We start from the raw sequence: 144,179 nt of genomic DNA on the forward strand, positions 1-144,179 counted from the left end.
TGTCAGCAATATGACTAGCCCATCTTCAGGCCTATTTTTCTCCCAGCTCTGCCCACTCTAAAGACCCCACAGAATAAACTACTGCAGCCACACCTGCAGCCATGGACCTGTCTTAGGATAAGCACTTGGGAATTTGGATATAGAGTCCAGAGACTAGGATGATTTAGGAAAAAACCATATGCAACCATATTTGGGACACATGACTCATCTAAAGAGAAGTCTACCATGTCATGGCCCAAGAAGCCTATTCTGGGCAAAGCCTAGGACTCAGCAGCAAGCAGACTTTCTCTGAGCACTAACAAACACAGGCATAATGCCATACATACAATAACTCAATGCATGGTGAGATCTCAGTATGCACATGACGATAGTGAAGAACTGAGTAGCTTTTACAAAGGAGGAAACATGAAGCGGTGGCAGCAGTGCGCACCTTTAATCCCAGCACTCGGGAGGTAGAGGCAGGCTGATCTCTGAGTTTGAGGCAGCCTGTTTTACAGAGTAAGTGCCAAAAAAGCTAGGGTTATACAGAGAAACCCTAGCTTTTTTCTTTTTGTTTGTTTTGAAAAATAAAAAAGAGGAAAAACTGCGGCTAGGAAGACCCCTCCCCAAATTACCCAGGAAAGTCATTGTTCCCGCTCACCCTACTACTGGGCCCAGCACTTTGCTCCATACCTATCAACTAAAGTATCTCTCTCCACACAGCCCGTGAACATGTTAAGGTCATAGGTGTCTGTATGCCTATGTCTCCACGCTCACCTTTAACTGCTAGTGAGGATCTACTGACAAGAAGTAGAGTCCACTTGGGGCTGTGAGCCACACAGCAGCTCACCGGCTCCAGGCATCCATATGGCCTGCCACATTGCAAGCATAATGTCATCTCCTCTCACAAAACCTAAGACAGATCTGATTATCATCACCCAGGACTAGTAAGTAAACCACCCCATGTCACACAGCCATTAAGTGCCACAGCTAGACTCAAATCACAGGCTAAATGGAAAATCAGTTTTGATTCCAGTGAGCAAATCCCCTTTCCTTTCTCTTTCAGTTCTCTGTCTCACATCCAAATACATGGGCTGCCCTTTAACCTATTGTTCACTGGGACCAGAGCCATTTCATCCCTAGAGAAGAAAAAGAGACATCTCTTATTAGTCTTCTAAACAATGACTACTAGCCAGGAAAGAGAAAACACCATGGGGGTGGGAGGGTAAAAACCAGTGCTTACAGAATCAGAGGAATTCTATGTACCAGCTGGAGCCGTTCCCACGGTTGGAAACTTTTCCAGACTAGAGTCAACGGATACACAAAGGGGCAGGTGGTGTGTAGAGACTGCTGCAAGAATACAGAACAAACAACCTGCCATAGTACCCCTCCTCCAAGGAAAGTACTGGGAACTGCCATCTTGAGGCAAGACAGACACCTAACATCTGAGCCCCTACTTGCTCAAAATAATCCCTGTAAATTTTGTTTAAGCTTTTGAGATAAGAGTTTTAAGGCACTATTTCAAAGAACTGACTGTGAACTAGAAATGTTATGTGAACCAACACGCATGAGTACTGTGTGCACTGAGACTGCACAGGACTGGGGGGGGGGGTAGCCTTGTTTTCTCTCTCTTTTTAAGTAGTTCATGGAGAATGTGTTTTCATCATATTCCCCCCAACTCCTCCAGACTCACCCCTTCCCTACCCACCTAACTCTGTGTCCCCTGTTATTGCTATAAAGCCATCAAGCCCAGCTTGTGCTGGTCATATATTCTTGGATGTGCAAGATTGTGCTGGAGCATGGAAAACATAACAAGGACTACACGTAAAGAAAACTGACTCTCACATCTTCCAGCAGCTAGCAGTTGCTAATGGCTCCTGAGCCAGAGGTGGAACATCTGGGCCCATCTCTCCCTTCTATGCTGGAATTTAGTCCAGCTTTGGCTTGCACAGGTCTTGTGCATATTGTCACAACTGTTATGAGTTCCTACATGCAGCCTCTTTAATGATCCTTGAGCATTAGGAGGAGGGAAGTGATTCAGATGTCCCATCTAGAGCTGAGCATTCCACCATCTCTTATTCTCTGTACCTTAACAAGTGTGAATCTCTCTGTTAATTGCCATCTATTGTAAGAAGAAACTTCTCTGATGAGGGCTAAAGGATGTTCTTCTCTACAGGTGTAATGATAGGTATTAGGAGTTCTTACCTGGGGCATATGATCTAGCCACAGGTTCTCAGCCCACAATGGTTCCAGATATTGGTCATCATGTGAAGTGGGTCTTAAATCCAATCAGAAAAATATGGGTCATTCCCATGATATTCATGCCACCAGTGCACCAGTGGGTGTGTCTTGCAAGGTCAGGAACTGAAGTTCACAGGGTTCACAGTTGAGAAGATTAATGATTACTTTCCTCCTCTGGTGAGTGTCCAAGCCCTATGAAACTGGCCAGTGGGAATAAAGCTCTGTGGTCTATGATTCAATTATGTAGCCTCTTCAGCAATGGGGTCTTAACATCAAGTTTTGAAGAGCAGCCAACAGCATTGGCAAGAACCTGTAATGTTTGAGGGTCTAAGGAATCTCACCGACTAAAAGAGGTAACTGAGTCCTGGAACTGTGGTGTCCAGTGGAGCGTTGGTACCATTATAGAGTAACCCTATTTTAGCTTGTGTGGTGGGTGTGTGTCTGTCTGTCTGTCTGTACTCTTCCATATATAGTTTCTACAGTAGTAGGTTTCCATGACTTTGTTATTTATCCCTCTCTATATTCTCTCACCCTGCCCTTCCATCCCTCATCCCAACTTAACTCTTCCTGTTTCACAGTTTTTGCCTTTCATATTGAAGCTCACAAATTACACTATAGCATTGTGATATTATTTTCTTTGTTTGAGACCAGGTCTCATTATAGCCTTAAAAGCACAGAGATCTGAATTCTGGGATTAAAGATGTCCACCACCACATCTGGCTGGGGCATTCTTGTGCAACAGACAAAACACATGCTGGAGGCACAGCAAGCAGGGGAGACAGTCAGCCAGACTGGCTTCTCACAGAATGTCCTTCATCTACCCCTTCAACGAAGATTTAGTGAGTCCCTACCAGGTGCCCAACAGAAGCAATATTGCTGTTTTGTTTTCTGAAATAGGCTGTTGTGAGCTGTCTGATGTGAGTGCTAGGAACTGAACTCAGGTCCTGTGGGAGAGCATCAAGTGTCCTTACTACTGTGCAACCTGTTCAGCGCCTAGACAGATATTTTTAAAGAGGTAAACACAGGTCACTGTCTTCTGCCTTCCTGCTTTTCAACTTGCCAGGCAGAAGCCAGATTAGCACTCCTAAGGATCACACTGCCCAGCACTCTCCCAGTCAGCTCTGGAGAGGGAGGAGACTTGTTTGAGGTTATATAAGAGGCAAAGGCCTCAGAATTCCTGGTCCTTGGCTCCTTGTGCCACATGCTGTTCTGAGTAACCAACGTTGAAAGCTGGGTAGCAAGGGGGTGGGACAGAGTGAGAAAGGTCCCAAGACTAGGTGCTTGTAGTGCCTTCAAATAGCTTGTTGATTCTTCACGAGAAATTTACAAGGTTAATCAGGCTTGTTCTTAATTTTTCCAGCTAAGGAAACCAAAGCTCTGAGAAAGTAAAAAGCTGATGTTAGGTCACACAGCAGAAGGAACAGTGGGAGGCTTCAAGCCAATCTGCTGTAAGGAACAGGCTGGGGACAGCTCACAACAGTTTTCTATTATACGGTTTTCTCTCAGCTCTAAATGCTGTTGCCCTAATAACAAATTAAAAAGCCAATTATGAAAAAAACAAACTCAATTGGGGCAAGTGGAAGGGCTCAGAGGTTAAAGGTGCCTACTGCCAAGCCTGAAAACCCAAGTTTGATACCTGGAACCAGCAAAGCAAAGAACAGACTCCCACAAGTCATCCTCTGACCCCCCCATATGCACACTGTTACATGCACAAAAATACACATAAATGTAATAAAAATATTTTTAAGAAGGAAAGAAAATCAAACCATGCAATTTTTTTTAATGTGTTCTTACTGTCAACCACCCGGCTTGGGGCTTCATTTTAACACAAAGGACAGGAGACCCATAACTTCTGCCAAGACAGAGTGGAACAACTCACACCTGCTGCACAAGTGCTCCCCCAACAAGAACCTATCCTTGAGACATCTATCTCCCTGATGCCATTGGATCACCAAAGCTAATGGTAGCAGGGGGGGGAGCATCATGGTATTTGGTCCCCAAAAGTCCCAGGCTCCTAAAATGAAGACAAATGCAAACATGCGAAGAAGTTTCTGCACCTTGTCTTCAGTCCCTATAACACAAGGTGAAATATTGCAAGTTAGACTGGCCAAGCATTGAGGAAACACATGGTACCCAAATGTTACGCACAGATAAAGGGTACTTCAGGAGCACGGAGGCCCTATTGAATCTCTCCCTTCTGTCTCCATAAACACCTAATGAAGGAGTATTGTGCTCTTCATCCTAAAGTCTTCCTTCTGAAACATGGCAGAATCAGGTTGGTAGTGGGAGCATTCCATAGCGCTCCATTATAGGCCTAAACCATCAGCAAAGAGTCCACACTGGGCCTTGGATCTAAAGGTCAGCCAACAACTAAACACGTTTCACTTTCCATTGATCAGGGATATCCAGGCTGCATTCCTGCCAAAGCTTCACAGAGAGTACCATAATCTAAAACACCTCTAGTTTGGAGGAGAATGTTCTCCAACACAAACCTGATTCGAACTCTCAATAAAGAGGCCTTAAGTCACCTCTTGACAAGTAATTCCCCTCTGGCCCCTGGAAGGTCACAACTAGGTACCAGGGATGATCATTTTGCAAACAACAAAACACTCAAAAAGTCAAAAATAACTCCCAGGTGTCTGCCCAGTTCCAAAGAGCTGAGTTCTTGCTCTCATTCCACCTCTTTTCCTTCATTATGCTGCCTTTTCTATCTTTTTGAGACCAGCACTATGAAGATCTGCATGAGCATCTGCTACCAGGAGTCAAGAGTCCACAACCTTTTCGAGCATTGCACCAACGACTACTCTTGAAGAGCACACATTTTCCAACAGCTGATCAGCCAATGAAACCCAACCACCCGAAATCCAGCCAAGCTCCTTCAACAGCAACAGGAAAGTAAAAAACAAAAACAAAAGCAGTGCGCCCCACTTTGAGCTCGGTTTGGCACAGGAACGCAGTCGGCCTATTAACGAGGACAGCTGCGACCCTAGTGCGACTCAGCAAAGACACAGGCTGCCCTGGCCCGCCCCTCTAAGAGGGAACCATGGATGCCTCCAGAGCCCGAAAAAAACCCAAAGCCCAAAGACTGAAAAGACAGCTTCTCCATTCTCCAGGATGGGTCCCACTCACCCTCAGGCTACTCCTCACCTGCAGCCCTGCTTCCGGATCGGCCAATGATCCTCAGCCCCGCCCCGTGCCTCCTCCCGCCCCTACAGGGTTTCCCCAGCCCCGCCCGCTACACCTGTGCTTTTCCCTAGACTCTCCTTGTAGCCCCTCCCATTGCCGCCATGAGCCCTGTCCATCACACCTGAACCCTTTTCCCGTCGCTAACCTACACACAGGTTCTCTTTCTTGTCCCTGGGCTGAGCCCCCCGCCAGACCCCACGTCTCGCGCCAAGGCCCCGCCCCCAAGCTAAAGCCCCGCCCCCAGGCCTTCAGGCCGCGGGACCCGCCTCCCGCACCTGCGCCCTTTTCCCCGCCGCCATCTCCCCCCAACCACAAGCTGTCATTCGCGCCCCTGGGACCCGAGCGGGCCACGATCCCGCCCCTCATCCGAGCCCAGGTCCCACCTTCGAGCCGAGCCGAGGTCCCGTCCCGCCCCCTCAGGCCCGGGATCTCGACCCGCCCCCCTCGCACCTGCAGCGGCCCGCGCCCAGGGCCCCGCCCCGCCAGCCGCTCCTCTCGCCGTCTCTTTTACCGCTGTAGTCTGGGCTGGTCACCTTGACGAGGGCCGCAATGGCTGCCGCCGCTTCTTCATGGCCTTGCGAGAGGCCCAGCGGCAGCGGCGCCTTCGTTCCGAGACCGGAGCCGGCCCGAGCTGGGTTGAGATTGAGCCAGGCGCAAGCTTGAAACGCGGGGCCGACGCGGGAGCCCAGCCGGTGCCCAGCCGCAGTAGGAATCGTCCACTCCTGGGCCTGAGCGGCGGCCGGATCGGCCAATCGGCGCGCGGCACCTTACCGGGATTGTCCAACCAGCTTGTGGTAGGGGCGGAGACACGCAAATGAACCGGCTGGTTGCACCAGTGCGCAGCCGCTGCAGCAGCGGTCCCCCCACCGGCCGCGGCCTGCGCTTTGGTCTTGCAGACGCTCAGGCTTGCAAGGATGCTCATCGGGCTCAGCCGCCCGCCACGCCCACCCCCTGCCTAGAAATAGACTCAGTCTACAAACATCCTTCCAGGCCTCACCCAGTGTCCCTCTTAAATTCCTACCTAGAGTTTATCGTTTTCAACAAAAAATGGCTTTGTGAGCAAGACATCACCTTAGTCCCCATTCTCCACAAACATATCCAGAGGTTTCTTTATGTGATTCTAAATCTGTCAAGTTGACAATCACAATCCAGTAACATACTTCGAGGTCCTTGGGGCTGATCCATGTTTTTCACAACAGGTAAAAGGGTCCTTCCCAAGACCATACCATTCAAAGCGGGGAGAAGGGGCCTGGAAGCTGTCTTCCTGCACCCAGACCCTTTTATGGCTGAACCAAGCAAATGCAACGAAGGAGTAGAGGTTAAGTCATCTAGCTTAAAGGCAGAGATATTAAGTTACAAAGATCGTGGAAGCCAGGGGGTGGCTGTGAAGGCTAAAGTTGAAACCACAGCAAAATTCTGTTATGACTACCAGAGAAAGGAGGTAGGATGCTTCTTGGACGTGTAGACAAGAACATTGCTTTGATAACGTTGTAATTTGTGGAACCGTGGCAGAGTTTATGGAAAGATTTAGATACTGTGCTATTCAAAAGAAGAGGGGGGGGGAGAAAAACAATAGAGTAGGCAGAAATTAAACCACATTAAGTGTGAGGTGAGGGAATGGGAGATCTCTGAAGCAAATGTCTGCTATTTTGCGTGAACCGTTTCCCTTAGATGAAACAAGAGATGCATAGTGTGGGGGTTCTTTTGGAAGATTCTGAATCAAGAGATGTACAGGGTGAGAGCTGAGTGCAAGCTTGAGGAAGCTTGGGGAAATGGCTCTGAAGATAAGAGTGTTTGATGGTCAGGCATAAAGTGGAGTGCTCAGAACACACATAAAACAATGGGCATTCGTGTAGAGGTACCTGTAGCCCTAATGCATAGGGTGAGAGAGATGGAAACAGGAGACTTGTTGCTGTGACTTGCTGACTGGCAGAGTCAATGAGAGACCCTGTCTCAGGGAATAAGATGAAGAGTGCAAATCGGGACACTTGACGTCCTCCTCTGGCCTCTGCATGAGTGTGCGTCACCTGCATATATACACACTGCACATAAAATAAAAACAAGTACCATAATCATGTTTATAAATATAAATTATTATAAGATTTAGAGGGACTTGTTGCCTTTGAGAGCTCTCATGATGATCTGTCACCTCTGGTATACACCTCTACAGGAACCTGAATTCGTGTCCACTTACCCAGACACACAAATATGCGTGCACACACACGGTTTTTAAATGTGGTTTTAAAATATTTTTAAAAGAATGAATATCTTGCCAGGTGGTGGTGGTGGCATTGCATGCCTTTAATCCCAGCACTCAGAAGGCAGAGGCAAGTAGATCTCTAAGTTTGAGGCCAGCCTGGTCTACAAAATGAGTTCTAAGACACCCAGGACTATACAGAGAAATTCTGTCTTCTATTTTTGGTTGTAAGCCTAGTCTATAATGACAGTCATTTCTCCAGCCCAAGAAGTGCCATGTTGAAAAGCCACAAAAACAAACAAACAAACAAAACAGACAGGCTGTTGGAATAGTGGAACATAACTCGGGAAGGAGGGCCTGGCACCTCTCAGGAGCTCAGTACGCCTTAGCTACCATTAGCATGCCTACGACTTTGAGCACACACAGGCATGAAGCCCAGCATTTTCGATATACACATGCTAATGACCTCAGGTGGTTAATCTTGATTGTCAACTTGACAGATTAGAAACACAGAAAGAAACCTCTGGGCATGTCTGTGAAAGATTTCCTAGACTGCGTTTACTGAGGTAGGAAGACCCGTCCTGAGTGTGTTCACTAGCCTGGGCTCCAGGCTGACTGAAACAGAGAACAGAGGCTGACAGAGGAACTTGTCACCCTCTCCTTCCTGACTATGATACAATGTGACCAGCTGCCTCCTACTGCTGCCACCAGGCCTTCCCTGCCACTACTGACTGAGCCTTTAAACTGTGAATCCAAACAAACCCTTCCTTTCCTAAACTGTTCTATCAGGTGACTTGTGGTAACATAGGTAATGAGTCGGGCAGCTTCATAAGAGAACTGGCAGTGTAGACATAAGCATGCTGCAGTTAATATACATTCAGTCCTTCCTGTAGATTCCAGTTCTCTATTCTAAATTGGCTTAATCAGAAAAAAAATTATCTCTGACCCAAAAATGGACACTTGTAGACATGTGCAGAACAACAAAAAACCAAGTTAAAGTCTAAGTTCCCAACTGAGTTCAAAATTACGGTGTACAAGGCCAGAGAGACAGCTTGGTGGTTAAGAGCACTGACTGCTCATGATGAAGACCTGGCTTTGGTTCCCAGCCCCCACAAAGTAACTCACAGCCATCTGTAACCCCAGTTCCAGGGGATCTGACCCCCTTTTCTGGCCTCCTCAGCACCAAGTGCACACATGGTGTACAAACATATATACAGTCAAAAACATACACATTAAAAATCTTTTTTTTCATGGTCTTTCTTCTTGTCTCAGCTCTCAGCACTAATTGCCCTTCTTCATTTGTTGCTGTCTTTTGCATCTTTGTGCTTTTCTGGTGACCTCACTGTGTCCCAGTGGTCCCTAGACATGCTGCCCCAACTAACTGCTTATTTAATTTCTGTTAAACTGCTTGCTTGCAAAAAACTTAGCCCCTACAGCTGCTGAGCAAGATAACAGGAGGTTGGTTTTGCCTTCAAAAGCCCTTTGCTTTAAATGCTTGGTGCTAAACTTGGGCCCTGAATACTTGAATGGACTCCCAGCTGTTTGGAATAAGACATACAGTTGGCTACAGACTATATATAAGTGGTCTTCCCTGGTGAACTCCCTGAAATGCCACCTAGGGCCTAGGGTTTCTAAGCATTGCAGGCTGTTGAAGTACCTTACTGAGAAAGGTACTTCAACAGTACCTTTGTACTTCAACACTGTTGAGTATAGATAGATTGGTTGAGATAGATAGATGGTAGATATATTAATAGATGTGACTGATAGATGATAGGTGGATAAATGATGATGATAGAATGTATAATAGATATGATTGATAGTATGATAGAAATATGATAGATAGAAAATAAATAGATGAGGTAGATAGATAGATGGATAGATAGATAGATGATAGATAGATAGATAGATAGGTAGGTAGGTAGGTAGATAGATAGATAGATAGATAGATAGATAGATAGATAGATAGATAGATGGATAGATACCAACACCAACATATCAATGAAAAGGTTTTCCCCACCCCCAAAAAAGAACAAAAAAGTATGCAAGATGTTGGTTGGCTGACAAGAGTGTTATAACCAGGAACCCAATTCTATTTTCCTCTTTTGGCACAAGAGTTTGGTGTATCTTTAGCTTCATAACCATAGGACCTAACTCCTATAAGAGAGAGAACCACCCTTCTCACTGGCATGATAATAATTAGTAACCTATCCAACAAGAAAAATGGGGAAATGAAGCCCTGGCTATCCTGGAACTCACTCTGTAGAACAAGCTGACTTTAGATTCAGAGATCTGTCTGCCTTACCTCCTGAGTGCTGGGTTAAAAGTGTGTGCTGCTGCACCTAGCTCAGACTGACTGTTAAATTCTGCATTGCATGGAACAGTAAAAATAAACATGTCCCTGATCTGTCAGACAATAGATGGAACTATTTGATGCTTTAGAAAAAAACAGGTTTCCCTAAAGTCTACTTGTGTGTATGTGCTATGCATGCACACATGTGTAGAGCCAGAGGTTAATAACAAGCATCTTCTTAGTCACTCTCCTTATGTTCTGTGGTTGTTTGACAGTAATTGGCCCGCAAAGACCTATAAGGAATGGCATTATTAGGAGGTGTGGCCTTGTTGGACAATCTCTTTCTGTTTACAGATTAAGATGTAGAAATCTCAGCACCTTTTCCAGCACCATGTCTGCCTGAATGCCCCCAACTGTTTGTCTTAACTTCTGATAAACTGCTTGCTTGCACAAAACTTGACCCTACAGCTGCTGAGCAAGATAACAGGAGGTGGGATTTGCTTTTTAAAGCTCTTTTGCTTTAAATGCTTGGTGCTACACTTAGGCTTGAATGTATTCTCAGCTGTTTGAAATAAAGACGTTCAGTTGGCCATTGGCTGTATGACCTGGTGTGTTTCTTTTAATGCCAAGGAGACAACTGTCTCTGCTTCCCCAATGCTGGAACTACAGATGTGTATCATCATGCCCAGCTTTTGATGTTGGAGATATGAGCTAAGGTCCTCATGCTTGTACTTAAGCTTTTATCATGAACACTTACAATATAGTTTTGTGTGTATGTGTGCTGAAATTGAACCATGAGCTTTGTGCATGTCAAGTACCCTCCTTTCCTATTGAGTTATGCCCCAATCCCCTATAAGTATTTAGTCTACTTTCAAGGAAATGTATCTATTCCATATGCAGCAGCAAGACCTCTTTGCCCAAGAAACATATAATAATGAAAGAGGCAACTCTGGTTTCTAGAACTGAAGGCACAAAGAATCTGAACTTAGAAGTTCAGAACAGAAACCCCAGACCTTTGAGAAGGGCATGCTATCCAACTGACATTGGTACTAGTAGGGCGAATGACTCTGGTTCTGGGAGCAGAAAGAAGGAGGGGACTAAAAACAATTGTTGATGCCAGAACATAGTTCTGTATACTACTGACAGTTGGAGAAATAACAGAAAACAAGCGAAAAGTTCCCTGTTGTTGTAGCTCAATGGCAAAACACTCGTCTAGCCCTGAGTTTAGTTCTCATCTTCACAAAGATGTCACTGTTCATAATTTTATATTCCTGATTAAAGCTGTCTTTGATTTTTGTTTTGTTTTGGGGGGGTTGTTTATCTTTTTCTTTTTTGTTTTGTTTTGTTTTGTTTGAGACAGGATTTCTCTATGTAGCCCTGAACCCACTCTGTAGACCAGGCTGGACTCAAATTCAGAGATCTGCCTGCCTCTGTCCCCCAAATGCTGGGATCAAAGGTGAGCACTGTCACCATCTGCTTTTAACATTAAATTTTAATCCTTTTGCCAGTCACATTAAGAAAAATAGGAAAGGCCAGCAAGATAGTTCAGAGGGTAAAGTGCCTGCCACCACTCCTGATGATTGGAGTTTGATCCCACATGATGGAAAGAGAGAACTGATTCCTGAAAGATGTTCTCTGTTGCTGAAGTTCCTTCCCTGGCTTCCCAATGACAAATGGAGATGTGATTCCTAAAGAATTCACTCTGGGGAACCAATGACTTTATCATTTTTGCTTCCAGAGCAGTGAGTGAGGGGTTGTAGGCAAAAACATGAAAGACATCAAAGTAGCTCCACCAGAAACTCTGTACCCAGTATGGATAATAAGTGTATGATGACTTCACCAGAGCCATTCTGATGGAAACCCCTTTCTGAAGCAAGTAGAGGAAGTCTAGAGCGAGTGAAGTCTGAGTGAATGGGTATTGTTGACATGGGCACAGCCATGTCAAGAACATGAGGCCTTGGGCAGGCAGGAACTGACAAAGCCATTTCCAAATGGGCTGTCCCAGGCTCAAGGCTTTCCTCAGGGGTCTGTGTATGGATGAGTGGACAGTGTTTGCAAACTAACAACTGCAGCTTCCTCCTCCTCCCAGATGTTTACATGCTGAGCTCACAGCACCTGACCCCACCTCATCTGTACATGTGTCTGTGTATCTGTTTCTTTTTTTATTTCCTCACTGCCCCAGTCAGAATTCCAGGGCTCAAGCCTCAAGGATGCAGAACCTCCCATAGTTTTTCCCCACCCATGTGCTTTGGCCCACGAAGGACAACTAAGGCATAATTGCACACCACTGGAAGGAATGGCTGGAGACTCAGGTAAGTTCTTCTTCCCACTTCTTCTAGGAGAGAACATCAACAGTTGATAAGCCCAGGTATGATGATCTTTTGCAAACAGGCCCAGCTGAACTCCTGAAGATGGCAACATTATGACTCAGAAGACCTTCCTGTACAACAACCCCTTACCTCCACCAGCCCATTACTACATGTACACACCCACACATACACAAAGATACACAACAAAAACTAAACATAATTTTGAAATATTTAGACAGAAACAAAGGAGTATGTTTCTGTAAATATTAAAAAAAGAAATATGGCTTATCTCTTTATCAGCCCCACGGTCTCACTCCGAGGGCACCTCTTCCAGTAAGTAGCTGGCGCACGAACTCTGTCACTTGGTCCGAAAGCTGTACTCTGCACGGTTCCCTTCTCTGGCCGTTCACTCCTCCTGCCCTACTGGGTCCGTCCTGGGTAGAATTACAGCCCCAGCATCTTCTTTCTTCCACCACCCATGGCAATCATCACGTCAAAGCCTGGTAACTTTTCAAACAGGTTTATATGATAAATTCTCAATTCTCAAACCCTCTGCACAATAATATTACATCCATTAGACAAAGATACAAACTGCCCCTCCATATGAGATAAAATACCTATGAAATCCTTAAAATGTTCATAGTTACCTAACGCCAATTAAGTCCACCTGGATCCAGCTCATCCTTCTCCATCTTGACCCTTTCTCTGTCCCCTTCTCTTGCCCTTCTCCCCCACCTCCACCTCCCTTCCTCTGCCCAGTCACCAGCTCTTGCCTTTATTTTACAAGTTAAAATGAGAAGAAGGTTCTGATGAAGTCACCTGAGTGGTCAATAGACGGCCCTTCTTGGGGAAGTGGAATTAGCATCAAAATACAAAGGCTGTAGGACAATCCACAGGAGTAACATTCTTTAATCCCAGCACTCACAATGCAGAGGCAGGTGGATCTCTGAGTTTGAGCCAGCCTGGTCTACAGAGTGAGTTTCAGGACAGCCAGGGCTACACAGACAAACCCTGTCTCAAAGAACCAAAATGATGATGATGACGATAACGACGACAATATTGACAGGAAAGGCAATTATTTGTATCTAAAGGTAGTGATTTACTTATGATCCAACCCTTAAGTGAAGGCTTGAGGAAACGTCACTGTTAATCTAGGCTAGCAGCTAGACAAAGTATTCAAGCAGCAACTGCTAGGTAACTGGGCAATCTATGAAACCAGCGTCATCTGGCATCCTATGGAGCAAGACTATTAAATATACAAGTCTTTAATTGCTACAGGCATGGGAGTAGGTTTCATTTATAACAGAAATGCTTTTATGAAAGTGAACTCAAAGAATAAGACATAACTTCAGCTGTGCAATGTTACAGAAAGCACCTTTATTTGTCCTACTTTCTGAGGCCAAGAATTTTAGACAAAACATTTCCTTAATGTATAGTGAGCAAATAAATGAATGTGGTGAATTTGCAACTGTCACTGTCTCTTAAACACACACACACACACACACACACACACACACACACAGAGTGTTCTTGGATGGCTCCAGGGTTGACCTAACTTGGGCATCAAGGGAATGAAGAAAGGACAGATGCAGGGGCACAAAATAGCTGGGATCAGGTGGACTGGGCTCTCTGATGAAGAAGTCACAACACCTTGGAAGCTCAGTATGTTTATTACATACAGTTGAATAGGGAGGCAAGTTCATTAAACTGGAGTTCATTGAACAAGAAATCCAGTTTAGCTACTTTTCGTAGCAGCAGTCTCTGTAGAGAGCAGTCGTTGTACCATAAACATGGGAGTGGGGGTGCTCTGCATACACTGTCAACATTCACACTTGGACCAGAGGAAGTTTGAACCATCCAGCTGAGCCTCACAAGGAGGAAAATATATTTGCCATTGTGGTGGGTTTTTAGCCTAGTGAGTGGCACTATTAAGAGGGATGGCCTTGTTGGAGGCATGTCACTGTAGGGGAAGCTTTGAGACCCTCCTCCTGGCTGCCTAGAAAATAGTCCTCTCCTGACTACAGTTGGATCAAGATGTAGAACCCTCAGCTCCTCCAGCACCTTGTCTGCCTGGACACTGCCATGCTTCCTGTCTTAATAATAATAGACTGAACCTCTGAAACTGTGGGTCAACACTAATTAAATGCTGTCTTTTATAAGAGTTGCCCTGGTCATGATGTGTCTCATACCAATGGAAACCCTAACTAAGACAGAAGTTGGTACCAAGGGTAAGGTATTGCTCTGATAGGCCTGACAGTATTTTTGTTTGGAGGAATGTGGATTTTGGGACTTTGGTTTGGAAAGCAGTGAATGCTTTAAGTGGGGTTTAATGGGCCATCCTAGTAGGAATATGGAAGACATTGGTGCTGGAGGTGATTTGAACTGTGGTTCCTAGCTCAAGAGGTTTCAGAGGAGGAGAATATTAGTATGCGATCTAAAAAAAAGACTGTTTTGTGATATTTTGGTGAAGACTGTGTTGTAAGACCCCGAGGAGTCTTAGCTCAGGAGTGGAACCTACAGAACACAATTAGACAATAGACCGCTGTAATAACAAGAGGTTTTTAATTCCATGCACATGGGGTTGCTCATCTTTGCAGGGAGAGTCAACCCCGAACTCAAAAAGCATATATCTTTTATACTTTACAGCAGGCAGATTTTAGCAACAGAGTAATTGGCTTACACTCATTGGTGGATCTTAGGACAAAGGATCAGGCATTGGCTAGCCCCTCTCAAGGGGATGTTCTTGGCTCTGTTAGTCATTTTTTCATCTACCCCTCTGCTTTGCCTTGGGGAAGGGCTGGCTTGGAAGGTCCCCCAAGAGGGGAGGAACTAGGTGGTCGGGCAGGGTCAAGCTGACTCCTGATGGTTTTTCTTAGAATTTATCACTGGGAGGGGTAGAGGGCCTTTTTTTGAGAATTGTTTTAACTTAACTCAGCTTGGTCAGTATAGCCTGACCTGTCTATTAAAACTTTGTTTTTACATATTCAGAACCTTGTTTATATATTTTAAAACTTTGATGGGTTTTGTCCTTGTTTTGTTTCTCAGAGTTGGGTGATTAGAACATGAGTTAACTATGACATGCGTCAGGACCCTATCTAGGGTTTTCTGGAGGCCAGGTGGCTATCAGTCAGTATATGCTCTGTTTTTTTTTTTTTTGTTGTTGTTGTTGTTGTTGTTGTTGTTTTTCTGAGAATTACTCTGGGCCATTGTTTTTATCTGTCAGACATGGGCAGGATCTCATAGCCTTGGGATGACTGAAAAATCTCTGAGTCTGACTTGAACCATTTCTGTGTCTTTAGGGTCTCACATTCTATGAATGGGGTGTTTTGGAAAAGTCTCAGAGCCCCTAAAAACTGTGTTTTTTACATCAACTGTACCTGCTTTTTATCCTTGTCTAAAGAGTCTGTCTGAGGCTAAGGCTAAGGTTAAGAGATTTAGATTAATTGCATTGACAAAGTAAATCTCAGACATGCCCAGAATAGACTTTGTCTTCTGGCTGACTCTTATGAAGAGCATTTCAATGAAAAGGAGCAAGTTTAAAAAGAAAAATAAAAAATGTTTGACTCAAAAAAATGAAAGGATACAAAGAAGTAAAATGGAAATGAATCCTGTGTTCAAGGGAATAACAGATTAACAGAGTAGTTATCCTTGAGCAAGATCCCACCAAGCTAAACCTGTTGTTTATCCTTTTATAGTTGACCAAGAAAAAGTTATGTCATGATAGGTGTTATCATCAGATTGCTGTTTTCATTTGAACTTTTAATCTGGAATGAACTACAATCCAAAAATGGAGAACACAGGCTTTTGATCCGGATCTTGAGGAATAGTGGCCATGAAAAACTTAGGTCCAGGGCACAGAAGTACATGATTTTAATCCCAGGAGACAGAGGCAAGCAGGCATCTGAGTTCAAGGCCAGCCTGGTAAGTGAACAAGTACCAGGTAAAGAAAAGCTTAAGTCCAGGCTTAATGGTATATGCCTTTGATCCCAGGACACGGGACTGTGCAGATCTTTGAATTCTAGGTCAATCTACAGAGCAAGTTCCAGAACAGCCAAGCTCAGGCAGTGAAGAAGTTGGAAATCAGAAAGCTGGTGATAATGTAATGGAACAAGGGGTTCATGTTCCAGCTTTGTCAAGCAGCAGAATTTTAAAGCTTTGGCCATGTGGCTCTCTGGCTTTAGAGTCAAGAATAGAAGGGACTACTGGGATAATTTGTGCTGGTCAGCTGGAGCTAAAAAATTAGCAGTGATTAAGAAAGTAATATCACTTAGGTGAAATCTTCTGGGAAGTGCTTTCTGAGAATACAAAAAAGCTGTGTTCCAGAGATGGCCAAAGTTGTACCTTGTGCTGCAACTGGACTTGGTAATGTTAAGAGTCATCCAGCGTACTAATTTTGAAGGCATGAAAGGGCCAAAACGAGCAGCTGAGCTTGGCACTGTGAGAGGCCATGGGAGGCCATTGGTGCAGGTGCTGCCTCAGTTGCAGTTGATGGCCCAGGACTGAAGGGGTCATGAAAGAAGCTGAGGTGTGGCACCATGAAGAGAGCCTATGAGAGGCTATTGATGAAGCCTAGTTGCAGTGGAAGATCTCAGTAAATTGGAGATGCCAGTATCAAGGGATGATCAAGAAGAGCCACATGGGAGACAGTCAGTCTTCTCCTGGCTGCAGTTGGACCAAGATGTAGAATTCACAGCTCCTTCTCCAGTACCCTGTCTGCTTGGACACTGCCATGCTTCCCACCTTGATGAAGTGGGTCTAAACCTCCGAACCTGTAAGCCCTAATCAAATGTTCTTTATAAAGAGTTGTCTTGGTCATGGTGTCTCTTCACACAATGGAAACCCTAATTAAGACAGCCATTTTCATGGTGCTGTGGGGTGCTACACATGGTCATGCCTATTTCAACAACACTCATCTACTCAGAGCTTCTCTCACCTGGTACATACACACACAGATAAAATGAGTGTGTGAGAGACACAAAGCAATGCTGAGGATTTCAGATTCTTTTGTGAAACAAAATAACAATATCCAAAGGCTGTTCATTAATTGTGTATAAACTAGGAGACAGACTGCTCTGTGTGCATCCTGTTCCAGATGAAACCCCCTCTTCTCAAGTTCTGGGGAACCCCATCAGTCATTCTTTAGAGACCCTTTCTATAACCGGAACCCCAAGACCTTTGTTCATCTCATTTATATATTAGACCTAGTTTTGAATATGAAAAAGTTTTTTTATTTAGAGTCATTATCTTATTATTAAATTTAACTCAATCATTAAAATTAAAAATAAAATCAGATGGGCTTATCTGATTGACCATCACAGAGAGCAACTTTACGAGGAGGCATAATGGTTTGACCTAGATATTCCTTCCCAAGGAAAGCAATATTGAATACTAAGCAATGGTACTTCCCATGGTAGCTAATTTTTTAAATTTATTTTTCTTAATTATATAATTCAATTAGAGAGTGTCAGTAACATGTTTGTCAATATTCTCTCTTGTTTATTAGCATGTTAATTATGCATAATAAAGGGGTTTGTTGTGGCATTCTCATTGATGGATACAATGTTTTATCTCTTGCTCTCTCATGTTCCCCTTTCACTGCCAGTGATCCCCTTCCTCTTCCTAATCTCCCTTCCACTCTCCTGCCTTTATTTTGATGACCCACTTTCGGTTTCACTAAGATTGATTATAAGAACATGTGTGAAGGGTTGCATACACCCAAGCTCCCGGTACCAGTGGCTACACAATTTAAAAAAAAAAAAAAAAAAAAAAAAAAAGTCTCACTTCTTGCAGATTGCAGGGAGGAGTGGGGCCCACATGAGTCCCTCCCCCTAATTATTATCTGCCTATCGGTGGTGATGGGAGGGACTCAGTCCATCATGACAGGATGTTGAGAGGGCCAATCCTGTCCAGACTGCGTGCAAACAATCATGGCTGCTGTGAGATAAAGTGTGTGAAGTGTAAGGATGATATAAACACTGCAGCTCAGCAGTCTTCCCCCCTCCGGCTTTTAATCTCACCATGGTCTCAAGTGTTGGAACAGGGTACAGATGCGTGTATAGGTGAATATTCTCAGGACGTCGGGCGTTTATGAGTATCTGTATGATAACTGAATTTTTTACATCACTTTTTGAAAAGAGTATAGTAAATGCAGGTTTATTGGGAAGCTGCTCTCCCCAGAGTTCACTGGATCCAAGGGCTGAGGCCAGGGGAGTCACCATGGGAAGGGAGAGAGAGGTGGGAGGGGGGAAGAGAAAGAGAGAAAGAGTGCAGAGAGAAAAGGAGGAAAGCCTTACATCACTTTTTATTTGTTGGGATTTGTTATTACAAAACAGAAAGAGAGAGCACAAGAGACAGAGAAAGAGAGGGACAGAGACTCGTGAGAGAGAATGTGCGTATGTTCTTGGAAACCAGAGTGTCAGCTCTCCTTTGGAGATGGAGTTACAGACGGTTATGAGTCCCCTGATGTGGATGCTGCTATCTGAACTCCAATCCTAATGGAGCAGCAAATGCTCTTAACTCCGAGCGATCTCTCCAGCCGTTTTCTTTTCTTTTTAAAGAAGCAGATTTCTACACTGAAGAGATGGCTTAACATTGGGTGGCTCCCAACCAGATGCAACTTCAGCTCCACATGATCATACTCCTTCCTCTAGCTTCCAGAGGCATTCCACACACGTAGTATACAGACTTATACAGAGACATACACATTGCAAATTAATAATACATAAATAAAAAATTTTTAAGTAGCAGGCTTTTTTTAAAAATTTATTTATTTATTACAAGTACACTGTAGCTGTCCTCAGACACACAAGAAGAGGGTATCAGATCCCATTACAGATGGTTGTGAGCCACCATGTGGTTCCTGGGATTTGAACTCAGGACCTCTGGAAGAGCAGTCAGTGCTCTCAACCACTGAGCCATCATCTCTCCAGCCCAAATAGCAGGCTTCTTTATGGTATTTTCATACATACTTCATTTAGGCTGAAACTTCCTCTATCTCCTCCCCTCCGCCACCTTTCTGTCCCCTCCCATTTATACCCTTTTATTCCCAATACCCCCTTTTAATCTCATGTTACTTACATTTTTTCTTTAAAATTTATTTATTTATTATGTGTATTTTTTTTTTTTTTTGCCTGCATTTATGTCTGTGTGAAGATACCAGATCCCCTGGAACTGGAGTTACAAACAGTTGTGGGCTGCCATGTAGGTGCTGGGAATTGAACCCAGGTCCTGTGGAAGGACCGTCAATGGTCTTAACTGCTGAGCCATCTCTGCAGCCAAATATTATTTATATTTTATTACCTTTTTTCCTTGCTCAGGATCCCTTTTGTAGTTTTCTGGCATCTACACACACTCACTCCCACACGGATACACATACATAAAAATGAGAACCTAAGATCTGCAAAACATGCCGTGTTGGTCTCTCAGAGCCTGGATTAGCTCATTTAATGTAGTTTTATTTTTGGATGTCACTGTTTCAGATACCCTTTTATTCTGTCTTCAAAATATAAAAGAAGGCTGGGCGTGGTGGCTCAGTCAAAGCAGTAGTCAGATTTCTGAGAGTTCCAGGCCAGTGTGGTTTCCATCGTGTGATCCAGGACAGCCAGAGCTACACAGTGAACCCTTTCTCAAAGAGGGGAAACAAGTAGAAGAAAACTCACAAGCCATCATGATTGTCTCAGGCAGAATGTATGGCAAGTGCTGCCAAGATGCAACAACCACCTGGATACACAGTCACAGCTAGACGAGAATGCTGTAACTCTGTAATCCATAGAGCAATATGTACTGCCTTAGTGTGTATGATGAGGTACTGTCTTTAGCCACGTACGTGTGTATGTGTGTGTGTGGTTTGTATGTGGTGTATATAGTGTGTGTGTGATGTGTGTGTGGTGTGTGTAGTGTGTGTGTGTTTGTTTGTATGTGTGTGGTGTATGGTGTGTGTGTAGGGGTGTGGTGTGGTGTGTGTAGTGTGTGTCTGTGCGGTGTGGTGTATGGTGTGTGTAGTGTGTGTGTGTGGTATATGTGTGTGGTGTATGTGGTAGTGTGTGTGTATGTGTGTGTGGTATGGTATGGTGTGTGTGTATGTGGTGTGTGTATGTGGTGTGTGTGTGGTGTATAGTGTGTGTGTATGTGGTGTGTAGTGTGTGTGTATGTGGGGTGTAGTATGTGTGTATGTGGTGTGGTGTATGGTGTGTGTAATGTGTGTGTGGTGTGTGTGTATGGTGTATGGTGTGTATAGTGTGTGTGTGTGTGTATGTGTGTGTATGTGGTGTGTTGTGTGTGATGTGGCGTGTGTGTAGTATGTGTAGTGTGTGTGTAGTGTGTGTATAGTGTGTAGTGTGTGTGTGGTGGTCTGTGTGTGGTGTGTATGTGTTTGTAGTATGTGTGTGGTGTGTATAGTGTAGTATTGTTGGACAACCTGGCCAAGAGCCTCACATTCTTGGGTGTTTTGGAAAGTCCCAGGGAGGAGGGGCAACTTGTCCCTAAATGGCCTGGCCAAGAACCTCACATTCCCCCCTTTTCTTTGAAGATTTTATTTCAATCTTGAAATTATAGGTTATTCTGGTGTAATTCTTGATATTGTTGTCTAAGCATCATAACATGGCCTGTACTTAAGCGTTCTCTGATAAAAGCTAGGAAGTGATTTGAGATGCAAGGCCCAAAGGTCAAAAGCAACAATAGAATGATCAAAGTTCTTAGAATTGAAACGAAAGTGACCCCCCTTCTGTAAAAACAATAGGTCTAGCCCTCTCCTGTTCTGTAAGACTACCTCTGCCATGGAGGTGAGCGACTCCTGAAGGTGGGAGGTAGAATCTTTTATCCTCTGGATATCAAGGTCTATGGCTGCACGCAAAGTGGAGTAGTGGTTGCAAGGGAAGCAATTTTTATTTTTAACTCTCTCAGGCTGGCTCCCAGAGGCACACTCAAAGTTAAGGCTATAATTGGTTCTCTCTTTCTCCAGCTTAGACCCGGACCCTTTTCTAGTATCTTAAAGACCTCAGAGCCCTCATGATATAGGAGCCAAAGCAACAGCTGAACTAAGACACAAAACCCCTTCTTGGTCTGATTCAGGACTTAAAGATGTACACAAGTAGTCAATCTTCAGCAAGTCCACCAGGTATCCTCAGGGGGAATCAAATACCCATCCGGTCTACCATAGTCATGAGTAGAGTTGCAAAGGAACTTTTTTCTCTGGGAGGACAGTGCCTATGTATAGTCCTTCTCTCAGTTTCTGAGTGGGAATATCCCATGTGTCTAACCCAGCAGCTAATTTACACAAATCAGAGGTTAAAGTGGGCCACCAGGTGTAAGGGGGAAGGCTTTTGTTGATGAGACCACCCAGGTGAGTCTATTGGGGGTATGGGGGTTGGCAAGGCACAAGGGGGTGCTAATGTACAGTACCAGGAGAAGGAGGGTCCTCATTATTGGAGTCCCTGGTGATCTTCAGATTTAGGGGATTTCCTGTGGTTTGGGCTCTCCAACTCGCATGGTCCTGTGGGGCTTCTGACTCAGGGGCAGGCTTGTATCCATGAGAGGCGTGTATCCAGGCAGTGATCCTGTTTACCTTGACGGCGGTTTGAGTAGTCAGCAGGACTAGGTAGGGTTCTTTCCAGCGGGGCTCAAGTGTCTGGGCATGGTGTCGCCGTACGTAGACTGAGTCTCCAACCTGGAACTGATGGGATGTCTTAGGAGTCCCCCCGGTTCATATGCAGCTGCCATATTTCTCTCTCCACCGCCTGCAGACATTTTAGCCTAGCATATGAATCATTATTATTATTACAGGGAGGTCCTAGGGTATCTCTTATAACAGTCAGGGATGCTGGAGTCTCATACAAAACTTCAAAAGGAGTCAGGCTAAAGTGGAATGGATGGGGTGTTTCTAGCTCTAAACAAGGCAAGGGGGAGGAGCAGCACCCAGTCAATGCCAGTCTCCAAGGCCAAATTTTTTTTAACCTGTCTTGAACTTTGGGGATGGTAAGCACAATGAAGTTTCTAATTGGTCCCCAAGAAACAAGCTAATATCTGACTTACCTGAGTAGCAAAAGCTGGCCCATTGTTTGATTCAATTACCTTAAGGGTGCCAAACCTAGAGAAGATCTCTTCTAGAATCTTCTCAGCTACCACCACCACCATTTTTCTTTTTGTGGGGAGGCTTTCACCTATCCAGAAAAGGTATCTACAAAGACTAACAGACATCTATATCTATATCTTAATCTCTGTAAAGTCCACTTCCCAGTAAACCCCAGATCTATTCCCTCTTGGCCTTTTCCTTTTTTCTAATTTAGTTCTACATGCATCACCTTCTGGCACACAGTCGTCTTCTACTTGTCTCACTAGACACCTCTAATCTGGCACAAAAGAATTTGACCACAAGATAGTCCTCACAAGTTTGTCGACCTCTAGATGAGTCCGTTGATGCATTTGCTTCAAGTCCAGTACTGTATACCAGGTTCTGGATGGGGGCAATGAGCTCAGCAGGTTATAGGGGTTAGGTGCTATGAGGTGGAGATTGACCACACATTTGTTTACCTCTTGGAGATTTTGAACTGGCTGGCAGTCATTGGTTCCAGGTTTCCACACTGGTAGGAGAGGTGTGTTCCTGGCTGACTGGCACTTATGCAGAACCCCGAGGTGAAGCAGCCGGATGATGATCCTGTCTCATGCTTCCTTTGATATGGGGTGCTGATGCACCACTATTGGGCTAGCCTGGGCCTTTCAGTTCTATATGGACAGGGGCTGGTTCTTAGCCTCCCCCATTGCTGCAGTTTCCGCCCAGGCTTGTGGATATGCCTGCAGCTACCAGTCCTTCTTATCCAAGGCGGGCTGTTTTTGCTCAAAGAGTTGATACTCATCCTCCAACCGGATGGTTAGGACCTATACAGGTTCCCCTTTTGGCCCTCTAACCTGTGGTCCATCAGGGTTAAAGTGTATTTGTGTCCCCGTCATAGTCAGGAGGTCTCTCCCCAACAAGAGGCAGGGATAGTTTGGCATTACTATGAATGAGTGGGATACCCAGCCCACTCCGAGATCCACAGATCTTCAGGTAGTCATGAATATTGTTTGGTGCCAGTAGCCCCTTGAACCCAAGACTTTTTGTTTGACATGGGTCCCTCAGTTTGTAGCAGGACAGAGGACTGAGCCCCTGTATCTACAAGGAACTGGATAGGTTTTTCTTCTACTTTCAAGGATACCCTGGACTCGGAAAGGGGGTCTGAACCCCATCTCCCCTAATCACTGTCTTCCTGCATAGCCAATACCTTAGGACCTAAGGATTCTTTTTCAGGATCACAGGCCCCCCTTTTCTTCTTCCATGGGCAATCTCTTGCCCAGTGTCTTTTTTTCCTTGCAGTTGGCATACTGATCCTTGTCCAAAGGCTCCTTTCTAATGCCACACTTGGTTCTTAATTTCCTGTCCATCACTACTGTGACCAGGATTCTATCCTCTGAAAATTCCTTTCCTGCCTCTTCTCCCCTCCCTGCTCTCCTTCTCTCTCTCTCTCTCTCTCTCTCTCTCTCTCTCTCTCTCTCTCTCTCATCTTCTTTTCTCTTTCCTTACTCTTTCTCCTCCTCTATCTCTCTGTTATGGTAAACTTTACCAACAACCTGCACTAAATCCCATAGCGACTTATCTCATAGTCTCTCTGAAGTTTTTTTTTTTTTTTTTTTTTTTCCCTGACACCTCTCTCTACTGGTCTATAAAAGACATAGTCACAATAACTTTGTGCTCCTTGGTGCTGGGGTCATAGGATGCATATTGTCTGGGTGCCTCCAAGAGCTGCTCTAGAAAGACTAAAGGGTTACTTGTCTGGTCGCTGCTTAACCTCACGTACCTTTGTCAAAATAGGTGGGTCATCCTGCAACCCCATTAAAACCTGCCAATGGAGGCTGGTGGTAGACATTCAGGTGCTCCCTACCTTCAGGAGTATTGAAATCCCAGTCCAGCCTGGTCAGTGGAAATCTCACTGAAATAATAATAACTAGACTTCTAACAAGATTGAGGGACAGAGCATTGGTTGCAGAGCATATCATAACTTAATGAGAGTAGCAAAAATCATTACTGAAAGTCTCAAAACTTTGAAAGTTTTTTTTTTTTTTTTAGTAGATGTACTAGTTGGAGCCACCACAGAGAAATGAGCCTCAGTTGAGGAAATGCCTCTATGAGATCCAGCTGTAAGGCATTTTCTCAACTAAAGGCAACTTCAAGGGGGGAGGGCCCAGTCCATTGTGGGTGGTGCCATCCCTGGGCTGGTAGACCTGGGTTCCATAAAAAAGCCGGCTGAGCAAGCCAGGGGAAGCAAGCCAGTAAGTAACATCTCTCCATGGCCTCTGCCTCAGCTCCTGCTTCCAGACCTGCCTAAGTTCCAGTCCTGACTTCCTTTGGTGATAAACAGCCATGCGGAAATGTAAGCTGAATAAAAAAGCTGTGATTTTAGCTTTTGGCCAGTGCTGCCCCGCCCCTCCCTGCACTGCCACCTCCTGGATGCCCACTGGCTGGCTCCAGTTCACTACCTAGCTCTGCCCTGTGCAGGTTTGCTGCAGCTCTGCGCAGGAAGCTATACCGGTCCACAACCAAAGTCAGCAAAGGCCAAGGGTTCCTTCCTTCCTTAAAGCTGCTCTTTCTGGAGTTTGAGCTGAGAAGGCAGACTTGGCCAGATGCCCATACACAGGAAAGCAAATTTCAAAGATCCCCCAGCAAGACACAACGGGCAAAGCCAGACCCCTTCCTCACGCAGAGAACCAGGGGTGGGGGGTGGTGCTGAAGCCATGCAGCAGCAGTGAGGGAAGGAGGAAGGGAATCTATCTATACTACAAGGGAGTGCCAGCTTAGTGACGATATAGACTACCACTGACAAGTTTACTCTTTTTTTCCTAACTTCACTCTAATGGTTAACTAGAATGTTTAACAGGGCAGATTCAGTCTGTCCCATGTCTAAAAATAACTTAAATCCAAGTCCCCCAACCACACACACACAACAGAAACCGAAACAAAAATCCTAGGCATCCCTGCCACGAACACCATAGGAGATAAACAAAGAAACTTGGCATTGGCCTCTTTACCACTGTACCCAGATGAAGCCAAGCTCTCCCGGAACTGACTTCCCACTGAAAGTCTGGAGAGGCCTCCAGACATACAGCACATCTGCTCACCACTTCTGGAAGCTTTACAGACAACTCTCAAAGGAGTTTCAGAAACCAAACTTATCAGTGGCTGCTCAGAGACAAAAAGGAGATAGACAGTAAAACAGAGTAAGAACACAAAAACACAAACAGACAAACTGCAGTACCCACTTGAGCAGTCCTCCAGCCTCCAGCTGCTAGTCCCATGAGAAGGATTTTCCAGGACAATGTACCAAAATGTTGGACCCTCGTGGCCCAATGGTGTCCACTCCTACAGAGACACAGAGGCCAAGATCAATTCAATAAGTAAGAGGTTTAATGGTTCCAGTGCACTGGGGTCGTCCTGTAAGTGGGGCAGAGGTGATCTTGAGGTTTCTAAGTACACATTTTTTAATAAAGTTCTGAGGGAAGATTTCAGCAACAGCATAGGATGGTGTCGTCTCATTGGTGGGTCTCAGTGACCCTTGGATTCATTGGATGAGGGGGTTTAATGCATATTTGGGACTTTTCCATGAGACCTTTTGGCTGTCAGCCAGTAAATTCTGTGATGTTTTCTCCTTGTTTTATTTCTCAGAACTGGTATTTTGAAAAAGTCTCAGAGCAGGGGCAACTTAACCTGGCTAAGAGCCTCACATTCTTAAGTGTTTTGGAAAGTACCAGGGTTGGGGGGAGGCAATTTGTCCCTAGAGCCTCATAGTGTGTGTGTGTGTGTGTGTGTGTGTGTGTGTGTGTGTGTGTGTGTGTAAGGTTAATTAAGTCTTCAGTTGGCCAGTCCATCGGGACAACTACTTATGGCAACACGATACTCAGTGAAAATATTAAATGCCATCTGCACAGGTCTAATGGCCAGTTGAGGTTTTCACCGGAGGGGGGGCAGGGGTACACTATCTACACACCTCTTCCCAGATCCATACTGTGCTGTGGTCCTCTTCCAGTCCTTTGAAAATCCCAACATCCAGTCAAACCATTAACCATCACCCATAAACCTTTTCTGATGGTTTGTATATGCTTGGGTAAGGGAGTGGCACTATGAGGAGGTGTGGCCTTGTTTGAGTAGGTGTGTCACAGTGGGTGTGGCTATAATACCCTAGTCATAGCTGCCTGGAAGTAAGTCTTCCACTAGCAGCCTTCAGATGAAAACAGAACTTTCAGCTTCTCTTGCATCATGCCTGCCTGGATGCTGTCATACTCCTGCCTTGATGATAATGGACTGAACCTCTGAACCTGTAAGCCAGCCTCAATTAAATGTCCTCATAAGAGTTGCCTTGATCATGGTGTCTGCTCACAGCAGTAAAACCCTAACTAAGACACCTTTGTGCACCTTTGTGTACCCTTCTGGTCATCTCTCAGTGCGTACAAATATTTAGTCCACCAGAAAGAATTCTCTTGACACCATTTCTGACATCCTTGAGTAGCAACAGTGGTTGGCTGTGTTTTAGGAGACCATTTCCAATAGATTAAAAAAAAATGGATGCACGGGCTGGAGAGATGGCAATTAAGAACACTGATGGCTCTTCCAGAGGTCCTGAGTTCAAATCCCAGCAACCACGTAGTGATTCACAACTGTCTGTAATGAGATCTGATGCCCTCTTCTGGTATGTCTGAATAAATAAATAAATTTTAAAAATTAAAAAAAAAAAATAGATGCACATTGAGTTTAAATTTGGATTGTGTTACTGCTGGGGGGGTGAGAATGAGCCTGGTGGTTCTTTTTAGGTTCCTCTTGAGGTATCAGAGGGAGAAGAGCATCAGTGGGGGTATGGGGAGAGATATGGTCTTATGAGATACTTAAGGTTGCTGTTTAACAGTAAAACATTTACCTATCTTGAATCTAAGTCACTTTGCTGCTGAAGCTGACCTACCTGAGTTCCACTGATGCCAGAAGCTGCAGTCTCTGTCCATTAGCATGCAGGGGATTAAGTAATGTAGCCTTTGTTCTATCTCATCAGGAACTGAGCAGCTCTAACTCCCAACCTGCTAGTTGAAGTTGCAGGAAGAAAAAGGGACATTTTGAAAAGTGATTTTAATCTTTATTTCTCAGTTTTCTCTAAAAAGTTTCCTATAAAAGTTCTCTTTTTAAAAACAAGGGGGGAGCTGGAGAGATGGCTCAGTGGTTAAGAGCACTGGCTAATCTTCCAGAGGTCCTGAGTTCAAGTCCCAGCAGTCTCATGGTGGCTCACAACCATCTGTGATGAGATCTGATGCACATTTCTGGCATGTCTGAAGACAGCTGCAGTGTACTTATATATAATGAATGAATAATTTTTTAAAGTGTGGGGGATTGGGGCCCTGTCTTCACTCTTTGTCCTCAGCACTTATGTATCTTTCAGAATACATGATCACATGGTAAAAATTATCATCTCATATGCTTGGATGCTGCCATGTTCCGTATGATGCTAATGGACTGAATCTCTGAAACTGTAAGCCAGCCCCAATTAAATGTTGTCCTGTAAGAGTTGCCTTGGTCATGGTTTCTGTTCTCAGCAGTAAAATCCAAACTAAGGTAATGTTCATCCAATAGGAGTAATTATCTGGCTAAACATTCATCTTCTGTCACCAGCACCACAGGTTCATGGAGAGTTAAAGACCATAACTTTTGTGACTAAGTTATAAGTGAAGTTTTGCATAGATAAACCCAGTCAATATTTTATATTCTGTCCTTATACCTATAGTAAACCATTAGTTAGTTCCCTTTTTGTGACATTTGGTTAGTTGTTTTACAGCCTCTTAGAATGTGCTCTTCGGTTGTACATACCTGCTTGCTATATCAGAAGCAATTAACTCATGACACTTGAGGACTAGCAGAGTTCCCATTGCAGTTTTGATTATCAGAGAGGATTTAATAGCAGTCCTATTATAAAAGAGCTCAATAATTACTAATATAATTTTAGGGATTCTTATAGGATCATCATTAAGAATTAAGAAAACATTTGTCTATATAGCATTACTACAAGACAGTACATCTTCCTTGTTCTGCAGAAATCTGCTCAAAATGGTGGGCTAATACCTAATCATTCATATAAATATATGTGTGTATATGTGTGTTTGTGTTATATTATGTATATTTTATATATATATATATATATATATATATATATATATATATATATATATAAAATAACCAGAAAAGTGTATTATAGCCAGAATCTTTGTTAAATGAAATCTCATGGGCCTTGCCTACAGGAGCAAATCTATAGTACATTTTAATCCATGGCAGGCAGACCATCTCGGAAGACTACCTGCTAGTTTCCTTGTTGGCTCCTGGCATGCTAACACACAGGAGGGGGTGGTTGTGGATGTTTGGGTCAGCTATGCATGCTACTTGCTGAAGTGAAAATGTCTGGTTTTACTGGAGACTCCATTGTGTCATGTGATGTTTTTCTGGAAGCTGTCTTATGAGAGGATATTTTGCTGAAGCAGATCTATGGGAGGATGTTATGCTGAGAACAGACACGTGGTGTTTTTCTGGAAGCTGCCTGGTGAAAGGGCATGTGGTGTTTTGCTAGAGTAGATGTTTGAGAGAACATGTGCTGTTTGGAAAGAGTATAAGTATAACCCAGCACACAGTAGCCAACACTCTGGCATTGGTTCACCTTGCAGGTCTTTGCTGATGATACTATTGCATTGGTTTGCCTTGCTTTCTTCGTACCAAAGACCTGGTGGTATTCTGGCTGCTCTTTTTGCCTTCAGCAGACTTGTAAAAAATGGCAGAGTCTTGTGGTTTCTTCTGGATCAAGTTGCTAATGATGATTTGTGTTTGGTGTTTATAGTAGACTGGACTGCAGACAATGAAGATTGGAATTCCCCTCAAACAACTACTTCTAGACAGGTCCACATCCCCTTGTCCTATCAGCCATATTCCTCCCCTACCTTTGGTCTGTGAGCTATAAGGGAGGTTGAAGCATTTAAGAACCCTTATTATGGGTTAGAGAGATGGCTCAGTGGTTAAAAGCACTGACTGCTCTTCCAGAGGTCCTGAGTTCAATTACCAGCAACCACATGATGGCTCACAACATCTATAATAGGATCTGATGCCCTCTTCTGGTGTGTCTGAAGACAGTGACAATGTACTCACATACATAAAATAAATAAATTTCTTTTTAAAAGAACCCTTATTAAAGTAGGTTTTGAGAAACATAAACATACAACTTATACTTTCTAAACAAGCTTAGAAGCACTCTTCCTCTGTTCATTCTGATCTAATGTTGGACTGCTGCTGTCCATGGCAAACAATAAGGCTATGCTCGGTTCATGATGAGCAGTTCAGTTATATGGACATTCGACAGTCCAGTATTAAATATCCAGTGTCAACAAGGCTTCAGTCGCAAGTTAGAAGAGACCCATCAGGAAAAAGAAATGAAGTTTCTTGAGGCATGCTTTTTCTGTATAGTCCTGGCTGTCCTGGAACTACCTAATAGATCGGGTTGGCCTTGAACTCATAAAAATCTGCCCACCTCAGACTCCCAAATTCTGGGATTAAAGGCATGTACCACCACTGCCCAACTGAGAAAAAAAAACTTTTAACACTTGCAAATTTTAACTCTTTTTTTTTTTTACATCTAGTAGTGTTTTTTTAGAAATATATACATTTATATTAGCATATACATATTTATTAGTCTATAAATCTTTTTATAGACTTTATTTTTATTCAAAATATTCTATAAGTGGTGAATAAATAAGTCAAATTGGTTTAAATACAATATAAGAAATGTATTTAAGACCTTTATAAAATAAACATTTACAATTTTTATGTTGTTGTTCTGTTCATTTGTATGAACAAGACTGTACTGTGCAATAGCTGTGTGTGTTTTAGTGCACCATGGGCATGCGTGGCCCTGAGTACAGAGAGGGATGCTAGATCCTCTAGAATTGGAGTTAAAGAAAGCTGTTGGCCATCATGTAGGTTCTGGGAATCAAACCTGTGTCTCTGGAAGACCCAGTCCGCGATATTAACTACCACATCATCTCTCCCCTGGAAGAAACTTAAAAAGAATTTTTAAAATATCTATATGTGTGAGTGTTTTGCTTACATGTATGGCTGTGCACCATGTGCATGTCCGAGCAGACCAGAGGAAGACATGGGAAATGGAGTTACAGATGGTTGTGGGTGCTAGAAACTGAGCCCAGGACCTCTGCAAGAGCAGCTGGTGCTTTTAGCCACTAGCCATGCCTGTATCTCCTCCCAGAAGAATTCTACTTTGCAGGGAGGGCTGCCTGCAGTTCTGTCTCCTGTTGAGCTTGGCAGGGTCTGCACAGAGCACCCTATCTGTTGATCCTAAAGTTGCTATGTCAACACATAGATCCAACAGCAAAGTGCCTTGCACAGCAGCCTAGATCCTTCTAGGCTCTTATTTTTGCCTTGGGTCTCCCTCCAAATCAGCAGCCCAATAGGTACCTGGTAATTGCTTTAGGGCAACTCACTCAAATATAACATGTGTTTCCTTCAAAATCTCAAGAAAGGGGGCAGCCACCTTAGTGGCTATCTTAGGTTGGGTTTTACTGCTGTGAACAGACACCATGACCTTGGCAAGTATTATAAAGGACAACATTTAATTGGGGCTGGCTCACAGGTTCAGAGGTTCAGTCCATTATCTTCAAGGCAGGAGCATGGCAGCATCCAGGCAGGCATGCTGGAGGAGGAGCTGAGAGTTCTACATCTTCATCTGAAGGCTGCTAGCAGAATACAAATGTCCAGGCAGCAAGGGTGAGGGTCTTAAGGCCATGCTCACAGTGACACACATACTCCAACGAGGTCACACCTACTAATAGTGTCACTCCCTGAGCCAGGCATATACAAACCATCACAGTGGCTAACAGCACTAGCTGTTCTGTCACCAATGAATAAAATGCCCTACATGTCTGATGGTGGAGGCACACACCTTTAGTTCCAGCACTCCAGAGGCAAAGGCAGCAGGATCTCTGAGTTTAAGCCCAGCTGATCTATAGAGTGAGCTCTAGGACAGCCAGGGCTACACAGAGAAACCCTGCCCCCAATAAAAACAAAACAAACAAGCAAAGATCTCTAAAGGCTTGCCTACAGCCCAATCTTATGAAGGTATTTTCTCAATGGGGTTCCCTCCTCTCAAATGACTTCATTTGTGTTAAGCTGCCTCTGCAATTTTATAAAGAAAGAAAGCTTTGTCTCTAAATTTCTGCTTGAGTTACTGTTCTGGGTTTATTTTGATTTATTCCAATAGATATTTTATATACAGAACCGTGTTAGCAACAGCAGAAACCAACTGTGCTGTGAAATAAGAAGTGTGTATCTGAGCCTCATCTGATTTCTGGTAAAGAGCTCTTAGATTCTTTATCAGTGCTCAGCGATGGGGTGGGTGGGGCCTCTTGTTGCTCATACTACACCCCTTTCAAGCATCCCTGAGTCTAGGCTGGAGAGTCAGGAGCCTCAGCTTATCACCGGAAGAACCAACCTGAAAGCTAATGTTTACAATTGTCATCTCTTCTTCACTTCCAGCAAACAAAGACCGGTTAGACATTGAATTAGTCACTACAAGGACATCCTAAATCAAAGGTTGATTTACAGCTATGTGTCTATTTCAGTAAGATCAAAAAAATAAAAATTCCCTTAACCATGGCCTTCAGATTGCTTTCAGACAGAACACACCCAGCAACTGCTCTTGAATTGGATCATATATGTGATATATATATATATATATATATATATATATATATATATATATACACATATAAATTAACATATTATCACATATATATATATATATACATATATATATATATATATATCTTATACACACACAATCTAATTCAAGAGCAGCCTCTGGAAGTGTTCAGTCTGAAAGCAACATATAATCATGTATATCATATATATGAATATATATGTGCTACAGGGAACAAAGTGCCACTGGACCCTTTGAGCCACTTTAGCAAATCAGCAATCCTACAGAGGGAGTTGTGGCGAACCCTGATTGACAGCTGGCTGGCCAGTCATAGGGAGGTCCAGAGTTATAGTTAGTATCTAAAGTGAGGAAGGGACTAAGAGAGAGCTCTGTGATTAAGAAAACTTGTCGCTGCTGCCGAGGACCAGGGTTCAGTTAACAACCCATATGTTGGTTCACAACCATCCGGGACTCACAGTGCCTGCCAATGTCCTCTCCTGACCTCCATTGGCCCCAGGCATGCATGGAGTACATATTACATACATGCAGATAAAACATTTATACACACAGAACAATATAAATAAGCCTAAAAATAAAATCCCTACATTGGGGGAGTCAAGGTTCACATAACTCCAGGTAGGTCATGTCAGGATAGATTCACTGGGTGCCTAGTTTATGTCCAGAGAGCTAAAGGAACAGTTATTGGTAAAAAAGTAACTTTCCCTAATTTGGTGTGAGTATGTTGAGCCAAACTGACTAAGGCACATGAATCCACTGCTAGCCAGCAAGTCTTTGCTTTCTGTACAAGCCACTCCAGCAGCTTACATACAATAATAATAATAATAATAGTAGTAGTAGTAGTAGTAGTAGTAGTAGTAGTAGTAACAAATTTAATTATATATATGTGGTCAAACATCATACACTTTAAACAATATAAATAAATCTAAAATATAAAAGTAAGGGAGTAACTATAACAATAAGTAAGTTTTGATGGCCACCACTCCTAGCGTGTGTGTGTGTGTGTGTGTGTGTGTGTGTGTGTGTGTGTGTGTGTGATGGAGGGAGAAGCTGTGGCGTTGAGGGTGGAGTTACAGGTCAGTGACAAGGTCTGTCCCTAACATGGGTAGATAGTCCTGCATTCCTAGATGTAAAATTAAATATGTAAATAAGTAAAACGTCTGCTTTCTATTACGGAGTCTTAAGTCAGGTCTCTGGCGACCAGGAGTGTTTTCTATCCTACTAATGAAGCCAGCAACATTTTAGTAGGGCTGCCCATCTTGTCCAGACACTCCTAACCAGCAAAATAAAATGTCAGTTAACACTCCCACTTCCGTAGGGGTCACAACTGCCTTCTTGTTTATTTGTTTTCTGGATGTATTTGTGATTTTAGTGAATGCAGGTGTATCATCTGTGTAAGAGTCTACCTTGTGTGTGTGTGAATCTGTGTGTGTGTATGTGTGTGTGTGTGCACTGGAGGGTGCCACTGGAGGCCAGAAGAGGATGGTAGACCCCTGGGACCTGGAGGTTCAGGCAACTGAGAGCTGACCTGAGGTCCTCTGGAAGATCAGTGATTAAATGTTCTTCATCACCGAGCTCCTCCCTAGCCTTCCTTTGGTTTGGGTTTGTTTTGTTTTGCTTTTGAGACTGAGTCTCATGGGATCCAGGCTGCTATCAAGCTCCCTATGTAGCTGAAGATTCTTTGAATTCCTGATGCTCCTGCCTCAGCTTCCCCAGTCCTGGGATTTCAGGCAGGTGCTATGCTCATGGCATTGTTGCCTATGGTGGCTATTTTGAGATCTCATTGTCCTCCAGGAGTTCAAACTCTGGTCAACCACAGAGCAAGCAGGATTCCTGCTACTTACCTGAGCTAATTCACTGTGTCCAGACTTGTTGGTAAGTATAGTCATGGTAACAGATTCAGCCCAGAATTATATTCTGTCTTGCTTGGCCTACCCTTATCAAACACATGCCTCCAGTATTTGTTGATATTGGTGGCAAAATCTTATGCTCAGCCTGGAGTTTTAACTATTTCCTTCCAAGCCACCCTTTGTATTCTGAAGCACGCTTAACTCTGGATCTATACATCTATGTCTATATCGATGTGTTCCTGTGTGTTCATGTATGTGTGTAGTGTATATGCCCAGGTGTGCCTATGTGAGTGGAGGCCCAAGGGCCTTTCCCCTCTATACCCAGATAAAATTGGTCTTACTTTTATTGTTATTCCTCGGATGCTGTCCGAATTGTTGAGACAGGCTTTCTCTAGCCTGGATGATACAGAACGGGCTGGGCTGGCTGGCCAGTGAATTCCTGAAATCCTCCAGTCTCTGCCTCCACAGTGCTGGGATTGCAAGCATGCACTGCCATGCACAGTCTTAGGATCTGCTTTCCTTACCATGGGTTCTGGGAGCCCAAACTCGTGTCCTTACTGGCCGAGTCATCACCACAGCCCCACACATAGAGGTGACTAATGATGGTTGGAGTGTACCCTTACAAAAACAGACACTCCCCCTAACAAGGGAGCCATCTTGGGTTTCAATAGGAAGATGTTTGTCTTTGCCTACGTCTGAGAGCTGCTTCCTTTCTATGGAAGAGATCCTTAGCAGTTCATGACTCTCAAACTTATTTGAGTCTACCTGGAAGCCTCACCCGGGGCCTTAGGGGGTTGCTAATGCTTTTCATGAGAAATATGTTAAGTCTCTGATTTCAAATAACATTTTAATTCCGCCATTACCTGCCCAATTACATTTGGGAGTGGTTTTCATTGACATTAAGCCCCTATCCCGTGAAAGTGGCTGAAATAAAGATGAAGTTGCTATGTCAAGCTTAACAGAAAATAAAGTCAAGATGTTATGCAAGAACGATTCTCATGTATGATCTCCCCATAATGATTGTCACAAAAGACTCTTCCAGAACCCTAGTCTGATAAAAAGCCACCACAGTCTTATGCAAAAAATGACGAGAATGCTGTAGCTGTCCCTTCAACCTCTGACCAACTCACTCTAAATACTAAGCATTGAGGCCAAGGATTGTTGTTTGGAAATACCTCCTGCAATCTCTCTGCCTTAGCCTTCTGCCTGGCCTCAACCTCCTGAAATATGTCTATAGTATGTGTCTCCATGGAAACCTTCTTCTTTCCCCATAGCAAAACTATTTCCGGGGAAAACTGGCAGCCTTTCACTTTAACCTGAATTTCTCTTAGCAACACTCACCCTGACTCAAAAGGGACAATGTTTGCTGTGGAGGCACACACCTTTAATCCCAGCACTTGGGAGGCAGAGGCAGGAGGATCTCCATGAGCTTGAGGCCAGCCTGATCTACAGAGTGAGTTCCAGGACTGCCAGGGCTACACAGAGAAACCCTGTCTAGGAAAACAAAACAATGACAAAAAAGTGGCGGTGGGTTTTCCTGAGTTTTTGTTGTTGTTTTGCTTGGTTTTGTTTTTTAGCTCCACTGTGAAAGCCCTTTGGTTCTCTAACATGACTTGAACTTTCAGACTTCTCTCTCTTTGTTGTCTGCCTGTCTGTCTGTGTATATGGTAGGTGAGGTTCACTCTTGCATCTGGAGCCAGGAGTCAATGTCATTCTTCTGCTTACTTTTTGAGACAGTTTCTCACTGAACCCTAAGCTCCCAGTCTCTGCTGGCCAGGATCCTCCTGCTTCTACCTCTGAATATCTGAGCTCAGGGTTTGAACTCAGGCCCCCACGCTTGCACAGCACTTTGTGTGTGGGGGGGGGGGGAGCTGAGCCATGTCCTCGGCCCTGCCTCGCACATTTTCATTCGGTGAGTGCTTCCTGTGCCTAGTCCTTGAAGGGGCCTCCTGAGACAGAGCTGTGGTAGGCATTCCTCAAAAATGAGGGTGGATGAGCACTTACTTACCCACATATGATACTGAGGCACCTAAATTCCCAGCCAATCAGTTCCCATCAGAAGAGGGTCAGCAGTGTATTCAAACCAGAGACAAGCAACCAAATCAAAATGATCAACTTTCTCCCAGAATCCTGGCTTTCAGAGACCAGTCAGGATGCAGTGGAGAAGACAGAAATCACACTAGTGATTTCAACAGTGAGAACTGAATATAAGCAATAGGTGAAGCATGCATCCGAAGTCTGGGGAATAAAGATGAACAACCAATCAGGGAAGGCACTGAGGTGAAAAGGAGCTACTGGACTGGCTTGGGGAGGGAGAGCCTGGAGGCACCCAGAAGTTTGGAAAAGGGATCCACCTCAGGATTAGGGAGGACGAATTACATGTCTATTGATATGACTGGCAAACCTTCCTTTTAACATCAACTCTGTGTTCTCCCTCTCCACTCCTGGGAGTCCTTTTCTACTCTCCTGTAACAACTACACCCTTGCTCTTTGAAAACAGAATTAACTGATGGGCTGGAGAGATGGCTCAGTGGTTAAGAGCACTGATTCCTCTTCCAGAGGTCCTGAGTTCAATTCCCAGCAACTACATGGTGGCTCACAATCATCTGTAATGTGATCTGATGCCCTCTTGTGGTGTGTCTGAAGACAGCTACAGTATACTCATATACATAAAATAAATGAATAAATCTTAAAAAAGTTATTGATTATGCTGGCTGGTGGTGGAATGTTCCTTTAATCTCAGCACTAAGGAGGCAGAGGCAGATAGATGTCTGTGAATTCAAGGCTAGCCTGGTCTACAGAGCAGAGCATCTTTCTTATGAGGGTGGAGGTCAGGGTGTATGGTACATTCCCAGGGTGTGGGGTCAAATTCCAGAAATGGGCCAAATGTTTACAGTAGTAAACAGAAAAGAACAGATTTGGGCCTTGTAACAAGATGGCTACTGATGTTTAAGTGGAGTCAGGCTGACTCTGAACCTCTAGACTCAGAAAGTGGGCCGCTTGGTGACTGCAGTGGTTAATCTTGATTGTCAACTTGAATGGGCTGAAGCAGTCTAAAGGAAAGGTAAAACCTACGTCTGGGTATGTCTGTGAGTTTCCAGAGACCATTGGATGACAAATGTCTGATCTGTCTGTCCTTCCCACCAGAGTGGGAGCAGTTCCGCTCTCCCACAGTGCTTCCGTAGGTGAGCTGTGATAAATCTTAGCCTTCCCTCCATTCTGGTACAGGGGTGAGGAAGGAGAATGTCTGACTTAAAAGTCACCAAAGCTGCCATGGGGAAGCTCAGAATCCAATCCCAGGACCGGGCCAAGTTACTATGTAACCAAAATTCCCTTGAAAACTCATGGCTGTCCTCTTAAATCTGGCAGTCCCTGGATACAGGCCATATGAAGCTCAAGGAAAAAAAAAAAGCCAAAAAAAAAAAAAAAAAAAAAAAAAAAAAAAGAAAGAAAGAAAGAAAGAAAGAAAGCCTTAGTCCTGCTTAGGAAAAAAAAAATGTATAGCATCCTCTCAGAGTGTGATACACCTGGACCTTAAATCACTAATAATCCAAAAGCTAAGAATATAGCCTTGTGGCAATTTTTGGTATTCAAAGATCATTATGCTTAATCTATACTCACCAAGAAAACTGTTTCCATGTTACGTTCTGTCTTACATGTACTTTATGCTTATGGTAACTAGTGGGATTTCAATGCATGCTATCAAACCTCTAAAAGAATTAAGTACTGACAAAAAATATTCAGATAGTGTTATGCTAAAATGACTTTAAAAATCTGTATATGTATTTCTCTTTTTAAAAATAATGTTGTAAAAAAATAAAGTTGTAAGAGAGATAAAAGAGAAACTAGAATTATATATATATATATTATGCACATATAATAAAACTTGCTTAATTGGAATAAAAACCCATTTGGCTTGGTGGTCTTTAACACATCTCAGGCCGCCCCCCACCCCATGCTTCAGCATACTGGGGTTTTCTGCTTCTTGTAACAAGCCAGGAGCTGTGCCTCCACCCTCAAGGCCTCCATTCCTGCTGTCCCCTCTGCCTGAAAGTGCTCACTTCTTTTCTCTTGTCTTAGCCAGTCCACTGGGATTCAACATCTGGTTTCCCTCAGGAGTCACTTTCTCTGTCTGCCCCCCATGCGGTCAGGTGTCTCAGCCTAACTCTCAGTTGTCCCCTGAGTTCTGCCTGCTTTGTTTACTGCTGAGGCCCTGATGTCTAGTGTATATTCAATCACTCTGCCTCACACTTCATCCGGGCATGTCTTTGATGAATTTATGTAATCTCTAATCCCAGAAATCTGTTTCTTTCTTTGTGGGTAAAATAGATATAATAGTAGTTAGTAATCATCTTATCAGTCAGCCCTGTGCTGCTACAACCAAATAAGTGAGGCTGTTAACTTTATAAAGAGAAAAGGTTTAAACCAGACCTGGGGATGCACGATTTGATCCCAGCGCTTGAGAGGTAAAGGAGGAGGCTCAGTAGCTCAAGGTCAGCCTGGGTGACTGGGTTGTAAGAGAGCCAGTTTATTCTTTTAGGTTTGGGAGGAGCCAAGTACAAAAACAGGTGGCCATGTTATCCTCTGGTGATGGGGCACATCAGGGCAGAAGCACTGAAAAGGACAAAGAGGATACGGAGGGACCACGTACCCAGTCACCTAAGAATCACCCATTGGATCGGACCACCCAGGGCATGAGCTTTGAACTGAATATCTGAAGCACACACCACCTAGCACTGTTACTCTGAGGATTCAAGAAATAGAGCAGGAGTGTGCTCAGGCCATCGCCGGCACCTGTTAACTCGTACATAAGTGGCAGGTAGCATGGTTGGTACTAGGAACTGCTACTTCAAATTATGTGTTAAATGTGCTGCGTCTCAGCACACAGACTCTTTCACTCAGTTACAATCTGATACTATCAGTCTGTCTTTACACCCAGGGGGCGGGGCCCAGGTACCTATCCCTGTGCATCACTGGCAGGTTCCAAGGCCTAGAGCCGAGGGCAGACCGCAGATGCTAACTAGCCTCCAAGGCAATATAGACTATGGGGAGTCAGTGGGCTGACCTTGACTTTTGGCAACTCTGTGTAGAAATGTTCTGTGCAAGAGACTTCTAAATGTGGACTTCTACAGCAGATGCTGCCTCTGTGCTGGGTGAACTGAGTTCTACTGCCTCCCCGTGGCCACAACATAGAAACCAAATTTCTTTCTTTTCTTTCTCTTCTTTTTTAAACCATGTAATCCACTCCACTTTATTCTGGAAAGATCTTACAGGTAACTCACAAACATCCCAGTGGACACCGAAGCCAAGGCCATTCTGTGAGTCGTTTTTAAAACTTGCTGTTCTCCATGCAATGATCTTTTAAAACTGAGTTACCAAAACCAAGACTCTGAAATAAAATTTTTAGGTAGGTACAAGACACCTTTAGGGCCATGTGTAGTCCAAAGCTCATTGCGTGGCCAAGCAATTGTCTTCCACAGTGTCAGAACTCTAGGCAGCCACTAGCTCAGCACCGAGCTCTCTTCTCCATGTTACAACATAGCATTCTGTTGTTTAGGTCAACCACTGACCAGGGTTGAGAAACCACTTTCCTCCTCGTGAGTGACGAGGAGAGACTTTATCTAAGAACACGGCATACAAGTCTTAGAACAGGAAAGAGAAAGGGACCCATTACTAAGGCACTGAAAGCACATTTTATATAAAGAAATGTAAACAATTTAACACCAACGGGCTCCTTTGATCGTCTTTATCGTGACTGTACTAGAGGATCTTTCTTGGGCTTCAGAGCCGGTGAAATGGGAACCTGTCTGCAGAATTCAGACTTAGGTACCGACATATGGTCTGTGTGTGAAGTGGTCACCATTAAAACACGTGACTGGAAGATGCTGCTTCTTTCTCGGGTTTGTTCTGCGAGCATGCGGAGGCAGGATTTTAGGGAGAGTCTGAGCTCTTGCAGGTCTTTTTCTATTTCACTTTCAGTCTCCCCACACCCCTGCCATGTTGCCTAACTAAAGTTTCGGATTTCTTAGAACCCACATTTCCTAGCTTGAAACCAAATACAACAAGCCTAATGGACAAGCTGTAGCTATTGTGAGCCATGTTCTCATTTACTTGTTATTCTTTGGATTCGGCTACAAGTGTTAGAAACACTAGAGAAGCCAGGTGATGGTTGCATGCTCCTTTAGATTGCCTCTCGGGAGGCAGAGGGAGACTGGGCTCTGTGAGTTTGAGGCCAATCTGGTCTACAGAACAAGTTCCAGGCCAGCCAGGGTTACACAGAGAAACTTTTTATCAAAAAAAAAATCCTAATATATGGCTCATTAAATATTAAGTATTCAGTAAAAAACCCAGATATCAGGGACTAGACAAGGCTGCCCACTCTCCCCCTACCTATTCAACATAGTACTGAAAGTCCTGGCCAAAGCAATTAGACAGCAAAAGGGAACCAAAGGGATACAAATCGGAGAGGAAGAAGTAAAAATATCACTATTTGCAGATGACATGATAGTATACTTGAGCGACCCCAAAAATTCCACCAGAGAACTTTTACAACTGATAAACAACTTCAGCAAAGTGACTAGATATAAAATTAACTCAAACAAATCAGTAGCCTTCCTCTACTCAAAGGACAAACATGCAGAGAAAGAAATTAGAGAAAAGATACTCTTGACAATAGTCACAAACAATATGAAATACTTTAGTGTGACCCTAACTAAGTAAGTGAAGGACCTGTATGACAAGAATTTAAAATCTCTGAAGAAGGAAATTGAAGAAGCTCTCAGAAGATGGAAAGATCTCCCATGCTCATGGATTGGAAGGATCAACATTGTAAAAATGGCCATCTTACCAAAAGCAATCTACAGATTCAATGCAATCCCCATCAAAATTCCAACTCAGTTCTTCATAGAGTTGGAAAGAGCAATTTGAAAATTCATCTGGAATAACAAAAAAAAAAAAAAAAAAAAAAAAAAAAAACTAGAATATCAAAATCTATTCTCAACAACAAGAAAACTTCTGCAGGAATCACCATCCCTGACCTCAAGCTATATTACAAAGCAATTGTGTTAAAAACTGCATGGTATTAGTACAGAGATAAGCAGGTAGATGGAACAGAATAGAAGATCCAGAAATGAACTCTCACACATATGGTTTTTGACAAAGGAGCTGAAAACATTCAATGGAAAAAGGACAGCCTCTTCAACAAATGGTGTTGGCTCAACTGGCAGTCAGTATGCAGAAGAATGAAAATAGACCCTTTCTTATCTCCCTGTACAAAGCTCAAGTGTAAATGGATCAAAGATCTCCACATTAAACCAGGTACACTGGAACTATTAGAAGAGAAAGTGGGGGAAACCTTAGAACACATAGGGACAGGAGAAAATTTCCTGAACAGAACATCAATGGCTTGTGCTCTAAGATCAAGGATCGATAAATGGGACTTAATAAGATTGCAAAGTTTCTGTAAGGCACTGTCAAGAAAACAAAATGACAGCCAACAGATTGGGAAAAGATCTTTACCAATCCCACATCTGATAGAGGTTTAATATCCAATATATACAAAGAACTCAAGTAGACTCCAGAGAATCAAACAATCCTATTAAAAAATGGGGTACAGAGCTAAACAAAGAATTCTCAATTGAGGAATATCAAATGGCTGAGAAGCATCTAATGAAGTGCTCGACATCCTTAGTCATCAGGGAAATGCAAATCAAAACAACCCTGAGATTATTCCACCTCATACCAGTCAGAATGGCTAAGATCAAAAACTCAGATGACAGCAGATGCTGGTGAGGATGCAGAGAAAGAGGAACACTTCTTCACTGTTGGTGGGGTTGTAAGCTGATACAACCACTCTGGAAATCAGTCTGGCGATTCCTCAGAAAACTGGGCATAGTACTACCTGAAGACCCAGTTATTCCACTTCTGGGCATATACCCCAAATATGCTCCAACATATAATAAGGACACATGTTTCACCATGTTCATAACAGCCTTATTTATAATAGCCAGAAGCTGGAAAGAACCCAGATGTCCTTCAATAGATGAATGGATACAGAATTGTGGTATATTTACATAATGGAGTACTACTCAGCTACAATAAAACAATGACTTTATGAAATTCCTAGGAAAAATGGATGTATCTAGAGAATATCATCCTGAGTGAGATAACCCAATCACAAAAGAACAGACATAATATGCAGTCACTGATGATTGGATACTATCACCAGAAAGCTCTGAATAACCAAGAAACAACTCACAGATTATATGAAGCAAAAAAAAAAAAAAAAAAAAAAAAAAAAAAAAAAAAAAAAAAAAGAAGAAGAAGAAGAAGAAGAAGAAAAGAAAAAGAAGAAGAAGAAGAAGAAGAAGAAAAGAAAAAGAAAAAGAAAGGCCAAAAAGTGGAAGCCTCAATCCTTCTTGGGAAAACAACAACAACAAGTGTATAGCATCTTCTCAGAGTGGGGTATACCTAGACCTTAAATCATTAATAACTCAGGAGCTAAGAAGATAGCCTTGTGGCAGTTTTTGGTATTTAAAAATCATTATGTTTAATCCATACACACCAAGAAAGCTTTGACTATTTCCATGTTATGTTTGGTTTTACATGTATTTTATGCTTATGGTAACTAGTAAGATTTTATAATGCATACTATCAAACCTTGAGAAAAGTTAAGTACTGACAAAAATACATTCATATAGTTTTATGCCAAAATTCTTTTAAAAATCTGTACATGTATCTCTTTTTTAAAAAATAAAGGATAAAGGGAAAAAACTTAACTAATTATGACATATTGGTATATTTTATAATATATAGTTTCTAACTAACAAAGAAAAATATTAGTAAAGAAACCCAGATATCTATAGTGGTGAATCAACACATGTATTCTTATATAATGCATGTATTACATGTGTGTGCACTCTAACCTCACCTCAGACTTTTGCCTTGCTCATTTTTATTTGGTCTGGTTTTTAAAAGATTTTTGAGTTGCTGTTGTTGCTGTTGGTGTGTGTATGTATGGGCGTGTGTGCCTGCCACATGCATGCAGCCCCCACTTTGTTGGATTTTAGGCACTACAAGATTTCACGTAGCTTAGGCTCACTTCCACCTTGCTGTGTAGACTAGGATGACCCTGGTCCTTTGGTCTCTGCCTCGCTATGTGCTAAGATCACAGACAGAAGCCACTGCACTGGATCAGAGAAATTTCCTTAATTCTTTTTTATTTTTCTGTATAGTCCTGGCTGTCCTGGGACTTGCTCTGTAGACTGAGTTGGTCTATGCCTGTCTCTGCCTCCTGAGTGCTGGGATGAAAGGTGTGTGCCACCACTGCCCAGCTTGCTCTGTAATTAGCTACTTAATTCGCCTGACTTTTGTTTCTGTCCCTTTGTCACCTGGCTGAGCCTCTTCTTTCAGACTAGGTTTTATCTGGCTCCTCTTCCTTCTGGCAAAAATCTGGGTTCTCAAGGGTCTTCACAGCTAGCCCCACTCTTTGAAGAGAGGGGATGTGGGGGGCTGAGATGTCTTAAGAGTGTGAGCACTAGCACGTGCCGGATGGCCTACGTTCTATCACTGGAATCCCTAGGAAGGCAGTACAGAGGACAGAGAACCAAAAGTTGTCCTCTTTCACACGGCTGCGGTATGTGTGCCCACTCCTACATCATACACACTTTCATACATTAATAGTTCCTAAAACTGTTTATGAGCAAAATGCCACCAGAAGTGGAGCTTTTCAACAGAGCCTGGTAGCAAGAGGCCAGGGAGGGGGGCAGGGAGGGGAACTGCAGAAGAGGGAAGAAAGCAAGCGGTGGTTGTTGTCACGACCTGGTAGCACTCCCATTTCACCATCAGCCTAGGCCGGAAGGGCTGAGTGGGTTATCTTAGTCGGTGCCAAAATGCTTGGCTCCAGTGTGTGAGGGAGTCGCAGAGCAGAGAGCTTTGGAGACGTTGTGATTAAAAGACAACAAGCTGAGACCAACAACTGGCTCAGCATGTCTCCCATGTGCACAGATGGGCACAGGCAAGACAGGAAGTCCTGTCCCTATCTGAACAGCACCAGAGGCCTGGCTCCCTGGGGAAGGGAAGTCAGAGCACCCTGGGGAAGAATCATCCTTCAAGAGACTGGGTGAGGCCCCAAGGAACTGCTGAGATGGAATCGAGCCTCAAAACAGAGGGAAGAAAGTGAAGAGGTTAAGGGGGGGGGGGGCGGTTTATTTAGGAAATTCTCTGAAGCCAGCTCCAGGGACCCAAATGTGTGAACATTTCATCTGAAAGTGGCTAGTTAAAATGACAGTCATTGGCAGTAACCAATGGTCTGACCAAGACTTGTCAAAAGTGGGTCCCATCATTGTACTGGTTAGTCTGAAGTGGGGCTAGAGATGTGGCCGAGTTGGCAAAATGCTTGCCTAGAAAGCCCCAGGTTGGATCTCCAACACCACATAAAACAGATCTGGGAGACGGGGTACATGCTTCTAATCCTAGCAATGTAGAAGTAGAAAAGCAGAACGGGCATCCTCGGCTACATAACAAGTTTAAGTCCATCATGGACTGTGTGACCTTGTCCCAAAAGACAAAATAAAACCTTAAAGTGGAGAGGAAGTGTGAAAAGAAGTTATAGGGCTCAAGTCCATGGTCAAGCAAAGGCAAGACTCAGTCAGGCCTCTATTCACAGAAGCTAATGCACGCTGGCTCCAGTTAGAAGATGGTTCTCAAATAGACCTTCCATAGCATACACCAGCTCAGTGTCACCTGATTGTAAAGGAGCCCTGCTCAAATGGGAAAGAACTTTCCAGCAACCTGAACACACAAGCAGAAAACCATCATCTTGTAGAATCATGGGAGCCACGCTGTCCCATGCTTGCTCCCCAGCCCTACTACCCTGTTCAGCCCCTCACTGTGGTTCATGGTCTGTGCTAAGAACACAAGGCTGAGTTCAGGATTTGTGCAACAAGGAGCTGAGGGGGTGGAGACATGTCGACTATAAACAGTCCCACTAGTGGCTCTACAGTACAGACAGAAAGCAGGAGCACCCAGAGTCTACTGTGAAGTCTGCTGCACGGAAGAAAGGCTTCTGAGATGAGGGTGAATGGGAGCATGGAGGAATAGAAGGGAGGGAGTGAATGAGAGCACAGAGGAATAGAAGAAAGGGGGTGAATGGAAGCACTAAGGAATAGGAGGAAGGGGGTAAGCGGGAGCACAGAGGAATAGAAGGGGTGAATGGGAGTATTGAGGAATAGAAGGAAAGGGTGAATGGGAGCACTGAGGAATAGAAGGGGTGAATGGGAGCACTGAGGAATAGAAAGGGGTGACTGGGAGCACTGAGGAATAGAAGGAAGGGGGTGAATGGGAGCACTGAGGAATAGAAGGGGTGAATGGGAGTGCTGAGGAATAGAAGGGGTGAATGGGAGCACTGAGGAATAGAAGGAAGGGGGTGAATGGGAGCACTGAGGAATAGAAGGGGTGAATGGGAGTGCTGAGGAATAGAAGGGGGTGAATGGGAGCAGAGGAATAGAAGGAAAAGAGGAGTAGGAGGAAGACAAAGAGGAAAAAGTGTAGGAGGAAGGAAAAAAAAGTAGTTCTGGTCATTGTCAACTGACTAAGTAAGCACAGATAGAGCAGCCCATCCCACTGTAAGCTGCAGTGGACAGGACACCCCAAGGCTGCTGTGGGTGTGCTTCCACAGCTGGATGGGGAGAGCATTCATCATGGTGCATTTGAGGACACTCACCTTGGCCACACAAGAAAGGATCAGAGCACCACAGTACTTCGGTCTTCCTAGGATACATCTAGCCGTTCACAGAACCAGTGGCTAGAGAAACACGTAGATGCTTGTCAGAGGCAGGGATGCTCCTGGAGAACATGGGTGGGAGTGGGAACACAGAGACCACAGCAAGGTTGCTCTAGCAGCATTTTTATTTACAAACAGCAATTTCCATTGAATTTATTACCATAAAAAAGCCATTTACAAGCAAGAAACAAGAATTCAGAACGAAATGAAGCAGCACTGAAATATTCATGTCACAAACCTAAAGCAAAATGAATACAAGTAAAATATCATTTGAATAAATAGTCTTCAATTCATGCTATAAAATAACCCTTAATGGCAAGTTACTAGTTGATACAGCATCCGCTTAGCTAGCTTCATTTACTTCACGTGGTGATGAAGTGTGGCGTTGAGGTTACAAGTTTATATTGCAAGAAAATGACACCATGTGAAGTCATTCAAATTGATCAGCCATTTGTAACAGACTACGTTAGCCCTACTGCTGAAGTGGTAAGAGGTGGTTTCACATTAGGAAATGGTCGTTCTCAGGGGAGGCAAGTGAGTTTGCCTCTTGCTCTAGTCAGGGCAGCAGCCGGGAGCTTGGTCTCCAAGTCCTGAGGCTGCATTCACAGCATGCTTGTCACTGAAGGGTGGTGGTGAGAGGTCTGTACGCTCAATCTGCCACTCAGGGCAGTGAGCAAAGCTTGCTCCAGGAGCTAATCAGGAGCAGCAATAGCCCTGTCTGTGCCAGGCCCAGGGGGCACCTGGAGTTGGCAAGCCCTGGCAGGAACAGTGGGAATTCTGGCACTTGCTGAAGACGACGTGTGACGGCCGTTACAAATTTGGAACAAAGTGAATGACTTCTCTGAACTTTCAGTTCGGCTGCACTGAGTATGAAATCTATGATGTAGGAACTAGATAGTCTCGTAGAAAGAGTTTACATAATTCCCCAGTACTTTCATATATAAAATTTAATAAATAACCCTGACCAGGCTAGAAGCACCATTCAAGGGGCATGAGCCCTTGGAAAATAGTTTAGATGTTGCATATTTGAGTCCCTTTCAGTGGAGGCTTCAGAGGAAACCATTATAGAATCTAACACTAACAGTAACTACAAAATATAGCAGTAACAAGTGGGAAGCTTAAAATGAAACACAGCAGCCCAAGGCAGCTCTCATTCACACGGATTCCCCAGCCCTTACTTTGTGTTCTTGCCGATTCTCCCCCAAATCTGGGCTGTTAAAAATTAAACAGACACACACACACACACACACACACACACACACACACACACACACGCAGGCTTGTGGTCTGGGCTAAGGTAAAACAAAGAGGTGGGTTAGACTTGCCATCATTAGAAGAGGCATACACTTACAGATCTCTGGGAGATTTAAAAATTACCAATTTAGTTCTACAGTATATTCTGCTTAACAGTGAACTGACAGTATCTTTTCTGCTGTTTACACACACACACACACACACACACACACACACACACACACAGAGAGAGAGAGAGAGAGAGAGAGAGAGAGAGAGAGAGAGAAACTCACCAACAAAAAACTGCCAAGGCAGAGCCAACTGACTGGGAGGATTTTCCACTGACCAGGAAGATGAATTCATCTTTGTAACTGTATTTACAAATGGTTTCTAAATGTATTTACAGCTTTAGTAGAAACAAGAGGGCAGAGTACTGATGAGAACAAAGATTGAAAACCACAAGTGCTAGCAAAAGTATAAAACGTCTTCACAGTTTGTGCAATGGGGTAATGTCGCAGGGAAGGGCGCTGTGGCTGTCTTCACATTGTCTAACATGGAAAGGTAGCTGAGAAGAGACCCAATCACGCACAGGCCTGTATGAAAGCAGGACATACTTCACTGTAAAAGATGTCTTCACATATTGTTTATCTTAGTGGACTTGTGCATCAGCTATAGTGAGAGACCTAACCTACAACTGTACAGGGACAGGTTTGCTGTCCACAGGGAGTTACACAGTGAGCTTCAGGGAGAGGGGCCTGCTAGGTGGTCATGCTGCCTCTCCTGGCACACTAGCCACTGCTGCCCTGTCTGCACAGTGGGCCCTTGGTAGCCATGCTTACCTTAGGCACCTAGGGTGACTACACAGACAAGCTATGCAGCGCTGTGGCCTGGGCGCTGCCTCCCTCCAAGCCCCGTGAACTTTACAGTACTGTGTTATGGCTTGAGAATTCATTCTTAACACTGCTATCAGTGGAGAGGGTAAAGTGTTAGCAACACGAATGGGAGCAAGCTCCATTTGTAAAATGCGGACTCATGATCATTTAAACTCTGTTTTCTGCCCTCTAATAGTCCCATTACAATGTTTGAACCTGAACTGTACAATCAAAGCAATGTATATTTTTGTCAAAGACAATTTTGGATAAGTCACTCTTTGGTAAACTCAAACCAGCTAAACAAGTTGACAAACACAAGAACTCCATGTATGTGAGTTCCGACAGACAGTGACAAGAACCAGGACATGGGCGTGCTGCCCGAGTATACCACGCTCACCATGGAAAGCTCTGGAAGCATCTCAGAAGGCCCCAGGCCTAAGTGAAAAGGAGGCTCCTTCCCTGAGCTCGACGTCTCACGTCCTTAGGTTTAGGGCCTTTCTTGTCACAAACTTAACTGATATCACAATACGAGAAAAGTTTTTGCATTTAATTTTCAAAAAAAAAATCAAAATCAAACGCATTTATGTAAGGAAAATGAAAAAAAAAAATCACAGACATTTACCTGAAACCTCAGAACACACTTAAGTAGGTAAACACTTGGGGCCCAGCCTCCCCTTGAGGCGTTCAGCTTTCTCCGCTGAACAAATGCTTCAGGAAGAGAATAAACCCCGACTTAGGCAGTTTGACGAGGAAAAGGCATACCGTATACCCGATTAGCAAGAGCCGCTCCCGGGAGCAGCGGGATTAGTCATCGACAGGAGTTAACACTGAGGTGAGGCGAGTTCACATATGAGCAGATCCTGTGTGCTAAGGAGGTGCTACTGAGCTGCCACCGGGGCTGCTACACACAAGGGCTGGAATCAAACTTTTTCTCAAAAACAAACAAACACACAAACAAACCCAACAAAAAGAATCCCCCCAAACCCATCATTCTTGGTATCTTAAGAGCCAAAAAAGCATGGCAAACCAGCAAACATCTATTTCTATATTCCTTAGCTCCTAGCCTTTGAGGTTGGCCCTCAGACTCTGGGTTTCTGTTTGCTTGAGTCCAGGTCTCAGAGCTCAGGCTCTCAGGCAGAGACCAGAGCGCTGCTGTCTCCTGGCAGCCAGCTGCATGACCGGCTCCTCAGCTGCTCCCTAAACTGCCCTCTCTGCCTGAGTCCATAGCACCAGAGCCGTCTGTGAAACCTGCTGGTGTGTATGAATCTAACAGCAAACACTGACCAGACAACTCACACAGTAACCAGTTTGCCAGCACATGCTTTTGAGGTTTCTTTTCAAGCTGTGAACTTGAGAGGAAAGTAACTAAACTACTACTGGTAGGTTTCACATTTTCTAGACCGATACTGACCTATACTTAACATAAAAATAGCACCACATGACCAAAAATGGTGAGACATACACAGATCTGGGGACACACAGAGGATCTTAGAGAGTTCTGACTTTTTTTCTTTTAAGCAGGAAACACTGAGAGTGGGGAGCCACTGGGGCTCATAGCACACAATACTAAGATAGATATATTGCTTGCAATTCCCGTAGAGTATATAGCTTTACAAAAAGTACAAATTCCAAGTTCTGCAGTTTCCCTGGGAACTGCATAGAAAAAGTTGCTGTGCACCTGAACTGGCTGTTTGAGGAGAGAAAAAAACAAAACAAAAACAAAACAAAAAACCCGAAAGGAAACAAAATAATAAAACCAAAACACTGCTTGGAGAGTTTTGTAGACAAGCTCTACAAATTCCTGTCCTTTAGTCAGAGTACGAACTCAAGGTGGAGCAATTTAGTTACCTGGTACATATGCTTCTACAGTACGGAATGAAGGTAGAGTTGTAAGCCAGTAAAAACCTTGAAAACCACTGCTCCTTTGGGGTTGGCTAATGTAACACTACACTGTGTAGAAAGGTCAGCACCACAGGTTGTCCAGTGTACCTGGACAACAAACAAAAATTCCAAAATGGTTTCCCACTACAGTTGAAGGAACCTTATGGCATTTGGTTTATGTGTTTGTTATGAAGCAGAGCTACGAACACTGTGATTTGCTTTGCTTGCATTTGGACACAATGATTACTATATATGAAAGTCTACTGACATTCTTCTGTAAGGGAAACGAAGGGTTAAAACTAACATAGTAGGCAGGGCTGAAACAAAGCCAGAGCTCTGTTCACACTGTATTAAATTATATATTCCTCTTACATTCACCTCAACCAGAATAAACTCAAATTTGAGAATGTATATATACTATATATATAATAACCACTTTATTATATATATATATATAAATTGTCTAACTACCCCCTAAAAGTAATTTTAAGTTAGAAAAGGTTACCCATTTGTACCAGCTGACAGCACCCTAGCCTCTCACCATGAAAATGCACCAGGGCTAGCACCCACACAGAGTGCCTGCCTCTTGGCAGAGAACGTGGGGTCAACCAGTTGGCATAGTTGAATCACTGGCAGAGTTGGGAGAAGCATTTAGCCAAAGAGGAATACTGTCAGCCTGTGTTTTCCCTGGATACACTGCCCTTCATGCTTTGAGCTCCTTGGGGAAGGGGAATGAAGGGAGGGTGAACACAAAAGTACCCCACCCAGAACCTTCAGAGAAACTATGGAAAAATGGAGAGATTTCCAGATGGTGGGGAAAAGCAAAGATTACAACAAAGCAAACCACAAGGATGCATTGATTGATGTGTTTTGTTCAGGAGCTCCTTAGTCAGGCGCATCAGACACTGTGTGGATTTCCAGGCGGGAATCTAGCGCCATCTCTGAGGCTGACGTCTCACTTTCCAGTTTCTGTTCCACGTACACATCTGTTCTTTCGGGAGACTCCATGCGACCCCTGCCCTCGGTGACACCCGGGTGGTTTTTCCGCAAGTGCTGATTGAGGGTGCCCTGGAATGGAAAGCACTTCCCACAGACCTCGCATCGGAATGGTTTGTCATCAGTGTGGCCCCGGATGTGATACTCCAGCTGGTCCTTGCGCGTGTACTTCTTCCCACAGAACTTGCACACAAAGGGGGTGATTCCCATATGCAGCCGCATATGCCTGTCGAGGCTTCCCTTCTGGTTAAAGGACTTCCCACAGTAAATACAAATCAACCTCTCATTGTATGGGTACCAGTAACCTCTGGCACTCCTCTCCCGGGGACTACTCTCATAACCGGGATTATTCATCATGGCTTCACTGTCAGACCCCTGCACCATACCCTGCAGGTCACTGTGAAGGTGAACAGACAGAGCCCGCTTCTGGCGGGCCCCACGGCCTCGGAAGCAGCTCAGCATGGACCTGGAAGGACTGGAATTGGTTTGACCTCCAAAAGCTTCTGGCACACTGGAAGGCTGTGAAGCTGCCTGGGAGTAGGGATACGCATGCTGGAGTACAGAACCATAGGTGCCCACATTCACAGCCACAACTTGTTCCCCATCAACCATTTCCGTGTGGTAGCCATCGTCACCCAGGGAAGAGCTATCAGAGCAGCTGGGCCGGTCAGACTTCTCCATCTTCACTTTCACCTCAGTGATCTGGCTCTCTCTCACCAACAAGTCCCCTTGCTCGTGGTCCCCTTCTATCTGAATCTCATACTCAGACACACTCCCACTGCTCCCCCGATCTGAGTGCCCCTCTTCTTGCAAGCGGCTCCGAAGGGCTTTGTTGGGGGTGGTCTCCATCCGGAGATCACTGCTGACCGGAGGCTGCCGTACCTGAGGGCAGTACGGAGGGGAGATTTCAACAGGACTGGTGAAGAAGCTGCCATCTTTCACCCCATTCCGACTCTCGGGATTCTCTTCAGCACCAATGGTGACAGAATCAACGTCTCCCACACTGATCTTTGAGTGGATGCTCTCTAGGATTTGTGTGCACTTGTCAATGACACACTGCATCTGAAGAAAGCTGGCTGCCGTCAGAAAACTGACAACATCCTTCAGCTGCAAGGACATTCTTCCAGTGTAGCAGAAGGAGAGCAACTGCTCAAACACGCTGGGGTTCTTGATCACCGATATGGACAAGCCACTCATTGTGCTCAATGCTGAATGGTCCCGGAAATACGGGGAGCTGGCTGCGAGAACGGCTTTGTGGGCTCGGAAGGGCTGGCCCTGAATGTGGACGATGATGTCACATAGCTTCCCTTGCAGGCGGAGCTCGTTTAGTTGGCTCAGAACGGTGCTGCTGTGCTCAGGCACATCAAACTGAATGAAACTGCTGCTGTCCATTTCTCCCGACACGAGATGGAATCTGCAGAGACAAAGAGCACCTGTAATTTGCCAAGGCTCCTCAGCAAGAACAAGCGGCATAAATAGGAGCTCACTGTGACTCTGCACCTAGCACTAAGGTCTGCCTGGACATTCCTCCTCTTGCTCAGTTTTATCTTCTACCTCTCCATTAATTCACCTACAGCCAAATAAGTGAATGATCCATTAGCCCAGCATCACTCTTACTTAACACTCATTTGATCAAAAGTAAAGCACAGCAGGCACGCACGGGGGGCTGCCTCAGCTGAGAAAAAGTGGTGTCCTTCAAGAAACATTCCCATCCACCCACCTGCTGCTGTGGGTCTCTGAAGGACACTACAAAAATGCTCCAATTCATGTACAGGCCTTGCGTATTTCTGTGTGTGTGTGGATTATGTCTGTGTACATGTTTACATACACACCACATAGGTAGGAACATGTGTGGGCATGTTCACAGGAGCCAAAGGTCAACACTGTTATCTTGGTTTCCATCTTACCTTTAGAGAGCATCCTCAAACTGAGCTGAGAGCTCACCAACTGGTCAGCAAGACTAAAATATCCAACTGTCTCCTGCCCATAGCTCTAGGACACCAAAAGGCACAGGGCCCCAAGCCCAGGTTTTAAATCACTATTATGTACCTGTATGGGTGTTTCACCTGCCTGCATGCCTATGTCCCATGTGCACACAGTGTCCTTAGAGGCTAGAATTGAATGTTAGTCCACTGGGACTACAGTTACAGATGGCTGTGAGTAACTGAGTGCTAGGGATCAAACCTGAGTCCTTTGGAAGAACAGTCAATGCTCTGAACCACAGAACCAGTACTCTAGTCCCCAAGTCTGTTTGTTACTACATTTTTTAGTTATGTCTGGGGTGCCACAGACATAACATAGAGGCCAGAGAACAACTTTTGGGAGTTGATTCCGTCCGTCACAAAGTTCTGGGTGATGAAATGCAAGCACTTTACTGAGTGAGCCATTTCCCCAGCTTAGACTTGCATATTTCCAATTGGTATTTTTCAAGTTTGTGGCCACAAAGACTGAACAAATTTCTTTCCAGTGCAGTCTAGATTTGGGCTTTCCCTACATATCTTTGCAGGACAAGCAATACTCAGTCCCTTATAGGAGAGAGTTATTTCAGACAAAAGCAAGAAGACTGATGGGCACATCACAAGTTCAGGGGCCCTCCGGTGGTGCTCATGGAACTAGAATGCTTGGGACAACTGCCTCCCACCGCTCCTGGCCTGGAATCTGCAGCTCTGGACACTTAAAAGGCCTGACACTAAAGGGGCCAGTGAAATGACTCAGTGGGTAAAGACACTTGCCACCAAGCAAGACAATCTGAATTCAATTTCTTCCATACAACGGAAGGAAAGAATAAATTCCCCAAAGCTGTCCTCTAACCTTAAGTGCACTGTAGTGTGTACACACAGACACACATCACAGCTGCTGAGATAAACACAAGACTAGATGCAATAATAATTCTATTTTTGATTTAAAATCCAACCAATACTTTTTTTTTTTTTTGAAACAGGGACTCAGTCTGGTCTCACACTCAGGTTCTTCCTGAGCTGAGAGCACACTGAACACTCGGCTTGGCTCTAAGAGTGTTCAGTTGACCATCACACCTGGCCAACCATCAAAAAGTGAAACATTCCTTACTAAGAACTAAATCAAAAGCAAGAAAGGCACGAGAGACAGTTGGCCTGTGTCTGTCTCTAACTTATTTGAACACTAACTCCCAAACCAGACGGACAGACAAGAGGCAAAGCAAACATGGTAAAATGTTACAGCAGTACACAGAAGTCAATGATCAATGGCTACTGTAAAAACCTGTCAAACCAGGCAGTGGTGGCACACGCCTTTAATCTCAACCCTTGGGGAGCAGAGGCAGGCAGATCTCCAAGTTCAAGGCCAGTCTGGTCTACGAGTGAGTTCCAAGACAGCCAGAAAAACTTCACAACAGTACAGAGAAACCCTATCTCCAAAAAACTAAAAAGTCAGTTTTTCTGCAGTTTTTAAGTTTTTTAAAATAAAACATTGAGGATTAGAAAGCATCACAATAAGAAGTACAAGGTAAGTTGGTGCCTTAAAATTTGTAAGCAATAAATGGTGAAAGTAACGGACTCAACTCAGGAGGCAAGACAAGCATGGACAAGGGGAGACAGATAACTCACTAGCACAGAACCACCAAGGAGAGTAAGAGTTGGCAAGTCTGCACTAGAACTCCTGCAGGACAGGCTCAGCCAGCCGGTCTGACTGGATCACATCAGCGTTTTCAATCTTGTCAGAATTTGAGTTAAAACATTTTAGTCAAAGAAAAAATGTTGTGCTTCTATTTATTTATCCTAGACTTATGATTGAAATCATTTTGAAATCTGCATGAAATGGACATATTTTTAGGATAACATAAATCGGCAGAACTAAATGAAAAAGACACAGAAGTGCCAAGGCACAAACGATCTCCAGACCGTTCATTGTTCTAGTCGCGTATGGAGACATGGAAGGCAACTCTGTGCATCTGGTGCAAACCTGACACCAGAGAATGACAGGCAGCAGAAAGAAGTCTGTTTCATCTAAGGGATTATAAGGCCCTGTGTAAACATCAGGGATTGGGTTGGAGCAGCTAAGGTTAGGGCTAAAATGATCTGGGTATCAGAAAGTCAAAGGAGATACAACATGGCCATTGACAAGTCACCAAAAACTCACCTCAGAAGTAAATACTCTTTCAGAGTAAGAACAACTCAATAAGTAAGAAATAAAGCAATACTTGTAAAAATATAATAAAGAGTAACTACTGTAATATAATAATATTCCTAGAAAGAGTCACTGTCTCTTCTCAAAATGTATTAAATGTATCCAACAAAACAGCCCCAACATCCTTACCACCTGTTCGCTTTACCACAACCTTTCCTTTCACTATGTGGATCCCATGTATTTTCACCAAGGTTATCAGGCTTGGTGACAAGCATCCTACCCACGCAGCCATCTCACCGGCCCACTATCTTAATAAGGAGTTTCTATATGGGTAAGTGAAGAAACATAACTCAGCTATGAGACTTAATCTATAGAGGTGCATGCCTTCTCTAAAATCAATAAATACAGGCCAATAAAATATTTTGTTCAATTTCTTTTTAAAAACTGATTTTAGGGATGGAGAGATGGCTTAGTGGTTAAGAACACTGACTGCTCTTCCAGAGGTCCTGAGTTCAAATCCCAGCAACCACATGGTGGCTCACAACCATCTGTCATGATATCTGATGCCCTCTTCTGGTGTCTGAAGACAGCTTCAGTGTACTTATATATAATAAATAAATCTTTTAAAAAATGACGTTAAAATGTATCTATTCTAGAACGTTGGTGTCCTGGTCCTGTAAGAACACAAGCCACATGTTTTCAGTGTTTTCAATAGTTATCAAGCCTTCATCCCAGCCTCCCCAACACTATGGCACAGTGCTGGACAAAGAACCCAGAGCCTCATGCACCGCTAAGGAAGGCCCCACTGCTGTGCAGCACCTGGCCTCTAGCACTGCTGAGAAGAGCCCCACTGCCACTGCTGCGCAGTGCTTAACCCACCTAGCAGCTGTGCTTGTGAAGTAAAATATATATATATACATACATATATGTATTATGTATGTATATATATATACTTAATTTAACCCAACAGAGCAAACATCATAAGGCATTTTAAATTCCTCACCACTTCATTTTAAAACAACCAAAAAACCAAAACCAAACAAACAAAAAAAACCGGTCTCAAAAAAAGAAAAACAAAGACAAAAGAGAAAACTCTAGCCAGATTTAATGTACAAATGGGCACATGCATCAGGGAAGTCACACTCCTTTCACCAAAAATCCTAGTAAGAGTGGGTGATCTTCAGAGTGAGGGTGTAGTTACAGAAGGCCCATTGAGCAAATGCTACTTTAAATAGGATCAAAGGGATGAAGAAAGGTTATCTAGATCTATGAGGGTGTGGGAGTCTTGGAAGAAAACTATCCCCACAGAAGGCATCAAATGTCTCAAGAAATACAGCCAGAGTAAGGAAGGCAGGAGTTGCTGGAAGCTCCCCTTCAGCTGGAACAGGGCACAAGGGAAGAGCAGGGACAGAAGCTGCTAGTGACGGTGGCTTCATGCCCACTCTTCATTCACTACCATTTCTGTACGGGGACAGGACACTCAGTACACAGAGGTGGTTTGTGGAGGCATAACTACAGAAGGAAAGGTCTCACACCTTAAAAATGCTTACAAAAGACAGCAGGAAACAAATTATGAAAAGAATTTATAAAATATACAGCTGATAATTATGAAATTCACAAATAATAAATGCCAAATATCACAACTGCAAACCCCACAAATATGAGCCGATGCTGTAAAACAAGAAATAAAAATAGTCTCTGGCAGAGAAACAATTATCCCATCAGTAAACAGACAAAAGGTAAGAAGAGATGCAATTCTTTCTCCATTTGACAAGACTTACAAAAATATAACAGTTACCTAAGAAAAGGTCAGGCGTCACCGTGTCATGGCATTTCCCAGCAGAAGGTGTTTAAATAGCAAATTAAAGGCTGAGAGCAAATTAATGACATGGAGTCCTCGGCAGCAGCAGAGCATTTTGAGAGGAGCATAAGGCTGAAAGGGGCTTCTGCGAGGCCTCCTCTAGTGGGATGGCTGGCATAAACAGGGCTACAGGAAGCAGCACACCACAGCTAAAACCTAGAGAACACCATCTTTCTGCAAAAAGAGAAAGGTGTTCTCTGTTTCACAGTACTGCTTCCCTAAGCAATGAGACTTTCAGACTCCTTCCCAGAGCTGCTAACAAGCAACATTCAAAAGCTTTGGAAGTAGGCAAGGTGAATTCACAGGCACATTACCAGGCTAAAGAGAACAAAAGGTGTAATTAATTTAAGGCTCTATATACCCCATGGCCAGATCTATCCTAATAGTCCCAGGACAGAACACAGAGGCTTTGCTGGGATATCAGTGTCACCCATGATCCTCAGCTCACCAGGACCAGCAGCTTCCTAGTTCTTTCCTGCATGGAATCTCAGTGGGCCCACTTTATAGTAAGTAAAGGTTTTAAGTAAGTTTGTCTTTGAAGTAAAAACACATGCATATTATAGCACTTCAGGGCATAGGATAGACAAATACAAAACAAAATTCTCCCCAATCCAGTGCTCTCTTCAGAAGGAGTCCTCAGAGAATTCTGAATATGTACTTGCATGTGCTGGGTCCTAAGAAATGTAACTAGGTCTGGAGAGATGGCTCAGCTGTTAGAGCACTAGCCGCCCTAGCAGAGGGGCCAAGTTTGATTGGGTTCTCAGCACCCACATGGTAGCTCAGTTGTCTGTAACTCCAGTGCCAGGGGAATCTGATGCCCCTTTCAGTCCCCTTGGGTACCTGTGTGCGTATGATGCACATACAGATGTACTTTTCTCCAAAAACACATCTAATATACCTTAAAATCTTCATTTACTCATCAACCTCATTTTTTTCCAACTTCATAGATCTATGGATACCTGTGTAACAGTGTATTTAACCAATGTCAACTGATACAAAACCAGGAAGCAAACTAATCAGCCATTACACAGCGTGGTGACAAGTTATGGATGTCTGGGCTGGCTTTCTTTTCTAACTCCTTTTAGAAGAACTGAGAGGCTTTGCATTTCAACCTGAAATGCCAAAACATTTTCTAAGAGGTGCCAAGTGCCCACTGGTTTACCCAGATTACAGGGACGAGAGCTGTTCCTCATAACCACCAGCGCCAAGCATTAAACTTTTCCCCTTTGCTGAACTGGAGGAGGAAAAACAGTACCTCTTTCCTCTGATATGCATGTTTTCCCTGCCACGTTTCTCACATGTAAAGGCATCTGTCAATGGCCAGCTGAAGGCAGCCATCGCTGAGCTGCCTCTTCTTACCCTCTGCCTGCAGTTGCCTTTCTACTGGATTGTTGGAACTCTTTGTAAATTAAGGAAATTAGCCTGTCATTTGTGCTGCACTAAGATTTAATTGCAATCAGTAAATGGCATACTAACTGGGGACTTAAATTATTTCTCTACACTTACAGGAAATATTCACTCGACATCAACTCCTACATACAGCGAACCACAGGGAATGCAAAGACTCACACAAGTCCCCTGCTTGCAGTTTGACATGGGCTTAATGCAGCTTCCCCCAGCCCAGGGAGAGATGGGAATCAAATTCATTTTTGATAATGCAGAGATGTGATTTATATTCACTTTTCATTTAGATTAAGTTTGCAGCTGCTTCAGAAAACAATAATGAATTTGATTATTCCACTCACTAAAAACATTAGGATCAGTATTCTTTAATTTAGCAGATTAATCATGTCTTCCCAGCACATTATAATAGGCAGAGAAAAGAAAAAAAAAACTAGTCATATTTTAACTCTAAAAACAAGCACATATAAACTGGATCTACCCCCCCCTCCATGGCCCCATTAATAGCTATTTTGTTTTTGTTTGTGAAAGCTATGCTGTGGATAAGAACATGGAACACAAAGAATTAGCTCAAACTTGCTACTGCTCGATATCTTCATGGTTCTCTTCTGTTTATTCAACCAGTGGGAGGATAATCTTCCTGTTCTTTCAAAGTCAGCTGCAATCACAGTCCTTAGCCTTCTCGGGCATGAGGTTATCCTATGAAGAGAATGCTGGGCTCTTGCTAGGAAGGATGCAATGCATGCTTCACTTCAAGGTGTCCATGTACTCCCCAATGAGGTAGATATATTGTCACTCCAAGAGGATGATTCACCCAGCATGTTTCCATGTTTGCTATCTGGACCTGCTATAAGGATAACCCCCATTTCACTGGGCCCAGGAGTGGAAGTAAAGCCAGCAGTGGCAGAAGAGGAAGGAAGGTGACAGGGACAAGTGGCAAGAACCTTCCTATTGATGACTAAGACAGTGAAGGCATTTTAGTAACAGACCTTGAAAGTACAAATGCTAAAAGCATCCTCTTTCCATATCAACATCACCTACCCATGCCTGTTCTCCCAGCATAGTAGCAGGAAGACAGGAGGCCAGCCTATGCTAACAACAGATCATTTCTAAAAGCAATAAAATCAGACCCGTGCAAGTAAGAGCTATGATCAGGAAAATGTTTGGGGGAAGGGACAGTCCCTAATAAAGTGCATGACCTTGTCCAAGATCAGTTTTGATGCCCCTGGATTCATCAAATACCTTTTTCTCTGGCTCTTTATACCTGCATTAGGCAAAAAGCCCCCTTTTCATACAAAAGCCTTAATTAGTTAGAAACCACAAAGCTAGGGCTAAAGTGACAGCCATTTGGAGATTCAAAGCGGACATCTTAGAGACAAGACGCCACCAAAACAACACAGGTTCAGCCCAAGCTCAATAGAACACAGAGCAGCAGTGAGACTGAAGGTCAGAGATCAAGAGTTAACCGAGAGGTGTGGAGACTGAGTGAGGATGCTAAAGGGGCCCCAAATGGCAGGGAGGTCTCAATGACAAGGTAAGTTCAGAGGAACAGCTTGAGCTGTGAGAAGTTTGGGCACATAGAAGAAAGCCATTCATAAGACTCTAGCACTGTGGCATGGCCACAGGGATAGGGGACAGTCCGTCAACTACCATTCCTCCCACAGATCAAAGGAGAAGGAAACAGAAGGCCTAACAGACGACTGGATGGCAATGAGGTTAAAGCTCTGCGTGGTCTCAGCAGAAAAAGCTCAGGACATACCACTGCACTGTGGGTGCTGCACAGGGCACTGCTCTAAACTGCAAGATGACCTGATACTAAGCTCAGTTCCAGGCCTCCCTGCACCAACATGTTTTACCTGAGGGAGCTCTGGAAGAAAAGGGTACTGTAAAGAAACAGGGAGGGAGACAGGGACAGAATCAAGCAGAAACAGACATGCTAAGCTAAAAAGAGACACCAGTGACTAGCCCTGTTCCTTCACATGGGTGTGAACAAAGGAGGCAAAGAAGCAAGGACTATCTCATAGGGCACGTCCCTGTTACTTGCAAGGTGACATGAAAGCCTGGCCAATCAGAACACGGCTCCTGCAGCTTTCAAAGCAGTTGCCTGCTTGCTAGTGTCCTAAAAACCAGTAAGCACTGATCAACGCTTTGGCTTTTTCCTGTTCTCCTGAATAGTATTTTGGATCACCAAAAAAAAAAAAAAAAAAAAAAAACCAAAACCAAAAACACAAGAGCTGGGTATAGTCATAAACATTGGCTTGATGGCTCTCCCAGGCATGGCATCAGTTCCAGAAGCCACAAAGGCACAGACAGACAAATATACACGACTACTTAAAAATGTGTGATGAAAAAACGCACCTCTCAATCTAAAATCTAAAATGTCTTCCCCCACCCCTTTTATTTAATTTTTACACAAAAACATTTCTCCTCCAAATGGGTAATGGCTACTGTAAAGTTTTGTATATGCTTGACCTAAGGAGTGGCACTATTAGGAGGTGTGGCCTTGTTGGAGTAGGTGTGTCACTGTAGGCTTAAGACCCTCACTCTAGCTGCCTGAAAGTCAGTCTTCCACTAGCAGACTTCAGATGAAGGTGTTCAACTCTCAGATCTGCCTGCACCATGCTTGCCTGGATGCTGCCATGTTCCTGCCTTGATGATAATGGACTGAACCTCTGAACCTGTAAACCAGCCCCAATTAAATGTTGTCTTTATAAGAGTTGCCTTGGTCATGGAGTCTGCTCACAGCAGTAAAACCCTAACTAAGAGAAGTTGGTACCAGGGACTGGGGTATTGCTGTGATAGGCCTGGCCATGCTTTTGTTTGGAAGAATGTGGATTTTGGGACTTTAGATTTGGAAAGCACTGGAATGTTTTAAATGGGACTTAATGGGCCATCCTAGAAGGAATATGGAAGACTTTGATACTGAGAGTGATTTGAACTGTTCGGACCTAGCCCAAAATGGTTCAGAGCAGAATTTCTGTATGTGGCCTAAAGACAGTTTTTGTGGTATTTTGGGGAAAATGTGGCTGCTTTTTGCCATTGTCTGAAGAGTCTGTCTGAGGCTAAGGTATAGAGATTTAAATTAACTGCTTTGAAAAAGAAGTCTCAAAACAGCCTGCTGTAAATTCTGTTGTGTGGTTATGAAAGTTCACTCTTATAAAAAGCATTTTAATGAAAGGAACAATTTGAGAAAGGAAAAATATAAAATATATGTCTCAAGTATTAAACAGGCCTCAGGAAGTGAAATGGAACTGAACCCTATGTTCTAGGACATAACAGACTAAGGGACTTTGGGGCAAGATCTGACCCAACTAAATTTAGATCCAGGCATGGTGGTACACACCTTTAGTCCTGAAAGATAAAGTCAAGTAGATCTCTGAGCTCAAGGCCAGCCTGGGACAGAGCAAGTTATAGGTGAAGAAAAGCTTAAATCCTGGTGTGATGGTACACAGGAAACAGGCATGCAGATCTCAGAGTTCAAGGTCAATTTAACCGAGCAAGATACAGGACAGCCAAGTTTAGAAAGTGAAGGAGTTGGAAAACAGAAAGCTAATAATAATGCAATAGAACAAGGGGCCATGTCCTAACTCCAGCAAGCAGCAGAACTTAAGAAGCTTCATCCGCATGTCTCTGACTTAACATTCAAGAGGAAAGAAGATTACTGGGAAAATGGATGCTGGTTAACTAAAGCTAAGAAATTAGTGGTGATTAAGAAGAGACCAGCATCATTGAGAATTTTTTGACAGCACAAAGAAGCTGTGTTCCAGAGATAGCTACAATTGTACCTTGTGCTGCAGCTGTACTTGGTAATGTGTAAAAGTCACCTAGGTGGTACTGGCTTTAAAGGCATGAAGAGCAGCTAAAGCTTGGCATTGTGAGAGGCCATGGAAGGCCACTGGTGAAGGTACAGCCTCAGTTGGAATTGACGGCCCAGGACTGAAGGGGTCATGCAAAAGAGTTGATGCTTGGCACCACAAAGAGAGCCTATGAGAGGATAAAGGTGAACCCAACTGCAGCAGAAAACCCCAGTGAATTGAGATGCCAGTACCATGGGATAATCACCAAGAACAGCAGTGGCAGTACACTGATCAACCTAAGCTTAAAATGCTACAGAGGGCAGAGCTTAAAGAAGTGACCCAAGCCCTTTGGAGGAGCCCAGAAGATCATGTGTGGATCCCAGACATTGAAACAAAAAGTTGATGTTCGAGATGCCAGAGCCATGGGCCATCTGCTGAGGAAAGCTGCTAACAGGGAGAGTGGAACCAGCCCAGGAAAAGAAGTTTATTACAGTCAACAAAGATGAAAATGAATTGGAGATCTGAAGACGACTTTGACTTCAGACATGGAGATGGAGAGTTTGTAGTTTGCCCATTTGGTTTCCTGTCTTGCCTTGGGGATTACAGTTAAGTGATGGAATGGATCTCAGAAGAGACTTTGAACTTTTAACATTGTTGAGACTGTTACAGACTATAAGGACTTTTGAAGTTGGACTAAATGTATTTTGTATTATGCTATGTTTAGGTATGGCCCCCATAGACTCATGTGTTTGAACAAGCTTATGGGAGCCAGGAAGTAGTGGAATGTGATGGTTTGTATATGCTTGACCTAGGGAGTGGCACTATTAGGTGTGGCCTTGTTGGAGTAGGTGTGTCACTGAGGGCATAGGCTTAAGACCTTCACCCTAGCTGCCTGGAAGTCAGTCTTCCACTAGCAGCCTTCAGATGAGGAGGTAGAACCTTCAGCTCCTCCTGCACCATGCCTGCCTGGATGCTGCCATGCTCCCACCTTGATGATAATGAACCGAACCTCTGAACCTGTAAACCAGCCCCAATTAAGTGTTGTCTATATAAGATTTGTCTTGGTCGTGGTGTTTGTTCACAGCAGTAAAACCCTAACTAAGACAGCTACTTACAATTAAAAAGACAAAAACCCCACTAAAACATGTTTTAACTTTATGATTTAAAATGTTTGGATTACAAAAAGAAAAAAAAATTTTGTAGGAGTTGGTACTGGGGTCAAACCCAGGACCTTTCATGTAGTTCAGAAACACTACCACTCTCTTGCTCTCTTGTGTTCCTGTTCTCTGCTATCCAGCTCTTGCTCTCCCTCCCTTCCCCCTCCTCCCCCCATCCCTCCCCCCCCCACATGTTCATGGCTGGCCTCTACTTCTCTATTCCTCTTCTCTGCCCCTACTACCCTCTTAACTCCCCTCCCCATGCCCTGAATAAACTATATTCTTTACTAAAAAAAAAAGAAACACTACCACTGAGGCACATCATGCTCTAAGGTACCACTTTTAAGCCATTACATGTAAGCAAGCTTTTAAGTGCTGGCAAATGTAATCCTGAGGGATAACTTGGTCATATTTATCAGCACATAAAAAGCCCTTGGTCTAAAGTAACTGTTAGGGGCTGGAGAGACAGCTCAGCAGACAAAGGCACTTGCATGTAAGCTGGACCCTCCACATGTATTCAGTGACATGTGCATGTACCTACATACTAAATAAATAAATGAATGCAACAAAAATTATTTTTAAAAACTTGGAATCTGGCATCAATGGGAGGAGAGTCCTTTGGTCCAGTGAAGGCTCATTTTCCCAGTGTAGGGGAATGCCAAGGTGCTGAGTTGGGAGAGGGTGGTTGGGATAGATAGCACCTTCACGGAGGCAATGGGAGGGGGAGAGGGATTGGGGAAGGGATAACACCCGAATGTAGAGAATATACAATTAAAAAAAAAAAACTTGGAATATAGAAACCATGCTTGCAGAAGTGTGCATGCATGTGTGCTGCAATGAATCCAATATGTAATAAGATATATATTATGCTTTTTTTTTTTTTTTGGTCTGCAGCAGCCACCAAAGACTGATTAAGAAAAAGCAGGAAGCTGAGTGGTGGTGGTGCATACCTTTAGGCCCAGCACTAGGGAGGCAGAGGCAGGTGATCGCCATGAATTTGAGGCCAGACTGGTCTACAAAGAAAACTGCTATCTTGAAAAACCAATAAAAAGGGAAAAGGAAAGGTAGGGTGTACTATAGTCCAAGTTCCTTGGGAGGTTGAGGCGGACAGGCAACGATTTATACAGATAGGATTTTTTTTTTTTTTTTTTTTTTTTTTTTTTTTTTTTTTTTTTGAGACAGTCTTATTCTATAGCCCAAGCTTGCTTCAAACTCAAGGCAACCAACCCTCCTACCTCTGCCTTCCAAATACTGGACTTACAGATCTGCACAATCATGCCCAACTTTACAGTTGACCCTTAAACAACATAGGGGTTAAAGGTACCAACAGTACCAATGGTACCCTTTGATTTTCTAAAAACTCGACCATCAGTAACCTGCTACTGATTGAAACTCTCACCAGTTAACAGTCAACTGACACACTCCCATGTTACAGGTATGGTGCACACTGAGAACCACACAGCAACCCTAAGAGAGCACCTTTGCCTGGCACATGCAAGTCACTGGAGCTGGCATACACTGCAGGAGCTGCAGGGGCAGCTATGGAGTTACAGCAACAATTTGTGCAGCTATGATGTGAGATGGTTTTTTGAGATGACTGGACTGGAACTCACCACGTACAGTAATCCTTTGACTCCAGAGATAACGCAGCACCTTTGTTTGTTTACATTTTTATAAACTACAAATGACAGCACTTCTGGCTTGTTTTTACATGTGCACATTTCCACATGCTTCTGCGCTTGAAACACTTTTTCCTTATTATTTCTATCTTTCTAGGCTATGAGGTTTCTAGGATTTTTTCCAAATTGTGGGGAAAATATATATATATTAAAAAACACATACTAGATGGCGGAACACCTTTACTTGTGAGGCAGAGGCAAGTAAATCTCAGGAAGTTCAAACAAGCTACAGAACACCCAGGGCAACACAAAGAAACCCTGTCTCAAAAAAACCATATTGTCTGCTCTTCCAGAGGTCCCAAGCTCAATTCCCAGCACCCACATGGTGGCTCATAACCACTGGTAATGCAATCTGATTAGCTCTTCTGGTGTGTCTGAAAAGAGCTTCTTCTACAAGGAGTTAGAAAAGAAAGCCAGCCCAGACATCCATAACTTGTCACCACGCTGTGTAATGGCTGATTAGTTTGCTTCCTGGTTTTGTATCAGTTGACATTGGTTAAATACACTGTTACACAGGTATCCATAGATCTATGAAGTTGGAAAAAAATGAGGTTGATGAGTAAATGAAGATTTTAAGGTATATTAGATGTGTTTTTGGAGAAAAGTACATCTGTATGTGCATCATACGCACACAGGTACCCAAGGGGACTGAAAGGGGCATCAGATTCCCCTGGCACTGGAGTTACAGACAACTGAGCTACCATGTGGGTGCTGAGAACCCAATCAAACTTGGCCCCTCTGCTAGGGCGGCTAGTGCTCTAACAGCTGAGCCATCTCTCCAGACCTAGTTACATTTCTTAGGACCCAGCACATGCAAGTACATATTCAGAATTCTCTGAGGACTCCTTCTGAAGAGAGCACTGGATTGGGGAGAATTTTGTTTTGTATTTGTCTATCCTATGCCCTGAAGTGCTATAATATGCATGTGTTTTTACTTCAAAGACAAACTTACTTAAAACCTTTACTTACTATAAAGTGGGCCCACTGAGATTCCATGCAGGAAAGAACTAGGAAGCTGCTGGTCCTGGTGAGCTGAGGATCATGGGTGACACTGATATCCCAGCAAAGCCTCTGTGTTCTGTCCTGGGACTATTAGGATAGATCTGGCCATGGGGTATATAGAGTCTTAAATTAATTACACCTTTTGTTCTCTTTAGCCTAGAAATGTGCCTAGAACTGAAAAAGTTAGCTGTGAAGGACTTCGGAGTATAGGCTGGCACACTCTGGGGTATGAGAATCCAGCAAGGGCAAGCTGAGCTTAGGCCACCCAGTGGGCAGTAGAAAGAATAGAATGGGAGTGGGAAGAGACCAGGAACTGATCAACACTCTGCTAACTGAAGAGGAAGTAGCATTATGGAGCCAGAAGAAAAAAAGAAAAGCTGAGAACCAAAAACTATACTCACTGCTCCTTTGGAAAGAGGCCCTGGTAACAGGAGGTCAGTGCACATGATCCTCCTCAAACACCATCTCCAGTGATGAGGATGGAGTACGCCTAACACTATAAGTGAGGAAAATGAGCGCAACAACTCAGTACCATCCTCACACACTGCAACCTGTGCCACAGAGAACCTACAAACAAGGGACTCCTAAATGTCACTTGGACAGAGCAACATGTGCAGGCCTAAAGTCTCCTCCACACTGATTATAGGTAAGGTCTCAGAATGATCTCCCTGTGACCCCCAGAACTGAAGCAGAGCACAGGCCAGGCAATGGAAGTCATCTCACACCCTTATGAGCTCTTAGGCTCACAGCTCACAGTATGGGTCAGCTGATACTGCCTAAACCAAGCAGGTAAGCCAAGACCTCTGGACTGCCACTCTCAGCTGTACCCTCAGCCCTATGCTGCCCCACTGAAGACCCTGGAAGTGCAGGACAGGCCGGATCCAAAATCTGCAAGATGACTGACTCCCCTCTCACCTGGAAACACTGCTGCCCGAGATGCTACTCATCCTTTAAAAATGCCCAGTTACACTTCCAAGAAAAGAAAGACAGATGACAAGTCTGGAAGCAGCTAGAAGCACTAGGAAGGACCATTATTCCTAGGCAAGATGCCTGTGATTCCAAACCCAGGCTCAGAGCAAGCAGCCGAAGAGCAGCAGGGCTGCAGGAAGCATTATGATGCTGATGAAACTCAAGGCAAGAAAAAAGGGGGGAGGGGGAAGGAAATGGCATTCTGTGATGGATATTCATGAAGGGCCCTTCCTAATTTAAAGGAAAACAAGTTTAGAGTTCTTACTGCATTAATTCATGTGTGAGAACATTTTTATCCGAACTGCTACATTTCTGAGCGAGGCGCGAACACTCTCCAGGTCTGCCCAGATACACTAATTTGGGGAGGGTGTGATTTGTCTTAGTCAATGCAAAACATTGGAAGCTGCTTCTGAGCCTTTCACCCAGGAGAGGAATGGCTGCTTCAACCTCACCAGCAAGTGAGGATGCCTTAGCTCCTGCCCAAACACTGTGCAGATAAGTTCCTCCCGGCAACAGACACAGATGTTTCAACTATCCCTACCGTACAGGGGAGACATACTCCAAGAGACAAGGAACTTTCCAGGGGTCACTCAGCTAGTGACTGACCCAGGCTCAAGAGTGAAAGTATATACCTCTCTCAGTAAGAAGAGGCTTCCTGGTGAGATGTCAGGCTTTTTTTGGTGCTGATCCTTATGACCACCTTCAAGCAGAAAGACAAATTCCATTGGAGACAACCTATAAAAGCCAGCTGGTCTGGCATGGTGGAAAGGGGCTATAACCGGACAAACACTTCAAATCATTTTCAAAATCTGACTGAAATGCTCGTTGTTTTTAATCTGTCAAATAAGTAGGCCCCAAAAAGTGTTTCAAAATCTTTGCTTTTCTTCTAAAGACAGAGTCTTGCTGTATTACCCAGTTTGGGCTCAAACTCCTGGATCCAAGTGATCCTGTCTCAGCCTCCCCAATAAGGTACCAGAGTTTTGAATCACTGTTCCTGGCTAAACATTTCACATTGGAATCATGAGCTGAGAGGATGCTTCAAGCAGGAGCACGCTTTCTTAAAACAAAACTTTCAATATAGATGAAGGCGCAGCAGCTTATCTGCTCGTGGCTGGCTGTTCAGGAGACCTGGAAAAATACACACATTCCACTTCTTATAACAAACGGATTAGAAAGGCTCACCTTGAACTGCATTCTTCCAGGGTGCTTCCCATGCCAGCAACATCAACAGAAAATAACCATTAGAAGTTTAACTGCGCTCAGTTGGTGACCTTCACTAAGCTAAATTCAGCAGTTTGTCAGCTACAAAACATTAAATGGACACAATTAAGAAGTTTGAAAGCATGAAACAGAATTTCAACTAAAATAACATGAAAATGATTGGAAATATAACAAAATGATGGGACTCTAGGTTTATACTGTTTGACATTCTTGCTTCATCTGGAAGGCAGACTGGAGACGTGTACAGATGGGTAGGCAGAGCTTGGCAGTGCACCTTCACTCCACTCTGAATACACCACACCTAATCATCGGAATAAAAGGTCTTCAACGGTTCCTAGGGTTTGCCATCTCCCTTGTAGCCATCTCCATTAAAAAAAAAAAAAATCATAGTGGCTGTAGAGAGGGCTCCGAGTTCAGATTCTATCCTAAAGTGCTTACTTTCAAGAGGGCCGGAATTCAGATTCTCAGCATGTAAAATGCCAGGCACTGAGGTTAATGTTTATAATCCCAGCACGGGGGAGGTGGGAACAGGATAATCTCTAGGGCTTGCTGGACAAGTAAAATCCAGATACAGTGAGACCCTGTCTCAAAAGATAAAGTGGCGATGGGAGAGGTAGAAAAGCACATAGACAGATGCACATAATGCCGAAAAAAACCCTACAATCCAGACTTTATTACACATTACAAGTAAGAAAAGTCAGGCTCAAGCCGGGGATGTAATTCAGTGGTAGAGCATTTGTCTAGCATGTGTATGGCCCTGTGTTAATTAACTCTTCAGCACCAAAAAAGATAAAAGAAGGAAAGAAAAGACAAGCTCGGCAAAAATGAGAAATGACTCAAGTTCCACAGTTAGTGAGAAGCTATGCAGAGATTCAAACCCAGGCCTGTCTGACCCCCACTTTCCTTCCCCGCAGCCTTAGACGTAAAAATTGCATGTTCTTTTCTTTCCTGATTAGGAATAAACACTAACATTTTCAGAATTTATTCTGTGCCTTCTGCTCTGAGGATAAAATTGAAAACATCCACCTGGGATTGCAGCATTAAACACCAGTAGTCAGAGGACAGAGACAGTAACTACTAACAGCTTCTCCTTGAAGAAAAAGTTGTTTACCAACAAAAATCAGGAACTACATGAGAACCTATTCTCAAAACTCCAGGTCCAGCATCAGGTAGCAGGCGACTGAAAGAAGCATTAACATACAAGCTGTGCCTCCAGACAAAAATCCTGCTCTGGCTGGGCCAGCTCAGTAACCAAGGAAGCTTGCTTCAGAGTCCCAGTGCCACAAAGACATGGGGGTAGGGCGGTTAGGGAACACCCTTTGGAGGAAGTGTATCTTCAGCAGGGGTTTGAAGGAAGTGAAATGGAGAATGTGCTCAGAGGCCTGGAACACTCCTACAGGCAGTCATAACCTAGCCAAACTTGAAGAACAGCGGCCAGAAAAAGGTCAGGTTCAGGTGAGAGGGAAGAAGCCAAACCTAAGAGACCCTTGAAGGGGGTGGGGAAAGTAAGAAGGGCCCTGTTCAGCTAGCAGCTCTGCTCTGCCACGGTCCCCTAGCTTATTGTGTCCCAGCCTCTACTCCTTTCCACCTCTAGCAACCCTAGTCTTTTCTTCCTGGAATACGCCTGCCTCTAGAATAGTTTCAACTTTGGCCTAGTATTCAAGATCTTTCAGGAACCAAGCTGAATCAACCTTTCCTCCTCCTCTCCCATCCTAGCCCTCCTAGGCAAGGAGGCTGCTCTAATCACTCACTCCATAAGATCCTCCCCCTCCCCCATTTGAATCTTACTCTCCTTTAACTCGAAGTTCAAGTCCCACCCCTCACTAAGCCCTTACTGACCTCTACCTCTCCTGCCGAATTCTATCAGACACAGCCTTGTGTCACAGACATCATCTAGTCACAGGCAATGTCTCAACACCTTGGGAGATTCACGGTACCTTCAACTCCTTTCGTCCACCACTCACATTTTGTCTTTTACTAAGCAAGCACTCAACTATTTTTTTTTAACTTCCTATACTTGGTTTGGCGTTAGCATAAAGGAAGGATGGGGGAGGGTGAAACCTCTGGAGTTAGAGACCAACTAAGAAGCTGTTGCAATAATCCAGATGTGAAGCAAAAACAGCCCAGACTAGGGAACAAAGAGAGAATAGGCAAATACAGACAGCAAAATATTCCCATGCAAAACGCTCCACAGAAAAACTATGGGCGGCAGCAAGGAACGATGAGGGATCAGTAAAGCTATTTCCAAGTAACACTTCTGGTAATCATTTTAAACCTCCCCGAGACGAAGTGCATGAAGTGGTTAAAAAGTCTACATCTGGAGTGGCGGGGGAAGACTTCGGTATAACTGCCCAGTGTGTTGAACCAGGCATAGACCTTGACTGTCAGATACTCAGAGCATGAGGGGTCTGTAGAGTTCATCTAAACTCTCAATCTTACGTGGAGAAACTGAGGCCCAGCATGGGAAAGACTTACTGAAAAACCTCCAGATGGAGCGTCCCAGAATTGAGTAACACCCCCCCCCAAACAGTTACCTGGCCTAGGGGGGCAGTGTTTTACACGCCCCCCTCCCCAGTCCGTCTCCAGCCCTGCGTCAGTGGCCACGCAGACCACCCGGGTCAACCTTAACACGCGCCGCCTGTTTACCTGGCGCAAGGCGGTGGCCAGAGACAGCAGCTCCTGGGCAGCCTCCCGCTGACCCCCCCAGGCCGAGCCTGGCTCTCCGGGGACAACGGTCACTAAGACCCCTCCGTACGGGAGGGAGAGCGAGCCGTCCAGGGCGGAGACTGGAGGGGCGCAGGGTAGCTGCCCCGTTTCGCCGCCCCTCGGGGCCAAGCGACTGGCCTCCAGCAGGTGCCCGGGCCTCAAGACCCCGCCCGGCCGGCCCCGGCACTGACCACGCAGCCTCTCGCCCGTCCCGCCGCACCCACGGGGGAGGTCGGACAGCCGCTCCACGGGCCGCCCCGACCTTGCCGCCTCCGCCTGTGGCCCGCCAGCCTCACCTGGGCCGCGCGCCGCGCTCACATCGCCCGCCCGCGGCGCCCCTTCCGCCGCCGCCGCCGCCGGCGCCAGGCCCTTCCCTGCCGCTCCCGCTGCCGCCCCTGCCCGCGCCCCCCGCCCCCGGAAGCGCTTCTAGGCCCCGCCCCCTCTGCGCCCGCGCTTCCGGGCAGGCGCGGACACGGGCGGGTGTTGGTACGGAAGGCCTTCTCGCGGTGGGCTAGTCTGGTCAGAACCCCGGTTCCTGCCCAGTGCTGCAGGCGGACCAGTGGACGGACGGGTGGCTGAACAGCAACCCGACACTGGAGCCTGAAATCCCGACTCTGCGGCCCGTGGCCTTCCGCCCCTGTCTCATTGGCGCCCCTGCTGGCCGGAGCAGAACTCGATAGTGTGCACCGGACTCAAAGCCTGTGAAAGGCCCATACATACCTACGATCTCCTTCCTCGTGCTTTGTAATTCTTTATTTCTTTTCTTTTCTTTTTTTTTAAATTGATTTTGGGATTTGTTTTGAGACAATGTCTTAAAAACAGAATACCACTATATAGATGAGGCTGGCCTTGAACTCAAAAAGATCTGACTACACACAGTTGAATTACAGGGATGAGCCCCCCCCCCCCATACCCAGCTACCTGGGCAGGTTTTCTCTTCTGCAAAAAGAAGGCTACCTTGCTTTAAAACAAACAAGAGCCCACGGGCTGGAGAGATGGCTCAGCAGTTAAGAGCGCTGAGGTTCAGATTCAATTTCCAGCACCAAGGGACAGCTCTCATATGTTTGTAACTCCCGTTTCAGAGATCCAGAGCCCTTTTCTGGCCTCGTCCAACCCTAAGCATGCACGTGGTGCACAGACGTACATGGAGGAAAAACACCCAACACATACAATAAAAATGAATAACTATAAGTTTTTTTTCCAAAAGACCCAAAAAGTTTCCAAGAGTCAGAGCGACAGATCCAGAGCATAGGAATGCTTCTTGTCAGGCTAGACTACCTCAGGCAGGACGTCAGCGCTGGCTCATAACACAACGTCCATAGCAATGAGATTCTGTTTCCCTGTGAACCTAGCCTTGGGCTTCATCATCTTAACTGATTCTTACTAAATGCATGGGTAACAATTGGGATTCTTGACTGTAGCACAGTGCTTCCATGTATTAAGGACAATAAAGACTAAAATGTTCTTAAGTTTTTGGCCTTCCTGACAAGTGTCCTAAAGGTATTGCCCATTTACTCTTACTATTTGGCCCCAGCCCACTTTGCACCGGTATCTATGTTGGAGTCCTTAGAGGGCACACATGACTCAACTTGGTCTTATTAGGATGGACACCTGATGTGTTCCATCCACCTGCCTCCTCCTACGCAAGTAGTACTGGACCAGCAGGGGGAGCCTGGCTCTTTTAACAGATCCAAGATGTCCACTTCTAGAACCTCACATTATGTGAGGTTTTCACTCTTCTGTTTCTGGAGAGAAGTTGAAGGAACACACACACTTACCCAGAGATCTCTCTTCTTTGAAGACCTGCCTCTGGCACACAGGCCCGCTGCCTGTGTGATGGAGACTGGAGGTAATTCTGACCTGGAGCTTCTCTTCTGCTAAGTGGAAATAAGGCTGGGGGTGGAGAGTGATTTGTAAAGTGTCCACCCCCCCCAACCCCCAGAAAAGAATGTCTGTAGAGAAAACTATGGTTTAAGAGAGAGACAGGTCCAGGACCAAAGCAGCACTCAGCTACACTGTAGCTCCTGATTTTGAGGCAAGACACCTCATCATACTGGTCTGTCTGTGAAGAGGCAGCAATAACACTGGGAAATCAAGGTGCTCCATCTCAGCTTCAAATCTGGGTTGTAGGATGAATGCCATACTTAAATATTCTCACTCACCCAAACCCCCATACAGTGGCTCACAACTTAGCCCTGGCTGGCCTCAAACTCATAGACCCAACTGCCTCCAGAGTGTTGGGATTAATGGGATGCACCAGTGTAGGTTGATGTCTATATACAGGTGAGGGCTGGCACTAGTTAGCTCAAAGCAATACATGATTGGATGGTAGAGAGTGGGACAGAGACAAAATTTTGGTAAGGTGAGAGAAGAAGGAAGGAGAGCATGGAAGACGAAGATGACCCATCCACCCAGCTCTGAGTAGCCATTGGTCTTTCTAAGGGATGGATTTTTTTTTTTTAAGATTTCAATGTTACTTTTTTTTGTTGTTTTTGTTTTAGATTTATTTATTTATTATATATGAGTACACTGTAGCTTTCTTTAGACATACCAGAAGAGGGTGTCAAATCCCATTATAGATAGTTGTGAGCCACCATGTGGTTGCTGGGAATTGAACTCAGAACCTCTGGAAAAGCAATCAGTGCTCTTAACCACTGAGCCATCTCTCCAGCCCCCAGTACAGATTTTTTTTGTTCAGCTAGAAACAAGCTAGTAAAAATAAAATAAAACCAGGCAGTGGTGGTAGCGCACATCTTTAATCTCAGCACCAGAGAGGCAGAGGTGAAAAGATATCTCTGAGTTCAAGGCCAGCTGGTCTATAGATTGAGTTCCAGGACAACCAGGGCTACACAGAGAAACCCTGTCTCGGAAAACCAAAACAAAAGAAAGGATGAAGGAAGGAAAGAGGAAGAAAGAATTCCATAAGGACGGCTTCAGTCCACCCCACTCCCCAACTCTTTCAACATCACCATTCTCACAAGAGAGATGGGTTGTTCTCTCCTTGGCTTCTGGCTCACCCAGTCTCAGACCTGAGCCTTTCTGACACCCACTGACCCCCGAGTCTTGCCTCTGACATTTCCCCTCATTGAATTTTCTCCTTAGCTTGCTTTCTGGTTTTGTTTTTCCATTGATTCACCAAGGCTGTTTCTTATAATTGACTTTCCAACACCGTCCTTTGTAATTGACTCTCTTGGTCTTCTGTAGTTCTTTGAAATAATCACAGTGTGATTAATTAATGCCCTGTACAATTGTGTGCTAATTACCTACATTACCCACCAACTGTCTTATCAACTACATAAGGATGAGAACTCGTTTCTTCCTTATTTCTTCCTGCTTGGGACTTAATAAATATGTGTTGAAATAATAGGAACAACCACCTGGTTTTGCTTCTAAGATTAAGTTCCCAAGGTGCAGGGACTGTTTCTATGTGGGGGTAGGGAGGTATATGTGCAGAGGTGTGTATACATGTTCATGTGTGTGTTAAGTTAGACCTGGGACAAAGCACTGAGGGAATCCAATGGGAAATATGAGGCTGTCTGCCATGCCCAAACCGAATTAGCAGGTGGTGATGCACCTGCCCCTGTCTCCCCATCTGCTGGGATTAAAGGGCTGCACCAGGACTTTTTAAATGGACTACCATAATTCACATGCTTAGTCACTTGCAGCCAGGAAAGAGGAGACATCTGCAAATCTAGCCTTGTTTAAAACAGTGACAGTGGCCCCAGTGTGATAAGCAGACAGAAACCCGCTGGGCACACCCTGGATTAGAACGCTGTGTACAGGCTGCGCAGGAGAGCATTCCTGCAGCCAAGTGTATTTAATGTAAAGCCAACCTCCTGTCCATCAAACATCAGACCAGGGGCACTGCTGGCCTCCACTCAGAAGTCAGAGGGCTTTTCGGGATGGCTTTGATGACCAAGGCCTTGTAGAGACACCCTGGAAGATAGAACCTTCTTTTTGCTCCAGGCAGATCTCTGCCAGAGCACATAGTTAACCTTAGATGTGATAGGAGCTCACTCTTCAGAGTTGAAAGCTGTTGAAGAATAAAAGTCTTGACATGTGATTGCTTGGGGGGGGGTCACCTTAAATTTCAGACAGAAGGTTGGGGGCTCTGTAATCTCTTCATAGACACTGTAGGAGGGGCAGGAACACCCTTCCTTGCCTTTGTTTTGGTTTTCTTTTAATCAAGAGAAGAGGGTTGACCAGCATCTACATTTGATCATTGTTCCTGTGACTCCTCTTTTTATTTGTTCTTGTGTAAGCGGAGTGCTTGCCTTCTGACTTTGATCCTGCCTCCTGGGGTCCTCACAGGTGCCCAGCTGGCTGGTTCAGTCTGCAGGACAAGAAACTGAGGGGAGTCAGTCCCTCAGAAAGGCAAGGCTGCCACGCTGCAAAGCAGAATCAGCTGGCTGTGCAGCCCCACGAAGCCTGGAGACCCTGCTGTGAAGTTCCTGTCACATGATCAATCATTCCACAGATGTTTATTGAACATTCACTAAGCACCATGCGTGGGGGAGAGATGCTGGGATCTGGAAGTGAACAGAGCAGGGGAAAAAAATCCAAGCTATAACAATACTTACACACTGCTACACTTTCATGGGAAAGAGACATAAATATGGACACATGTCACAGGAAAGAGTGAGAAAAGCCATGGGAAAGAGAAACCGGAAATGGAGAAGCCTGTCCCAAGTGACTGAACACTAGTCCCATCCTTCCTTTTGATCTTGTCCTTCTGTGCAAACAGGAAGCTTGCAGATGCCCAGGAGCTGTGCGCTCGGCAGGCCCTGTGTTCCTACCCTTGACCTTCACCAAAAGACTGAGAAGCAATTAACTGTCTACCTGATAATCTTCCTCCCATGACCCTAAGCTGAGTCCTGGGAGCCAGCCAGCTCTGATCTGTTTTCTTTTCCTGGGCTTCTTGCAGAGCCTGCTCTTTGCAGCCTATGTGTGTGTGTCTCCTGGTCTCAGCAGTGTAGCCTGTCAGGTAGTGCTGGCCCATCACCTTTTCTAATTCATTGTTTCCATTATTATTAGACACCTGGACTTCATTCGTGGTATCTCTGAGGCTGAGCTTGTGTGATGGGAACTACTTGATCTATGAAAGTGAATCTGACACTTCTTGTCTATAAAATGGGTCTGGCAGTATGCTTGCCCCAAATGGCTGTTAGAATCCTATGATAGAACTGGTTTGCAGAGCCTTGTGGGTGCTGAGTCAGTAGGCACAGTGGGCTTGTAAGGGCCTGAGATGAGGGTAGCACACCCTCAGGGGATGCACCCTGATCAGCTCTTGCCTGCCCAGTATCAACTCCCCATCCCCACCCCTGAAGGGCTGTCCCTCTCCATCCCCACCCCTGACAGGCCGCCCCTCTCTGCTCCTCTTTCATCATGAAGCTTAACTCCTTGGAATCTTTGCCTCTGGCCACTTAATGAGAAAATGCTTTGACTGATCTGTGCTCTCTCCCCCTTCTCATCAGTCATGTCCTCTCAAAAGCAGCCTGTTCAAAGAGAAGAGGGGTCTCACTTGTCAGTCAAGACTGGAGAAGGCTGAGCAAAGGGCTTCTCGAGGCCCTTCAGTTTTAATGCCTGGCTTTGACAGACACTGTCCTTCACTCTCAGAGAACAAATAGCCATTTTGGAACTCCCAGAAACCTTAGCGCTTGGTGTCATAGAAGCTGGGAGGGACGCCTTTGAACAGAAAATGTCAGACCCTCTTCGACCAGCTCGCTTCTACTGGAACCAGAACCCATGATTTTTTTTTTCCCAGCATGGAAGCCTGGGGAGTGTTGGAATGACCCGTGACAACCTTTCCCTATACATTACATTACCTCTGTACTTCCTGGACATTCAGACACTGAGTCACCTGTCTTTCCCACAGACTTTCAACTCTAAAGTCTTGTTAGGGATGCTCAGCTTCTGATAAAACAGTAAATTATGGACCCAAACCTCACTGCTTTGACTTTTTTCACATCTTCAGGAGAAGTTTAATGACGCTGGTGTTTGGTCAATGAACCAGTGTTTCTTCCACTTCAGGTGGTGAGAGATCAAGTTGAATTACGTCCAACTTACCTGGGACCGTCCCACTGCGTCCTCAGGATGTCTGCTGGTTCATCTTTCAGACATAAGCAGTTGGAGGTCTGTCTTGTTCTCCCACAGTTCTTAGACGATCCCAGAGTGCACTGTTGTCAGGGGCTGGGCCTTGTGTCCCACCATGTCACCTGAATTGCACTCAGTGCCAAGCGGACCCAAGGCAAGTTATTAAGCAACGTTCCCAAATAAGAGCCACGAGTCTGTCAGACGAAGGTAGTAGGCTCACCTACTTGCCCCATTGTCCTTGTTCTTGCCCCATTGTCCTCCCATGAGCTTCTAGCTACCCAGAACTGGTGTGCACAGGCCAGAAGGGGACGTAGGTCATCCTGTTCTGTTGTTTCCCACCTTGTTCCCCTGAGACAGAGTCTCTCTCTGAACTTGGAGCTAGACTGGTGGTCAGCAAGCTCCAGAGATTCTCCTGTCTCTGCCCTCCCTCCCCAGTGATCGCTGACTGGGGTGACAGATGGCAGTGGCCATGTGCCCAGTCCTTTTTTAACTTGGGTTTTGGGAATTTGAACTTAAGGCCTCACGTATACTGCGAACACTCTTACCCACACAGCATTCACCCTAGCCCAACAAACTCAAAGCAACAATATGTTCCAGTAACCCACCAGGGGAAAACCATTCTTTTTAATGAAATATGTGGCACATTTCATGTTGCTCTGAGTCTCTACATCTGGGTTCCTCCATAGATTAAACAAAAAGACAGATAGGCCTTTTTGTTTGTTTGTTTGTTTGTTTGTTTTTAATTCTAAGGGCCTAGTAGGCACAAGTTTGTGCACCTCCCTGCCATTGCTCAGTGGTCAAGCTATATCATTTGGAGTACAAATCTCTCCTAATGCCTGGAGTTACAGGTCGGCAAGGCTGACCATAGGGAGCTGAGGATCAGGTCTGATGATCACAGATCTGAAACTGTCTGCTGTTGATTTCTAGCTCTAATGGAGCTAGAAATACCATGATGGGGCACATCTGATTTAAGGAGCAAATGCATCAAGACCGAAGGAACTATAATCTTATACAGCCTGGACAAAGCTCGGGGACACTTGGTGTGAGAGCAGCCAGAGGCACCAGATCCGGTCTGTGGTCCAGTTTCTATAAAGACCAGCAAAACTGGAAGGAACAGGGATCCCCAGACTGAACCCACGGAGATCAAACACCCCACTCCTCTTTCCAGAGAATCCTTAGAAAGAGCCATAGGTTCTTTTTGTGGCTGGCAGGACACCCTGAGGTCCTGGAGAGACTGATGTGAATGTAGACATCATGGGTAGGTGTTTGCTAATGTTTAACTGGCTGGGCAAGCACTGAGCGCTTAGCTGGACTCTCCTGTATCCACAAGGCTATAAACACTCCGAGGAGAGAGTGTTCCTCTCCTGTGAACTAGAGGAGAGTCTGTCCCTCAGGGGCTATTCTAGGATTACTGTCTGAACAGGTCTGTGTTATCAGCCTCACAGGAGGTCAAGAGGTCAAGTCCCGCAACAGGGCGCAGCTGCAGCCAGTCTTTAAAAGCCTGTAAGTATCTTGCCTGGAGCAGTTCAGGGTCACACTTGGGAGTGGGGGATTCCAGTCTTAGATTTGGAGGCTGCCCTTGCAACCCCACAGAAATTCCCCAAGTGTCACTCTGTTCACAGGACACCTTGCCTCCCAGGCTTTCTGTGGAGTAACAAGTAAATTGACTTTCATCCTGACCTAAGCTGGGGGTGGGGTTGGGGGAACTCTGGGGGCGGAACTACTGAAAGGAGTGGTCTGTGGCTCCGTGTTAGAAGAATGGTGAAAGAGTCCTCAAAGAACAAGGTCAAGTGTGTTCTTTAAAACACAGCCGAGGGCTGGAGAGATGACTCAGCAGTTAAGAGCACTGGCTGCTCTTCCAGAGGTTCTGAGTTCAATCCCCAGCAACCACATGGTGGCTCACAACCATCTGTAATAAGATCTGATGGTGTGTCTGAAGAAAGTGACCCTGTAGTAATATAAATTAAGTAAATCTTTAAAAAAGAAAATAAAATACAGCCGAGCCAGTCATTTCTCTAAATTCAGAAACAAAACAAAGCCTGATGAAGTACAAATAACCTAGTCACAGGGTCGACTTTAAATCAGATAGGCTCCAGTCCCAGTCAAGGGTTGTGATAGCTACTCTCCCAAGGCGGAGGCAGCCGGGGCCCCACAATAGGTAAAGATATTTCAGGGAAGAAATTGCAATATGGCAAAGCCAAACTTCATCTCTTCGTCAACGCTGAAGCCTTGGAGGTGGCTGGCTATGTGGCTATGCAAACTCCAAATCTGCTGGGTGACTGGACTCACAATAGGGAACAGAAGCAGTAATGGTACAGTTTGCACATTTTTAGCTCTCTCTAGAAGAATTTGATGTCTCTGTATCTAGGGGAGTATTTTAGTCTCCCGTCTCTCACCTGGTGGGTGCCATACCCACGCTTGCTTGCCTCAAGACCAGAGGAGACAGATACTGTAACTTCAAGCAAACAAGCGAACTGGCTTCGGTGCCTGAGCTGCAAAGTACCGGAGCAAAAGGCTCTTGAACCGTGGCGCTCCCAGCTCTCACATATGCAAATGAAGCCTGCGGGCCGACCCAGCCCAAACCTCCCTGGGAACTTCCAAGGTCCTGCTGCTGCTAAGCCTCCAGAGATCGAAGGTGTTTCTCAGAGGAAGTGGTCTTAGTCGTGTTCTTGGTCACTGTGGCAGGGAGGAAGGGCAAAGCGCATCCCCAACACAGGGGACTGGGTACTGGAAGTTGAGGCTGAGTCCAAGGAGAGAGGACTAGATGAGAGGAGGTTGACTGGAGAGGCAGCAGGGAAGCCAATCAGAGCGTCCAAGACCACCGGCTGGAAAGTTTGGGACCCCATGACGGTTTCGGAGCTGAGCGGACTGGTGCGGGGAGGGAGCAGGGAGGTCTGGACGGAAGTATAGGACGAAATGTAGTGAGGAGGCCAGGCCTGCACAACAAGCTAGGTGACAGACAATGAGGACAGGGTGGGGGCACCTGCCTTCCGGGATGAAGAGTCAGACTTAATGGAGTGTGTGGGAGGGATGGCGCTCCTGACATCTTCTGTTAGCTGCCCTTCCCCTCAAGACCGTCGTGAAAACTGGGTACAGTACAGTGGCTCACACCTATAATCCTCACACTTGAGAAGCTGAGGCTAAGGATCGACATGAGATCCAGGGCAGCCTGGATTAGGTGAAATCCAGTCTCAAAAACAATAAAAAATAGACATGTCGCTTTAGGAAGGGCAAGTTTAGAGAGCTTCTGTAACTCCTAGGCTGTAGGTTAAGGACAGGCTCCCTAGCAGGTTATAGTGAGAGACCAGGATAAATCCTGACCCCCTAACAGGAAAAGTAGAAGACCCCTAGCAGATAGAGTAAAGCCAAAAATGTAGGATAGCAGGTCCAGTGATTATTTCAGGAACTGAATGACCATAAAGAATTTATGGCCTTAAGGTCAGGATGACTCTGTTTCAGAAACTGACTGACCATGAAAACATAAAAGTTAAATAACACATCATAAACAATCTTGAGAAACCAGATGTTCCCCTCGAGATTCTTCACTGGTATTTTTGGTATTCTCCAATGACGTACCCACCCCCCCCCCGTTGTGGTTTGTTTCCTTTAAAACCCCCTTCTCACAGCCACTCGGGGTCAGACTCCTGTACTCCTGTGTGAGATATGAGTCTTGACCCCAGTGCACTGGTCAATTAAAAAACCTCATGTAATTGCAGCAAGGACGGTCTCTCGTGAGTTCTTGGGGGGTTGTGTTATCCCGGGACTTGACTGAGGGTATCCCCTCTGTGGGGTCTTTCTTTTGGGAGCCCTTCCGGGATTTACGACCACCCTCATCTCCGAAGACCCACTTGGAGGTGAGATATTGTCTGTGTCTTTATAATTCTGTGCCGGCTAAATTCCGGTTCTGTATTTTTGGTTCTGCAGTTGCTCTTGAGTTCTGGTTCTGGTTTTGCAGTCACTTGCATCTCGGGTAGAGGTGGGGAGTGTGAGTATTGGTAGACGTGCCAGGGGCTCACCGACTGTGTTGCCTTGGGAGACATCCCAAGAGGTCTTAAGAACCCCAGGGATGCCTGGGACATTCCTGTCTAGGTGCCGGTGAAGGTGGTACAGTAGTTCTCCTGGATAGAGAAGCTGTACGCCCTCCCGGCCATCTGTATTTCTGGAGTGGTTTCGTCTGTCTAGGTGGAGACAGGCATCTGTTAGTCTTTGTGTGTCTTAGGTTTCTGTTTTGTGTTACTTGTGACTGACGGTGAGACAGACTGTGACTGTGACGAACTCCTCTGAGTTTGACTGAAGTTAACGATAGAGCACACAATTTGTCAGTTAAGATTTAAAAAGGACAATGGCAGACTTTTTGCCGTTTTATCTTAACTTGATCCTCCTAGAGGCTCACCTTACAGACACTTGTTCCACACCCAGGAGAGAGATATTAACAAAGCTGTGTTTAGTTACTTGACCCATGGCATAAACACCATGTCCGAGGTCATAGCATTCCACCAGGTTCATCTTTCTGACAGCTCAAATCATTGCTTACTAAACCCACTCCTTGATCTTCAACCTGCAATCTGCTTCAGGTCATGGCCTTGCACAACATCAGGGTGTGAGGATCGTGAACTTGGGTTACTTCAGGATTCTGGATTGGACATGTACTTCAAAGTCTCTGAGCCTCAGTTTCCCCTTGCTTTCAAGCTGAATTGTAGTAAAGGTCTTCTGAGATATTACAGGTAAAGAGGGCCAAGAGCATGGCCCAGCATGCTCAGCAGGAGATGTTCGTTGCCATGGTAACCTCATTTCCTTTCCCCATTAGGTTCCCACAGCTACTTTCAAGCCTCCCCATTTCCAGGTTTTTCCTTCACACCATTCCCTCTGGGGAGGATGTCTCTTTTTCACTTCAGTTCAGACTCTGCAGGCTAGAGCCTCATCCAGCATCTTGAATGCTCTACCCTGCTCCACCTAGCACTAGTGTGTTCCAGTCTAATATCTCTAGGGAATAAAACCTAGAACTACAAGGGTCTTAAAATATAACAATTGACTGATATGTCCCAGTGTCGAGAGTTGTATTTATGTATTTGTTGTTAGTCTCTGTCTATGCTGAATCTCTGAGATAAGGTCTACATAGGTAGCCCAGGCTGGACTCAAATGCATAATCTTCATACCTCAGCCTCTGAAGTAAGTATAGGGTTGCATGTGGCTACCATGTCTGGCTTGGTATTAGATTCTTTTGTAGTTTTTCTGTTTGTTTGCAAAGCACAATTCTGCCTCCTAGATATAGTATCCTTTGGGAGACCAATTTATTTTAAAATAAATCATCACTGACTTATTTTGTAGTTTGTATGTTCTTCTGGTGAATTCCGCAAGGATGGAATGTGGAGAAGCCTAACATGATAGGGCATAGCTGTAATCCTAGTACTTTGGACATAAGGGCAGAGGGCTCAGAAGTTCAAGGCCAGCTTTAGCTTCACAAAAGCACAAAGGCATCCTGGTCTACAAGAGTCTCTGCTTTATTTAAAACAAACAAACAAACAAACAAATGAAAAACAAAAAACAAAAAACAGGTGCCGGGACTGGGCTGGAGCAATGGCTCAACAGTTAGAGCTCTTGATGCTCTTATAGGCATCCTGGGTTTGGTTCCTGGTACCCACATTGGGCCACTCATAACAGCTTCAGGGGCTGTCTGAGGGCATCTGCAGGTACTTAGTGTACATTCATATACTCAGACTGTCATAAAAATAAATGAAGTGGGGTGAGAAAATTCTGGGAGGCAGAAACAGGAGTCGCCACATGGAACTTTCACCCTTTTTACCCTGAGCTGATGATGCACGATGGGCTAACTAAAATAAAACAAAGCATCTTTTTAAAGCATTGAGGGCGCCTGTCCAGCCATCACAGAAAGTGGCTGTAACTCAGGTCTTTTCGGGGCAGTGAAGCTCAGTGGTCGAGATCTCATCCACAGCTAAGAGTTTGCCAGCTGCCACCCACCGTGGGCTTTGTTTGAGAACTATTCTCTTGAGCTGATGGTTAGATCAGTCAGAAAACATCCATTTCTTGGTCTACTGGAATGATTGTTTTATAACCCCCAAAAATATTACCATCTGTAGGGCTGTCCCTGGGCCAAGGAGGAGGTCCATACATATTTGGTAAGCTGGGCATTCCTGTAGTCCCACCTATTTGGGAGGCTAAGGCAGGAGGTTCACTTTAACACAGAAATTTAAGGTTGTCCCAGGCAACATAGTGAGAACTTGTCTCAAAGAGAGATGTGGCTCAACTAATAGGGTCATCCTCTAGCTTTCACACAAGGTCCCAGGTTTGATTCCCACCAGCAAATAAACCAGGCACCGTAGTGCATTCCTCTAACTGCGAACCACTAAGGAGGCAGAAACAAGAGGATTAGAAGTTACGGGTTATCCTCAGCTGTATAATGAGAAGGAGGTGAGCCTGAGCCATATGAGACCCTACCTTAGAGAAAAAAAAAATTAACAGTAAGTAAAATAATACAGGAGTGAGTTTTAAAACTCACTGGACCCTGGAGACTGTGATATATAATTTCCTTTGTGATAATACTAGTCAACTGTATGGATTTTTATTTGTTTCTTTATCATTGCTGAATTTGTAGCAATGTTTTGACATTTAAAATTGTGTGTGAGTGAGTGTGTGTGTATGTGTGCAGGTGCACGTGCATATGTGGTGGAGGCCAGAGGTCAGCCTCAGGTGTGTCATTCCTTAGGTATCATTGACCTAGTTTTTTTTTTTTTTTTTTTTTTTTTTTTTTTTTTTTGAGACAGGGCCCAGAGCTTGCCAATCAGGCTAGGCTGGCTGGCCATACAGCAAGCTCTAGGGCTGCACCTGTCTCTACCTCTCCAGTGCTGGCTTTTCTTTTCTTTACTTTTCTTTCTTTCTTTGTGGGCTCTGGGGATCAAACTTGTAGGGTAAACACTGTACTGTCTAGGGTATTTATCCCCCCCAAGGCCAGAGACAGTAAAGTTTTCCTGACTCAGCCTATCATCATGTGTTGGGGAGGAGGCTCTGTAAGATATTCTAATACCCAGAGTGATGCCTGTGCACGGGAAGATTGGGAACAATTGTCCTGACATTTCTCCAGCCATTCCCAGAAGAACTGTACAATGCTGCCTTGGCTGGGCTCCAGCGTGAGTCATGGTCCTCACAGTTGCCTTTTCTAATTTCAGGCAGTCAGAAAAAGCGCCTGCCGTGCCCCCTCCAGAGCCAATGCATAACACAGTTTTGATTACACGTGCCATCCCTCGGCCGGTCGTCTGGCCCAGATTCTGTGCTTTCCAGTATAAACACTCTTTCATTGCTTAAAGCCCAGACTGGTAAAAAACACAATTTGAAAGGGATCCAAAACTAACTTGGTTCTTGACCAGTGATCAGTTGCCTCAAGTTTTAGGGTTAAGATGAAGAATCACATAATAGGTAAACACCTGCTTCAGAAGGGGCCAAAGTTTCTCTGAAAGAATGCTTTTCTATTCAAATTTCCAGCAAAAATGAACAGTTAGTGCCCCCTACCCCTTTAAAAAATTTTTGGCTTTTTGAGACAAGATTTCTCCTTGTATGGCTGTCCTAGAACTCTCTTTGTAGATCAGCAGGCTGACCTTGAATTTTCAGAGATTGAGCGTTGGGATTAAAGGTTTATGCTAAGACCACCCTGTTAGTCTCTTTTCTTGGTAGCTCCCCTGGCCTCTTCTGCCTGGTTGTACTTAAACCAGACTTCTCAGGAACCACCAACCTTGTTTTCAAGAGAGTGTTCTCATTGCTTTAGAACTTACCAGTTAGGTCAGCTGACCAGGAAGCCCCCGGGATGTGCCTTTCTCTACCTCCCCAGTGCTGGAATTGGCCTGTTCCTCCCGGAGTGAGGTTCTGTATCAAATTCAGGTCCCAATGTCTCTAAGGCAAGCACTTGACTGGTATCTCCCCAGGCCAGCAGCAAAGTTACCTATTCTGGTATGAAATCTTTCACTTGGGTTGAGAGGGGGACTCACATTTCCATTAGAATTTTCAGCAAGCAGGGATTCCGAAGACTTTCGAAGTTTATCATCAGGTGCCATGTTTTCTAAGGAAGGTGTTTGACTGGAGTGGTGGTGGGGACTCAGGTGTTCTACCACAAAGTTGCATCCTCAACCCTCCCTCCTGCAAGGTGTTTTTTCCAGACAGGGCCGGGAGAGGATGGGGTTGGCTGAGATGGTGGGATGGTTCGTAAAGAGCTCCTTGTCAATTCTTCTATGTCCTCCACATGCACACCACGGTGTGCTTACTCCCCCGATAATATGTCAAAAATTATTTTTAATTAAAACAAAACAAAACAAAACAAAACAAAACAAAAAGGTTATGAGAGCAGGCATAGTGGCCCAAGCCTTTAACCACAGCATTTGGAAGGCAGAGCAGGCAGATCTTTGAGTTGAGGGCCAGCCTAATCTACATAGTGAGTTTAAGAAAAAAAATGCCCAGGGTTACACAGAGAAACCCTGTTTTCAAAAACAAAACAAAAACAGTTTATGGTAGTAACTGTGGATGAATACTGCATTTAGAAAAGATAAATAAGGAAAAAACCTAGCAGCATGTATTAGCTGTGAGTCAGGACTGTGCCAGGGGTGGCCACTCAGAGATGCTTACAACGTGGCTTCTCCCATGTGGTGGCACACATAGGCAATCCCAGTTATTTGGGACACTGAGGCAGGATTAAAGAAAACTCAAGGCCAGCCAGGCAACTTGGTGAAATCCTGATTCAAGATACCAAAGGAGGGGATGCTTTTTGGTAGAGTGCTTTTCGGGCATGTGTAAGGCCCAGGGTTTGATTTCTAACTCCAGAATAAATAAATAAACAAAAACCAGGGATGACTCATGTTCCTTAGGAGCCTGTTGTCCTGCTGGGGCCACAGGTGCAGGAGGATGAGGAGTGGGTGAGCTCTAAAGATTGCAGTTCAGTTCCGAGTGCTACCACAGACCGACGCTCAACGTGCAATGGGATCACTGAAAGTAATGTGAACTTTGGGGGCCCTTGAAGAGTGGGGTGTCAGAAAGTTATCTTTACAGAGCCTCAGCTGATTAGAAAAGAACCTTCTAAAAGAACAAAGCCTAGGAAGGGTGATTGAAGAGAGGAGGCGCAGGGCAAACCATCCCTGCAAGGACCAAGAGAAGCTGAAGGGAAGCTACAAAGGTCAGGCAAGTGGCTTGGAGGCAGGAGAGCTCGGGTGTCAGTTAGGAGAGGTTGGACATCAGGTGGAACTTGCACCACAGCAGCAGCAGGATCAATACTGCTTGGAAAAAGACATTTTGGAGCAGTCAAGGATGGAAGACAGGTGTAGATGTAGGCAGTTGGGAACATATGATACCTCCTGTGCCCAACATTGCTAAGAGAGCTAAGCAGGGATGATGCTTAGTACTGACCTGGAGATAACCACGCTGATCACGTCTATGACCTTTGATCTCTTGATACCAGCAGGTAGTGAGTGGGTTTTCTCTGGACACTCTGAGCCCTTGGCTAGAAGTCTCTGGATGAAAGGTGACTCAGGTAGAAGGCCAGTACCACAGGCTTCCTGGGTTGCAATAGGGCAACTTATGTGTATGTGCATACTAGAATTTGTGCTTGGTATATGTGCCTGCAGAGGCCAGAGGTCAACCTCAGATAATCTTCAGGAGCTATCCACCTTGTAGTCTTTCTTTGGGGGTCTGGGGGAGAAACCACTATACTTTGTAGGAATTGGTTGGGGTCTCTACTTCTACCAGACTGAACACAAGTTTTCAGATTTGGTGACAAGGGCCTTGAGCAGCTGGGCTATCTCCGGGCCTTCACCCTGTTCCTTAAGACTGGTTCTGTCACTGGAACTTGGGACTCACTGAGTAGACCTCTGGGATGGCTAATCAGCAACCCAGAGTTCCTGCCTCTGCATCCATCCCCATTGTTAGAATTAGAGATAAGCCACCATACCCAGCTTCTCACTGAGGCCCTAGAGCAACAAGCATTTCTGACTGGGCCACCTTCCCAGCCTGGGGTCAGGCTACTGAGCTTGTTTTTTTCTTCTCTCAAGTCAGAGTCCTGCCTTGCAAGGTCTTTAGGTCAGAGTAAAGCACTGTTGGTCCTGTCAAGGGAGTAAACTAGTGGTAGACTGAGCCCTGGAAATTAAGCCGAAAGGGAATGAGCTGCTGTTGTCTCAAGTCTTCTCCTTGGATGGCAGAGTTCAGCAACTTAAGGAGAACCCATGGCCTCCCATTATTCCTCTGCACCAGAAGGGTAATACGACTCAGGCCACCTACTAGTGTCATAGCCAGGCCTCAGTACTCTGCTAAGGGGGAATCACCTTTACAAAGCTCACCCTTTGTGTGTTTAATTTTGGTGCTGGTTAAACAAGTGATCTACCACAGAACCATGTCCCTCCTTTAAGAGGAGGGCTTAAGACAGATTCTTTCTTGAGGGAGACAACCCCTCCCCCAACAGAATCTACATTATCACTCTTTCCTGCTACCTGTGGTGGCCTGGAAGGCAATTCTACCCCATAACCCAAAGGCTTCACACATTAAGCACGGAAGGGACTTGGAGCCAGTTGTGTTCAGCGACCTCAATGTTCTCAGGCCAAAGCTGCTACGGTGTTCAGTGGGTTGAGTAGCCATTAAAAAAGAAAGAAAAAAGAAAGAAAGAAAGAAAGAAAGCCAAGAGCCAGGCATGGTGGTTCCTATCTGTTAAGTCAGCATTTGGGAGCAAGGGGTTTTGAGAATCCAAGGCCAGCCTCAATCCTGAGGGACTGCCAGCCTGTTTACAGTCCCAGCATCCATCCATCATGACTGGGGTCCCTAGAGGGTAAGGGTCTTTTCTGAGAACCCTAATAAGTGAAATTTTATCACAGCATTGCTGACCCCAAAGTAACAGGATGGGTAGTTCTGGAGGGAGCTTTGGGCCTCCATTCATCAAGGTTAGCTGCAGTATTTGGCAGGCTAGAACCCTCAGGGGAGTAACTACTATCTTATTAGGTTATAAATACATTTAATAGCTTTGGTACTGGCTTCTTATTCTGGAGTATTGAGAAAGAAAAAAAAAATAGAACTCATAATCACTTGAGGAGCCTGAGTGTAGAGTCACTGTTTCTAAACTGTCTGCTTACCTGCAGTATTGATTCTGAACGCTCCCCACCCTGGACAGCCCCACCTCCACTGCGATCTACTGGCAAGGCTCAGATGGCCCATCATCTGCCCCGAAGAAATGAAAAGTGGCCCTAGATTTGAAACTCAAGCTGTTTTCATTTTGACTCAAACTAGACCAACTGGTTCAATGAAAGCCCCAGAGGCCCCCTGAGCTCCCCTCCCCCCACCTGTGTGGTTGCTCAGTAAAGGGACAGCATGCCCACCTTGCACTCATCTGCACACGGGCCTTTGTCTAGTTTTGTAGAGCTGGCCGTGGACCCTCTCAGGCTAACACTTTACGGGTGAGAGCACATTTAAAGTCGTTCACCTCACGACGACTTCTGGTACAGTGGGTTTGAGCTTACTTCATTTCCAACTGCCGAGTGACCCCTGGGTCCATGGGGCTGTACCAGCTACCAGCCTCCAGGACTGTCTCGAGGAATGCTTTGGTGGTTTGGTGAGAAGCAAGGTGTGAAGGACAGGTGCTGTGAGCTCCATCTGGGTGGGTAACACCCTTCACACCCACCTCCTGCTCTCACTCCTGCCACCCCACATCCTCCCTGAAGCTGCCACCCTTGGGTGTGGGTGATGTCTACTGTGTGGCTGCTTCTCAAGTGACCTCTGCTGTACTGCTGTCCACCAGGATCTCAAGGAAGGGGTGGTAAGGGGACCAGAGGAATCGCCGTGCTGTAGACACAGTGCTGTTTACCCATGGCCACGATGGACAGGCCTCTACCTCAAAAGGAGGCCAGACAGGGTCTTCTGGAGGACTTCCCCACCTAGAGACCGCTAAGTGAGTCTAGGCAATCTGGAGCTGGCTTTAAAATCAGCAACAGGGAGGTGGGGGTTGGGGGGTGCCTCACAACAAACAGTGGTAACAGAAGGTTTGTGTGGGAAGATGGTCTAAAACAAGCGAGTGTCTGTGGTAATGAGCTGTTGTTAGGAAGTATGTGGGGCCTCTGAAGCAGGCTGCTGCCTTTCCAGGGCTGGGCTTTTTGGGGGAAAGGGAGGCAGGAGGGCAAAGCAAGGACCCGACTGAGGCACTTGGGGACGTTACAGAGCAGAGAAGCCCACTAGTGTGTGGCAGCCACACTGGCCTGCTCTTGGATCTCAGCACCACGCCACTGTGCTATACAACTACTGTCCTGTGAAATGAGAACTGTGGGGCTCTGGAGCTACGTGGCCTTAGGTGGTGTGGCTGTCCACTGCCAACCTGCACCTAGAGGGAGCCAGGTGTAACTGCCCTCGGCTTCTCCATCACACCTCTCTCATGAGGCATCTCTGATGGCTCCTGACCACAAGCCAAAGGCCAAGGGTCCAGTCAGCCTCTTCCCAGGGGAGGATGGAACCAGGGAAGACTCATAACATCCTGCAGACTAAATTCGAAATACCGGATGGGCATGGCAGGTGGGTTTGGATGAGATACCTTCGGCAGTAACTCCTGAGATCAGGCACTCCCGGCTCCTGTGAAAGACCTGCATAGTCTTTAGGTATCGAAAGGCAATGAGGCAACTTTAATATCAGACTAAAGCATGAGTGAGAACACGACTTTGTACAAAATGAACAGGTAACGTTTATTAAAACTTGTCATACAAAAAGACATGGTCTCTTCTATAAGAAGAAAATATTAAACAGTAACATTCAATGAAAACCACGCTGTACATTGAAGACAGCAATTCTAGAAAGAACTATTTAACTTCTAAAACACAGGTGGTTCACAAAGTATCCATGATATGCACCTAATGACAATCTGCTTATCATCCCATGGTTCTGTGGCCTAAGAGTCACCTGACTTGCATAAATAAGGTAATTTTCTGGAAGAAACATTGGGAACCTCATAAAAAGAAAAAAGGCAGCAGCAACTGACACGACATAGGCTTCAAGCAACATTTATAAAGAAAAAAAATCACATTTGCAAACGGTGTTCCAGCATCTTCCCACAGGGCACTATCAGTAGAGGTTTGCAAACTAGTACCTTTAAATATGTAAATAGCAGAGAGAGAGAGAGAGAACAAAAACAAAACCCAAAGTAACCCAGGATTCACTGGATAAAGTTAGTTTGCCAGTCAGAGCAGCCTAGATCCCAGAAGCCCAAGGGCAGCCTGGCCCATGACCCTCAGCATTCCCAAAGTATTTGAGAATTTAGGGAGCAACCACATTTGTGGGCAAGGCAAAGCGCCACCCTGACCTTGGGGACTTAGCCCCAGTACACCTTTCCCAGATCCCAGAATGTTCCTCAACTTGACAGGGTAGGCCACCCACTACAGCATGCGGCTTTCCCAACAGCTAAAAGCCTGCCAAGGGTCAGAGTGGTTCAGGAAGCTCCTCCTGCAATGGAGGGGGCCTTTAGAGCAGGCTCTAAGAATGTGGGTAGAGAAGGTGAGAAAAGAAATCCAAGGTCATGGGTCAGGGCTCAGGAGAGCACAAGGGCAAACCGCAGCACAAAAGGAGTTCCTGTGACATGTTTCCAAGATTGAAGGCATAGTGCCTGCAGATTATGAAATGCAACCAGTGGGGCCATGAAGCCCTTTCGTATGAGGACTGGAGAAAACCAGGCAAGTGTAGAGACATATATTTTGCTGGTGGGCCACTGACAAAATCCCTGAAACACTGGACAGTGCTGCCCACAACTATTCAAGCTCGTTTGGAAGGGTGAGGATTTCCTAAGGCAGTGGTGAGGGAGAGACTAGCACTGCAACAGGCAGGCTGCCAGAAAGGCTCTCTAATGGGAAAGGCAGGCCAGAAGCCTCACGTTCACATTCTGGACCACGACACCCCACTTTCTCACAGGGTTCGCCACATTCCAAGTGAACAAAAGCTTTGACAGACTCAGGACGAGGATTCCTGACCCAGTACAACCCAAGGACCAGGGTTCCCACGGTGGTTCTTTTACCCCCAAACTCTTCTCTGCAAGGGTTTCAGACGCCAATGGGAGACAGCTCTCGGATCTGTTCAACAGGCAGAAGGCATGGACATGAGGGCTGCTTCTGACAAGAGCATGGCTTAACTGCCTCAGTGTGGAAATACTAAGAAGCCAAAACCACTCTGCCCTCACCCAGCTCCAGGTCACCCCTAAGCCCACTGGCCTAGTGTGAAGAGTAGGAGGCACATGAGTGTGACTGTACACCTCCACTCGCTTCTCAGGGACAAGGACAGGGCTGCTGACTGGAACACACTGGAAGATCATCTGAATGTAGCAAACCACTAGGAGGTAATATCTAGTTTCTAGGTTTAAAAAAAAAAAACCTACATCTATAATCATAATAAAGTTTTAATGCAAAGTGCTTTTATATGCCAAGACTGGTACAGTGTTTATAAATAAATCCCTGTTTTGTAATCTTGATCACAAACGTTTTACTGGTGAGTCCACATTTTCTTTCCTCTTTCTAGACAAAGGTCAAAGGTTCAACCTTTGTGTCAGAGACTAAATATCAGAGGTTTTTGCCAGAATGTCTGTGATGTTAGAGATGCCAAACTTTAAGAATAAAACAGATATAGGAGCAAAACCCTGTCCTACTGTCTAGCTAGCTCTGACACAGCCTACAGTCACATGGGAAGGGAGTCTCAATCGAGGGAGTGGCCTATGAGCATGTCTGGCCAGCAGTCTGGACTGTCAATATTCAATTCCTGCCATTAGTTTCCTCTACGATGGTAGTGTGAGCTGACACAAGCCTTTTCCTCCCTAAGCTGCTTTGGTCAGAGTATATTATTTCAGTAAAGGAAAGCACACTAGACCCCTACCCAGCAAGAGCCTCAGGCCTCTCACATGCTTAAAAGCTTTCTGAACACAAGCTTTCTTTCCAATCAAAAACATCTGACCATGCAGAACAGACCTCAAGGGCAACCTTGTCCTTGTGAGTGAGGAGGTGGGGTGTGTGTGTGTGTGTGTGCATAAACTACTAGGACTTGTAAATGTAGCTTTCTCTGCAACTGGGGAACATGAATCTATAAATGATGTTGCTTAATGTAGGGCTCCTTTGCCCTTTGAAGCCACATTCCAGCTATCACCCAGAGCTGACAATGCTGCTCTGCACACCCTCTAAAACGGCACTCCCCACACCAGTGTTTTAAAGATTCCTTCCAGCCTTCTGTTTATAAGTTGCTGCCTCTCACTCACTATGGCAATGTCTTGCTCACAGGGAACTCTTAGCCATGCATTCTGGCTTAGTCTCATGAGCTGTGTGGTCCCTGGCTGCCCTTGTTGGGGAGCACCATGATCTAAGGCAGGGGAGCCACAGGCTGCTGCTAGCCAGCTTGTCATGTGTCACTGAAAACTGGTCGTCTCCTGCCATTAAATGAGGGACGCTTAGGACAACACACCAACTAGAAACCCCTCTCTGGCACCCATAGACGTAACCAATTACAATTAAACATAAAATTGTGCCTTATTCAGAGTCTGGCACGGAGACAGTTTCTCCTACTTTGGACTCAGAAGCCCCGTCTAGCATCACCACGGCTTTAGCTAGAACCTTTAGAACGTATTAAAGTAGACAAAAAAGAGCTCTGCTCACAGCTTACCCAGCAGTCCTTGCTGTAGCCTTGAGGGGGGCAGCATCCAGTGATGCAGTGACCAAAGCAAAGCCCAGAAGCCCTACAGCTACCAGGAGAGAACAAAATGCAACAAGACCTTGGGACAATGGTGACAGCCAGACGCTGCCACCTGGGCAGAACTGGTGGGTTAGATTCTGCCACCCAGTCCCCCTGCCTTAACCACTGCTGGCGGGAAGGGCTGACTTGCCAGCTGGACACTGGGTGAACTTATCCCAATCATCCATTCTAGGCCAGGATGAGAACATTCAGATTTGAGAAATTAAATCTTTTAATTGGCCTACTTAGAGCTGGTCTTTCAGAAATATCTTCCTCTTTTTTTTAAGCCTCTCTCATAATAGCAAGTGGCACGCATCATCTGTGCCCAGATTTGCATTAATTACCATAGTTTATTTTTGTGCATGCCACTCAAGGGCCAGACCCTATTTTTAGTTAGCCTCGGTTGTATTCTGTTCAGCCTTTGCAGCTTCATAGGACTTGGTACAAGAAGTCACATGCCTGTGGAAACTGTCCCTCCACATAAATCTCTTTGCACAGATATTACACTCATAGGGCTTTATGCCTGTATGAATTTTCATGTGGCCCACGAGATGGTGCTTCATTTTGAATTTCTTACCACAGACACTACAGCCATACGGGCGAAGACCGAGGTGCATACTCATGTGTCGATCTCGCTGACTTTTGTGCGTGAAACTTTTCCCACACTGACAAGGATACAACTTGTCGGTGGCTGAGAATCCTAAGTGGGACGCCTCTTCTTTTATCCCCATCACCATTTCAATATTCTCACTGTAGCCTGCAGCAAGGGCAGCCTCCTGTTTGTGTCCAATTAGACTCCCACCCAGCTTTTCTCCAGAGAACTCTTCCATGGAGGAGCCGTAGAAGTCCACCTGTTCATCATAGTTGCTGCCCTCTGCTTGCTCGTCAAACTCTTCCACTTTCTTCTCCACAATTTGGAACTCCTCTTCTGCTCCTGAAGGCTGGGCCCCATGCTCCGTCTGCATGGTATTGGCGGACTCAGTGACCTGGTGCTCATCGTAGGCTGCGTGCACATCCATGCCATCCCATGCCTGCTCCAGGCGCTCAGGCTTCACGTGGATCCAGCGCCTATGGGCCATGATGCTGGGCTTGCTATACAGAGGCCGGGTGTAGTGGAACTCGGCGCTGTCATTGGTGCCCTCCTCCCCATCCTGGCTGGCCATCTCAGTGCTCAGGCGGTCATGCTCTGTGGATGAGTTACTGGGCAAATATTCGTGCTCGGTGACCTGAGATGATAGCTCGTCTTTGGTGCTCTCCTCTTCATTCTCGCCGTCTCTCAGTTCCTGGGCTTTGGGGAAATCAGTGTGACCCCCAGAGCCCAGCTCAAAGCTCTCGACCAGGCCATTGTAGTTACTGCTACTGGGAGACTGGTGGTCACTGCCGTGGTTTAGCTTCTGACACAGGACTGTGGGGTTTCCCTCCAGAACCTCAGTGCACTTGTCCACCACATGCCACATCTGGAGGAAGCTGGCTGCTGTTAAGTAACTAACAATTTCTGGAGCAGGCATTACAAGGCGTCCTGTGTAGCTAAATAAAAGAATGTTCTCAAACACTCTTGGGTTCATCACATCGGGCAAAATAATCCTCCTACTGTTTTTCAGGAGTACTTGATCACAAAAGTAGGGTGAACTGGCAGCAAGAACGGCTTTGTGTGCCTGAAAAATGTGGCCTTGGACAACAATGGAGACGTCACATAACTGTCCTTGCTGGCGCTGCTGGTTTAGTTTCTGCAGAATGGTGCTGGAAAAATCTGGAAACTCTACTTGGAAAGAGTTTGTTCCAGGCTCCATTTCATCACCAATTTTGTTTAGTGCTGCAAGAAAAGGAAAAGTTAGTACCAACTCCACCTTGAAGAGCTCCCCTCACCCAGCATTAAAAACAAGGCAAGTTCCCAAGTTCCATCTAATGCCCTTGCCTCTGAGCACTCATCCATGTGTGTCAGTCCCCTAAGATCAGCCTGTAAGAGCTGAAGGTCCCCAAAGTAAGAGCCACTCCCTACCCACACAGCAATCTCCATTTTGCCCTGTCTGTGGGTGAGAAGACAGAATCTAAAGTGGATATATCTCCAAGCATACAAATTCTCTACTAGTACCTATAAATAAACAAACACAAATCTTATAAGTCATCTGTAATCTCTGGACTCCCCACATTTACCAAAACTAAAGAAAGGAACAACAGGACTGTGGGAGGGGCTGGGGTATAACTGGGAGTAGAATGTATGCTTAACATGTATGGTTCTCTAACCTCTCCCTCCATGTACACTCCAAAATGGGAGAGAGAGACAGAGAGAGAGAACTGAACCAGGTCTCAGTCCCATAAGCATGGGACAAGAGCTTGGTTCCCCAGGGCCCAGGTAAAGGATGATAGGTATGGTAGCTACTGGTTGCAATCCCTAATGCTTCAGGGTGAAGACAAGAGGATCCCCCCATCCTCACTCTTGGTCAGCTAGTCTAGACAATCCAGTTAGCTCCAAGCTTAAAAAAAAAAAAAAAGGACAGAAGGATGACTCATGGCTTCCACACACAAGCTCCCACGTGTACACATGTACAGACACTAAAGGTGACCACTGGACTTGAGTTCAGGGAAGAACTGAAGGAGATGGTGCTGCAGTCAGTCAGGAAAATGATAAACAGTCTTTCAGCACGAGGAAACACTGTGCTGCTGGGCAGTACAGGCCACTCTTGGGGTCGTGGCGATTAGTTCCTTAAGGACTTCTGACATGAGCAAAGCGAGGTTTTCCTATCTGATTGTTTCTATATTGCTGAAAGACTTATAGACCTACTAGGAAGTTGCTATATCCCTGCTACTAGACTTTAGAAAACAGTAAGGATGGCCCGTGCTGCTGCTAGAAACATCTGGCGGGCACTGCATGAGACAGTTCCATACAGGACTGGCTCCCTTGTCTTGAAGTCCTGCTGGTGTCCCTGACTCTGCAGTGTATGTACACAGGAACACCTAGAGCAAGGCTCAGGCGGAAAGTGCTCCTCTGCAAAGTTTGAGGCTGAGGGTTCAAATCTCCAGCACCCATGTAAATGCTAGGTGAGTGTGGTAGCCTGTCTGTAATTCTGGTGGAGATGGATCCCTGGAAAAAGCTAGCTGGACTGGCAGAATGGGTGAGCTCACGGATAAGTGAAGGAAGGCTCAATATGCAGAATAGAGTGACCAAAGACACCCAATTATCAATTGACGGCTTCCACACATGAGTGCACATACGAGCATAAACTCTTCCTACACCACACACACACACACACACACACACATTTATCATTGCCATGTATCACCTTGATCTAATACTATAAACCAATCATCAATAAATACCAAGTTTTCTAAGAAACATAGACAGAGCCAGACAACTCAAACAAAGATCAAAAGCTATCCTTTAAAGAACTTAGTTTATATGTGTATTTTTTAATGTGAGTGTGTAGTGGTAGGATCCTCTGTGCAGGCAGAACAGAGGTCAATATTAATCTGTTTTTTAGGGGCCTCCACTTGTGATTTTAAGACCACCTCCAGGCTGGCTAGCCATCCAGTCAGTCCCAAAAGATACACCCTGTCTACCTCTCCAGTGCTGGGACTACAAGCACCCACCACCATTCCAGCTATTTATGTAAGTGCTGGGGATTGAACTCGCGTCCTCAATGTTTGCTGGGCATTTACCAGCTGAGCAATCGCTTACAGCAGTTCTTAAAAAATCTTCCTTATAATTGTATTATCCTTCAATTCCTCAGAAGTCACACTTGAGACGAGAGATGACAAGTGAAGAAACTGAGGTGTTCTTAATCACTTGCTCTTAACAAGTGTAACATCACTCTCTCTCCTCTCTCTTCCCCTGTAGTCCTGGCTAACCTGAAACTCTGTAGACCAGGCTGACATCAAATGCAGAGACCCTCCTGCCTCTGCCTCCTGGATGCTGGGACTAAAAGAGTGTACCACTAGGTCTGGCTCTCCCCTTTCCTCTCCTCCCAGGGCTCTTACCAGGTGAGAGTCTGCCACTGGGCTTCAGACCAGCCCCTTCCCTTAGTCCTCCCAATTATTCTGCAAATGCAGGGCTTGAAGTTCTTAAGTTCAGTTATTTCAAGCTTTCCTAAAGTTAAAAGATTGTTTTAAACGAAGTAATGAGGTCAGTGTTAACTCTACAGGCCACGGAGGTTTTTTCCTATCATGTCACCCTGCTTTCTCCAAGGAGACTAGAATGCTGGGCCAGTCATTAATAATGTTTAGATACGACCATGCTTTTTGAGCAAAGCATTACTTTATGGTTTTATATATCCCAAAACATTGCATAATAACAGAGCATAAGACTGTTTAGGTGTCTAGTTTGTAAAAGGGAAGCTGACCGTGAATCTGCATGGCAGACAGATGTTTATGTAAACTTTGGGAGTAATATCTGGGTAGAGATCCTCTAGGTATTTCTCCCCACTGTAGACTGCTGGTTTGAAAAGGGCAAGAACTGGTAGGTCTGGAGAGATGGCTCAGTGGTTAAGAGCACTGACGGCTCTTCCAGAGGTCCTTTCCCAGCAACCGCATGGTGGCTCACAACCATCTGTAATGGCATCTAATGCCCTCTTCTGGTGTGTCTGAAGACAGCGACAGTGTACTCATATACATTAAATAAATAAATCTTAAAAAAAAAAAAGAGCAATAACAAAGATCAAATAGAAGCAGGAGTACAGTATCTCAATAGCTGTATTGTGATCACAGAATTGCTACTTGGAGGACAGACTCCCTTTAGGATTAGCTCTGGACCACGTAGAGAATATCTGGACTTTAAGATAGGGAAACATCATAGTTGGCCCTCCTTCAGGTTTAAAACACTATATGAAAGAGGAAAGGGTGGAGGAGGTTTAGTTACTATCTCTTGATTAAAACAATAAAACCCTGGCCATGGGTGGAGACAAGAGACATTCTAAACATTACACACTACTGTCCCTTCCTTTCATACTCAATCTTACTGGGTTTGCCAGGAGATCACCACTTCAGGGAAGGGATACACTTTAAGATCTGCTAAGGAGACAGGAAGAATAATTACCCTTTACTGAAACAGTATACACAGCATAAAATCTCAATGAGCTATAGCTTGCAGAATTTCAAACAGCCTGCCTACTTTTCTATCTTCTTTCTCTTACCAACATCCTTCTAAATCCAAAGCATGCTGATCCTGAGCTTGCTTTCTTTCTTAAGATTTATTAATTTTATTTATATGAGTACACTGTCGCTGTCTTCAGACACACCAGAAGAGGGCATCAGATCCCATTACAGATGGTTGTGAGCCACCAGGTGATTGCTGGAATTTGAATTCAGGACCTCTGGAAGAGCAGCCAGTGAGTGCTCTTAACCAGTGAGCCATCTCTCCAGACCCCCCCCCATTCTGAACTTTTTTTACCTTTCCTCTTTCTTATTCATCACCTTTCTTCCAGCACTTCCCAAGACTCTACCTGTCTTGTTTTCCCACCCATTCTAATAAAAGGTTCCTTAAGCTTCTGGATTGCCTTAAAATTCCTTCAGCTAGGAGACAAAGTCTGCTAGAAGGAAGTGGAACTTCTGTTGGATGGCTGTAATGTTGTTGGCTCTACAACGCTTCTGTAGTTCGTGCCTCTGAACTCACAGCTAATTCAAAGTTGGGCACAGAGGGGTACACCTGTGAGCCCAGCACTGGGTCTTAGGTCGGAATGAGTTTGAAGTCCACTTGGGTTACATAGTGAGACTGCCTAGAATAACCAACAGATAACTGAAGATCAACTATTTCACTTCATAGGGCAAAAGTAAGTAGGAGATACACCGTGCTTGTTTATCTTTGTCAAGGTGGTAACTGACCCTGTCTCTTAGGATGGGTGGGTTGTGACATTGTTCTGTAATCTCTGAACTTGTAAACACACTCAGAAGTGGCTATAGCCTGTTTACACTACAGCTGCTGTTTTAACTGGCTAAAAATAATCAATTCCAGGATTCACTAAAAGACAATGACGAAGCTGCAGGCAAAGTACGGGTGAGGAAGACATCAGGAACACTATCATTCTTACAGGGCCATAACCCTGCAGAGGAGACAGACACTCCAACCGTCATTCAAGGGCAAGGTCTGACACCTTAAGAAGCCAGGGTGGAGCTGCACATGGGTCCAGCCACTATAAAGTTTGAGTCACCAGACATCAAGACAGGCTCTCATCACACATAACAAATACTAAAATTATCCAAGTGATATGAAAAATGAGCTGAACTCCAAGATTCTGGAGCTGTGAGCCATAGGCTTTAAGATATCAGATACCTCTGACCAGCAACTCAACTTCCTGCTCCTGGCAATCCTGGCAGAGCAGCAATGATCTTCAGAGAAACAGTAACATCTCATCCTGTCTGCTAGAGGCTGTGCCCTAGTTAGGTTTTATTATCTTTGCAGCCTAGAGCCTAGAGGGATTGGCCTGTGGCTGTGGGGAAGTGCCTGGATTACTAATTGCTGTAGGAGGGCCCAGCCTACTGTAGGTGGCAGTATCTCTAGGCAGTGTAAGTAACTACCAGAGCATAAGCCTGTTGAGTCAGAAAGTAAACCAATAAGCATAAGCAGCTTTCCATGGTTCCTGCCCTGTGTTCCATTCCTGGTTAGAGCGTCACCTGGCAGTGTAAGCTTTCTTCCCAAATTACATTTAGACAGGGTTTTATCACAGCAACAGAACGAAATGATACTACAACACTGACTCTCAACATTAAACAGGACTGAAGCAGCACCAAGTATCTCAGAATAAGATGTGGTGAGGTTAATGTGTTGATGGACTAAGGCAGGAGTAGGCCTGAAGTTGGGGCTAACTGCAAGGAAGGCCTCATCAAATGTAGTCTAGGTCTGAGAAATCAAAATAGTATGTCTGGAAAACAGTGACGGGATTTACAGAATTGGGGAAGGGGGGAGATATAGCACCGTGCACCATAGTGGTATCATCAAAGAGAGAGACCACACACAATCGGTATTTGCATATCATATTACTATGATAACCTGAGCTGAGTGCATACAAAACCTAGTAAATAATCCTGGTGAAAAGGGTGGACAAAGATTCCAAAAGGGACCCTCGTCAACAGTGCTCCACAATGAGTGCCTGCCTGCCTGCCAAGTGGGAGACACCTGGTTCCAAGCCCAGCACACTGCCCTGAGCCCCTAGAACAATGAAAACTATAAGGAACCCTTTTCTCAGCCACTAAGATGGCAAGAAAAATAAGAGACATTAACAACTGTCAGAGGTGTCCGATGGAGAACAGAACACTTACACTCTGCTGGTAGGTATGCAGATAGGGGGTTGGGAGTTTCTCAGACAGTTACAAGGATACAGACCAGCAATTGTACTCTTAAGCATACTCAACAGAAGAGAACACAGAAGACGTCCATACCAAAGCTCATACTGTCCATTAACAGCATCATACAAAAGGCCCCAAGCAGAAACAATTAAAACAATAAGTGTGTGTTGAGCAACAACTACAAAATTACTGGGTACTGTACCAGTTTGGAGTAGGAAATACCTTGGCTGGATAGCCATGGCTACTAACAGGTAAAACAACACAGTGACAAACAGGACTATGGTAATGGAGCTACTGACACTCCCTAGAGGGACTTTAACTATTCCTCCCTCATGCCCCCACCCCTCAGTTCCCAAGTGAACTATAGGAGGTGAGAGGGGACTCCATAAGGCTGCTTCCTAGAGGTTATTGGCCATGCCGGAGTGCTTACCCATTCCCTGTAAGCAGCCCCTCACCCACACTCTGTAAGCAAGCCCGATACACTCACTGGTTCGACAAGTTGGACTTTGGTGGAATCGTACTTTGCTCTGTCCTTGGTGCCCTATCTGGGATGAATAAACGTTTGTTCGCATCTCCCTAGGAAAAGTTAATGCAACACTGGGTAACTAGGAAAATGTCATAATCTATACACATTTAAGTATGTACACAAACACAATTGTCTCATAGTATCTGTGGGAGTTGGTTCTAGGATTACCCCTCAAATATCAAAAATCTGTGGATGCTCAAGCCCTCTGAAAAAATGATGCATATTCACATGCCACCTGCTTTGAACCATCTCAAGATCACTTCTACTTCCTGACAGGCTGTGTACACAGTGTCAGACTGCACTGCTTATGGGACGGCAAGAAAGTCTATATACTAGCAATACAGTTACCTTACTTTAAAAAAATATATTATTTATTTATTTGTTGTATATAAGTACATTGTAGCTGTCTTCAGACACACCAGGGCACCAAATCTCATTACAGATGGTTGTGAGCCATCATGTGGTTGCTGGGATTAAACTCAGGACCTCTGGAAGAGCAGCCAGTGCTCTTAACCACTGAGCCATCTCTCCAGCCCCCAGGTACCTTCTTTTAAAAAAGAATTTATTGTATTTTAAGCTATGTGTACATGTGTGTATGCGTGGGTTTGTATATGTGAATGCAGGTGCTCTTGGAGGCCAGAAGCTGGTAGTAGATCCTAGGAGCTGGAGTTCCAGGCAGCTTGTGCAAGGGTGCTGGGGACTGAACTCTCTCGGAGATAAGGATGTGCTCTGAGTCACTGAGCCATCTCTCTGGCCCTTCCTAAACATTTTCAATCTGTGAAGGGTAGACTCCTCTGTCCACAGACAGAGAAGCAGCTTACGTATAAAATGTTTCACACAGACACTGTTCCAGACTCTGCACCCATAGCACTTTATAATGTCTACCTCATTTGGTCCTGCTTGCAGCAACCCTCAATAGTTACTGTGACAAGACCAAAAGGCCAACCTATTTGCCCAAGATCATCTAGTAGGAAGTGGTGAGATTTAAGACCAAAGCACATATTCAGGCCAATCAGAGTCTGAGAGGTGGGGTGCAGAAAGACAGAAAGGAAGGTAAGCACCAGTATGCTTCACAAATCATTTAGATAATTCTTGCTTTGAAACAAGGTCTCACTATGCTGTTCAGGATAGCTTCAAACTTGGGGCAGTCTTCCTGCCTCAGCCTGGATGAGGTGCCACTACATTAGCTAATTTAAGTTATGAGCAAGCCATTAATAATCTTCAGGGTATCTGTCAACATCAAACTTGAGTGAACAAGCAATTTTATGTTATCTTTCACATAATTTCAAAACTCCAACAGCAATGATCCTTTTAAACTAATTATGCCAATCCCAATTCATTCATCATTCATAGAAGCTATATGCTTCCCCTCCTTCCCACCTGCCCCTAGAGTTTCTCTGTGTGGCCCTTGAATTCAGAGATCTGTCTGCCTCTTCCTCATGAGTGCTGACATTAAAGATGTGTGCCACCAGCACTCAGCTGAGCTGCTATTACATGTTTTTTTAAAGGGAAGATAAGAGCTGGTGATAGGGCTCAGTGAGTAATGGGTAATGGGGCCTGCTGCCAAGCCTGAGTTCAATCCCCAGGACCCGCATGGTAGATGGAGAACTGCCTTTCCCACATTATCTTCTGACTTCCACATGTAGTGGGCACAGGCCCATGAACATACGAAGTAAATAAAAGTATAATAAAAATTAAAAATAAAATTAAGGGGTTAGAGCACTGACTGCTCTTCCAGAGGTCCTGAGTTCAAATCCCAGCAACCACATGGTGGCTCACAACCACCTATAATGAGATCTGATGCCATCTTCTGCTGTGTCTGGAGACAGCCACAGTGTACTTATATATAATGCAGAAGGTAAAGGACCTTGTACTGAAGACTCCCTTGAAACAGACTGCCTCTGTCACCCCTCCATGCCGATGAGTTGAGCAGTAGACACTATTCTTTAGCTAAGAAAATTATGTATCAAATCTCAGACACCATTTCAACGGGGACTAAACACCCTAAAAGAGCAGAGACAGCGATGAAACAGGGAGGCAGACCTACCAACTCCTGTACTGAAGCCCTCCAGGGATGTCTTTAATCGGAGCATATGGTAATTTGCATGTTCACTGTAGAAGGCACATGTAAGCACAGTAAATGTTGCTTTAGAAAATTTAAAGTCTGGCACAAATGTAGAAAATACCAACACTCTGTGCTTACCAAAATTCTTCTTGTTAGTCAAATGCCTTGCATCCACAAAACAGCCTGTAAACCCTGGACCTTAGAGCCTCAACATCCTACTAGGTTCAGAGAGTAAACGGAAGCTCACATGACAAAGCCCTGCTCAGGCCACAGCAGCAGGCAGGGGTAGGGGATGGGGATGTCCCAGAAGTTTAACTTTAACTCTAATGAATACTTTCTAATTAAAAAAAAAAATCACTTGGCAGAAACCTCTCTCTGAAATGAAGGGTCCTATTAATATAAAGTACTACAGTGCCAAGCCTTAAAATGTACAGTATTCCTCTGAAGAGGAGTCATCTGATCTAGCCCATTAAAACCTTGGCAAGGAGTTAGGAAATGGTTATGAGCATTGGTTACTCTTTCAGAGGACCCAGGTTCGATTCCCAGCACCTACAGGACAACTCTCAACCATTTCCAGTCCTAGGTGATCTGATGCCCATTTCTGGCCTCTGGCCTCTATGAGCACTAGGTACATACATGTAGTATAGGCACATATGATGGCAAAACATCCCCACATAGAAACAAATTCTTAAGTTAAAAAAAAAAACTTGAAAAACTACATTGTATTTGCTGATAAAAAAAATGATTACAACATATAGTCCTAAAAATATATTATTAGTAAATGTGTAGCTTACCCAAGAACAAAGCTGTGTTCCCAGGATAATGTTCCTTATGCCATGGCCATCAAAGAGCTGTCTGAATGGATACAGAGCAAGAATGCATTTCTCAGTTTTGCTGTAAATTAAATTAAATCACACTCATTTTTGAAAGGAAAAATCACATTGAAAAAAAACCTAAGGTGCTAGGCTTGAGATTGCTCACTGGTTAAGAGTTCTTGCTGCTCTTTCAGAGGACCCGAGTTTAGTTCCCAGGACTCATGTCAGGTGACTTACAACTGCCTATAACTCCAGCTTCAGGGGATCCAACTCCTTCTGGCCTCTGTAGGTACCCGATACACATGGCATACATGCTTATACTCACACGTGCAAATAAAAATAAATCTTATTTAAAAAAGGGAACTTGTGTTTACATGTGCTTCCCTGATGAACAGTATGAGGAGCAGACAGTGATCAAGGCTGCCGCTGGCCAGTCAAAGTAATCCCAGAACTCAAGGGCCAGCCTGAGCTACACAGCAAGACTCCATCAAAGCAAAAGTATTTATTAGGAACCATCATACAGAAGCTCTTGGCTTCTGCTTCTGTAGTATTTTTAAATAAGGTTTTATTACACGTTAACGTGTCCTCTCCTTCTACCACATGGGTGCTGGGGGTCAGACTCAGGCGGTCAGACTTAGCAGTGTGAGCAGAGCAGGCCATTTTGTACCACCCCTCCATCTTGGCTGAACTGTGTGACAATACCTGAACTAAAGTGATGTGTTTCTATAGACTCTTGCCTTCCTGCCTGGTCAAACCCAGGAGTGGCTGGCCAGGAAAGATGCTTATTGATTACCTAAAGGTCTCAGATTCAAGTGACTACTATCCATTACCCTCAGCAACAACCAACTGCAGAGCCAAAGAGAAACTTGTCAATCTCCTTCTCTCCTCCTCTCGGCCCCAGCATGTAAGGGACCCTCTGCCACAGTTCTCATGCTCTCCTCAGCCCTGCCACGCTAGTGTCTACATCACCCATGAAGTCCAACACTCTTCTAGAATGTTACCTCAAAGAATAATCTGTCTCAGCGGTCCCCCCTTGATCTCCAAACCTTTCATAATGGTGTGAAAACTCTGAAGAAAGCTCCCTGAAGTAGGCTGCTTCCTGGGACCCCACCACCTCATTACTGTTTTCTCCCTATCCAACTCTGGCCTCCATTTTCCCAGCATTCCAACATTTGTTGCCCCTTTCCCAAAAACCTCAATACTGGGTCAGAGCATTCTGGGCAAGCCCCACTGTTTTTAAAGCAGCTGAGTCTAAGGACACTTATTTTCCTCAGTTCACTGTTACTGACATGTGTCACACCCCTGGAAGGGACTTCTGCTAGGAAGAAAAACTGAGGCAACATGTTGTCTAAGTCTGAAGAATTTTGAGACCCACTCTGAGGATTTGTGAGCTACTGGTTTGTAGCTAAGCAGCCCAGCAGGAGCATTCATCTCCTTTCAGTTCAAAATGTCAGCTGGAGCTGGCAGCCCACACAGAAAACACAGTTCTTGGGAAGTAAAGGTAGGAGGAACAGGAGTTCAGGGAGCTACCCTGGGCTACACCAGGCAGGATGTATGTGGCCGTTTTAACAGCTGTGGCTACTGAGGTCATGAGTAAAGCAAGATGAATGATGACACAAAGGATGACTTCACTTGGAAGAACTATGGATGCAACTCTGAAGCAGACAGTATTCAAAAGAGTGGGGCTTAGAACGTCTCAGAAAGCCGGTCTGGTCCATTTCCCGGGCACTTTAACTGATGGATCTTTGTTTATGTTTTCACGGTTCTAAGACCAATAGAGTGTGCACTGATTTTATTCTTTAAAACTCTAAGCCAAAGTGTTTTTAGTTAGGATAAAGAAGTACAAGTGCTGGAGATGAACACCGGACGGCATCTAAGAGTCAATGAAATACAACAGTAAGTCAAGTGTTAGGCATATTAGAATGTTTGAAGCCAGGCTGTTGACAAGTTTTTAATACCAGCACTCAGGAGGTAGAGGCAGGAGAATCCCAAAAGTTGAAGGCCAGCCTGTCTGTAGAGAGATCTTGTCTCAAAAACAACCAAAAAACAAAACAAAGCCAGGCATGGTGGCACGGGTTTTTAATCCCAGAACTTGGGAGGCAGATCTCTTAAGTTCAAGACCAGCCTTGTCTACAGAGTGAGTTCCAGGACAGCCACAGCTACACAGAGAAACTCTGTCTCAAAAAAGCAAAAAGCAAAACCAAAGCAACAACTAGCCAACCAACCACACTAAAACAAAACAAAACAAAATAAAAAGCCAAATGCTTGAAAAATGACCTTAAAGGCAGGTAAGGTTTATAAAACACAAAAAACAACAACAAACAAACCCAAAAAAGCCTAGGTTATGAAAAAAGAACAGACCATTTTCTACTCTAATAAAGGAGTATTTTTCCAGCTTTACAAGTTCTTTGCATGTCAAAGGGAATGTGTTTCTCAAGTTGCCCCTCAGTAGATCTCTGCATTGACTCCAAAGGGGCCAGGAGGGAGGCAGGTGGAAAACTGCTGCCCCTAGATTTAAAGTAACTCAGGGCCCCAACCTCCTTTCTAAGTCTCAGCTGAACCCACTGCTGTGAAGGGCTTGGCTCCAATCACTACAGGGGATTCAACTAAATGTTCCAAACCACAGTTATGTTGACACTATATCATTCACACTGTTATGCAGAAACCATTTCTAGAATGTTCTCACCATCTCTTAAAACTCTGTTTCCACTAAGCGGCAGCCTATTTGACTCTAGCACTTGATAAATTATGTTTCATATCCTGTGTATCCTAGATACTCCACTTCAAAAGTTTTAGTGTTCATCCCTGTGTCTTCCTCTCAGACAGTACTTTGGAAACAAGCAGGGAATGAATTTCTATTGGTTTCTAAGTTCTTCACTAAGCTGTTCCTAGAAACTGCTACTGTGCTAGGATAAGAGTCTCAAAGGCAGATGGAAGTCTGGTCCTTCCTAAGGTCTGTAGATGCTGGTCTGGTAAAACGGCAGTTTCAGACTGCACTGGAGGCCACCTGGGGGTTCCTGGAAAATGCAAACTACTAGGAGGAGAAGTTCAAGACTCACTAAACTGCCTAGATCCTTCACTGTGAAGGCCAGTAGCTCCTGACACTTTATTAGGTTTGCTTACACCTGTCAGAACTGAGGGCCAGACTGTGTTTGGGCCACTGGTAATGTTGCCCAGACAGGGGAGTTTCACAGGGTCATGAGTCACCTGCCATGGCCCTCAGAGGTTCAGACAAGGCCCGCCCTGCCTAAACAAACCCAGTTGGGAGGGAGAGAAACAAGAAAACGAGAGAGAGAGAGAGAGAGAGAGAGAGAGAGAGAGAGAGAGAGAGAGAGAGAGAGAGAGAGAGAGAGAGAGAGAGAGAGAGAGAGAGAGAGAGAGAGAGAGAGAGAGAGAGAGAGAGAGAGAGAGAGAGAAAAACAGACAATTTGGCCAAGAAGTCCGTGTGACATTTGTACCCTGAACCAAAGGGCGGCCTGAGGGGGCAGTAGCAGGGTCAAAAACCACCGAGCCAAGGAGACAGGGGTAAAGACAAAGTCCAAAGACTGTCAGCACCAGAGATGCAAAGTGTAAACTCCAGCTGACAAGAGGCTAGGTGAGGACAAAAACAGGTGACAACGTTCTGACAAAGACGCGAAACTCAGCAGTGAGGTTCTCCTTCGCGGCGTCGGTTCGCGCGTGGGTGGCTCGACCCCGAGGTCGCTCCGGGGGCGGATTCTCCAAGCGCTCCAGCCTGCGGTGCACCTGCTGCGGGGTGACCTTGGCTAGGAGGTCGCCCGGGAGGCCGCAGGACTCTAAGTCGGGGCTCCGGGGCTTCGGAGTCACTCCCGCCGTCCCGCATCACCGCCGTCGGAGGGAGCGCAGTGTCCCCTGTCGCGGACACTCGTGACCCAGACCAAGACCTCCCGCGCGAGCGCCCAGCCTCCCCACACTGCCGTACCTTCAGACGGCTCCGCGCCCGCAGCTCCAGCCTACCGGAGTGTCCCTGTTACCGTACCAAGGCCTTATTCTCCGCCGCCACAACCGGGACAACTTCCGCCCGAGTCTCTCGCCCCTCGGATACGCTTTCTGATCCCGCCCCCGAAACTGCCAGTGCTTCCGGAGGCGTGTCAGCGACGCTGTAATGTGCGCATGCTCCAAGAGTCCTTTCGGGGCGGGTCTTCAGGACGGCACGCTCAGGGGGCTGGCGCCTGCGCAATGGTTTCTAAGAGTGATCTAATTTCGAGTTCGTAGCTCTTTGAACCTAAGAGAAAGTTCAGCGTGTAAAGGTGCTTGTCGCTAGGTCTTATGGCCTGGGTTTTATCTCTAGAACCCGAGATGGAAGACTGATTCTTACAAGTTATACCCTAACCTCAACAGGCAAACTATATAGTAAACGAACACTCACCCCACACACACCAAAAAAAAAAAAAAAAAAAAAAAAAAAAAAAAAAAAAAAAAAGGTAATAAAATTCCAAGATGGCTTCGAACTCACTATGTAGCTCGAGTTGGACTTAAATCCACTCGTGCCTGCACCTACTGAGTATCAGGATTACAAGGATTTGTCTCCATACTTGGTGTAGGGTGGATACTCTGGCTGGACCAGACATACATTTATTTGTCTTAGGTTAGACAGTTTCCTAGATGTGTGCGCCTACTTCTTGGGTTCTGGAATTCAGACGTGTTCAGAGAGGAGGCTGGGACTCTCCAAGAGAATTATTCAAAGAAATTCTGGGAGGGCCGGAGAAATGGATCAGCGCTTAAGACCACTCGTTTCTCTTCCAGAGGACCTGGGTTCAATTTCAAGCACCCAGATGGTGGTACACAGTCTCCGTAACTCCACTTCCACTGACACCAGGCAGGCAAACAGTACCTAGACACGTATGCAGGCAAAACATGAATACACATTTTTTAAAAAAAGATTAAAATAAGAATGTTCAGGGAAACAAAGCAGAAGAAAACAAATACTGAAGCACAGAACTGGGAACAGGTGTGGAACATCTTGCTGGGGTGTGTGTGTGTGGGGATTAAAGGAATGGCTCAGTTGGCAAATCCTTTGCAAAGCATTGCAAACTTGAGAACCTGTATTCAGTCCCCAGAACCATATAAAAATAGCAGGTGTGGTGGCAGGATTTTAATGTCAGTGCTGTGGAAGCAGGCATCAGTGAGTTTCAGAACAAGAGGGAACCTGCCTATAAGGAGTAGATGGTATTACTGATAGCGACACTAGGGGTTATCCTTAGACCGGCACAACCACCCATAATGCCTGGATAGCCACAACTGCATGAACACACATACATGCATATAAAAATAATCGGGGACACTACTCTCTGAGCCTCGCCCGCCATCTGCCCAAAGATGACAAGAAGATGCCAGAAAGTCGGCCAAAAAAAGACAAGGACCCAGTTTAAAAAGAAAAAAAAATGGGGCTGAGGTTGGAGAGATGGCTCAGCGGTTAAGAGCACTGACTCCTCTTCCAGAGGTCCAGAGTTCGATTCCCAGAACCCACATGATGGCTCACAGCCATCCATACTGGGATATGATGTCCCCTTCCAGCATGCAGGCATACAAGCTGATAAACATAAATAAATCTTTTTTTAAAAAATTGGGGTTGGAGAGATGGCTTGGTGTATAAACTTGAATATGAAGCCTACTTAGACCACATAGGTAATTCTGGGTCAACTTGAACTGTGCAGTGAGATCTTGTCTCAAAAAAGCAAAGCAAAATAAAATCTCAACACATCGGATGGTAAAGTGGTTAAGAGTCAGGGCAGGGCTTGGAGTCATCTGAAAGCTACACTCCGCCTCAGTTCTCTTGCTTTGCCTGCCTTATACCTTGTCATATTCGGTGTGTTTAATGATGCTTGAAGTTCCCAGCTTGGGGTGTGCTTTAGAGCCATAAGGAAAATTGAAAAGACTGGTGAATCATTTAAGGAGTATATTCAACTAGACACTCGAAAATATGCTTTCCAAATCCTCGTGCAGCCACCTCTATGTGTTCATTCTCTTTGTGGCAAGAAGGTGGTCACAGGCCATGCCTGATCCAGTGCCACCAGCTAACCATGAGATGACGGAGATGGTTTGGGCCACGTCTGAGTCATCTGAGATGGCAGAGATAAGTCTAACTTCCCCAAATTCAAGGAACCACACCTACTCCCTGAAGAAACTATTTATTTGACCTAATAGTCCCTGGGGAAATTCTTGGAGGCATTGCTGGGGGTCATGTGTCTTAATTGGGTAAAAAAAAAAAAAAGGAGGATGGGCTGGAATACTTATTTTTGAACCAGATTAAAAGATATTTTGAGTTTAACATTACATCATTGATTGCATGTTTATGTATATGAGTACATGTGTCATGAAGTAGGGTGGGGTCAGAGGAAATTTATGAGAGGTAGTTGTCTCCTTCTTCCATGAGGGTCTTGGGACTGAACTCAGGTCATCGGGTTTGGTGGCTTTACTTGATGACTCACTAGCCCCAGAGTAGTTTGTTAAATTTAATAGAGAATGGATAATTTAAAGACAGACCTTAAGAGACAGAGAGGCAGTTGAGAAGAAAGTAAGAGCACGGGTGTGGGCTTCCCAAAGGAGGCTCTCACTTCAGTGTCTCACAGTGCTCTGATTGCATATGGGGTTTGAGTGAATTTTGAAGTTATTATCTTTAAATAGTTGTTTTCCAGAGATAACCTGACAGTATTAAAATTGTGTGTAGATGCTTGTGGAGGTCAGAAGAGGGTATTGGATTCCCTAGAGCTGGAGTTACAGGCACTTGTGAGCCACTCTTCTGGGAACTGACCCTGGGTCCTTTGACAGATCATTAACCATTGGGCAGTATCTCTAGCCCCTTAAGCTAGTTTTATTTTTAAAGGCCATTTAAATGGATGGATTCCTCTCCCTATCCAATATGTCCCTTGTTTGCTTGTAGTCAAACATATTTCCAATTGATAAGCCTTCTCAAACAGAAATATTAAAGAATGTGATTTAAAAGGATGACCATTTTCTAAGGAGGTTTAGGGTAGGCTTCAGCAGTGCATTGAACTTTCCAATGTCTATGCCGTTCATTGGAGAGTCTCAATGTGCCCTGAACAAGTTTCAGCATGAAAAGACTACAAATACAAAAAAAAAAAAAAAAAAAAAAAAAAAGGAAGTCTGTTAGTTAGCTGTTGTTAACCCCAATGGGATGGAAGACAACAAAAATGTGTTCATTTATCTATGGATAAGGTCTTTTGACTGGCTTCGAACTTGCTACATAGAGGAAAATGACCTTGACCTGCTTGCCTCTGGCGTCTTGAGTGCTGGCATTAGGGGCATGAATCGTTATGTTCATTCTATGCAGTGTTGAGGATTGAACCTAGAGTTTTGTGCATGTCAGGCAAGTACACTACTAGTTGAGCTACAACCATAAAATAGTTATACATACATATATATGTGTATATATATATAAATATATATACATATGCATCTATATCTACATTTGCCTCCACCTCCATCTCTCTATATATCTTGAGCTGTGACCATCTGAGCTTAGATTCTCTCTGCAGGTGAGCCAGGTCTACTCCAAATGAATTCATTCAGGCAGATCCAGCCTAAAGGGACATCACCAGCCCAGGAGCTGCTCTCCTGACCAGATAGAGTCTAGCCTTCTCTTGTGTTTTTCTCTGGTAATACTTGAGTGTCCAAATCAAGCCAAGCTAAGTCCGAAGTCAAAGGGTGGGGAAGCACATTCTACTTTAAAGGGAGAAGGGACATGGTCCTTTCACGACAGTCTTGGATAGGTGGCTATATCGACCTATTGAGAACCATGCATCAGTTGACCCCAAGCTTCTGTGTTAGGTTGGTGTGAGTTCCTCCTGTATGTAAGAAGTAATAATTGTGGCCTATTTCAGTTTGAGGTGCGTTAAAGTACATCAGAACAACACAGCTGAGGAGAAAACACTAAGCACATGTCTTCCCTAGCTGGCCTCTTATGTTTGCATATCTAGGTGCTTTCAGTGTATCCTAAGATTGAACTGAACAGTCACTAGCACTTGGCTACAAGACTGAGCCCATGTATCAGAAAAGGAGGAAACTTCGAGCAACAGGATATATATTAGATAAGATAAGGCTTTGCATCCTGATTCAATAGGAAGAGGAATCTGAGGACGGGTTAATACTAGACTTTGGGAAGGTTGTACCTCTCTAAAGAACTCAGCCAATGAGGAATTCAGGGTGGAGCAGGGAAATGCAATTAGGAATATAAAAGCCTAACTGTTCTGCACCAAAATGGCATGCTGGCCATGATTGCCTTTTCTTTAGGCTGATGCTTTGTGCGAGGCTGTAAAATCAGCAGCCTCATTTGTCTCCTCTGAGTCCCTAGCACTCATTATGAAATGGGGATCATTGTTTCCGACAGCAGTATGAAACGTATCGCCATGACTCTAAAACTCTTGAAAGTCAGACTCAAATGCCTTGGAAGTCTCAAGGTCTGGGTTCTCTTGATCCACAGAATGTCTGGGTATGCCTCAGCTGAGTTCCAAGAAATGTGAACAAGAAAGGAAAATTTTCTACCTCCTCCCTACACCCCTCCACACAGTTCCTCATACAGTGATGAAACAGCAATATGGTAAGCCCAACAAATGTGCTTGTTAGAAAAGGAGAAAGGTGTGGGAGGGCAGGACCGCCAATGGTCCACAGCAACTCTGAAATTCCACTGGGCAAATCTTGCTACACAGTCAGTTTCACTTCTGTTGCTACAATAAAATACTCTGACAAAAATCAACTTAAGGCCATGAAGGGTCCATTGTTTTATGGAAGTCAAAGTAACAACTTAAACAGCTGGCCACAGCACATCCAGTCAGAAGTAGAGAGACATGATTGTGTGCATGTCACCCATTTGCTTACTTGCTTGGGCTCAGCTTCATTTCTCTACTTTTACTCAGTTTGGGACCCTTGCCCTAGGGAATGGTGCCACCCATAATGGGCTGGGTCTCCTTAATCTGATCTAAGCAATCTCTCACTGTTGCAGTCTTTCACGGCAGTTCTAGATTGTGTCAAGTAGACAATTAAACTAATCTTTGCAACTGGTAATGGGCTTGTCTTGCAAGCATGAGGAACTGAGTTGATCCCCAGAATCCATTAAAAAAAAAAAAGTCAGGCATGGCAATGTATGTTTGTAATCCCAGTGCAGAGGTGGCAGAAACAGGCACATCTCAGGGATTTGCTGGTTAGCCAACTTAGTGAAGCTATCCTACTTGATGAGTCCTAGGCCAAGTAAAGAGACTCTGAAACAAAGCAACAAAACAAAATGTAAATGGAACCCTTGGATCACACTTGAGGCTGACATTTGCACACAAATACATGTGCACCCCCTCAAACCACATCTATGTGCTCAGATACACAGTCATTCAAAGATACAAGATTCAATATTTGAGGTCTCAGGACTGTTAGGGTGTCTGTGATATTAAAGCCATCTGTCATCTCAAACTTGCTTTCTTTTTAAGATTAAAAAAAAAATCTTTCAAAAAACAAAACAAAACAAAACTATGAATCAGATGCCCTCAGAGGCATTGGATCCCTCTGGAAGTGGAACGACAGATGGTTGTGAGCTTCCTGACATTGGTGCTGGGAACTGAACTTTGGTCTTTTGTAAGCACAATATATACTCTTAGCTATTCAGCCAGCTCTCCAGTCAAATACACTGAAAGTCTCACAGATGCCTATAATTCCAAATTCCAGCCCCAAAGGATCTGACATCATCTCAGAGAGAGAGAGAGAGAGAGAGAGAGAGAGAGAGAGAGAGAGAGAGAGAGAGAGAGAGACATATACACATAAATAAGTCACTAATTTTTAAGTTACACTCAAGCATAGATTATTAGCTCCCTGCTGACTTTGTAGTAGATGACATCTCTGCAAGTGTGGAATGGGATAAAAGTTGCCTAGGTTACCTAGGTTACTTTGTTGGCGTACATCCTCTATCTGGATCCTTTCTCTTATTTTCTACCACTTTCCAGTCTTCCCACCAAACTGTGACTCAGCCACTGGTTGGGTCATCTCTCTCCTGGTTCAATCCTTAAGCCTCCCTTCTGAGCCTTGAATTAGTGGCCATGTCTTCAGTGTATGTGTCATTGGGGATAATTCACAGCTACGCTTCAGTAGTGATCAAGGTAGCTTGAACAGATGACAGACTTGGGGCAACTGCTACTCATCCTCTGTTTCCAGGACCTGGGTTGGAGTTTGTGTACATTCACATGATGGGAGCTCCCAGCTGCATGGAACAAGATGGGTGTCACTGGGGTATGAACGTACTAAAGGGGTGTTGAGCAGGTCACACAGTCTTTGGGAAAGCTGTGGTTCAATCATGTAGCCAAAGCACATGACAATCAGGATGGGGGACTAAAGCTATCAGCCATTCTGTAACCATGAATATTGCCACCACTAACTGGACACTCCAGTCTGCAGTCTGTCTCTGCTGCTTCGGAGGTTGATCCTCTGTCACTGCCCCCACCCCATGTCCCCCAGGTACCTGTGATCAAGTCAGATCGGGGACAAGGTAATGCACAGGGAGCAGACATTTTTGTGTTAAACATAGAGGGTGTGGGGGTGGTGTTTAATGTCCACAGAAAGCTGTAGAAAGCTATGCATGCTCAAGCCTTTGCTCCTCCTCCTCTGTCTTTTTTTTTTTTTTTTTTTTTTTTTGTCTTGCTACCTTTGAAGGATTCGAGACATGAAGGCTCTCTTTGATCAGCCTCTTCCTTCAGATCCTTTCCATCTCCTCCCCTCTCCCAGCTCTGTGTGCCGGGAGGACTATGTGGGTGGACTTCTTTGTCTCCTGGCTTTGGTGTGGCCCGTGGGAAGAGATTCAGAGCAAACTGGTGGGAGGCAGGATTGTGTATGTAAGGATTCTTTGAGGCGCTATCAGCTGCAGACTTGTGAACAGGCTACAGTATTTGCCTGAGTTTGGACAGTGGCCCTCCACTTCCAGGCTCCCTGCCTGAATCCCTTCAGACCTCGGGTGGAGTTAATAACTTTGGGATGCTGTATAGTTTATTCCCTTTTACTTTCCTAAGTCCTTTCTAATTCTTTGCAAATAGCCCATTACTGAATTCTCCCTTACTATCCAGCTGTAGGGAACACGTTAATTTCCTAATGAAACCCTTAGCAAAACAGGTAAAGTTCCCAGCTCCATGAATACTCTCAACTAACACGTACCAATAAGTGGAATTTGCCTTTCAAACCCGGAGACAGTAGGGAATGCTGGGGATTCCAACAAATGCAAAGCACATGGCCTTTCAAAGGGCAGCCTTTGTTGCCATGACAACAGCCCAGCTTGCCAAATTTCCCTTATTCCTGAAGAGCAGAAAGACATCAGATTATTTTGTTTACATTCATTTTATTTATTTGTTGGTGGAGGGACACGTATACCATGGCACCCGGAAGTCATAGGACAACTTAGAATCCAGTTTTCTCCTTCTGAGGTATGGTTCTAGGTTCTGGGAATCGAACTTAGGTTTCACATTGTCAGGCTTGGTGGCAAGTGTTATCTGATACAAGACCAATCTTACAGGAGCCCTAAGATAAGTTTCTTAAAGAAGTCTTCTGGTTGTTAATGTTTGCATAATTTAAAACCCTTGGGTTTGAACTAGGCAAACAATTAGATGTTTGAAACTGACCCAGGGGTCACCAGCCCTTAGTCTCTGAATACACAGTGTTCAGTTGGGTCTCAGGCTCTACAGGAAAAGAGCCTGTGACAGTTACTGGTGAAATCCTTGGGGGTGTTCCTGCAGGGGTGCACAGAAGCCTGGTCACACCAATCTTCTGCACAATGGTTCTGTGATGGTACACACAAACTGGTGTCCCCAAGGTGGTACCCCCAATCTGGACCCTAGAGACTTTCTACATCCTGGCTGTGCCTGCTGAGTCCACTGGGTGTCAGCGGAATGTAAATTAAATCAGAGAGGCTCTAATTTGCAAACGAAACGTGTTGTGGCAGAAACTAAATGGAACATTTAATCAGGTTTTTAAAATGTTTTTAAGAGTCCTGTTAGCATGGAGCCTTGGCGCTGTCATTTCTTAAGTGACAGTTTAGGAATGCGATGCCCTCTAGTCTAGATGTTTTGAACAGCCAGGGCATTTGTCTGAATGCTTCTTAAAGATCTATGGATGTTTTAAACATCTATATATGTTTTCAGAGTAGAAAACTGACACCACCTTCCAGCTGCTCAAGGGGTAACTCCAGATGTAGCTTTCCTACGGAAGCTGTCTTTCTTCTTGTGTTTAAGGGTGCCACAAGATAATTATTTTGCCTTTATCTTTCTGCATATTCATGTGGACGCGCACGTGTGTGTTTATTTATTTAATGAGCATTTACCTACCGCTATTTAAACGGTCCGCAAACAGTTCAATGAATTTTCTAACAACCCCTTGAGGGAAATAACATTCTCTTTCCAAATGTGCAAATTCACACACACAAGGGAAAGGACTTCGTGGATCCCACACAGCAGGTCGAAAGCGGGCGGACTTTCTGAGTCTACAGCCTGAGTCACTTGCTGCAGGACCTCTGCAGCAACCTTCGGGAGCCCGTGGCTTGTCCATCTATTTGGATTTGTCTCTGTCCCTCTTCTCATCTCCAGACGTTCGCAGATATTTGCGTATTTCATGAACTCTAAGCATCTGTTCCGCTGGGGAAGACTCTCCATTGAACTGTTCTAGTGTGGTCCCTCACAGTCTAGGAGAGAAAACAGCTTCAATTCTTCCTTGTGGGCATCACAGGGTGAGCCAGGAGAGGTCATAGGAGGGGGTCTGGTCAAGTCTAGAAGGAGCAGTATTTCCACCTTTCTGTGATTTGCCTTTAAAAAAAAAATTTTTTTTTTTTGATACAGGTTTTCTCTGCAGCTCCAAGGTTGGCCTTGAACCCTTGAACTCACAGAGATCCTCCTGCTTCTGCTTCCTACCTTATGGTATGAAAGGCTTGTGTTACCATGCCTGGTGTTCTCCCTCCCTCCCTCTCTCTCTCTCTCTCTTGATTTATTTTATTTATTGTATTATTGTATATGAAATGCTATATCTGCATATACACCTGCATTCCAGAGGAGAGCATCAGATCCCATTACAGATGGCTGTGAGTCACCATGTGGTTGCTGGGAATTGAACTCAGGACCTCTGGAAGAGCAGCCAATGCTCTTAATGGCTGAGCTAACTCCTCAGCCCCTCATGCCTGGCTCTCTATGTTTAACTTTTTGAGCCAACAAACTGCTTCCCACAGTGGCTGCAATCTTAGTTTCCTACCAGCAACACATGAGGTCCATAGACAATTTTGATTCTTAGCATTAGAAATATGTGATTTCCTGTTAATTGGCATGAGCCCCTTTGTTGAGGTTGGTCTGTTGCTGTGTATTATAATGTTAAATTCTGTACTGGGTATAAGGCCAAATTCTATGGATTGTAATGCTTAATTCTGTATCAAAAGGTCTAGTTGCCTCAGGATGAGTGAATTCTCAAGTATACTAGGCTTTTGTTGTGCAAACCTTGCTCCTTAATTTAAAACTATTGGTTGAATTAAAATGGCTCCAATTTCTGGAAGGAATAGAGGATTTTAGCTATGTTGTTGGAGGTCACCGCAAGAGAGAGAGAGAGAGAAGGGCACGGGAGAAAGAGCTAGGTGGATTGTGAGCACCTGGCTACAGGGTGGACCGGTTGGAGTGGGAGCAGCCCAAGCAGAAGGTGGCAAGCGATTTCTCAGGCTTACTGACAGAGATGTAGCTAAACTGTTATAGAAGGTTGATATCTGCAAGGCTAATGTTTTAAGACTTATGTCAAATATAAAGTATTTGTGCCTTTTATTTGAGAATTGAGTGATCTAAGGTGGGGTAGAAACTCCCAAAAAATATTTACCACAACACCCATTCTAGTAGGAACTAAAATGTTTTGAATGTTTCCCCCCCTCCCTCTGATTTGTCACCCAGCATGACCTCGACAGGGAAGACTGTGATCTGCAGGTTGTAATTATATTGTTGTCCTTGGAGAAAGCAGGCTTGTTTTATGTATCTAACAAAAAATGCCCAGTTGCCCCATATTACTTTTTAAAGACCTATATTTTGGATCTTAAAGGTTGCTGGAAGACCTATATGTTAAAGGTGTGGTCCTGAGAATCCCTGGGAAGTGGTGAGACCATTGAGAGGTGAGGCCTGATGGGAAGTCCTTAGGTCATCAGGGGGCACAGGATCACAAAGGATTGTGGGACTCCAGCTCCAGCCCTAACCCCTTCTTCTTCTTTTTTTAGATTTATTATTTACTTTATTGTATGTGACTACACCATCACTGTCTTTAGATACACCAGAAGAGGGCATCAGATCCCATTACAGAAGGTTGTGAGCCACCATGTGGTTGCTGGGAATTGAACTCAGGACCTCTGGAAGAGCAGTCAGCGCTCTTAACCACTAAGCCATCTCTCTAGCCTCCCTTCTTCTTTGCTAGCCACAATGGTGGCGGTTCTATCTTGTTATATACTACCGGCACAGTAAACACCCTACCTACCACCGTCTGGAGCAACAAGTCCAAATGACCATGAACCTGAAGCTCCTAAGCCTGTAGGCAAAAGAAACCTTCCTTCTCTTTCTTCTTCTTCTCTCTCTCCCTCTCTTCCAGTGTTGGGGATTGAACCTGGAACCTAATGCTTGCTAGGCAACTAATCTACCATAGCGCTACATCCCCAGCCCTAAGCCTTCCCTCTTCTCAAGTTGATTGTTTCAGGTATTTGTTCTAGTTATTGAACACTGGCATAAGGAATCTGCTCTTGGTACCACTCTGCAGGTACATCTCAAGGGTCTGCATGTGAGGGGCAGATCCTGTCTCCCTTTTCCTCCACTGGCCTTTGTGCCAGTCCTTGTACTGTTGACATTGAGTTAACATAGCCAGGCAGTGAGGAAGCCAACACCTGTCTACCTGCTGTTCTCAGCGATTTGGGCCATAGTAATTTATCTTAAAAGTCTGACTGGGTTCTGGAGAGATGGGGAGGGGGGGTGCTGTCAGTCAATGGTATGCTTACTGTGTAAGAAAAAGAACACATAGGGAGGTGGGGGTTGAGAACCCCCACCCCCAGCTGAGAAATTATTGACAGTTGTGGTATCTGGGGAAGGAAATGCAGTTTTCATTAAGGGTGTGGTCCCTAGCAAGTCAGCCAAGCTCCAGAGGATGGCCCTACACACATGGGTTTATAGACAGTACAGATTGGACATGGAGTGGAGGGGGTGGAAGGAGTGGGTCTGGAAGGAACAAGGGTAAGAGTGTTGGGTGAGAATAGTCAAAATACACTGGATGTGTGTATGAATTTGTAAAGAGTTAATGCAAATATTTTATTTATAAAATGGGCTGGAGAAATGGCTCATCAGGTCACCTTGCTGCTCTTCAGAGGTTTGGTTCCCAGCACCCACCCAGTGGCTCAAAACTATCTGTATCTCTAGTTTCAAAGGGTCTGATGACTTCTTCTGTGCTTCATGGGAACTGTATGCATATAAACTATATTGTCTACATAGTGAATTCCGGGATACATAGTGTACAGCCAGGGCTATACAGAGAAACCCTGTCTTGAAAGAATAAATATTAATTAATTAAAATTTTTTGGTGTGGTGGTTTAATGATATACATGCAGGCAGAAGGCCCATATACATAAAATGAGAATAAATCAAGCCAGGTGGGATAGTTATGTGCATTTAGTCCCAGCATTTGAGAGGCAGAGGCAGGCAGATCTCCAAGTGCAAGGCCAGTCTGGTCTACACAGTGACTTCTGGGACAGCCAAGGCTACACAGAGAAACCCTGTCTTGAAAGAATAAATATATTTTTTAAATTAGTTAATTAATTTAAAAATTTTTGGTGTGGTGGTTTAAATGAGAATGGCTCACAGACTGACATGTTTAAATGCTTGGTCCTCAGTAGTAGAAATGTTTGGGAAGGATCAGCCAGTGTGGCCTTGTTGGAGGAGATGTATCACTGGGGGAGTGAGACTTGAGGTTTCAAAAGCCCAAGCCAGGCCCAGTCTTTCTGTCTGCCTGCCACTGGTGGATCAGGATGTAAGCTCTCAGTTCCTGCTTTAGTGTGTCTGCCTGCTGCCACACTCCCTGCTATGTCGCTAACCCTCTGAAACTGGAAGCAAACCCCAATTAAATACTTGATTTTGTAAGTTGCCTTGGCGGTGTCTCCTCATGGCAGTGGAACGGTGACTAAGGCACAGGGAAGACATCATAATGGAAATCCTGATGGCAGGCAGCTTAATCTGGGTACTGAGAGAGATCGACTCCTCGGCCACGGTCATGAAGCAGAGAGAGGGAATCAGAAGTGAATGAGGCTATAGAATCCTAGAATCCTTCCCAGGTAGTGCACTTCCTCTGGGACCACACTTCTGCTCATATTGCCACCAGCGAGTATACGGTTATGTGAGCCCATGGGGGACATTTTTAATTTGAACCACCTCCAAGGATTTAGTTAGGATCATCGCCCAGCTCACACAAACATTAAAAAAATGTTTCAAATACTATATTAACTTAAATATTTATGTCAAATCTCTTTCTAGACTTCTTCTATGGCTTATAAAAAGGCTCCATAGCCCACAATCCAGGTATTAGAAAGGACTAGAAAAGTGTGTGTGTGTGTGTGTGTTTGTGCACGTGTGTGTGCATGCTCACATGTACACATGCCACAGCACATGTGTGGAGATAAGATGACAGTAGTTGGAGTTGCTTGCCCTTGGTCATCTTATTAGTACCTTTTCTTATGTAGATCCAAGATCTTCTCTGTTCAATTACCCAGCATGCCCTCAGGAAAAGGGCAGGCAGGAACATGGGGAGGCATAGCAACCTCCCATGTTCTTTCTGGACATTGTCCATTATGAAGAATAAATCCAATTGGTCACTGTGGGCTGGGATCTCGACTCCCTTGGCATTTGGTTTTCTCTGCACTGTGCCTGTTGGTCTTTCCCACCAATGGCCTACTCACTGCTCCCTTAGCCAGTGAGGTGTGGGAGAGGACCTCCCATTCTTTTCCTCCCTCTTCCACGAAGCCACACCCCTGATGTTCCCAGGCAGATGACAGACAGGATAAAACATCTGTTGTGTTCATCTCTGGGATGTTAGGGGTGTTTGTCAAGGAGCAAACAGATACAGGATGCAGTGGAAAAACTCTGTGATGGGGGCGGGGAGATGTCCCCACGGGGCCTGCTGGCTCAATCTGTATCGTAGGATGTGCATGCTGAGTGGCTGTGAGACTCATGGGCCACAAGTGAATTCAATGCTCAGGGCTCTGTGGTGCCTCACTCCCTAAACAGCCATTCTCACCAAATTGGTTTCTTCTACCAGCAGTCAGGCCGACAAATTGCACTGTGATCGCAGGTGGGTGGGGCCATATAAACAGCATCAATTCAATTACAAAACAAGGTCGTAGTCATGGAAAAAAAAATGCAATGTGTTGACAGATAACAATGGCTGTATGGTCGGGATGCCAAGCCAGCTAATGAGTGCTGGGTCCTGGGCCTGCCTTTGGGTGCCCATGGGCTGCTCAAGTCCAGTGTCATTCAGGCACTGCATACAATGGCTGCTTCCCTCCTCCCTCCCTTTCTCCCACTCTTCCTGCTTCCCTCCTTCCCTCCTTTTCCTGCTTCCCCCCCCCCCCATTTATTTCTTTCATTCTATTTCTTTTTGGGATGAAGACTCACATAGCACACTAAGTAGTCTTAACTCCCAATATAGCCAAAGTCAACTTAGAATTCCTAATTCTCCTGCATCTACCCCACATGCTTGAGTTAATATGTGTTGCCACATGTAGAGAGAGGAACTAGCTAGAACCACCATGTTGGGAGAGCAGAAAGATCAGTCCTGAAAACTACAGGACAGGAAAACAGCCAACATGTAAGAGACGAGGATTGTCCAGGAGGGTCCTAAGTTTGGGAATGGCCCAGCCTTTGAGCTGTTTAAGGCATATTAAAATAGAAGGCTTTCTCTTTCTCTCTCTCTCTCTCTCTCTCTCTCTCTCTCTCTCTCTTTGTGTGTGTGTGTGTGTATGTTTGTGTGTGTGAGCGCATGTGCCTGTGTCTTTTATTTGGGAAATCAGAACATTGGGGTGACTATCAAGAAATGTGCACTGCCGAGGCTGGGGTAATTGTGGATGTGATTGTTGTGGATGAATTGGCTAATGCAACAGATGGAACCCAGTGGTTTGTGCTGGGCAAGTACTCCTACCAACTGAGCCACATCTCCAACCCAGCCTCTCTTTTACATATGGGATCGAAACCTCTCAGCTCTAGATAAATCTGCAGATTTCTACCCTGCGTGCAGTTCTCTTGGGAGAACTCTTCAACTTCTCTGGCCTGGGTCTCATCCCCAGGCTTTTTTTGTGTAACCCAGGTGTGGAAACCTGATTCAACCCCTCTAGGCCATGGTGACTTGTTCAAATAAACAGGACACACTTAGTGGTACAGAAGTGGACACAGGGTCTACTTTAGTGCAATGAGATATGAGATGTGCTCTGAGACATAAGAGAAAGAGTACTCTTCATTTGAGGGGCTCCCCTCTTTATCTTGTTGTCTGGTGTGCTGGTTTTATTTCTATTGCTGTGAAAAATATCCTGGCCAAAAGAATCTTTGGGGAAAGAGGTTTATCTAACTTACAATTCCAGGTCATTACAACAATCTATTATTTTGGAAAAGGTCAAGGTAGGATCTTGAAGCAGCTAGTGTCATTGAGGAGAGAAAAAGAGAATCCACAATGCCTGTTAGTGCTCAGCTCACTCTCTATACTTATACAGTTCAAGATTCCCTGGCTAGGGAATGATGTCACCCACAGTGGGCTGGCTCTTCCCATATCAATTAAGAGGAAAAAAAGACAATCCCTTACAACCAGATCCAGACATTCCTCATGGAGACTCTTCCCAGGTATTCCAAGGTTGTGTTGAGTTGACAAAACTAACTATTGGAGCTGGTAGGTGAAGTTGTGAAGCTCCAACATGCTGGAGTCATTTTGTTGCTCTGAAGGGAGTGGCCTCAGGAAGCTACTAACATGGTGGAAGGCAGAGCCAACAGGAGAACACGGGTTCTCTATTCCAGGTGAATAGACATGTGCGTTACATCTTGTTAGGAAACATCTCTTACACTAGATATCATGGTGACAGGAACTTGAGGAAGCTGGTCACATTGCAGCTGCAATCAGGAAGCAGAGGGGTGTGGTATGGGGTGGGGAAGGAGCACTGGTGCACTGGTGCCCATTCTCCTTTTTATTCACGATAGGACCCCAGCCCATTGCTGGTGTCGCTAATATTCAAGCTGGGTCTTCTCACCTTGATTAACCAATCTACAAAACCTCTCACAAAAAGACCAGAATGTGTCCTATGTGATTCTAAATCCTATCAAGTTGACATCAGTATGACCATCACGGGGAGAATTCTAGGTTCTGAGGCCAATTGTCCAGGTGGGACTAGCCCACAACCTTCTACCAAGGTGGGCCCCTCCTCATGCCCGAATTCTAAGCCAGCTTTCTTTCCATTTTTTGGTTTTTGGAACTTGCCTTCTTGCTTAGGACCCTTTCACCTGTGATCTCTTCACTTAGGGTGACCTTCTGTCTCCATCTGAACTGCTCCTGTTCATTCTGGGGGACCCCGTGGAGATGTCTCTTCCTCTGGGAAACTTCACAAACCGGTCCTTGATTACTAGGCCTGTCCCAGAGCTCTTCCATACGTTCTACAGACAGCTTTGGGTTTACTGTACACCAGGCATATACTCTGGTGAATGAATGGCCATGCTCTTTGCCCTCCACCAGGCTCCATCTTAGTCAGCGAGGGCGATGAATGCAAATGCTGAGAAACCGAAAACAGTCACTGCAAAGTTCATTAGGGAAACAAAGCAAAGGAGCACAGGGAAGCCTGGCAGGGTGGGTGGACTTTAGAGCTGGTGGGTGGCCGGGAGAGAGAGGCCTTGGGTGAAATGTTTTGCTGTGGGGAGCTCTTAGAGGACAAACAAAAGGAATGCACTCTAGACAGCGGGAACAGCCCCTGAAAAGAACCTGAGTCCAGAATGAGCTTGGTGTATCTGAGGAGCAGAGAGGCCCCTGCAAGACAGAGCATGAAAAGATGGAGACAAAGGGATGCCAAGTGAGTCTGTTAAGGCTCCTGCTTCATCTAGACCTGCAGCGCCTTTGGGAACATGGGTTCATCTTCAAAATAAGAAGTGCCATGAGAGTTGTTTTTTTTTTTTTTTTTTTTTTTTTTTGCCTCTTGTTTTGGAGGCCGTATGGAATCTATGAAGAGTGGATTAAGTCTCATGCATGGAATGGGCTATAGCGGGTAAACAGGAGAGTTTGGTGAGACGTACTTGCAGAGGTTTGGAAAGACGGCAGAAGCTAGGACTAAGGGAGATGTTAGGTCTCAAACCTATGGCAGATGGCTACTGAGGTGCCTATTTAATACATCCAAGCAGATCTGGCCACCAGGTTCTCTCAGCATCCCTCAGTCCCTGTCAGCAGGGCATAGGCCTCTGCCCTATACTTCTTCAGCTCAAGAGCTGGGCTGCCCTTCCCCAGCTGCCCTTCCCTATGTAATCCACCCATTTTAGTTACTGGCCCTTTTGTCTACCCTTTCCTCTCTTGGCTCTGCCCTCTCCTCACATGTCCTGGCTCAGGGTCCTGCTCACTCTGAACTCTCCCGGATGTCCCTGCCTCCGGCTATGTCCTCTCTTTTATCTACAATAAACCTTCTGCTCCACCATACCTAGGAGTAGTCATGTTCTCTTTTCTTTCATTTTTTCCCTTCTGGGTTTAGAGAGAAGGGACCAGGAAGTTCATGGAAGTTCATGGTACTTCCGAGGTAGAAAAGATAGACCTTACAGATGCACTATGAAGAGTGTAGAAGTTGGGGGGTGGTCACTGAAGTCCTCTGATGTCGAGGTTTTTCTTTCATTTGTACAACGTGGGATCACCCTCAGTGAGATCATGAATATACATCATCATGTAAGCCAAGGCTCCTCACAGTGAACTCAAGGATAGTCCACCGTGGTTATTGCTTTGGATTGGGTCCTCCAGATTCCAGTGTGCTGTTTCTCTCTCAATGCTGGGGAATGACCAGGTGCTGAGTTTTCCTTGCTTTTCCTCCTTTGTTTAGAACTCAAATTTAAGTTACTAGTTGGCCCCTGGCAGAGGTGCAGTTTAGAATACAGCCAGCAGATGGCACTGGAGGCTAAGGGAAGACGCCCCTCCCTCTGGCCAGTCCGTCTGATCGTGGCTCTCCTTCCTTCTTTGGCTTGAAGAGATCTTAGCTCCTTCACTGACATTGCTACAGGGAACTGCAGTCCAGCCCTAGGAAGCCTCTTGGAGACGGAGATCCTTCAGAGAGAAGTAGACAAAGATCCCAAGTGCTTGCTGGGGTTCCTGAATGCCATCCTCAAATCGCTTGACCTCTATTCTGTGTCCTCTCTTCCAGAAAAACGACCAAGTAGAGCAAGAGGGACTTAGGCAAGAGGGAGGTTCTCCTAGGAAGTACCAGTTCATCTGTTAAGGAGGGACTATGAAACCTCTTACAGCAGGCTGTGACCTCCCTGTCCATCCTGTGTAAAATATGAAATAAGAGTTTTAATTACCGAGCTTGGAAGGCAGCCGACATGTTTAATATTTAATGTCTCCAGTGCCTGTGCCCCAGGCGTGCCGGCTCTGACACAATTGGGGTTTCCCTTGGGCTGGTTCTGAATGTACTTGGAGAACAGCCAGGCAGCCGCCTTCCCCAACACCTGGGAGCCTCCTGTAGCCTGGGCCCAGGCCTGCCCTGAACCTCCCACCCCCCGAGGGACTCCTGACAGGAAGGCCCAGTGAGGCCTGTTCTTCCACCCCAGGGTGGACATCAGGTCCTGGAACCTCTGCAAACTGGTTAGTTAGTACCGGACCTAGCCCAGGGTCCTGGCAGAGAAACTTGGAAGACGGAACCACAGGAGGGGGCTGAGACAGATGAGTCTGAGTCTGAGGTCTGCTTTTTTGCAAGACATTTAGCCCCTTCTCTGGGTGTCACTTTTATTATTCATAAAATGGAGAGTGTATTTCCTGCGTTCCGGGTTGTTAATATGTCGCTATTTTTGAGGTTTAGCATGTGTCAGAGCCCTGCTAAGCACGTCACATGTACCATGTCTTCCTCAGTACAACAGCCCTTTGAAGTGGCTAAGCTGGAACTTGGGTACGAGGCCTCCTGATTCCAGAGCTCGTGTCTCGGAGGGCTTTGTGCAGAAGAGCTTTGCAGGTTTGGAACAATGTAATCCCCCAGTTCCAGACCCTATGCAGTGACACCTTCTGTTTGCTAGGCAGTGGGGACTCAGGGCAGCACCCCAAACAAGCCACTCATACTGTGACAGTGTGCCCCACGTCTCATTCTGACACAGAGGTGGGAGGCACCCAAGCTGTGTTTGATTAGGTGATTGGCACTGTCAAAATAGTAGAATTCCCCAGGCACGGTGGCGTATGCCTTTAATCTCAGCACATGAGATGCAAGGGCAGATGGATTTCTAGTTCCAGGCCAGCCTGGTCTACACAGTGAGGCTCTTTTGTTTTGTTTATTTGTTGTTGTTGAGACAGGGTTTCTCTGTGTAGCCCAGGCTGTCCTGGAACTCATTCTGTAGACCGGGATGGCCTTAAACTCACACAGATCTGCCTGCCTCTGCCTCTGGAATGCTAGGACTAAAGGTGTGAGCCACTACCCATTGGCTGGCCCTGTCTGAAAAAGAAAAAAAAAAAAAAAAGCAGAATTCTTGGAGTCATCTGGGTTCTGACTATGCCCATTGGTTTGGTTTTAGACATAAGTGTCATCTCTTGTTAACTGTCACCGGTTACTGTCTTGGGTTGCCTACACCCCTAGCCAAGCAAAGCACACAGTTTGACAGCAAAGGCTGAGATACGAGAGGCATGTCTAAGCATTGAAGCCTGAAAAGGCACCATGACATACAACAGGATTCATCACCTCTGCAGCATCCTAGAAGGACAGCTGGGAAAGGCCTCATGTTCTAATGTCAAGATCGGCAGCCACTGTTGAGGGCACATCCCCTGTGCCCCACCTGTTTAATTTTTTGATGTGCACCTCAGATCAGGTCTCATGTAGATGTGAGAGAACATTTGTCCACCGATTTCCCTCAAAGCAGTGACCAGTTCTCACTGAGGGGTGGAATTAACAAAGATACCAGAGTCATACTCAGGTTCCTTCTATCACGGGAGGAGCCATTTTCCTCTGAAAAACACTGCGTTAGCTCAGCTAGTGGCGTGGCTCAGTTAGAAAAGGTGTGTGTGAAGTCCGACGGTCTGAGTTGGAACCCTGGAACCCACGTGGTGGAAAGGAAGAACTGCCTCCCTCGGTTTGTTCCTTGACCTTCATATGCACACTGTGGCACACACGTGGGCACAATCACACAGATGCATGCATGCAGTGAAAGTATTACATCTGAAATTCCACACAACGAAACCTCTAAAGGATAGATTAGCCTTGCGTGGCATATACAACCGAATTATGTAGCCTAGGCTGTGTAGTGTGGCCCGTTTCACAACAAGAAAAAAACAAAACAAAACAAAACAAAACAACAAAGCAAGGGGAGGTTTGGTGTCCAGCACCTCCACTTGGCAATTCTGCTGTCTAGACCCTTCCTTTCTTCAAGCCAAGTATGGAAAATGCGTTTCCCCATGGTGGCCTGGAGGTGGCGCTATTGCAATTGGTCCATGACTGAGGCAACAGCCTTCGAGGTCAGGGTTGGAGAAGGACATTTTTGAGGGTGCTGTGGCAGTGGAGAGTCTGGGAAGGTAGGCAACAACTGTGTGTGTGGAGAGCATCACTAGAGACCCACCTTGCATTTCCCACCTGCTCCCATCACCAGGATGCCAGCCGTCTGGTCTCTGCATAGGTAATTCAGAGCTGGGATTCTCGGGTGAGGTAGATAAACACTTAGTCAACCTAGGAGGGGAAATCCTGCCCCTCTTCTTACTTTCTGTCTCTTTTCTGTCTTTCTTTTATTATTATTGTGCATGCATATGTGTGTATGTGTAAATGTAGAGATCAGAGGACTGGTGTCATCTTCAGGAATGTCACCGCTGCCATTGAGAAAGACAGTGTACCTTATGGGAGCTCACCAACGGGCTAACTGGGTGGCCAGTGAGCTGCAGAGACCCTCCCATGTCTGCCTTTGGTATTGGAATTGTAAGCCTGGGCCACCACATACAGCATTTTTATATGGGTCCTGGGTGTTGAGTGTCACTCTTGCAAAGCAAACACCTTACTGACTGAGCCGGCTCCCCATCCCTTGCTCCTTTTCTCTGGTGAGCTTTGGGGACCAAAGCTCGATGCAAGCTGTTCACAATAGGTTCATGGGAACGTGGCCTCGGGCTATGGAGTGAAGGCATCTCAAGTAAGACCATCTTCAGGATTAGGAACCCAGTGCAAACAACCTACTGCCCACTGACTCTGTTGCTTTCTGACAACCCCAGGATACCCAGGTCTTTAGCAATCTATTGATGTGGCCATGAGATGAGGTAGAAGAAAGGAGCCGTGTACTTAGGCGCTGCTTTCTTGTAAGGGACATTGATCACTGCTCACAGGAGTGGGGGCATTGATAGATTTAGGAGTGTTCATGGAATCAGAGGACAGGATGTGGGGTTAGAGGTGTGGAAAGCCAGGGCAAAAACACGGATTTTCCTCCTCTTAAGATTGGTCTTCCCTGCTGTGTTCTACAGGAGAAGAGGGATGGACACCCACTCTGAAACAATGCATCCCCACACCACTCCCAGCCGGTACCCAGTGTCCTGGTCTCCAGTTCTTTGTTTCCAGGATGGAATCCCACAGGTTTCTGCTGCCTCTGCCCTTGAATTGCACAGTTAGATAGATTTGGGGGATCATTCACATTCCCATGGGATCTTTCACCAGATACATGTAAATTTCATCCCCTCCCTTAGTCACAGAGTGAGATGCACAGTACAGCTGGACCTCTAACCTCCCTAGGCCCCGCCTGATACAGGGTTTGGGTACAGAGAGTTGATGTGGGATATGGTTCAAGGAAGCACAAGAGGGGGTTGGGGGTGAAGGAAAAACGTCAGTAAGGGATGCCTGGAAGAGGCTACAGTTATCTGCTCCCCTAAAGGCACAGAATCCCTCTTCTCACCAGAAAATGCCTCCTTCCCATGGGGAGAAGCATGGGGCCCATTGGCTCCTACAACCATCGAGTAAAGGATATCTCTGGGTTGATGGAGCAATTGAAGGCACATTTCCATGTGATGGAGAAGGAAAGTCCTGCGGAGGAGCTTGAAGGAGATGCTGCTAATACGAAGGGATTCGGCTCTTGCTCATCACAGCTGCAGCTGAAAGTGAAGATCAGGGAGATGTGGACTCAGGAGTCTGGGGTACAAAGAGATACGTCCTGTACAATGTGATGTTCCTCCAGGGTCAGGAACTGTTGCACTGGGGGGCCCAGGCCTTTCTTCTAGACTCTGATCCGTGCATACTGTTAGCTCACCAATGCCTAACGTTCGGGACGCCTCTCAGATCTGCACATGGAACAAAGTCGAGTTCATTTTCTTCACCTTCAGCTCCACCTTCAGATTGCTCATCACAGCATCCACCCAGTGCCTGTGGGATGTGTCCATGGGTGTGTGTGTGTGTGTGTGTGTGTGTGTGTGTACAGTATGTGTAGTTGTATGTGAGCATGTGAAGACCAGAGGTTGGCCTTCCTTATCCTAGTTGCTTTCTACTATATTTTTTGAGACATGATCTCTTCTCACTGAAACGGGAACCCATCAATTTGGCTGGATTGGCTGGGCAATGAGATCCATGGATTCGCCTGTCTCCACAGTCCCCGAGCTGGGATCACAGGCAGGTATGGCTGCACCCATCTTTGACATGGGTGATGAGGATCCGAACTCGGGTCCTCATGTTTACAAGGGAGCCATCTTCCCAGCCTCCGAGGCTCATGCTTGCCCCTCCTGTCTCTATCACTCTGCCTATGCAGTCAGCCAGCAAACCTCTGGGTTCCATCCATTTCTTCTCTCTTACTTCATTCAGTCCCCCCTCCTCCTTCTCCTTCCCATCCATGAAGCTAGTGTACGTAGAGAGGAACAAGGTCAAAGGTTCCCTCTGCTGACAACAGCATTCTCTTATACTCTAGTGACAGCAGGAGATACTGATGAGCATTTGGAAGCCAGTGTGGCAGACCATCACTAAACCACACACCTTAGCCTTGTTGAGCCAAGCTCTCACTCTGTAGCCCAGGTTGAACTGGAATCCACTATGCAGCCCTGGCTGGGCTCAGACACACAATTCCTGTCTTGGTCTCCCCAGTTCCAGGATTACAGCTGTGAGTTGTAACACTGACCTATAAATATTACTGTCTAACCAAAGAGGCTGTTCCAGTTTCATTTCTAATCATTTCCTACAGCAAGGTTCTACCTTCTGAAGGTTCGAGACTCTCCCCTCAAAGGACTGCCAACTGCAGAGGTATTTGAGTCTTTGGGAGGCACTATCATCAGACCACACCACAGAGTGACTATGTAAGTAATGAGCCTCTCCTTGTGGGAAGTCCTGGTCAGAACTGGCAACAGTGGAGGTCAGCAGTAGGTAGAGTAAGGCTGTGTTGGCTGGGTTCTGGAGGGAGAGCTTAGATCATTCTCACAATGGGCTGGATATGGGTAAGGGATGAAAATGCCAAGAAGTCCATCTGAAACAAGACTAACTTTATTATTTTAAGTGTGTGTCTGTGTGGAGGGGTGAAGAATGCATGGCACAGCCTATGATTGGAGGTCGGAAAACAGTTTTATGGAGTGGGTTCTCTCCTTCCACCTTTCCATGGGTTCAGAGGGTCAAACTTAGGTTGCCAGGCTTGTGTGGTACACACTTCACCCACCGAACCATCTTGCCAGTCCAGGATCGACACTGAACCTGGGCAATGGCAGTAAAGATGGACACAGTGGGCAGGTTCTAGAAATCTTCGGGAAAGTTGTTGGATATGTGGATTGGGGCTAGCCAGAGAGTGGGGGGGGGGGGGAATCCCAGGCTTCTGGCTTGCTGTCCCATGTATGATGGCTTATTCTGGAATGGAGAACCCTGCATAAATGCCCTGTTAGAGGTGGGGACATGTGTTGAGTAGTCTCAAGTTGGGTTGAAAATTTCAAACCATGTCCCGGAGGCAATGTTTGGGGTATCCAGGTACCCACAGACTTTTCTGGAACCCTCCTTCCCTGAACCAAGTTCCTGAGCCTGAGGCCATATACACTGTGATCAGGAAAGGCTGCTCTGGTCTGCAAAGGGCAAGGCTGGTGCCTGGGAAAGGAAGGCAGAGGAAAAGGGGAGGCAGAGACAGGGGCTGTCCCGATAGGCTACTGACCTTGCCAAGATGGGGACTCCAGACCACCTAGGTGAAAGTTTATCGCTTGAAGGACAAGTTCCTGTTGCTGACCCCATGGCCTGCCTTTATTTTTGCCCCTTCTGAGGCCTAGTGGTCCAATACCTGATTTCTTTCAGAGAATCTCACTTTCTTCCAATGATCTCCTTTGCTTGATTAGAATGATTTAAATGGGTTTCTGCCTTTTGCAACTCCCAAAGCCTCTGCAAAGACACCAGCTATACACTGCTTTGTTTTTATGTCTGTCTATGAAAACAAGCTCTTGATGGGTATGGTGCAGACCTTTAATCTCGGCCATTCTGCTCTACATGGTGAGTCCAAGCCAGTCTGGATATATGGTGAGCTTTTTTTTTTCTCAAAAAATAAAAATAGGGTTCTGGAGAGATAGTTCAGTGCTTAAAGGCTCTTGAAAAGGACCAGCGCTTAGTTCCCAGCACCCACACAGTGGCTTGCTACCATATGTGACTCCAGTTCTAGGGGATTCAATGGCCTCTTCTGGTTTTCCCTGGAGCCAAGCACACACATGGTACACAGACATACAAGCATATAAAAGGTATACATATAAAATAAGAGCCTTATTTAGTTAAAAATATAAAATAAATAAGAAAACATTTAAAAGCCTTTATTTGTCAACTTTTTGTCTCAGTTAGTTATAAAAATATAGAAACTAACCTTGTAAGGCAAATTTCCCAAGTACTATCTTTTTACTCTCCAGATCCATCAGCCCCACTGTGTAGTTGCTCATAAACTCCAGAGTAGACATTTCAAGATCAAACCCTTTGAAGATTTTCATTGAAATTACACATCAAATTTATCGATTACTTGAGGGAGGATTGGCACATCCACAATACTGCTCTAAGACCAGATCCCTTCCTCCATTGATTCAAGGCTTAAAAAAATAGTCCTCCATCCAATTTCAACATCTAACTTTGCACATATTTTGCTAACCACATTGCTTTGGTCCCCTGATGCTTCCCAAGTCGTCATTACTGGTCTTCAGGACAGGAATTGATCTGGATATATTTATTGCCTCATGTGAGCCTCTTCATTCAATGCTCTAATTAGTTCTTGTCCTTTCCCAGTTTATTCTCTGGCTTTTGAAGGGTGAGCAAACACATTATCTGCAAATAACCATCATTTTTGTCTTTGTCTTTCCGATATGTACAGACTGCTTTTCTTTTTTGTTATCTGAGTCCCCGACATGAAGGTGGGTGACAACTGTGGTGGCTGCCAGTCTAACAATGCTGCTGTCTTGCATGACAAAAGTTGTGATGAGTTCCATACTGGTACCAAGAAGGTGACTTTTATGGAGATTTGGGGTCCGAGTAACTTTAAAATGTGCTAAGATGAACAAAAAGGAACTTAGTTCTTTTCTTCAGAAGTCATTAGAAAACATGATGTTAAAAATATATTGTGGCAATCTAAGAGGGAGAGATAGTGCTGTTAATAAACATTCTGAGCAAAAGAAACTTAGAGGAGGAAAGAGTGTATTTGATTTACATTTTCAGATTTATCACTGAGGGAAGTCAAGGCAGGAACTTGCATGCTGGCATGTTTGCTAGCTCATGCAGAATTGCCTCAGGCCAGGGAACTTATCCGCTGCTCAGGGAGTATAGCAGAAGCTATGGAGGAGTGCTGCCAGCTCTGCCACTTTCAGGCTAACACCCAGTTAGATTTCATACATGGTCTAATATCACTTGCCTAGGGAATGGTGTCACTCATAGTGGACTGGGCCTTCCTAAATGAATTAGTAACCAAGACAACTTTCACAGGCAAGTCTATAGATCAATCTGATCTAGCTCATCCCTCAACCGAAACTCCCTCTTGCAGTGACCCTGTACTGTGTGATGTACAGTCAAGGTTAGCTAGGATAAGAAACATTTCCAACCTTAATTTAACACTGCCTCTTTTCCTTTATGCCTTCTGGTTTAGCAGTTTCTAGAACTGGTCATAGGGAAGCGATGCAACTGCTATATTAAGACTTACCTCGAAGAGGCATTTGCTTTGATTTCTGGAAGCAGAATGTTAGATGGATGCACAGACTTTATTATTTTTTCAATTCCTGCTTAATTGAGAGTTTTAAGTTTACTTACATATTTAACAGAGAGTTTAGCTATGCTATCCAGGCTGGAAAGTTAGGGTTATTATAACATGTAACCCTACTCCTGATAGACTGACACCCTGGTTAGCAAGGTGCAGTAAAGCTCTGAATTCCCAGGCTTAAATTTGTTTCCTTCCTAAGTAGGGGCTATAGATGCTGCATACCTGGTTAAGTATTTTTGAAAATTGAAATGGAAATTAATTTGAACAAGTGGTTTTTATATGTCCATGGAGACAACCATGCAACCATCCTCTTTTAAATTAGTAGAACCTTATCACAACGCATAAAATGTGGCTAAAATATCACATGAAATTACAAGGCTACCCTACTGTGAGATGTTAACGGAATAAAGGGGGCGATATTGAACAGCCAGCTAAGAGCTCCTAGGCTGCGTCTGTCCTATCCAATGGGCTTCTGCTTCAGGAGCGGTTTGCTGCCTCCTGGTGGCTGTTTGCTGCTATGAATGATATATCCATGGGAACAATGCTGGCTCTGGTTGGTCCAGATTTAGGACCAGAATTCCTAGGGATCTTTCCTACTATCCAGGATCAACTTTGACAACTGATCATGAGATGGAATTGGAAGGACTCTGGAAATGCAAGGGACTCACGCTTCCCGATCCTTGGGTCTAGTGTCCTCCTGGCCTTGTTTTCTTTCATACCCCTTTTGTTCTCCATTGAGAAACTAAGTCATTACTCAGCTCTTAGCGAGCCCATGTGCTCGCTACAGAACCCAAGCCAACAGCTAGTTATGCCATCAAGTTATTTTAGATTTGTAAAAAATTTACTCTTTTTAAAAATGATTTATTTCTTTTTATTTCATGTTCACTGATGCTTTGCTTGCATGCATGTTGTGTAAGGGTATTGGACCCCTGGAACTGGAGTTACAGATAATTGTGAGTTGCCACGTGCTGGGAATTGAACCTTTGCAAGAGCAGCTAGTGCTCTTATGCCCTGAGTACTTTCTCCAGTCAATAATAATAAAAATAAACAATAGATTTTCCAAAATAGGATTTCTCTGTTTAGTCTTGACTATCATGGAACTAGACCAGGCTGGCCTCAAACTCAAGAGATCCATCTCCTTCTCTGCCTTCTGAGTGCTGAGATTAAAATCCACTGCCCAGTCTAGAATTACTTTTTAAATATCATATCTTATTGAGTGCTTACTGTGTATGAAATACTCAACCGTGGTTGTCTTAGTTCCTTTTCTGCTGTTATGGAAAACAAAACAAAACAAAACAAAACAAAAACAAACAAACAAACAAACAAAAAAAAAAAAAAAACCCCTGAACTCAAGGAAGGAAGAAGTATTTATTTTAGCTCAGAGTTCAAAATAGAGTTCATCTTGGGGAAAATGTGGAGGTGACAGGAGTCTGAAACAGCTGGTCACATCACATCAGAAGAGAGAGCAATTAATGAATGCTGGTGCTCAGCTGGCCTCCTCCCTTTTTATGCAACCTAGGGAATGGTGCCACCCGTAGTTGTATTCTCACCTCAGTTACTATGATCAAATAATCTTGCACAGCCTACTAGGGTCCAACTCCAAGTCATCCTTCAAACTTATCTAGCTGACCATTCATACTAACACCACACTAGTCTCCAAATGAATTATTTCAAAATGAATGCTTCTATTTCTCTGAATCGGATGTTGCTATTATCAGCTCTATTTTTCAAGTGAAAAAGAAGAGCAGAGAGGTTACAATGCTTACTCAGGTCACCCAGTCAGCTCCTGTTATAATAAGTAAGAAAGCCAGATTCAAAGCTGGTGTTTTTTTTTTTTTAATACATGCTTTGAGGTCTAACCAACTTGTCTTTCCTTGGTATCTAGGAAAATATTTGGGGATGGTGTAGTGCTCCAAGCTACCTAGTCCAAATCTACCTGCTAATATGGTTTGCATTGTTTTGCACATAAGATTTATTTCAACAAATTTTTCTTCTGTGCCTTTCTTTTGCCTTTGGTATCAAGATTATGTAAATCAAGCTAGAACTCTTCTGTACAGGTCAGTGGTCTGACCATCAGTGAAGAATTTACTCTGTATCTCTTCTTTAAAATGTTGGTCACCCCATCTGCAAAACCATTCTGGTCCTGGAGCCTTTGACACTTGTTCTGGTTTGCACTCTGTTATTCTGACAAAAAGCTCATCAAAGCCAAGTTGGAGAGGAAATGGTTTATCTCAGTTTACAGGTTGTGGTTCATCACATGGAGAGAGGCCAAGGCAGGCACTCAAGGCAGGAGCTTGAAGTAGGGACCATGAATAGCACTGACCCCTGGCTTGCTCAGGCTTATGTTCATCCACCTTTATGATACTGCTCAGGCGTGACACCACCAACAGTGGTCTGGTCTGGACCCTCCCACATCCACTGGCAATTAAGGAACATGGCCACAGGCCAGTCTAATGCAGGCAACGACTCAGTTGTTATTTTGTCCCAGGTGTGTTAAGCTGATAACCTAGATTAGTCGTCACAATGATTAAGCTTATGTGTTGAACTATTAGCCTTCTCTAGTTCCCCACTTGGAGGCCTTTTAGGATTTCTGGAGATAATCTTCATATTTATCTTGAGAAGCTCAGACTTTCTACCTAGCTATAAGGCATTAATACATTGTTAAAAACAGTGCAAAATAGTTAGTCTATTTGAGTGTTTATGCCTGCAAGACTCATAATTATGATCACCTATGTTCTCCTGTAAGGTGCCTATGAAGTGTTCTAGCCTGTCTTTTATTTTATGTCTCTCACACTAGTCCTTTAATACAAGACACAGCTAAATGTCTTTTAAATGCTTTTGAAATCACTTTTTCTCCATAGATATTTTGGGATTTACTAGTATGTTATCTTATGGATATATTAATAGACCCAGAATCACAAAATTATTTGGTGACTTATCTAAGTGACAGAGCTACGTGGTGAAGCTAGCCTCTAAATCCAAGCAGCTTCTACTTTTATATTTCCTGAATCTCCCTGTTTTATTTTGTTTTGCCTTTTTTGATTCTTTGAGTTGAATGCTTGTTCTATTTATCTGGGATCATTCCTATTTGATAGTGAGGGTCCTATAGTGACCACATCGAGTGAGATGCTTGCTCTTGATTGCCACCTGATAGATTGGGAGTCACCCATGAGGATGCGCTTCTGGAGATGTGAGGACATTTCCAGGAAAGTTTGACTGAGGAGGAAAGACCCATCTCTGAATAGCCCAGACATAAGGAGAGCCGGCCTGGCTGCTGGTTTCTCTCTAAGCAAGTATGTCTTCTGTTGCTAGGACCGTCCTCACCTGGCAGGTGCGGGAGCCAGGTTAGGACTGTGTGTGAATCATTCAGCTCTCAGGACTAAGTAGCCCCTGGGCTCTTTGCTCCAGTATATTGATGGCCATTGCTGGACTACCCAGCTCCCTTCGAGTAAGCCAATCTAATCAAGCTCCTTCTACATTATATGTTGCAGGATATTTGATCACACTATGAATACCAAGATTGTTTACTGAAAAAAAAATTTGGTTTCTAGTTAGGGTGTGGCTTAGTCCTTAGCTCCCACCTTTAACCCCCTGGCTGAAATACAGACCTGCCTTTAGTATACACCTTTAATCCCAAACAATAAAGGTGAAGTTAGTTTGTACTAGGGAACACCCATGTTTGAAACTGATGGCTAATTGAGTGGCAGAAAATGAATCAGAGAAAGATTTGACAGAATAGGATATACCCAACTCTTAAGAGAGAGGAAAGGGAAGCTACAAGGGGCAGTGCAGAGAAAGGAAGGAGGCAGTTTTTACTGGGACAGTTATAGAGAGACAGATTGGAGAGAGATCAAGCTAGACATGGGTGAACACAGAACAGGCCAGAGTATGAGAAGAAGCTATCAGATTAGAACATATTCTCAAGGTTAGTTTGAGGCCAAGCTGGGCAGTTAGGAGAAGCTGAGAGAAATCAGATCAAGTCAGTAGCTTGGAGAGGCGTTTGAGCCAGAACAACTGAGTTGAACCAACCAGCCATAGATAAGAAAGAACTTGGAAGGGGTGAGCTTCCAGGCTAGGCCTAGGTTAGCAGATGGAGGTAGTGAGCCCCAGAAACAAGTTACATCAGGTGAAATAAAACACAGTGTTATGTTTTATGGATTCTGTTTCTCTAGAGAACCCTGCCTAAAACAACTAATCTAACCCCTTAGCCCCAATATTACTAATCTCTTCATAGAATCAGCTTCTAACCAATAGTTCTATTATATTTCTGTGCTCAACTTCATGCCTTTGTTAATTATTATTTCCTCATGCTTGTTTTGGGTTCAGTTGATATGATTCTCTTTCTTTTCAACATAAGCTATGACTTTGCCTCTAGGCAATGTTATAGCTGCATCTCAAAATTTTAAGAATGTTTTTATTATTACATATTATCTGCAATCATAATGGACTTCACTATATTTTCTACATGAATATAATATATTTTTAGCACATTCACCTCCAACTCTCAGTGTTACCTTGACATTTCTGTAATTCTTTCTCTTTTTCCAGTCAGCCTGATTCTATTTGTGTGTGTGTGTGTGTGTGTGTGTGTGTGTGTGTGTTTGGTATGTGTGTGTATGTTTGGTGTGTGTGTTTGGTATGTGTGTGTATGTTTGGTGTGTGTGTTTGGTATGTGCATGTATGTTTAGTATGTATATGTGTGTTTGGTATGTGTGTGTATGTTTGGTGTGTGTGTTTGGTATGTGTGTGTATGTTTGGTGTGTGTGTTTGGTATGTGTGTGTATGTTTGGTGTGTGTGTTTGGTATGTGTGTGTATGTTTAGTATGTATATGTGTGTTTGGTATGTGTGTGTATGTTTGGTGTGTGTGTTTGGTATGTGTATGCATGTTTAGTATGTATATGTGTGTTTGGCATGTGTGTGTATGTTTGGTGTGTGTGTGTATTTGGTGTGTGTGTTTAAAGATCCTGAATGCTACTAACAAGCATAAGTCACTACAGCCAGCAGGAAGTACTGTTCAACAGGAAATACTGTTCAATTCAATATAGTTTGGAGTTATATGATGTGTCCTGTTACTTGTTTGGGGTTTAATTATGCATGGATGGAGAAAAGACACTGTATGATTTCTACTCCTTTTTATTTTACTTTTGAGACGGATTTTTCTGTGTTGCCTTGGCTGTTCCAGAATTTCCTATGTACACCAGTCTGGCCTTGAACTCAGAGATCTGCCTGCCTCTGTCTCTTCAGTGCTGGAATTAAAGGTGTGTGCCACCACTGCCCCTCTGATCTCTACTCTTTTTATTTTTTTTTTAACTTTGTATTGGTTTGGGCACCCAATCCCACTCACTTCCCTGTCTCCTTGTACCCTTGAAACCTCTCCCCAAAAAGAAAAATAAGATTTCATTGTGGAAGCTGTGGTGTTCACACTTCTTTGCTTGCAAATGTTCCTTGCAATGAGTCACAGGTCTGGTTCAAGGCCCCTGGCTTCTGCTACACCATCAGTGCTGGCGCCTCACTGGGACTCCTGTTGGAAATCTGATGGCTGCCCTATATCATGGTGATCTGGGAGGTGTCTGAGCTGGTGAACCTGCCAATTCTCTGGCATTCACACTCTTGGGGTCAGCTCTCCAACACTGCCCTGTCTAGTTCATCCAATGCTGCAGCCAGCAAGGGGTGGAACCACATTTCTCATGCTCACACACTTGGGGGACCCTGTTTACTGGTGCCCTTGCCACACTGTGATGCTCAGATGAGGTAGGTATAGGGCCTGCTCTTCTGAGTGCTGCAGCCCACGAGGGGCAAGGATAACTGCTGTAGGAGGCAAGGGACCAGGCGGTACAAATCTCCCTTGTTTACACCACTGCTTGGCAGAGGAGTAGCTGGCCCAGCTCTCCCATGCTCACCCCCCCCCCCAGGGCCAGGTCACCCGCAGTCCCCACAGTCAGGGCATCCCAGGCAGTATGCTGGTTCACTCCTCTCCTGAGTATTGCAGCTTGCAAGGGGCAGGGCCAGCTCCCACAGAGTGCCAGGTGAGGGGGCACAACCCTCAGACATCAACCTGGCCCCAGGTGGCAGCCCAGACCAGGGATGTCCACCCTGTCTTTGGTGGTAACAGACCCTGTCTGCTGCAGGGCCATGGACTAATGATTGGCCTGTGGTGGCAGCACAGGCCAGGACCTCACCATGGTCCCAGGAAGCATCACCAGCTACTCACATCAGGCTGTTCCTCACGGCCCTCCTCGGTACCCTCCAGTCTCCAACTCTGCCTCTCTTCCTCTTACCCACATCTTTCAGTTTCTCCTCTTCTATTTCTCCACCGTCTCCTTGCTCCTCTTAGTGGTAGTGGTACCTGGGGTCTCTGGGTGTCTGGGGTCGTCTCAGGAGTGGTTTCAGAAGTGCTATGTCCTGCTCATGCAATGTGGCACCCGGCAGGGGTCATCTCAGGCATGGTCTGCCTGCCCTGGCCTGTACAGTGCCAGACTGGTGCTTGGGCATGTGACACCAGGCCGAGGTCATCTCGTCTTCAATCTCTACTCTTTTGAGATCGTTGGTGCTCCCTTGATACAGTGCCCAACTTGTTTCACAAGGTGCTCCAGGCGTACTTGAAAGTTTGAGTATGTCAATATTCTTGGGCAGAAACGGACAAACCGGGCCCCACTGAGTGTAGAGCTGTTCCTGTCTCCTTCTGTCTTCTGGTTTTCCCCCTTCTTCCTCTCAGTTGCTGATCTTGGCTCTGTCAGGCACTGCTTCTCGAATCTTAAAGAACTAAAGTTAAAATATGTGCACACTTAGGGCTTCTGTACCTCCTTGGTGTTGGTGAGTGTCTTCTTTATCTTCGTAATCATATTAACGTGGGCTTTGAGTAGAAAGTGAACAGTTGTACTGCACGTGTGTATGTGCGTGCATGTGTGTGTGTGTGTGTGTGTGTGTGTGTGCATGAAGGCACACACTTGCCACTGCATACATTACATTTGGAGGTCGGAGAACAACTTATAGGAGTGGGGCTGACTTCTACTATGTAGAACCTGGAGATTTAAGTCACCTTGTGAAGTTTGGTGGTAAGTGCTCACACCCACCTCAAAGCCCTCTCAAGGACCTCTTCTGCTTCTTCTTTCCCCAAAGAACTGCTCTGTGTACTTTGTCATGTTTAGGGTAAGAATCAAGGCCTTATCCATGTGAGGCATGTGCTACTTCCCAGCTCATGTGGATGGACACGGATGTGTCTAAGTGGTCATTTGGCCCCTGCGTTCTTTAGCATTTTAGGCCACTGCACTGTCACACAGCTTGTGACTTGGGCCATATAAAGAAAGAGGAGAAAGTTCAAGGGCACCCCTCCCCCTTTTCCTGCCTCATCTGACAAGAAAGATGAATTTCCTCCTGGAGCTCCGGGGTCCCATCTCCACAGGACAGCATTTCTTGTGCTTCACCCTGGGGAGCTTCACCCTGGGGAGCACTCGCGTGTGCACACACAGACACACACACACACACATACACAGAAAGAGAGAGAGAGAGAGAGAGAGAGAGAGAGAGAGAGAGACATACAGAGACAGAAAGACAGAGACATACATACATACAAACAGATACATGCAGAGACAGAAACAGAAAGACAGATACACACATATGCGGACAGACGACAGACAGAGATACACACACTGTAATTTAAAACCAAACAAACCTCTCAGAGCCCCTGGTCAACAACAGATCTACAGCTTTTTTTTTTAACTAATAAAAAATATTGTATTTACTTAGAAGCATTCAGAATGTCAACAAAACAAAAGCCGCATTTTTTTTTTTTTTTTTTTGCAATTACAGAGTGGTATTCAGTTAACAGAACAATTATCTTCTTATAAGCTGCATCAGAGACAACTGAAGATGAAAAAAAAAAAAAAAAAAAAAAAAAAAAAAACCCAAAATAAAACCAAAAGAAAAAAAACTGGGAAAAAAAAAACAAACAAAAAACAGAAAAAAAGAAAAAAAAAAACCAAACTACTGTTCCCATATATAACTAATTTGTGCTGTGCACCAACAAGAACCTGCTTTAAATTTCCATGCCAATTTACAACCCCCAGACTGTACCAGGCAAGGTTAGTGGCTATTGAAAAACCACTAGGACAGGGATATCTAAAGACACATTCGGTAGTGTGTTAACTATAAAAAAAAAAAAAAAAAAAAGACACTGTACAGTTTAAAAACAAATCTTACACAGCCTTACATTTTAATTTTTTTCATTAAAAGGAGTGAGTTGTGTACAGGGGGATTAAATGCTTTATAGACACGAAAAAAAACTGCGCTAGAAGCAACTTATTCATCATCATCATCTTCTTCTTCATCTTTGTCTTCCTCTTCTTCCTCCTCTTCCTCATCCTCTTCCTCCTCATCATCATCTTCCTCTTCCTTCTTTTTCTTGCTCTTTTCAGCCTTGACCACCCCCTTTTTCACTGCATCAGGTTTTCCTTTAGCTCTGTAGGCAGCAATATCCTTCTCGTACTTCTCCTTCAGCTTGGCGGCCTTCTTCTCATAGGGCTGCTTGTCATCCGCGGCAGTGTTGTTCCACATCTCCCCTAGTTTCTTTGGGACATCACCAATGGATAAGCCAGGATGCTCACCTTTGATTTTTGGGCGATACTCAGAACAGAACAAGAAGAAGGCCGAAGGAGGCCTCTTGGGTGCATTAGGGTCCTTGAACTTCTTTTTGGTCTCCCCTTTGGGAGGAATGTAGGTTTTCATTTCTCTTTCATAACGAGCCTTGTCAGCCTTTGCCATATCCTCAAATTTCTGCTTTTCTTTAGCAGACATGGTCTCCCACCTCTCTGAGCACGTCTTGGAGAACTCTGAGAAGTTGACAGAAGCATCCGGGTGCTTCTTCTTGTGCTCCTCCCGGCAGGTTTGCACAAAGAATGCATATGAGGACATCTTGCCTCTCGGCTTCTTAGGATTTCCTTTGCCCATGTTTAGTTGATTTTCCTCCTCGAGGCACAGAGTCGCCCAGTGCCCGTCCGGCTCTCGCTTGCCCTGGCGCCGTCTCCGATCTACAGCTTTTCTATAGCTTTTTATCTGTTTCCCGTCTGTTAGGGCCGAGATACTATTTTGCTGAGCTGACTTCAGGCCCCATGTTTTGGGATAAAAGCTAAGCATCTTTTAATGTATTCTTGGCCATTTCCACAACCTCCGTGGTAAGTAGTCCCTTTCTGTTCTTGCTCGTTTTTCTGTCTGGTCATTTGTCTTTTCACTATTGATTTGTTGAAATTGCCTGTGTAGTTTCTGCTGTTTATTGAGGCTCATGTTGAGACTCATTACTTAATCAATTTGTCCATATATTCTGTGAGCATTTGAGAAACAATGTATTCCCTGTTCTAATTCTACAGAGATATATCACAACCATTTGGTTAATTTTGTTATTTAGATAGCTCATATGATCTTTTTAAAAATATTTGATCTGTTGGACTCTGAGGTAGGACAGGTGTTTTCAGATCACGAACTCTGGCTTTCTGAAGCTGCCTTGCATTTTTTCTCTTTCCTTTCCCTGTTCTCTCCTCCCTTCCCTTCTTCCCGCTCCCCTCCCCTTCTCCCTCCCTTTCCCCCTCCTCTCTCTTTACTTTACTTCCCTTCCCTCCCCTTTTCTGCAGATGCATCTGAGTGACTCCAGTCCTTTTGTGGTGCTGAAGACCAAGGCCAGGCCCTGCTTCCACCTGGGCCTGAAGCATCATGGGAAACCAAACCCCACCATGGCTCCCAGCCAGTCAGCCTCTAGAGAGTTTTCTCATTCAGGAGTGGACACCAGAACAAGAATAAAGGATGTTTTAAAAATATCAGATTGATTAGCACTATGGAGCTCAGAGTGGCCTCAAGCTAGTGATCCTCCTGCCTCAGTCTCCCAAATGTTTGCATTACAGGCATGTCACATCATGTCTGGGTGAGTCTTGCTTGTTTTTAACATTGTTGCCATGTTTTGTGTTTCTTCCACGCACCCTGCATGCCCCATTTTTGGCTCAATCTTTTTCTCTGATCTTTGGATGGTCAGTCATTTCTACATTACTAGTTTTTGTTTTTTGAGGCAGAGTCTCACAATAGCCCTGGTTGGTGTGGAACTTACTACATAGACCAGGCTGACTTTGAACTCACAGAGTTCAGCCTGCCTTTGCCTCATGTGTGTGTGCGTGTTATGTGTATATAATGTGTGGTATGGTGTGTGTAATGTGCAGTGTGTGTATGGTGTATGCTATATGGTGTGTGTGTTTTTTATGTATGTATGTGTATCTGTGGTGTGAGTGGAATGTGTATATGTATGTCTGTGAGTATGTGGAATATATGTGTGTTTGTGTGTATATGTATATGTCTATGAGTGTGTGGTCTGTATATATGTGTTATATAGTGTTGTGTGTATGTGTGATGTGTGTACATGTGTATTTATGGTGTGTATGTGGCCTGTATGTGTGTGTCTATGAGTGTGTGGTTTGTTTGTGTGTGCCTGTGAACATATGGTATGTATGTATTGTGTGTATGGTGTTATGTAATGTGTGTGTGTGTGGTGTGTACTGTGTGAGTGTCTGTGGTGTGTGTGTACGGTGTGTGTGGTGTGTGAGTGTGCATACGCCACTAAGCTCCGTTTCCAGCGCTGAGATTTTTGGTTCTTCTGCAAATCATATTTGAGTGGGAGGAGAGTCTAGCAGCACAGTGATTCCTTCTCCAGGGCTCTAAAGTAATGCTTCCCTCTCACACTTACTGTGATGAATTAGGTGTCTGCCGACAACCTGCTGTTCTTCCCCCGTCAGGAGCCTGTTTCATCTGCTGGACATTCACAGCAATTTTCCTCGTTTTTCTAGTTGCTGGTCCAACAGTGTTATAGGCTGTGGAGATGGAATTTGTGGCCAAGCCTGAAGTAATAGATATGCCACACCAGCAGGTGGCAGGGGTGACCGTCACCTCCCTCACCTCTCACTGTGCTCACCGTGCAAGAGGGTACCACAGTGGCCACAATATGCTTTGTGCCGTGACTTCTGGAGGCGGCTGTCAGCTGTCAGATGGAATGACAGGCAAGTGCCTGGGTCAGTGGGACCGAAGAGAAGAAGCTTTTCATCTGAAGGTCTGCGGACACCCAGGAAAGAAACTCACCTTGACTTCCAGTCAACCGTATGGGCTCATGACAGTAAGGTCAAGAGATATGCCACCCCCTCCCTGCGTCTCTGGGCCTGGGGCTTACTAAGTATCATAGTGTGTCTTATTACATCTAAGAATGGAAGGGAGGCTGCTTCAGAGTCACTGACAAGGTCCTGGGAATGTAATCTGTCAAGTTTTTGATCTTAACATTCCTTTAGGTCTGACAACATTAGTGTGACCTTGCGAAGAGGAAACGGAAGTACAAAAATAACAAAATGGACAGAAAGTCATAAGATTAGTCTCAGAGAATCTTCAATGGGATCCTAGCTTTATACACAACAAGGAGATGATCAGTTCTTCTGTTTTGAAGCCATGGGAAACATGGCTTTAATCCTAGCACTTGGGAGGCAGAGGCATGTGGATCTCTGTGAGTTCAAGACTAGCCCTGAAAGAGCGAGTTCCAGGACAGGCAAGGCTACACAGAGAAACCCTGTCTTGGAAAAAAACCCACCACACACACACACACACACACACACACACACACACACACGCATAAAATCAACATTTAGGAGATGCTGACTTCTACACTACTGCACAATATGTACAAATGTGTGTGTTTGTGTATTCATGTGTGAACATGTACAAGTAACATGTTTGAGAGTACAGGCAGCTAGCTGTGTATGCCCAGAGGCCAGAGGAAGACATGTGTCATCTTCTGCCACTTTCTGTGTTC

At 45.0% G+C, this 144,179-nt stretch overlaps 4 protein-coding genes across 6 annotated transcripts in view; all 4 read right to left on the minus strand.

The window, feature by feature from the left end:
* RALGPS1 (Ral GEF with PH domain and SH3 binding motif 1) overlaps window positions 1-6,037 on the minus strand; it is a 228,257-nt gene extending 222,220 nt beyond the window's left edge. Inside the window, exon 1 of the mRNA XM_080927222.1 lies at window positions 5,857-6,037. The gene's annotated coding sequence lies outside the window, so the exon portion shown is untranslated. The remainder of the gene's footprint in view (window positions 1-5,856) is intronic.
* A 44,372-nt stretch (window positions 6,038-50,409) lies between these two features.
* On the minus strand, window positions 50,410-70,839 carry ZBTB34 (zinc finger and BTB domain containing 34). 2 transcript variants are annotated; one of them, XM_080927458.1, is made up of 2 exons: window positions 70,779-70,839; window positions 50,410-51,999 (listed from the first exon to the last, which is right to left on the minus strand). In XM_080927458.1, exon 2 carries the CDS (start codon window positions 51,975-51,977, stop codon window positions 50,475-50,477), a length of 1,503 nt encoding a protein of 500 aa, XP_080783584.1. In that variant the 5' UTR covers window positions 51,978-51,999; window positions 70,779-70,839; the 3' UTR covers window positions 50,410-50,474. The 2 variants fall into 2 exon arrangements, with proteins under 2 accessions (XP_080783584.1, XP_080783583.1); XM_080927457.1 differs by lacking the exon at window positions 70,779-70,839 and adding an exon at window positions 67,738-67,868.
* An 18,598-nt stretch (window positions 70,840-89,437) lies between these two features.
* On the minus strand, window positions 89,438-107,002 carry ZBTB43 (zinc finger and BTB domain containing 43; the record flags this gene model as incomplete). 2 transcript variants are annotated; one of them, XM_080928258.1, is made up of 2 exons in its annotated part: window positions 89,438-94,105; window positions 106,914-107,002. In XM_080928258.1, one exon carries the CDS (start codon window positions 94,080-94,082, stop codon window positions 92,682-92,684), a length of 1,401 nt encoding a protein of 466 aa, XP_080784384.1. In that variant the 3' UTR covers window positions 89,438-92,681. The 2 variants fall into 2 exon arrangements, with proteins under 2 accessions (XP_080784384.1, XP_080784383.1); XM_080928257.1 differs by lacking the exon at window positions 106,914-107,002 and adding an exon at window positions 100,055-100,139.
* A 33,648-nt stretch (window positions 107,003-140,650) lies between these two features.
* On the minus strand, window positions 140,651-141,298 carry LOC308428624 (high mobility group protein B1-like; the record flags this gene model as incomplete). The annotated part of the gene is made up of 1 exon (XM_080927170.1): window positions 140,651-141,298. One exon carries the CDS (start codon window positions 141,296-141,298, stop codon window positions 140,651-140,653), a length of 648 nt encoding a protein of 215 aa, XP_080783296.1.
* Window positions 141,299-144,179: the final 2,881 nt, after the last annotated feature.

Source organism: Micromys minutus, assembly GCF_963924665.1.
Source record: "Micromys minutus genome assembly, chromosome: 13".
Taxonomy (NCBI): domain Eukaryota; kingdom Metazoa; phylum Chordata; class Mammalia; order Rodentia; family Muridae; genus Micromys; species Micromys minutus.

Bases quoted from the DNA above. Each gene is read 5' to 3' on its own strand.
- ZBTB34 (XM_080927457.1), bottom strand. From the start codon at position 67,769: ATGGGAAGCACCCTGGAAGAATGCAGTTCAAG. The intron at 52,000-67,737 runs GTGAGCCTTTCT...TTGTCTCTGCAG, and splicing joins CTGGAAGAATGCAGTTCAAG to ATTCCATCTCGTGTCGGGAG.